Here is a 121,896-nt window from a genome sequence, read left to right on the forward strand (position 1 = left end):
CCAGGGAAGACACCAAATAGCTCAACCAAGAAAACAGAACTGAAATCTGAGAAACCCCTACCAAAGAGGGGTGGTTTGAGTCCAACCATATGAACTGTGAGGAAGAATCCCAAGTATCTGCAAAGGATTCACAACATCCAGGATGAAATCCCCAAATACTGGACATGAAGAACCAGGACGGGGAGGCGAGGAGACAATCAACAAGGACCAAACAGAAGATGACCCAGATATGAAACAATGACCTAAAAGTTTATACTTATGCTGTAACTTAAAAAAAGTTAATATATTGAAAATAGCAGAAAAATTGTTACAATCTTTAAAGATATTTTAGAAATGAAAGTTATAATATCTGAAATAAAAGTTCACTGCATAGGCTTTAATATGCATATTTAATAAATATGGAACAAGGAGAGTAAGATTTAAAGATACATCTCTTTTAAATGACTGAGAACTGTAGAGTATTATTCAATGTTCTAGTGTAGGTTTAAACTGGAGATGCAGAAAGAAAAGAATGAATGACACAAATCTTATGTAAGCATACATATACCTATATATACCTGAGTAAATAATGACCAAAAAAATCCAAAATTTGGTAAAGTGCACAGATTTAGAAACTGAAAAATCTAAGCAAAGCTGAAGCAGGATAAATACAAAGAACAGCATACCTGGCCACATCACAAAGTGCTGAAATTTAAAAACAGGGAAAATCATGAAAGCAGAAAAATCACATACCCAATCCAGTGCAACAATTTGAGGGCCACAAACAGCGCGCTGGAAATCCTGATGGTCAGAAATGGGGCATATTTACAGTGCTGAAACAAAACAAATACTCAATCTCTACTAATGTTCAGAAGATGGTTAGGTATTTGAAGACTGTACTGCATTATTTGTCTAAACACTAATAACCAAGACTGGGTTTAAAATGTTCAAGAACGCTCACACAAAAATGGTATTCCCGATAGCTATTTTCTCTGTCTTCTACATTTTTAAATGAAGGCTTTAATCAATGTTACCTACATGTATGATTTTATAGGTTTTAAAAAAAAAAACCTTACAAGTTCCAATAAGCATCACTGTTTGAAAGCTTTTTTCTATTTTTTGGTGACATTTTTATTTCCTACTTAAAAAAAAAATTGTTGGGGCCACCACTGTGGCACACTAGGTAAATCTTCCGCCTGCAGCGCCAGCATCCCATATGGGTACTGGGTTTCTAGTCCCAGTTGCTCCTCTTCCGGTCCGACTTTCTGCTGTGGCCTGGGAAGGCAGTGGAGGATGGCCCAAGTGCTTGGGCCCCTGTGCCCACGTTGGGGACCTGGAGTAGGCTCCTGGCTCCTGATTGGCGCAGCTCCGGCGGTTGCAGCCATTTGGGGAGTGAACCAATGGAAAGAAGACCTTTCTGTCTCTCTCTCTCACTGTCTGTAACTCTGTCAAATAAATAAATAAAATCTTTAAAAAAAAAATGTTACTCCAGGCAATTTGCTTGGAACTTGCTTGAAAGGGAAAAGACAAGAGAAGCATACCAGGAGAGAGCAGCTTAGGCCTGTGGGCTGCAGCCAGAGAATGAGCCAGGTAACTCTCACCTTTGAGACTATCCACCACAGCCTAAACTTCATCTGGCAACTTAGAGTACAGCAAGTGGCTATGCCTCTGACGTTTTATATCCATAACCATGTGTATCGATGCCTTGGCAGGTGAACTATTTTCCTAGAGAATTAGTAACAATTAATGCGCTGTTTCAAGAAAGACACATCATGCAGTTTTCATTTACCATTTAATATCTTATTGGGCTTGGGTGGGGTTTTTCCCTTCAAATAAGACTATCACATGCTTAGCTGGCTGAGTACATAGTGCAGAGGATTCTGTGAGGGGGGTCACATATAAAATACAAAAATCTGTTACATACACGTTCAGTTAACAACAGTCTGTAATTACAATGAGCGTCAATGTCAAAATAACTCCCTGAACTTGACAAGCAGCATGAAGATACTGTGGCAGCAGCAGGTAGAAAATGCCCCACCAAGGGCAGAGTGTCCACGCAGTGCAACTGCTCCCGGAGCACGGACCAACATGGTTTTTCTTTTTTTTTCCTTGTTAGTAAACACACATGTCAGAGACGGAGGGGGAAAGCAACACAGATTTGGTGGCAGTCAGTTTTGTTGTGCAGGCACATTGTATGAGGATTACAAAGCAGTCACCCTGGGAACTGTAAATTGGACTCAAACATTCATTAAAAAAAAGACAGTTTTATACCATTTTCACGGTTCTGGTTTCCAACTGTCACACTTCAGTTATCTCCTTTTCAAGCAGTAATAAACTTGTGAAGATAGATCTAATGTACTAATGCCAGAAATAAGGAATTCAATGAGAGCCCCTGCCAATCAGCTGTCTATAAAAGTAGCACTGAATACTTCTAGAAACAGACTAATAGTCTGTCCCAGGAGCTTTGGAAAACGGGGGCTGGTGACATGAGCATGTGTGGGGGTACTTATGTCAATGATTCACCAGTAGCAATATTCAACAACTACAAGCTCTCCGTTTGTAACCCTTTAAATAAATATGTACACATGTGCACAATGAGCAGCAGCTACATTAGCATTATGAAACTGTCAGTGGTCAAAGGTGAAGCATTAAGTGTATAAACTGGCAATGTCTTACAGAGCTAGAATAAACGTAACTCAACAGCACTAAGCACTAAGGTCTGGGTGTCTCAGCACCACTCTCAGCACCAAGGGGAATTCCCTATGTAGTTAATAACAAAAAGCTTAACAGTAACATAAAATCTGATGAGGTTCTAACACTTGATGTGATTCAAGAGCACAATTCTTGTCCATACACTTACTTCATGAAAATATCTTTCCTGCCCAGCATTCTTGCCAAGAGTGTTCCAAGGTAATTTAAGTACCTTAAGTAGTACTTAAGTACAACTCCCAAGAAGCCAGCTTTATGAAAAACATCCAAAGTAGAGTTTTCCCACAGCAAAAAGCCATGCTCGAGTGGAAGACCATGAGTTTAGTTAAAACTCACGATGCCACTAAAACTCACAATTATATTTCAGTATCAGCAGAGAGGATGTTTTGGTATAAACACTTAAGCTTTTATTTTAAACCCTTTTTCCAATCGGAAACAACTCCAAAACATAGCTATATGTGAGTGTAGCCAGTTTAGACACCACGTACAGCAGTGTTTCTCAAACTGAGTAGCAGCCCAGTTGACAGTCAGGAAATGAATCTGGTAGGTCTGAAGAGCATTTCAAATAGGGGGAGAGATCAGAGTGTCACACACAGGAAGATAACATATTATTACATAAAATATTTATTTTGGTTAAAGATTTTATATTCAGATATACATACCCCCCTCCACACACACACACAAACATACACACAAATAACACACACATGTTGTTCTGGGTCATGATGTAAAAAGTCGTCTTTGTCACTCAAAAAGCCTGAAATAATACATTGGTCAATAGAGACCACTAAAAAATAATAAATAATGGAGATTCCTGGTGTTAATGTCAATAAGGGTACGTACACTGATCTTGGACTCTGGAATCCAAGGTGAGCCAGAGTTCTCAGTCTACCATGAACACTATGTTAAACTTACCCTACGCCTTCAGGCAGGGGCATGAGTGTAAGGAAGCAAAGAAACCCTCGCTGCAATTACTTACTCGGAGTGGTGTCATGCTGCATTGAGGAAAGGCTTCTTAAAAGAAAAGAAAAGAAAAAGAAACTCCCAAATAGCTAATTAAAAGGCTTTCCTCCTCCTCTGTAAAGTCATACTGTTAGCAAAAAAGTGAGTAGAAAATTTTAAGTAATCACTACAGTTTTGAGATTATAAAATAAAGGCAGTCTGCGACTCTGATTTTACTGTTTTTGGTTTTGCAAAATATGCAGCCATAGATACAAAGTCAGAATGAGCAATTTTGGCCAAATCTCTTTCCATGTGTCTATAAGAGGACTTCATTCAGAATTACATGGAAATAACCCATGAAGCTGCTAAACAACTGTTTTCTAAAAACCAGCTGCCTAAACACAGTACAAGGCAATACCAGCTTCTGATGACAAGGGCCAGTTGGGTTCTGGCGTGAGGACTGCCACAGTGGGAGTGGCCTGCAGCGCCAGCACGGATTCTGCAGCAGGTTGTAAAGTAAACTGTGCGATTCAGGACATCAAACACCAGCTCTGGACACAGCACGGCCTAAGAAAGGAAGCTACATCATCTCGGAGCATATTTTCTCAGGTATAAAAGAAGGGAATTAAACTAAATAATTTATAGGATCCCTTCTTGAAATAATTTTATTCAACATGGATGCAGTTTTAAGTTTTATCCAACTTCCTCTGCAACTCTATTAATACCTTTAGTAGCAGCTTTAATAACTAGTTCTGCCAGTCGCATTTACAACCATCTCTCAAACATCCAAGGTTCCATAAGCTCACTCAGCCATTACTTCAAAATATCAAGTAAAATAAAGCAAATAAGGAACGAAATTTAAGGCTCTTCTTTTATTATTATTTCAGCCAAGGAATGATGCATGCTACAGATTAATCTTTACTTTTCCCCACTTGGTTTGTCAAAGTATGCCACCATCTCAACTCCCAAGGAACATGGCACTTGTTTGTGTCTTCCCCTTTTAACTTATTCCAGATTTTCAAGTGTCTTCTTCAGTAACGATGCTTTCTCCTGCAGCTCTGGTCTGCTGTCTGTCTCCATAGTGGCTAAAGACTCAATCAGGAGCACTCTGCATTCAGATGTCAAACTCTGCCATTGTTTAGATTCTAATGGAAGAAGAAAGAATGGAGGGAAAAAAAAAAAAAAAGAAGCCTTACAGAACAAGAAGAGAAATTAAAACTCTTCCATATACCCTAGTCCCAAAACATAAAGCAATCCCCTGATAACAGATAAGCCTCTAACAACCTCAGGTTTAACAGGTATCTTAAAAACCAATTACTGACAACAGCCTGAAAGCACATCGGGAGTTTCATCCCCTTGCCCCAGTATGGGCAGGACCAGGAGAAATAAACCATCCTGAAGGAAAATGGGAAGTATTAACAATGTAACACATACAGTAGCAAAACAGTCATTTCAACAGTAACAAAAGGCCACTTTATAAAATATGTTCAATAAAAAAATCTTTTAAAAAATTACACAATTGCAAAGTCAACTTAAGTAAACATTTTATTATTCGTCAAGAAAAGTATCTGAGCACTTTATACATATTGAAAAATTTAGAAAATAGTGCATCAAATCTTCAATCTTATTTACAAGGTTCTGTCCTTTTCTAGTGATGTGGCTTCAAGCAAGCAGCTTATTAACCTTTGAGCTTCACTGTTCCCATCAAGAATATATTAGCACACATCTGGCAACTCGAGAATTTGGGATTATAACGAAGTACTCACCTCTTCTTTAACAAAAAAAAAAAAAATACAGGTAATGAAAGGTATAAAGGTCTGCTTTATGGAGCCCTCAGAGAGGTGTTTTAATTACTAAGCAAAGAGAGGAGAAACAACAAATATACAAGGTGGTAGAGACCACTGCTCCATCTTCCCAGTCTTAATTCAGGGGATCAAAACAAACAAAAAAGAGGCTTCCTTTCAAATGAGTAAGTTACATCAATGGGGAAAGTGCCAGCAGTTCTCTTACAGTTGATGTAGCAGACCACCAGAGGAACCTGCTTCTTGATAAGACTTAGAAACGAAAACTCCAAAAAAGTAAAATAATATTACGAAAATTGCTACTATCAAATCTAATGACTCAGGGAAACAACTGTTAAAATGTTTTCCCAGCTCCTCTTCTTCGTATGTCAGCTTGTTTATTTACATGCAAACACCACTATGCCGCAGTCAACACTCCTATAATTAACTAAGATTAAGTCACAACTCACGAGTGAAACAAAAGCTATTACTTTGAGATAACTAAAGCTGAATAATACATTAAAAGTATATAAAGTAAAAGAGTACCAAACTTAAATACTCAGTAAAATGTAATAGTTTCAGCTTTATACATTTTTTTTCTTATATGTGTATTTGGGAGTCCTCAAAAAGTTCACAGAAAATGCATAGTATAAAACAAAACTGGGGCCAGTGCTATGTATGGCATGGCGTGGCGGGAAAAGCCGCCGCCTGCAGCGCAGGCATCCTATATGGGTGCCAGTTCAAGTCCCAGCTGCTATACTTCCAATCCAGCTCTCTGCCATGATCCGGGAAAGCAGTGGAAGAGACCTGGAGGAAGCTCCTGGCTTTAGATCAGCACAGCCCCGGCCGTTGCAGCCATTTGGGGAGTGAACCAGCGGATGGAAGACCTCTCTCTCTACCTCTGCCTCTCACTGTGACTCTGCCTTTCAAATAAATAAATAAATAAATATTTGGAAGGAAAAAAAAAAACTATGTGTGAATTTCAAGTTTTGTACCAATATAAAGTTATCTTTTAATTTCATTATTCACAAATTTTCCAAATTCCTCCCTGATTTATTAACTTGTATTTTAGATTATATGCAATACAGAAAACAAAAATTTCTAAAACATATGTCATAAAGTGGCCTGCATGACTGGCCTTCCAATTACAACTATCAAGAACTCACCTTCAAGTTTTTTAAGCAGTAATTCTATCACAGATAAAGCTTCTGTTCTCACAGATGAGTAGGTCTTATTTTCTAAGAACAAAATCATATAGTTCATATGAATGCCTTAAAAAATAGAACCTCCAAGATTAAATTAGTGTTACTGAAAGAAAGGTGTTCAGAAATTATCACTCCATGAGAAGATAAATCTGTTTTAAGTAGGTTTCCCTTGGCTAATTATCACCAAATACTCAAAATGTGTCATGTCCATATTTCCTATTGTAGGTGTGTGGGGGAGATAGACCTGTCAGCCAAATACACACACACACACCCCCCGATATATACCAATATATGCCACCATGAATGGCAACAAAGGGCCAACTTTAGAGGGAGGAAATCAAAATACACTATCCCAAACAAAGTCATCTCCATCTCACACCTAAAAATGGTCTTTAGGTTTGCATGACTCTCTTCATTTTACCAAAGAGCATTACACAACTCAATATTAAAGCCATTGCAGGGACACCTGGAACCCTGTAACATCAAGTTTGTTAGTTACTGGTTCTTTCTGCATAAAATCAGGCTACTTCCAATAACTGCAGCTGAAACATGCTCCTTTGGAGTCTACTCTGACACAGCAGCTAGTTCACAGAGAAAATTTTTCACCAAAAAATTTAACCCACACCAAGCCCAAGGCAGGGAAGGAAGTGCTAGAGAGAATGATGGTGACCTGTTAAAAAGGACAGCAGAGTCAGCCTAAAGGGGTTCCCACTGGCCAAAGCTAGACAATCTGAATAACAAATTAAGTAACTAATCATAATCCGTTGGGAGATGAGGAGAGTGGAAGGAAGCCATGAATCAATAGCAGTTAACCAGATAAATACAGGGGAGAAAAATATTACCTACAACAGAATGTCAACTACCCAATGATAAATGTAAACAAAGTGCTACAAGTGGAATTATCTTCGTAAAAACTGGTTCAGAAGAGAGCTATCAATGAATGCCAAGTCTAGAGAACCAAGTTTGAAATCGAGACCTATGTGCATTGTCTTCTAAGTGTCTTCTCACAGCCCCTTGCTAGACACAGTTATAAGGAGCAGCAGATTACCTGAATGGCCTTAAAGTGTGTTCCACCATGCTGCTACTTACTATACAAAGAAGACAATCAACAGTCCTTTAACCAGGAAATCAAAATTCAGATCACAATGAACACAGACAGATAATGTGTGCCTTTGGATGTGAGGCCAACAACATGTCCTGTGCAGTTTCCCAACTGGGAATTTATAACCTGCACCTAATCATCAGGAAACAGACAAATACCCAATGAGAAATATTTTGTTTTGTTTTTTCAAGAATAGGGAAAAGGACTTTCGTCTTCAGGTTTATCAATGCCATATAAAAAGGGCTAAAGAAGTGTTACAGATTAAAGGAAACTAAGAAGATATCACAACTAAAATCATTGAATGATCCTGTACTGAATTCCTTAGTAGAGGGGGGAAAACAAAGGACATGGCTGGTAAGTGATACTGTGTCCATGTTACACATCCTAAACCTGGTAACTGTACACTGAAGAATTTAGCACTAGGGGTATCATGTGTTAAGAAACTGGCACAGTTGTAGCCAGGTGGCCGCATGGCCCAGCTACCTGAGCTAGGCTCCACTCCCATCCTAATGGGATTCCTATGCTCCTGCTTCCCTGCCCGCCCTCAGGCAAAGTCTTAAAAGGGCCTGTTCCTGCACACGTGCTCTCTTGGCCCTTCTCTCCTGCTCTCTCTCGGTTCCTCTCTCTAGCCTTCTCCTCTGGGCTCTCGGCTCTTGGCCCTTCTCTCCTGCGCTCTCTTGGCTTCTCTCCTCTCTCTTCTCCCTCCTCTATCTCTCTCTCACAGTCTCCTTCTCTCTTTTTCCTTCGCTGCCCCTTCACTCTGGTCTGTAGGGTGTTCCCCAATAAACCCTTTCCCTTACTCCCGTGTCCAGTGTGCTTTGCGACGGCTAACATTAAGATATAACATCATGTAAGCAACCTATTTTCAACTGATTCAGAAAAAAAAAAGTGTGTACATTTACAGAAGGCCAAGTGATAAAGCAAATGAGACAAAATGTTCACAGCTGATCTGGGTAGAGTATATACTAGTATTATGTCCACTGCTGCAGATGTTCTATAAATCTGAAATTTTATGAAGTGTTTGTCATAAAGTCTTTTCTAAACTGGGTGCTCTCTGCATCCCCATAGAGAAGCCATTCCTGCTGGAACCTGTCCTGACTCCCCTTCCCAAAGATGCCCCTTTTCAGAGTGAAGCAGCCAGATTGATCATCACCCAGTTCCCCCAACAGATGTTAGGGTTTCCATCTTTGGGAGGAGGGAATGTGAGGATTCAGATGGGTTAATAGATAGGGGATCCCAAAGGAATTTGGAGTATACAATATTTGATTCCTTCCCCAAAACTATCTTTAGCAAGAACAAACAGGCCTCTCTTTCAGAATCTCCAAATTTACCATGAGAATCATAAGGGAGCTCTTTCTGAGCTCACAGCTTATTGTGAAAACAAGTTATCTATCCTCCCTTAGCTGGCCAGACAGAATGGAGAATTGTAAATGAGGTCTTTTGATGGTTTTTGTCCCCGCCCAGTAACTGAACACCAATCTGATTGTCAGGTTTTTGTTTTTGTTTTTTTTTTTCCTTCAAAATTGTACTTAAAAAGCTGACTGCAACTAGTCTCTTTGGGTTTTCATCTCTTGGAAGCCCCCCTCTACAGTGCTCTGGCTGGAGGTCCTTGATTCTAATAAATACTTTTAAATCTCAAAAATAAAATAAATAAAAAAACTAGGTGCTCACATTCTATTATAATTCCAGATTATAGTATTTCAATCTTAGGGATACATATAGATTCTATTAAGTAGGAAAGTTCAGTAGTTGTTCCAGAAATTTAGTTTAGGACAAGAGCAGGGGACATTTGAAGCTCACTCCCTTAGCTTTAAAATTAGGACTCTTGGGGCAGGCATTGTCACAGCAGTCAAGACACCACTTGTGGGCCAGTGCCATGGCACAGGTTAATCCTCCACCTGCAGCACTGGCATCCCATATGGGCGCTGGTTCTAGTCCCAGCTGCTCCTCTTCCCATCCAGCTCTCTGCTATGGCCTGGGAAAGCAGAAGATGGCACAAGTCCTTGGGCCACTGCACCCACGTGGAAGACCAGGAAGAAGCTCGTGGATCCTGGCTTCAGATCGGCGCAGTTCTGGCCATTGTGGCCATTTGGGGAGTGAACCAACGGAAGGAAGACCTTTCTCTCTGTCTCTCTCACTGTCTGTAACTCTACCTCTCAAATAAATAAAATCTTAAAAAAAAAAAAAAAAAAAAAGACACCACTTGGGATGCTTGCATGACAAATCAGAGTGTCTAGGTTTGAGTCAGTTTCACTTCCAATTCTAGCTTCCTGCTAATTCATGCCCTGGGAGGCAGCCGGTGAAAGCACCCATGTGGGAGACCTGGACTGGCTTCAAGCCTGGTTCAGCCCTGGCTACTGCAGGCATCTGGGGAGGGAACCAGCATCAGATGATCTCTGCCTGTCTGTCTCTTTCTTTCAAATAAATAAATTTTAATATAATTTAAAAATAAAATTAGGACCTCCTTATCAAGGTCTGTTGAGTACACTCACCTAAAGAATGTGTGATTGATTTACAAGTTTCGAGGAGAATTTCAGCCAAAGCCTCGGGATCTGCATGTTCTTCTTCTAAAAGCATTAACCTACAGAATTCAAAAAGCAAAACACAAACATTAATCACCAAGCATCACCCTAAGACCTTCTGGCACAAATTCTATCAGTATGTATCATTTTATCAAGTCGTTTTAGCTACTAGCTTAAAACCCTACAAGAATTTCATTGACAAGAGGAAGGAGTAAAATTAAAACCGTAACCATGAAGCAAATTACCCCTGAAAAAAGGCATTCATTGACTGCAGGACCCCTAGCTGCACCTTCCATGTGCTGAGTTTTAGCCGTTCACACATCAACTTGCACAGCTCTTGACGGTAGCAACCTGCGGAAAAGAGACAAAGTGGGACAGATCAGGAGGGAGAATGGGAAGGATTAAGAGACACAGCAAATGAAGAATGGACAGACAGAGGGAAAGGAAGCGCACTAGAGGAGGGAGAGGGGAAGGGTGGGAGAGAGAAGAAGGGTGAGTGGGGATTAAGGCAGTATCTTTAATTAAAGCCATGACGTTTCTGGGAAGTTCAGCATGACGGTGTACCCAATTAACAGATAAAATGTCCTTGACCACAAACCCCCACCCAGGTGCCATGTAGCTGTCCATAAATGTTGGCTTTCAAAGCATCCCACCCTGAATGAAACTGAGACAGCACCTCAACCACATTCCCTTGTGCCCAGGAGACAGTGGAAGAAAGCAGTTCTGGAGGCCAGCTCTCTAGATAAGCCCAAGATGCAGCAAACTGCAGGTTTACAAAGGCAATACTCCATTATCACTAATTTGTTAAGCCAACTGCAACTGTTAGTATAATTACACAATTAATATTATGCTAACTGACAGGTCAGGAGTACAAAGCTTGACAAAGGAGTTACTTCTTAAATGCTGTAGAATTTTAGTAGGGCTCAAACAAATGTAAAGATGAGGGAAGCAGTTAAACAAAATTCTGCACTTGGATTGCTTTTCTAAAAGTTTATGATTTCTATTTCAAAAAGCAAAAACAGAAATTGTACGTGATGAGTAAGACACAAATGAGAAGACAATCTGTAACAGTAAATTCTCAAAAGAAAGCCCCTGGCTCTGAATAACTGGCAAAAAGATAGCAATTTCTATGTCATTTATTAAAATAAGCTGCTTTGTAATTATATCATCTTTTTAAATATGATTCCTTACTTTCTCTACCTATCAAGTAGAAGAAAACAGGTCCTAACAGTGTCAAATAACTGGACTTCCACTGCAGTCCATAACATAGTACCAACAAATAAGACCACTTAAAATGTGCATCTGCTGAGAAATCTTTCCTGTGTTTATACAGCAATCATGTTTTAAACATAGCAAGTAATTAAGTTCACAAAGAGTGACAGCTCAAATAAAACCCTAAGTCGGATTTTAGACATAGTTAGTCACAAATAATCAACAGTATTTTTATACTACTTCAAGAACACTGAGAGGTTCAGTGACATGCACTGTGGGACCCAACACAACTTACAAGAGTAAGAGTAGCATCCACCTAAGTGTAAGGCTCCCATCAAACTACAACCTCATCCTCCAACAAGGGCTTAGTGCTATTCATCTAAGCCTCTGGAAATACATGTCCAATAATGGAGACATCAAGGAATCGTGAGTTTCTCAGGGAGACAAATTTCATTTGCTCACCGAAGATCTGGTAGGAAGGCCAACAATTTTGAGATGAAGAGATCCCACCAGTAAGTTCTGTAGATTCCTCAGAACAGATTCAGGGTCATAAGAAGAGTAACAGAACTTTCTTATAAATCTGTATAAAATGTATCATAGTTCTCAGGGGCTGAATTGTGTCCCCTAAAATTCCTGTGTTGAAGTCCTAACCCCTAGGACCTCAGAAGATATGAGAAGATAGGTGTTTACAGGAGTATGTAACTGGTGTCCTTATGAGAGAAGATGACAACGCAGGGGGAAGACACAGGCAGAAGGCCATGAATAAGCCTTAGAGAGAGGCCACAGAAGAAGCCAGCCCTACACACATCTTGATCTCAAATACCTATCTCCAGAACTATGAGAAAACAGTTTCTGCTTAAGCGAGCCTTACAATAGCCCTAGCAAAGTCATACAGTGATTGATGAGATTATTTGCTGACATGGGAGTGCAGTTTATAGTGGATAATTCTCAGTTGATTAACCAAGTTCTACAAGAAACAATAATTATAATTTGTCATACAGAAAATCTTTGCTCTCATTAAGTAACCTCTGGTTATAGCACTTCTTCAATGCAGGCTCTGGGGCTTACGTTGAGTCTCCACGTTTCGGGGCCAGGCTTTGCCCAGACTCTCAAAGGCACCCAGCAAACACTCCAGTTGGAGTTCCCTTTCCCTCTCATTGTCATCTTCATTTTTACTTGTCCGGACCCCAGTGCTTTCCAGTGAGTTCTAGGATTATCAAAGAAATAAAAGAAAAATTTAATTATTTCCTCCTTTAAAGATATATACTATACTATAAAAGCAATTCTTCTCTTCCTTGCCCTGGCCTCTAGCCAGGAGGGCTAGATGCTCTTCCACATGGCTGGTCCCTGGTGCTCGATATGAACCCAGATTTACCTCTCTCTATTAGATAAAGCCCTCATTCTCCTGTGCATCTTTCTCACTAAATAAAAGCTTAAAATGTAAAAAAAAAAAAAAAGAGAGAGAGAGAGAGAGAGAGAAGAAGAAGGAAAAGAAAAAGATAAGAAAAGAAAAGAAAGCAATCAGGGTACCAGTGTGGGAGAGTTCATTCACTGCTAGGGGCAGGCATTGGGTGTAGTGGTTAAGTCACTGCCTGGGACTCCCACATCCCAGGTCAGAATGCCTGGGTTTTTTGAGTCCCAGCCCTGCTTCCAATTCTAGCTTCCTGATAATACACTCCCAAACACCCACATCCCTATCACACATGAGAGGTCCAGTCTCAGTTCAGGGCTCCTGGCTTTGGTTTGGTCCAGCTTAGTGTAGGCATTAAGGGAGTGAACCAGCACATGGACAATCTCTGTTTCCCTCTCTTTCAAATAAATATAAAGAATTTTTTAAAAATTCAAGAATTAAATGTTAAGTTCTCTAGCACAATTTACCTATTTATAACAAGAATTTGTAACAGGATACTGTATCTCTAGTTAATTTAGGAAAAATATCTTAAAGAAATCTGTAAACAAAAGTGAAAAATGGGGCCAGTATTGTGGCATAGTGGGTTAAGCTACCACCATCCCATATGGGCCCCATTCAAGACCCAGCTGCTCCATTTCCAATCCAGCTCACTGCTAATGCATCTGGGAAAGCAGCTGAAAATGGCCCAAGTGTTTGGGCCCCGCCCCCATGTGGGAGACCTAGAAGTTCTGGGCTCCTGGCTTCAGCCTGGCCCAGCCCTTGCTGTTGTGGCCAAATGCGAAGTTAATCAGCAAATGGAAGATGCCTCTGCCCCTCTGCCTCTGCCTTTCAAATAAGTAAATCTTAAAAAAAAAAAAAAAGAAAAGTAAAAAATACTGTGCATGTATTTTGAGCCCAAGACTTGCTTTAGAATCAGAGAATTAAAGATGGAAGGAACTTGGTAATGACCTAAATCCAAACTCTTTCTTAAGGTAAAGGGAAACAGAGGCCAGAAGCAACTCATCCAGACAACTGGTGACAGAACCTACTAAGACACCAGTCTCCCAAATCCATCCACTGTCATTATGCATGTAACAAATTATCTAAGCAGCCTAATTACTGAAAGGAAACAACTGCAAATTTGCAACAAAAATGTTACAAATGCAATTTCAAATAGTTAATGCTTCACAAATAGGTAAACTACATTCTTCTTCCTCTCAATGTCCAACCTTTAAACATGAGTATTCATTTTCCAAATGACACCAGTTTTGTTTTGTTTTAACCAAAATCCCTCAGTGCACAGCAGAGGCAATCGCCATGACACACTGGCTTCCTGTCTTCACTCTCTAAGGTAACTGGGGTGGATTCTGCAGACACACCAAGGCAAAGGTCATTACGATACTACAAATCCACTTGCCCCTTTCCCTAGCTTCAATTGCCACCAAGGGTGGCCACATGGCCAAGCACTGGCCAATGTGATATGACCAAGTACCAGAAGGCAGCTTCCAGAACTCTCCTTAAGAAAGAACTGACACATCCACTGTGACTGCTTTGTCTCCTCTGCCAGCACCTGCTGAGAACAAAGACAGGACAATGCCATTCCCCAGGGATGGCGGAGTTGGGAGCTGCAAGGAGCCAGAATCCCAGAAGACTTTGTGAGGCCCCCAACTACTAGTAAGAGACAAACTGCCCATGATATTTTGAGATTTTTCTGCTATTTGCAGCTAAACTAATACTAATAAAACAAGCACTCACGACACAGGAAAATTTTTTTTAAGTATAAACCAGACGAGAGAGAATATAAGTGATTATTACCTTCTTTATGAGAGGTATGACAATGTCAGAAAACTCCTGGAATCTGTCTTCTTTGGTGGCCTTCAAGACATCAGCTGCACAGCTGATTGCTACAATCTTGTACTTGAGATTCTCTTTGCAACACTCCTTCAGAACAGCCTGAAGAATTTCATTCGTGCTGGGTTGATTGGGCACGGACTTCTCTAGCTCTGCACTGTACGATCCACAAAAAATAAGAAAACCATTAATAAAGGCTGAAGCGTTCAGGCTCCGTTTAAGCAATGCTATCTTGAGGGATAGAACAGTTACCTGCAAGCTGTCACCACACAGGCAATGGCTTTCAGTAGCTCTTCCTAAGGAGTTGGTAGAAGACAAAATAGCATTAACTCAAACATGTCATTTACACTTTCTCCATGTTCACTCAACTTGGAATAGTTAGTAACTGTGATAACAGAAATTCACAAGAGTCATCTTATCCTTAACGCACTTCACTGTCACAGGCACACCCACTGACTCTGACTCCCAACCACGGATGCTCTCCATTTCCTAGGAAGGGTCTTCAGAAAGTTCTTGGAAATGCACATTATCTTTTGATTCCACTTCCCCATGAGTTGCTGACATCCCCCTCAAGGCCAAGTGAACAGATGTGACCCAGGTCACACGGGCACAAGTACCACAGAGTAAGACACATGTGAAGAAGATACTGGATAAAGGAATCAGACAACTCCGCATCATTGGCCACCACTGACTTCTACATGCGATTCTTCATTATATTCAGATGCTACCACAAGCTCATGTGCCCTGCAGACTGTCCACTGCATGTATCTTACTACAGCCCTTGTGGAAGAATGACTGCTACTAACTTACAGGCCCTACGTGTGAAACAAGCTTGTCTTGCTAATCATTTATGCCCAGCCTGGACCTGATCATAATGCCAACAAACACAAAATAATGACAACCTGGTTTAAACAACTTGGAGGCTGAATATGTGAAATAAATCAATCTCCATCATTACTCTGTATTAGTCAGACACACGGGTTACACTTTCAGATGAACTATCACAGTTAATTAGATGAAGTGCACCCGTTTATAGAAAACAAAACGGAGTCATAAGCGTTTCAGGAACCCTGTGATGTAACAGGGCACGAATGGTTCTTTACCTTCCCGGCCCACGTTCTCCCAGCCAGGCCTTGCAGCAGTGCACTCAGGACCATTCCTAGGTAGGGAGGCACTAGGGAGCTGGTTTGTTTTGCAATTGATGCCATGGCAATTGCACCCTGGGCTTTCATTTTCCAGGACTGAGACTGTAAAGCCTTCTGGGTAATGGTAATCAACTCCTGCAGGTATAATCGGATGCCACCAAAGGAACCTAGGTTTTAAAAAGTAAAGTTAAAATAACTTGTAAGTGACAAGAAAAATTAACTGAATTTTCTAAGCCTGAATAAAAGTCAGTGACCATCAGTCGAAAGCAGTAATTCTCCACAGTTAAAATACATGCCACCCTCTCAAAGGGAAAGACAGTGAGTGGTGCTGTAACTTCTTTTTACAACAGAACAACTTTAAGAACTTGCATACATTTGCAGGAGGGTGTTATGTAAATGGTCATCATCTATTAATATATGTCAAGGGGAAAAACACATCTGAGAAACTTTACCCTGAGGCAGGCATTTGGCCCACCACTTAAGATGCTCACATCCAATACTGGAGTGCATGGGTTCAAGTCTTGCCTCTACTTCCAAACCAGCTTCCTGCCAGGGCACACCTTAGAAGACAGTGGGTGATGGCTCAAGTACTTGGGTCCCAGCCACCCACATGGGAGACTGAATTCTAGGCTGCTAGTTTTGGTCTGGCCCAACCCCAGATGTTCCAGGCATTTTGGGAGTAGATGAGAAGATGGAATACACTTCTTTTTTTCAAATTTATAAAAAATAAGGAGGTAGGGCTGGCGCTGAGGCATAGGTTAAGCCTCTACCTGCAGTGCTGGCATCCCATATGGGCACCTGTTCAAGTCCCAGCTGCTCCACTTCCTATCCAGCTCCCTGATGATGTGCCTGGGAAAGCAACAGAGGATGGTCCAAGTCCTCAGGCCCCAGCACCCACATGGGAGACCTAGATGAAGCTTCTGGCTCCTGGCTTCTACCTGGTTCAGCCCTGATCACTGTGGCCATTTGGGGAGCAAACCAGTGGATAGACGACCTCTTTCTATTCTATATTTCTTTTTTTTTTAAAGATTTTTATTTATTTATTTGAGAGGTAGAGTTACAGACAATGAGAGGGAAAGACAAAAAGAAAGGTCTTCCTTCCGTTGGTTCACTCCCCAAATGGCCGCAACAGCCAGAGCTGCGCCGATCCAAAGCCAGGAGCCAGGAGCTTCTTCCAGGTCTCCCACTTGGGTGCAGTGGCCCAAGGACTTGTGCCATCTTCTACTGTTTTCCCAGGCCATAGCAGAGAGCTGGATGGGAAAAGGAGCAGCCGGGACTAGAACCAGCACCCATATGGGATGCCGGATCCACAGGCAGAGGATTAACCTACTGTGCCACAGTACTGGCCCCTCTCCTCTATATTTCTATCTTTTGAATAACTAAGTAAATCCTTTTTTAAAAAGAAATAGGAAGCAAGGAGTCAATGCTGTGGCGTAGCAGGTAAAGCCACCACCTGGCAGTGTCAGCATCTCATTTGGGCACCGGTTTGAGTCCCGGTTGCTCCTCTTCCGATCCAGCTCTCTGCTAGGGACTGGGAAAGCAGTAGAAGATGGCCCAAGTGCTTGAGCCCTTGCACCCACGTGGGAGTCCCGGAAGAAGTTCCTGGCTTCTGGCTTCAGATTAGCACAGCTCCAGCTATTGCGGCCAACTGGGGAGTAAACCAGAAGATGGAACACCTCTCTCTCTCTCTCTTTGCCTCTCCTTCTCTCTCTGTGTAACTCTGACTTTCAAATAAATAAATAAATAAATCTTAAACAAAAAAATAGGAAGCAAAAATTTAAAAACTAAAATATACGCTAAGGCAATAAAAAATCACTATTATATTCCCAACTACAAGTAAAGCTCTACTTAATTTGAGTTTTTATTCCCCCTGTAGACTGAGATGAGCAAGCACAGAGAAAAGTTTCAGGGGTCAACCTTGAGAACTTAATTATTCCAATGGGCTTAAAATTAAATATGATGAATGTTGTTAAGGTCCTGAGGAAGTAGCAATAGAGGAGCTTATGAATAAAAAATTCCAGCAGTGGCTCCCAAGAAGCAGTTATAAATCATAAGCAGTGCTTACTAACCAGGTACATTTTCCTGCCACACTTCAGTCCATAAGTTACATTCTTCTTTTTCGGATTTCTCCTCATCAGCGATTTCATGCATGCCCAGAAATGCCAAAGGCAGAACTTCTTTGGCATGGTTCTTCAGTACATCAGGGCTGTATCGTCCAATTGCATGAATAGTCAAAGCACAAGAAGTTTTATAGATGGGTTCTGGGAAGAAGCAGAAGAATGCAAAATTTTTATGGTACTATTGCGCAGTGTGTACCACAGCAAAGCTAGTAAACAGATAAAATCGATTAGAAATCTTTCTAGTTAAGTAAACAAAATCAGAGCATAAGACCTAATTTGTATGGTATTATTAGGTTAACATCTAAACTTAAAGACATAAAGGAGAAAAGGAGGATACCTTCTTTCTCCATATACCATGCATTGAGCTTCTGCAGAAGTTTTTCAGTGCTGCTATCCCGTGAAGTCTAAAAAATAAAAACAAAATAAATCCTAGTCATTTCTTTCTAATTATCAAAGTGTTTGGAGGCAAATGTTTGGTACAGGATTTAAGACACTGCTTGGAACATCTCCACATTCCATGTTGAAGTGCCTTGGTTACAGTCCCAATTCCACTTCCAATTCCAGCTTCCCACTGATGTGCACCATGAAGGGAAGCAGGAAATGGTTTAAAGTAATTGGGTGTCTGCCACCCACATGGGGGATCTGGACTGGGTTCTCAGCTCCTGGCTTCAGCCTGGACCAACCCTGCTGTTGCAGGCATCTGAGGAGTAAACCAGTGAACTGAAAATCTCTCTCCTCCTGTGTCTGTCTTTCAAATAAATAAAGAGAAAAAGCTTTTAAAAAGCTGCCATCAGCAAGAAACCTCCACCTGGAAAATACTCGTTCATGCAGCATTTCCCTTTAAAGAAGAAAAAAAAAAAAGGTTTATTTAACTAAATAACAAATTCTACTCACCCGAACCAAATGGCCCATGGCAAACGCACAGGATTTCTGAATCACACTGTTCCGATCTGTCAGGCTACTAAGCAAAGCACTCATAAGTTTACCTATCAGAAATAAAGCAAAATATCTGACACTTGGTTGACCAAATGTTCTACTTTGTTTCCAAGACCAAAACAAATGTAATCTTTTAACTCATATCTGATTTAACCCTAGTAGTTCTTCAACTTTATGTTGCTACTATCTTTTGTTTTCTCTTACTTGATATAAAATTAAAAATTAACCTACATCTAAAATATTGTAGAAAAAGTTGCAAGAATGAGAGCTAGATGAATAAAGTTCATTAGCCTTATATAAGAGTCAGTCTAGGTTGGAAAAAATGTTCACATAAAATCACTTACAGGAAGCAGGCATTTAGCCTAGCAGTTACAACACCTACATCCCTCATCTGAGTGCCTGAGTTCCATTCCCAACACCAGCTCCCGCTCCAGACTCCAGCTTCCTGCTAATGCAGACTGGGAGACAGCATGATGAATCAAGTAACTGGGCTCCTGCCTCCCACTTAGAAGACCTGGATTGAGTTCCTGGCTCCAGGATCAGGCCCAGCCCAGTCCTAACCATGGCAGGGATTTGCAGAATGAACCAGCAGATGGGAGCCCTGTCTCTTTCTCCAAATAACTGTTTCAATTTTATTAGCTATATGGTGAGCAAATCCTACAGAATGGGAGACAGTGTACCTCCTTACACCACCGAGAAATAACCACATTTATTTGTAAGGCAGTGAAAACTTGCTAAACTCTGCATGTCCTGTATACAAAGAAATGGGGGGCAGACAGTTTCACAGGCATTTCTCAGTGGTTATTATTTTCCCTTTTAAAACTGTGTCACCTAAGACATGACTTTAATCAATATCACTATACTTCACTTGACAAACTCACCTGAGTAAGGTGTTAGGTCCTGGGGACACTGAGTAGTTAATGACACAATGACACTGGCACAGCCTCCCTGCAGGGTGACAAAAGCAAATATTTAAATGTGACAGTCACAATGTCCTACCAAATAATTTGGTTTAGGCACCAAAGACTTAAAAATATGAAATACATAAAGTTAAACATCTCTCCAGGATCAATGCAGAAAATGGACAACTCTTATTTTCAGTTAGTAGTGCAGGGGTGGACATTGTGCAATGGCACGTTAAGCCACTGCCTGCAATGTTGGCATCCCATATGGGTGCCCATTCAAGTCCTGGCTGCTCTGTTTCTGATCCAGCTCCTTACTAATGCACCTGGGAAAAGCAGCAGAGACGGCTCAAGTACTTGGGCTCCTGCACCCACGTGGGAGACCTGGGAGAAACTCCAGGCTCCTGGCTTTAGCCTGACCCACCGCCAACAGTTTCAGCCACTTGGGCAGAGGACCAGTAGGTGGAAGATCTCTCTCTCTCTCCCACCCCCTGTCTCCTTCCCTCTCGGTATCTCTTTCTCTGTCTCTCTCTCCACCTCCACCTTCACCTCCTCCTCCTCTCTGTAACTCTGCCTTACAAATAAATAAAATATAAATCTTAAAAAAAAAATTGGTATAATATTCTGGGAAGGCAACTATACAATAGGTCATTTTGTCTATCCCTATGCTAATATCTCTATTTCTAGATATTTAACAAAAGAAAATAGCTTCCAGTGTGTTCAGATATTCACCCCATGCTTTGTTTTATCATAAACACAATTTGAAAAAGAATCATGTGTTGCTTGAAGGATTAAATACATGCTGTTGGCCGGCACCGCAGCTCACTAGGCTAATCCTCTGCCTTGCGGTGCCAGCACACCGGGTTCTAGTCCTGGTCGGGGCTCCGGCTTCTTTCCCGGTTGCCCCTCTTCCAGGCCAGCTCTCTGCTGTGGCCAGGGAGTGCAGTGGAGGATGGCCCAGGTGCTTGGGCCCTGCACCCCATGGGAGACCAGGATAAGCACCTGGCTCCTGCCATCAGATCAGCGCGGTGCACTGGCCGCAGCACGCCGGCCGCGGCAGCCATTGGAGGGTGAACCAATGGAAAAGGAAGACCTTTCTCTTTGTCTCTCTCTCACTGTCCACTCTGCCTGTCAAAGAAAAAAAAATACATGCTGTTACAGCCAACCAATGGTCTCATATAGCCTTCAGAGATAATACTGCAGAGACATATGCACAGAAAGACACAGGAAGCAAGGTCTCCAGAATTAAGCAGTTAACTTTGCATAGTAAAATTATGGTTAATTTTTATTTTTTAATTTTCTCCTGGTTGATAAATGCTGAAATCTTGAAACACAAGTGTTTCCCATGCTGTGAACTGTGCTAACCATTCCCTGAGAGCCCAATGATTATTGCCGTCAACTGATGATAAAGGAGAACCCCAGGGCATGCATCTGGCAACCAGGAAACAAACAAAGACTCCATCGAAAAAATAAAATGGTATTTCCTGAATCAGCTACACATTTTATTGTGCAACCACAGAAACAAAATAGTTAATACACTACAACATAAGGTTTTATTTTAAAAATATTATGACTTTCAAACTTATGCACTGTTATACTTTGGTAGCCAAAACTAATTACGATGCACACTTCTTCCTGTGAAAAATACACTTACTTACCTTAGTTCCAAGACCTACACCACTTCTGATCAGTTCACACAATCTAGGAACTAGCTCACCCAGCACCGACACATCTAGATATTGCAGGCACTTTTAGGAAAAAATAAAGATAAAGGTAGACCTTAGCAAATTATTAAGTCATGTTCACTTCTTCAATCAAAAACTGCCTATGTCAAATATGTACCCACTTGATTGGAGATGAAGTTGAAAAAAAAAAATCACAGGTTTCATTCTGTTCTGATTTCAATATTAAAATTATCATTCTACAAACAAATCATTCACCATGGCTCAATACTTAAAGGGGGGGGGGGGGCGCACAAGTGCTATAGCATAGTGAGTTGGGCCACTGCCTGTGGGCACCAGCCAGTTCGTGTCCTAGATGCTCCATTTCCAATCCAGCTCTCTGCTATGGTCTGGGAAAGCACTGAAAGATAGCCCAAGTGCTTTGGCTCTCACCCACATGGGAGACCCGGAAGAATCTCCTGGCTCCTGGCTTCAGATCAACCCAGCTCCAGCCATTATGGTCATCTGGGAAGTGAGCCAGCAAATGGAAGACCTTTCTTTCCCACTGTCTGTAACTCCACCTCTCAAATAAAATCTTAAAAAAAAAAAAAAAAAAAAAACACAGAGGGGCCAGGATTGTGGCTCAGTGGATTAAGCTGATGCTTAGCAATGCCAGCATCCCATTCAGAGCTCTGGTTGGAGTCCTGGCTGCTTCACTTCTGATCCAGCACCTTGTTAATACACCTAGGAAAGCAGAGGAAGATGGCCCAATTGCTTGGGTCCCTGTCTCTCTATGGGAGACCTGGATGGACTTCTGGGCTCCTAGCTTCAGCAACTGCAGCTATTTGGGGAGTGAACCAACAGATCAAAGATCTCTGTCTCCCTCCCTATCACTCTTTCAAATAAAATTAAAAAAAAAAAAAAATCAACAACAACACCTTGCCTGCAGCACCATATGGGTGCCAGTTCAAGTCCCAGCTGCTCCACTTCTGATCCAGCTCCCTGCTAATGCATCCAGGAAAGAACATCAGATGGTCCAGGTCCTTGGGTCCCTGTACCCATGTGGAGACCTGGAAGAAGCTCCAGGCTACTGGCTTCAGCCATTGCAGCCATTTGGGGAGTGAACCAGCAGATGGAAAATGTCTCTAACTCTTTCAAATAAATAAAATAAATGTTAAAAAAAACACAGGTGGGGTGCTTAAGATGTCACTTGAGATGCTCACACCCTGCATTCACAGTGCCAAGGTTGAAGTCTGGGCTCTGTTTCTGTTTCTAATTCTCTCCCCTAACCCTGCCTTTCAAATAAATAACATGAAAAAATTTTAAACATAAAATTAAAAAAAAAATCTTTGCTAAAGGAGAAAAAGACTACCCAAGAATGAAAGATCTCTCTGAATCTACTTTCTCTTTATTAATCCATGTTTAGTGTCAAAGTACTAGCCTAATACTGATCTTTCCAGGAGGCCTATCCCACCAAACCACTCCCAGTAAGTCAGTCTCTTTAGGTGAATTCCCTATAATTTGTTATCTATAAGTTTGAAAATGCACATACCTCTAAGTGCTTACTCTATGGTGTTCACTAACTGCTCCTTATTTCTTTAAGCTTTATTTTCTAGTAATCCAATAAAAATATATTATCCTTAGACTAAATTCTGGTAATGGTCTCCCAGGAGACACTAAAAAATATTTCTCTTGTCCAACTTTGTGATCCTGGTTAACTATCAGAGGACAGTTATAGATCTACAGAGGTTTCTTTTAATATGTTGTAGTATGTTGTTCTACCTTGCAACACAAATTTGAACTCATCAATTCTAGTATTTGGAAAATTATTTAATTCACTTAGAAGCATAGAAAAAAAAAGGCTTAACCCTGAGCTAGAACTCTACTCACAACAGCTGCATGATGCACCTTTAAATCTTACTTCATTCAACATAATGCAAAGATTCTCAAGAATTACACTCTAAAGTAAGCAAACCAACAGGCTTTCTCCTTACATTTAGACACTCACCATGTTGATTGTTTCCATCATGGGAGAGGATTTGGCAGCACTGAGTCGGGCACTATCCATTGCAGCCTGAAACATACCAATTCAAATCATTCAGGTCATTCAGTTACTTAGGAATAAGTCAAAGGACTTTACTCCCATCATAAAGAACTTTTAATAAATAACCCATTGGTATAACAAAGTCAAACCTAAATCTAACTCTGATTTCCTGTGAGCCACACTCTACAATTTACTTGTAGAGGCAGCATCTCACCAGGGTGAGATATTCAGAAACAGTTAGAAATGAACATGGTCTGACTGGGCAAGTCATCCAGTCAACCTGAGTCTCAGCTTTTCTATCCACTAAAAACAGAAGCAGATTACAGCTCTAACTACAATCTTGAAAAATTGTATCCTCCAAACAATAAAAATTTCATACATTTAGTGCTTTGACTTTGTAACAAGGCTTTGTAATTTGTATTTTAGTCTAATAACCATGCTAGAGGATTTACACCATCAGCACAAAATAAATGAAGAAAGTACGGCACAAAAAGTGATTTGCCTAGGGCTGCAACATTTGGGCCAGAAGTATGTTTCCTAATGCTCAATACTTAGTAAACATCCTAGGAGACCTAAGAATGAGTGAGTTTACTGCCGAAAAAGGAAAGAATAATGAATGAAGAACAGACTGTAATACTACAGGCCAAGGGAAAAGAATAAATTGTCAGAGCAGACGAACTGAGAGAAAACACACTGTACATAACAAGGATATAATAGTCTTTATAAACAAAGGCAAATGTAAAAAAAACAAAGCAGTCAAGTAGAAAAACAGGCATGGACTAGAAACAATTCACAAAAGAAATGTAAGTGGCTAATAAAATTTGAAGAGACAAAGGACAATGCTAATAAAAGAAAACTACAAAATAGAATGACAAGATTCTTCCCTGTCAGATTGACGTTATTCAATGTTGGAAAAAGTAGAGAGAAGAAAGAACATTGTAACTTCTGATGTTGTAAAACCTCTCCCACAAAAATCCAAAAGCACTTCCCTAGATATGCATGCATTCAAGAGTGAAATAAAGCTATAAGAAAACAGAACATAGACAAGTTGCATACCAACTTCCACAGTCTGATTCTACTTTAAATGTTTCAAATGTTTGTTTGGATTTGTTGCCTATGACTACAAAAGAAATTGAAACAACACAAGGTTGAACCTGCTCATGATGGGCACTCCTCACAGAACAGTAGTGGGTGACAGGAGAGGAGGGCCCGAGGGAATTGTCATTTCATTCAGAAAGTATGTTTCATTTATAATTTTAAAAATTTTGGCTAAGCAACTATAGTGTATCTGAAAAGCAGAACAACTCTAGGTTATGCCAAACCTTCTACTTATAGGGCAGGGGGCAACCCACAGAAGGACTCTGAAGGTGTATATTCAACCTTTAAAAAAATGTTACCAAAAATGTGCTGAATATTGACAGTTTTTAGATGGAGATACCAGTTTTCATCTGATACATAAAACAGTCTATGCACAAGGCTCCCCCTCACCAATACTAAAATATGACGTGGTCACAGGAGAGGAGCTGTGTGAGGAGTCAAGGGCGGGTGGAGTCATAGAGTCCCAGAACCCTAGAGGGATCACACAGATGAATGTGGTGCATTACTAGGGTGTTTCTTTCATGACACTTACCAATAATCTTGGGTCATCAACTCACCTTTTCTTGGTCTGTAGCCCGAAGACTCAAATAATTGAGAACTTGGGGCTCCAACACACTTAAGGACTCCAACAGAGCTGGGATGAGTTTTGGTGCATGGGGTTTTAACATGGCTCCTGCACTTTTGCTGATCTTCACAAGGGTGTTAATGCTACAGACAAAAACACAATCCCTGAGGCCTTTTACCAAAGCTAAGGAGCCCTGCAAGTCTACTCCTGAACCTATTCTCTACATACAGGCACAGAGTTACAGAGCCCAGTCTTTCTACTCTTCTTTTTTGAATCCATTATAGAAATTCACACAAAAATATCAAAGTAGAAAGAAACATAAATGAAAGGCTATGTATTCTCCACCCAGTTCAACAATTATAAATAATTAGCCAATTTTGTTTCATTTATACCTCCTCCACTCATCCAGGCACATATACCCCTTACAACTGTATTATTTGGATGCATCCCATATATCTCCAAGAGACAAAGATTCTGTCATAATCATAACACCAGCTTCACACTTCAAAAATATTAATTTTTAAATCATTCAATATCCTCATTTCTCTAATTGTTTCACTTCTTCTTCAGAACTGTTTTAACGCAGGAGGCAGCAATTTACTGCATTCCTGGAATCTCCATCCCTCCCCTTTTCTTATTTGTCATAGACTGTATTCTAGTTGTATACGATAACATGTTCCTCTCTCCTCTGTGCATTTCTATAGACTAAATCAAGTTCAGGTTCAATTTCTTTTTTTTCCCCATAGGTGATGCAATATGTGTCCTATTCCATCATATCAGAATGTATATCATCTTTTTTTAAATTTTCATTTTCATTTTATTTGGAAGATAGAGACAGAGATTGTTCTTTATCTACTGATTCACTCTCCAAATGCCAGTAACAGAAAGGCCCGGGCCAGGCTCAAGCCAAGAGCTGGGAACTGAACCCAGGCCTCCCACATGGTTGGCAGGAACCCAAGCAATTGAGCCATCACCTGCTGCCTACAGGGTGCACATTAGCAGAAAGCTAGATTGGAAGTGGAGCCAAGACTCAACCCTGGACACTCTGTGGAATACAAGCACCCATGTGGCATCTTACGGCTATACCACTCACTCACCCCTATTTATCATACTTTTTTAAAAACACTTAAAATTTTTTTGATTGGCAATACTTGTATATATTTGTGGGGCACACTGTGACTATATATATGTACACATACACTATATGTGTACACACACATATACACATTCAGTATATGTATCCAATGTGTCCTAATCAAATCAGGGTTAATTAGCATGCTACCTTCTTTCCCCATTAAGAGTGATTAGAGGGTTCAGATCTGGTTGGCCTAAAGCACCATGAAGCTCCATCGGCCTTTCACCATGGATTTAGGAGCCTCTCAGAATCACTACTTAAATTACTGAGACAGCAAAACAGCAATACTAGTTAAGTGTTGTACACAACAAACAAGCCCCTGAGGATTTCTGACATAAAAGGAATCAGTGCTTCCTGGGACAGGAACAGATGATAATAGAGTTGAACACAACTCAAAATACAAGTGGGAAACAAGGTTCTCATGAAAATATTACTGCAAAAAAAATTTTTTTAAGCTTTATTAATTTACTTGAGAGGTAGAGTTACAGAGAGAAGGAGAGACAGAGACAATGATCTTCCATCCGCTGGTTCACTCCCCAAATGACTACAACAGCCAGAGCAGGGCCAACCTGAAGCAGGAGCCAGGAGCTTCCTCCAGGTCTCCCATGCAGGTGCAGGGGCCCAAGCTCTTGGGCCATCTTCCATAAGCAGAGAACTGGGTCAGAAGAGGAACAGCTTGGACACGAACTAGAGCCCATATGGGATGCCGGCACCGCAGGCAGAGGCTTAGCCCATTATGCCACAGCACCGGCCCCCTCTGCAAAAAAATTCTGACTCACAAATTTTCATTAAGGCTTGGGTCACCTCAGTGTATTCTCTTCAACCCATTTCTTTATATTTTCAAGAATCTAACATTTAATGAAAAGAATTCTACTATAGGCAAGGAACTAAGCAAATCCAATACATTCATTTCATTAACTGATCCACACACCTGAGGGCTCGAACTTCCGTCACAGGACTCATCATTCCTTTGTCCAGAAGGCAAGGCAGAAGGACAGCAATGGTTCTCTGGCCAGCTGCTCCCTTGGCAGGGTCACACATTTTCACACAAACCTCACATACAAAGGACATGGACATTAGCGGAGCTAATAAAGCATAATCTGACCAATAAAGCAATTACTTGACAAAAAGCTTTTTTCTTTACATCTCAATAGGAAAGATTAAGTGAGTCTATTTCCATGACTCCATAGGGAGAAACAGAGGAATGAGATCTGATACTGAGACTTTGATCTGCCAGAGAATGTGGTAATGTATTTTACTCTTTAAGCTCTGGTCTTCTAATGTGTAAGTGAAACAAAACAGTTGAAGGTAAAATGAGAAAGTACACAAAAAAGTACTTTAAAATTGGCTTAGGCTATTAATATCAACATCCTCATCAATAATTTGGCGTGGCAGCACCATATAGTGGTCAAGAACATCAGTCTGGGGTGAAAAACACCTAGATTTAAAACGTGGTTTTACTACTAAGAATGTAACGTATGGCAAGGGTTATGCAATATAGAAGTGTCAAAGCCTTTGATAGACAAGTATCACAAAATCAAGTTCAAGTGGCAGCCTAGTTTCAAAAAGCTTGTTAGCCTCTGGAATGCAAAAAGTAGATCTACACATAAACACAGCCATGATAACAGAAAAGGCAGCTGATGCTTGATCTGATGAGTAATGCATTCTTCAGGGTCAAGTGAAAGTCACACATTAGTAGAAGTCCACAGAAGCTACCAATCAGAAAGACCAGGGGTATACTTTGCTTGAGATACTAGCATTCCAGTGTAATAACACCTACTTTTTCACATACTCTAAGAGCAATGAAAACACACAGCTAATTACAAAGCAACTAATGTACTCACACTAGCAAAACATTATTTCTTATAGTCATAGAACCCGGCCTCATTCCAACTCACTGTAAAATAGAAATTCTCACCTTGCTCAGAGTTTTCAGAGCTAATTCTGCTGCTTTTCGTACAGATTCCTAAAAAAAAAAAAAAGAGAGAAAAGTTTAGTATCATACAAGTTGGAGAGTTCATTCTAATTCAGCCCACAATGCACACTTAGCTGTCTTAGGCCCTACACCAATTAGTAAAAAGCATTACTTTCAACATTAAGTATAATCTCTTTTTAAGTCATTAAGTTTGTGAACATTTTTGACAGTAACAATAGGTAATCAGACTCTCTTGTTACTTGAATCCTGGGGGTGACTGAAGTTCCATGAAACAGATGAGCACAATCTCTAGTGTTAAAAGTCAAAAGACTGAAGAGATCTGGGAAACTTGACAGAAACTCGCTAGTAGGGGCAACAACATACTGATCACTAGCTCCCTGATCCACAAATAAGTATTAGTACATGACAATTATTTCCTTATAATCATCATTATTAGAATATAAATAATGTGGTGTGCCTTTAAAAGCCATTTCTTAAGTCTAGATGGAATATTTGTTTTGTTTTGATTGTGCTTTTCCAATGTTTCTAATCACTAAAGCCTCAATAAATTCCTTTCTTCTAAAAAAATATTAAATGTAAAAAAAAGTTTTCATTAGACTTTCGTCTCATCATGTGACATTACAAAGCAATATTAATTTTTAAAACTCAGGTATGACATGATTTTGCCTTATATAACATCCATAAAGAATAACAGTTCAGAGGCCAGCATTATGGCGTAGCAGGTTAAGCCACTGCCTGTAGCGCTGGCACCCCATTTGAACAGTGGTTTGAGTCCTGGCTGTTCCACTTCCAATCCAGGTGCCTGCTAATGCACCTAGGAATGCGGTAGAGGACAGCCCAATCGCTTGGGCCTCTGCACCCACTTAAGAAACCCAGAAAAATCTCCTGCCTCCTGGCTTCAGACTGGCCCAGCTCAGCCATTACAGCCATTTTGGGAGTGAACCAGCAGATGGAAGATCTCTCTATCTCTATATCTCCCTATCTCCAAGAAATGCTGCCTTTCAAATAAATAATTAAAAAAAAAAAAAAACAGTTCAGTAATTAAGTGTATTACACAAATATATTTTAAAAACTATGAGGATTCTCAAAGGCTTAATCTCTCATGAATAAAGCAAAAAAGAGGCAAAACAGCAGTGCCTAGTTTTAATCATTAGACACCAAAATATGCCTACAATTTAGATTGTCCAGATAAGTTTCAGAGGAATTGGTCATGTCACTAAAACTAATCTAAGTGAGTCATTATAAATTAGCTTAAAACTGTTATTCGTCCTTAAGCCAGTAACATGAGGTCTCTATTAAAGTATGTCAAATGATAGCTACTTTCTTTTTCTTTCAATCAAGTCAATTAAATTGCAATTTCAAGACATCTAATTGGAATTTTGGAGGGAAATTGTGGTCTCTGAAAATTATCTGAACATGGAATTTTGACACATATATTTTAGCAGTTCCAGTTTTACCTATCCTAAAACTTTACATAGATTTGTTTTCATGATACCTTGATATCATCTTGTACTCGAAAAAGTGTTTCCCAAATTTCTGGAAGTTTATCAATGATGTCATCTAAGGGTCTTCCTCTAAGTAAGTCATTCAAAGCTAAACAGCTGAAAATAAAAAAATTGTTTCAAATGTGTTCAACAAATTCAGTATTTTACTATATAATGTTCATATCAAACAAGAATATGGATTCTGCCCATATTTCAAGTCCTAATCCCCTTACCCCAAGACAGGCAGGATTACTGTCTCTTGGCAGTGTCTCAAATATATACGTGTGTGTGTGTGTGTGTGTGTGTCCACAGCACTTAAAATCTTCAGATGTTTATTTCTCACTACTATAATAGAATCTCTGAGATAAAATATCGTTTTTCTACTGTGTGCTCCTAGGGCCTATAACATTGCTAGGCATATAGTAGGCACCTAATGAATGCAAATTATATACATATAATAAATGCTATAACACAAAGCCATGACAGTATATAAATCTTGATACCTACCAATTTAACAAATGGCCTTCAACTTCTTTAATCTTTCACTTACATGAAAGTATTTCAAAACATTCATGGAAAATTAAATCAAAAGACAAATTTTGGTGCAAAAAAAATTTATTAGGGGCGGTGTTTTTCTTTTCTTTTTTCTTTTTAAAGATTTTATTTATTTGAAAGGCAGAGTTACAAAATGAGAGGCAGACACAGAGAAAGAGAGATCTTTATCCACTGGTTAACTCCCCAAACGCAACAATGACCAGGACCAGACCAGGGCAGGCCAAAGCCCAGAGCCCAGAAATCCTTCAGGCTTCCCACATGGGCCCAAGCATGTGGGCCATCTTCTACTGGTTTCCCAGGCACCCTCACAGGGAGCTGGATCAGAAGCAGGCAGTGGGACTCGTACTGACACTCATATAGAATGCCAGCATCACAGGCAACTGCTTTAACCTGCTGTACCACAACATGGGCCTGTTTTTTCATGAAGTCTTTGGAGACTGTCTGCATGGATTTCAAAACTTCTTTGCACCAAATAAATTTAACTTTTAATTTCACTTTCCACCAACATTTTGAAGTGCCCTTGTATAAATTCAGACAACTTCAGAAGACCACTGACATAACTGAAAAACATTAACTGTCTAACCTAACTAGAAATATGTTTCGTAGTAGTTTTAATATATTCAATTTGTACAAAGTAAAAAACTAACAAGTTTGAAGAAAAAAAAAATCAAGTGTATTTGACCAGTCTTATATTTCCAAAGTGGTACCTGGATTCTCGAACTCGCCACATATTGCTGGTAAGGTTCTTAACTAAATCTTGAAGAATTTCCTTCAAATATTTATCTACCTAATGAAAGCAAAATAGTAAAATTTAAAATGTGAAATCCACCACCAACAAATCATCCACCTTTCAACCATACTGACCATTTAACACTGTTTTTAACAGCATTAAGTATCTCTCTAGGCACTGTGGCCCATAAATCTCTTCCCACTTGGGTTGCTATATGCTGAGGGGGGAGTCATTCTAAAATGCAGACTTGATTGTCTAGTTCCCTTAGTGAGAAGAATAAAGTTCAATCACCTAGGCATACATACAAAACCTCCAGGACTCAATAGCTACAAATAATAGTCTGTCTCACTGCCACTCACTGGCACACACCACCTCTATCTACACCACTTTTCCACGTCCTCCTTGCTTGGGTAACTCCCACTGATCCCTCCAGTGCAGACTCTCCTCTGTGTTCCCACTCTCTCAAGGTGCATCACACAGACCCTAAGCAACCATGCTGCTGCACCACACAGAAGACTGAAAAGCAATCATGACCTGTTCATCAGGAAAGCATGAGACAAAGAAGAGAGTGGACTTAAGGACAATTTTGGAAGCAGAGCTAAGAGATTCTGCTACTGGATTCATATGGGAGATAGGTGGTCAGACAGACAAAAATAAAGAATGACACCAAGTTTCCTTGCTTAAATAAATGAGATAATGGTGAGGAGAACAGAAACAAAAGGGTGTTAAGTCCTATTCCAGACATGCTAAGTTTATGGTATCTCAAAACAACATCCAAGTGAATATGTCAAATAGTTAGACAAAGTCTGGGGCACAAGTCACATCCAAAGCCGAAGTATAAGGCTGGGAACTATCACAGTAAACACAGCACTGACATGCCCTGGAACTGACGCAGACGAAGTTGAGAAAGCAGAAGATACCCAAGTGAAAGCCAGGAGATATCTAAAAGCTGGACAGAATAAGATAAATGGCTAGATGACAGAAAACAAAGAGGAAAATACAGTAATTGTCTCTCCAACTTAGTGAACTCTTCAAAGATACAATCATGACTGCTTCTCCAGTGCATCTGTAGTGCCTATCAACATACAGTATTCCATTTGTGTGAATATACTGTCACTGCCCTAACCATCCACCTAGCAGACATTTACGCTGATTCCATTTTTGAGATTTCAATAAATGTTGCTATGAGGGTTTTTGCTATCTTGAAAGAAGAAAACAAAAGGATGAAAGTGTATTTTTATGAATAAATAAGTGTCCGAAGTCAAAAGAAAGATAACACTGGGTTTAAATCCTGTGTGTGATCTCAGAGAAGCTGTAGAGTATTTCCCTAACACAGAGATACTTGCCGTGGATTTGTCAGTGACTAGTGCATTCCAAATACTTGTCATAGCCTGTCGAATGCCAAGGTTGGGATCAAACTGATAGCGATAAAGACGAGGAACTAGCTGAGGCAGAAAAGGAGCCAGCTGTTCTCCAGCTCTGGTGGCAATTACATTAAAACCAAAAGCAGCACCCTGAAAAGGAGAAGATGGAATTGCTCAGCACATGTGCGGTAGTTAACATATTAAATGTACAAGGATCACAAAATTCTCCCTCCCAAAGTGTCCCTACATAGAGCCTTATTTATTGGGTAGCCCAGCTTTCCTGTATGGTGGTTTCACTCTCTATACTGAAGCATAGACTATCACAAGACATGCCGCGTATCAACGGCCACTACCTGCCCATGTAACATGTTTGGTTTGGGAGAAAAGTCAAAAATAAAAACCTTCCAGAGAGTAACTTACCTTTCTAGAGTTCCACATTGCATGATGGTTGGCTAAATTCATAAATTTATACACCAGATCTGGCTGACTAAGATCACTTGCCAAAGAACAAAGCTCCTTGTAAGTAGAAAGGCCCTGGCTTGGAAACAAACAAGCAAAAAGAAGTGTGCAATCATATATATATTCCAAGAGTGATAAAAATTACATGATCAAAATTACTTGGACATTTTAAAATTACATTGTCACTCAATTCCTAACATTGAGTTATCTATCACCATGGAGACAGAAAACTCATTAAGAATACAAAGGGTCACCCAACTCAATTACCAAGCATTCCTAAGCCCCTCTACACTGCTGCTGCTAAGTAACTGATGCACCTGCAACGCCCGGGAGGTGGAGCCTCACCACCCTGGGAAGGAACTCAGTACTTCTGCTTCACATTGTGCATGAATCTCTCTCATCATCCTGAGATTCGGCTGAGCTGAAGACAACACGTGTCTCCCGAGTCTTTTCTGAGATAGACCACTCCAATCCTTGCAACAAATTCTTTGAGTCCTGTTTATTTTCCCATGAGCAAATAATATTTTGTTCAAATATCTCATCATTTCTCTTTCTATGAAAAATAACTTTTTAAAAATTCAAAAGGGAGTCTACAAGGAGAATGAATATGGAGTGAAAACAACTTTTAATAAGAAAACAGTGACTATGAGAGAATGAATGTCAAGGATGAAACAGAAAAATGCAGCCAACAACTCTGCATGACACACAGGAAGGCAGAGGGTTGCACAGATACGCCTGATAATTCTTACAGGAGGCGCAATGATATAACCACAATGGAAAAATAATAATATAAAAGCGGTAAAGCAATCGATTAACTTGAAATGTCAAATGGGTGGACTCTGGGATTGCAAGCTACACTCCCTAAAGAGCCAGGATCAGTGGACACTGAGCTGTGCGCTCAGATGCCCCTCGCAGATGCAGCTGCTGGACCCGACAAGTCTCAGCCCAGTCTCCAGCAACTGCCTCAGAGCAAGCTCACAGCCTCCCACTGGAGCAGCGCACCACCAGCGGCTAGTCACTGAGGGGATGTGAAGACCTTACAGGCGGAGGTGAAGCCTCAAAACAGGGAGGCGCTGATGGGTGATCTCATCCCAGCAGCCAAAGGTCCGAGAGGTGCATATCTGAGGAAATGATGGCAGAAATCCAGCCCCTTCCTCAGCTTCTGGCCCTATCCTGCTGCCTCACTCCACCCAGGGGTGATCCCCAGGCACTCCCCAGTAAACTGCCCACCTCAGTCTATTTCCCAGGGAAGCCAAGCTAAGCTAGTAGGCTTTTTCCATACAAGTTTTCTTCATCCACCAACACATGACATTTCCTAACAGGGTGGAAATCAACTTCATGAGTGCTCTATTTACCAAACTAAAAAATTATATTGAAAGATATCTACCATAATTGACTGATGGATTTGGCACACTTACCCATCTGGTGTTTTACCAAGGGAACCCCCTTGGAATACCACAGTCTCTCCAGAAACTTCATGTTTAGCTCTAAATCAAAACAAGAACTTAATTTAGTCCCAAGATTTTATACCACCATTCACCTAAAGATACATCCCATTTGCAAACTGATGAACTCCTCATCAAGTGCCTGCTGTATGCAAAATATAAAAGTCAACTACTCCTTTCCATGAAGCTGGGAATTTTACAAAAAGGAACCTAGAATAAATAAATTAACAGATGTGAAAGACATCTCATACCAAGTTATATATCAAATAGGGCCACTAAATTTACCTATTCTCTAAGGCAGGCAACACAGCACAGCAACCAGTTAGAAAATAACTCTTCACTCACTTTCACAGATCAGATTACAAATGATATACAATCAGCTCCTTCATATCTTAATTTTCATTCAGTCACAGGTAATTATGTTTCTTACTAATCCAATGCTTTAATTGTCCTGAGTCCACATCAATTTTTAAAGCTTGACCTACTACTGTGTTCGTGAAGCAAACAGTACACACAAGAATAAGTAAACTGCTATCCACAGCATAACAGCAAGTGACTTGTGATTTAGAAAAGGCTTAATAAATAGGAAACTGGAATTTGAATTTCGTCTTTCACAGCATGTTCTTAGTATGCACATGTATTTGCCCTATGTATTCAAATCTGGAATTTTTAAGTTCATCATACCTTTTGCCAGTCATAAGTGTTTCTACAAGTGTAGACACCAACTCCTGTTGATCTTGCTCATTGCCTAGTTCGTAAACTAACCCTAGGCCTTTTGAAGCAACATCTTGGCTAAGTTCTATTAAAAAAAAAAAATCAGACAAAGTTATAACACCTTGGGAAAAATTTGTCTACTGATTAACAAATCAATTTTTTTTTAAAAAACTGTGTTAACTTTAATCCAAAATTACACCAAAGATATAAAATATAATCAATCTATTTTGCTAAAAACATACTAAATCATCCTAGTGATGGAGATGGCAGCATGAGTCACTTTTTTTATTTAAAGAATACAAATTTCATGCATTTCCTATATACAAATTTAGGAACATAGTGATTCCTCCCACCCTACCTCCCACCTGCCCATGCTACCTTCTTCCTCCTCCCTCTCCCATTCCCATTCTTTTACAAAGATCCACTTTCAGTTAACTTTATACTCATAAGAATAACCCTACACTAAGTAGAGAGTTCAACAAATAGTATGAAGAAAAAAGAAACAAAAAACATGGTTCAACAGTCAAGACAAGAGCTGTTCAAAATCATCACATCAGTGTCAATCTCACTTCTATACATTACCTTTTAGGTACTCTATTATAGTTACCACAGTATTTGTCTTTTGGGGACTGGCTTATTTCACTAAGTATAATGGTTTCCAGTTAGAACCATTTTGTTGCAAATGACAAGATTCATATGAGTCACTTTTAATAAATGAAAACTATATGTACAGAGGTCCAATTCACAAACCCAGACAACACTGATGGACCCATGATGTCACTACACAGTAAATAGTGATAGAATAGCCAAGAAAGTTGCACACATCACAGATTTAAAAAAAAAAAGCCTCAATACACCCACATCCAATTTCTTTTTTAGAAATGAAACGGCAATATAAGACCATATATTTAAAACAAGGTACAAAACAAAGCTACTAATTTTTATTTATTTGAAATGGAGAAAGGCAAAGACATATCTTCTATCCACTGGTTCATTCCTCGAACACCTGCAACAATCAGGGCTGGGCCAGGATAAAGACAAGGACCTGGAACTCAGGTCTCCTACGTGGGTGGCAGGACCTCAAGTATTTGAGCCATCACCTGTTTCCCACCATGTATGCCTGCATATTAGCAGAAAGGAATCAGAAGTTGAATGAGGACTTGAGCCCAGGCACTTAGAAATGGGATGTGGGTGTTCCAAGTACATCTTGAGCAGCATGCCAAATGCCCCGCCCACAAGGTTACTATGCACACAACTAACATACACGCATTTACTCTTTCCCAGCTTTACATCAGGAAAAGTAAACAGAAGTAGAAGAAAACTACTAGTAATAGTGCTAATGTTAAAAGAAAAGGGGGGTGGGGGAGTCTATTCCATTTCTAAATGCAAAGCTGAAGAACATACTCTAATTTATAAATAATAATCCAAGCTTCCTATATCCTAACCAGAAATTCTGTTTGTTTTTTAAGCCAGTAACAGAATGCTTATCCTTAATAATTAAAGTTTAATTTTGCCTTATTTTTATTGTTCAAGTTTTATTTTCATTAATTTAGACTTCAAAATTTAAAATACAAGATTAATAAAGTTCAGAAATCAAATATTTACCAACAACCTACCATCATTTTCTGAGAGTACTGAAACAAATGCACTCTGGATTTCCTTAAGATGAGACTGAAAGAAGAAAAAAAGACATTGGAACACTGAACCTCTACCCCTTTAGAGAGTAAGAATCTCCCTCTCAGGGTGCACAAGACCTGTGAAGTCTCCTGAACCAAGGCAGTCACACACCCTATTGTGTTCTCATTTTCACAAGTGCCCAAATTACCTGAAGTTGCATCACTTACAGACAGCCTAAAGGCAATCTGACCTTTGCTCCCATCTGAGCCTCCCCATCTTTCGTGCTGCTGACTTTACACTTTCAAGTTCAAAACCATCTTCCAGCCAACAGGTATCAGGGCACCACCGTCTTCCCATACACACAGCTTATTCCACTCTCTCTGCCACTGGCTGACAGCCTCCCTGCACACACTTTCCTTCCTACTTTTTACCTGTAATTACTATGATTTCCAAAAGAGCTTTTCACATAGACTGCCTGGCTTACCTTTACTTCCTTATGGAAGCTTAGCTTCCTCACGAGGGAAAGGAGCCAGATGCAGGCTGCTTGCCTCACATGTGGGTTTGGGCTGATGATATGTTTATTTAAGATTACATCCAACACCCATGGCACCACATCATTCACTTTGGCTCCTGGGGAAAAGCAAATAAACAGTTAAAATAATTCAACAGAGTTTCCTTTAGAAATGAATTTAAATCAACAATTAAATACAACAATGTTGAATTTAAATACAATGCCATAACACAACATATTAAAGTCCAAATGACTAAGGTGTTTAAAAAAAGTTGCTGAAGGAATCTATCAAAGGTACTCAGGTAACTTTAGTACCCTACAATGAAAACTTGCACACTCTCTCCAGTCACAATTTTCTTTCTCTAGCAGACCTCATTTTCCATCTAAAAGCAAAGCTCTTTCTACTTCACTTTCTTTCTGCAGGTGCCACACTGTTTTTTTCCTTTCCTTATGACTTCAGTTTCCTCACCTCAGCACTCGGACCTGGGGCTAGATAATTCTGCTGGGGGCCTGTTCTATACACTGTCGAGTATTTAGCAGAAGCCTGTGCCTCCTCTCGTGAGACACCAGTAGCACCTACCTCCCCTGTATCTACGTGTTTTCTATTGTCCTCCGTGGGGCAAAAGTCTCATCCTCCAATCGAGACTTAGCACTTTCTGTTAAAACCCTCCAGAACAGTTATCTACACTATAGTCAAACTACACTGCTCATTTTTCTTGAACCCACTCCAGACATCTGCCTTTTACCTTCTCTTCTCCACAGAAATCACTCACAGAAGTTATCACTACCTTCCCGTGGCTAAGCCCAATGTCCACTTCTTAACTCAACTGATCCAACAGCAGTCTATGAGCAGTCAGTCTCCTCCACTTCCCCTGATCACAGTAATCTAGTTCTCACAGTGGGACAGAATCCCTTATTCTTTCACACAACCATATTGGGGGCATCTGCAGTTCTCTAATCTGAACAACTACAATCACCAAAGCCACAAGCCCTTATTAGAGCCCCACATGTGCCACAGATTACATGCTAAACACAACAAGATGGCCAAGACCAAGGCCCTAACTGGCTTCTCAAATGCTCATCTTTCTATTCACAAGATTGGCACACTATTGGGGCTGGCGTAGCTTAGCCATTAAAGCCACTGCCTGTAACACTGGCATCCCATATGAATGCCAGTTCGTGTCCCAGCTGCTCCAGTTCCAATCCAGCTCTCTGCTAACGGCCTGGAAAAAACAGCAGAAGATGGTCCAAGTGTTTGGGCACCTGCCACCCATGTGGGAGACCTGGTTGAAGCTCCTGGCTTCAGCCTGATCCAGCCCTGGACATTGCATGCAGCCATCTGGGGTGTGAACCAGCAGATGGGAAGAATCTCCCCACACTGCCAATCCCCAACACCCACCAACTCTGAATTTCAAAATAAATAAATATTAAAAAAAAAAAAAAAGATTAGCACACTGCCAACAAAAAATGACATCCAGAAGGCTGATTAATACTCAGATGAGAATGACATATAGAACATGGCATAATCAAAAATCAGGTCAAAGACTCATCATCACCCTCTTCTCCAAAATATTTTATATTTTCCTTTCCCTAAACAAAGACAGAAGAACCTTAACATTTAATGGACAATTTGGGATTCTTCTGGATGAATAAAAAGCCCAACAGGATTCAAGCTTCCAAGAAGTTGAGGCAACACAGAGGATGGTCAGAAAGAGGAAGACTAGCATCGATACCTACTAGTCTTTATTTACTACAGTGACTATGCAAACACCCAGGGACGCAGAAACATGTCTCTTAACAGCAAATCCACTCCTCAGGGCGAGCCCCTCCAATATTGCCTCTCACGTGCTACGTGAGCATTTCTACTTCAAGTGTGGTTGCCTTTAGTTCACAAGTCACTTCCCCTCTTTGAGCACTTCCTTCCTTTTACACAAATTTCTCCTTGCCTCAGATGCTTTCAAAAAGAAGCCTCAGAGAAATGACTCGAGATCAGCTTCCATCAGTCCACCCTTCTCCCAATTAGAGTACAAACAAGAGTGTGTTTTCTGTTTCCTTTACATCTTTTTATGGTAGCTAATGAAAAAATAAGCAAGCACATTATTGCAGTGTTAAATGTTTATAAATGTTAACTACAACACTAGGTACAGTGACTATAGTATTCATGATAGAAACAATTTATAATAGAATGGTTACCATGAGGACACCACCCTTTAATTTTTCTCAACTAAGAAAATAAAATATAAAGCTTAGAGTTTTTTGAATTAAAGAGTTTTTAAAATTCTGGTTCAAACACTGAAAAAATATCTTCAATTCCAAATTCAAATTAAGCCATGAGATATTCTGAAGTCACAGTTATCTCTAAGATACAGTCAGAACCTATGTATTCCTCCCATTATATAAGTCATTAAGAGCCACTACACCTTCAGGACAATGGCACACTAGGAGAAGACATTCAAGGGTCATTAGAAAATAAAGGGTGAGGAAGACACACAATTTAAAAACTGCTACACTTGGAATTCTGAAACTGGCTAATTACTCACATGAGAGCATAATATTAAAGTGATCCACAGCTACCTTCCCTGTTTGCCAGGTGCATAATAAAAGTTCCTGTTAATTTCATGCTCATCAACTATTTTTCTTGACTGAACCGAACTGTGAAGACAGATACAAATTTTTGAAAAAGAATATGGAATGTGTACATAAGTGTGTGTGTTGCTATTGCTACGCTGTTCTGCTTCAAATGTAATGAAGAAACAGAAAAGGGTTACTGATGACTACAAATCCAGTACCAGCAGGGGGAGTATATTCTTCTTCAGTCATGAGCCAGGCATCTCGGGCAGCCACAGAACTAGTTCCAATTGCAGCACTGGTAATGGCTTCACCAACAGTGAACTGGAGCTCTATCTGCTTGGCCTGCAATGAAGGACGCAAAACCATGAATGAAAGAGAACATTTCCCAAAAGCATCTACTTCTTTTTTTTTTTTTTTTTAACAGAAAAATGGCTCAACTGTCTTGTTTCTTTGCAAGCTATTTGCACTCTTCTGTCTGGCTTCCTTTCAGTTAACCTGGTGGTTCACAAGCAGGGAAGCTGAGGGAGTGGAGAACGCAGGACTCACTTGAAGATGTGTTCTCAAGTCCATGCTGTCCTTCTGTCCCTCAGCAGAGGACCACTTTGGAAGCCTGGTAGGGGTTGTCGGGAGGACACTGGCCTCCACCAGTGCAAATTCTAACACACATGCGCTCTCTCAGTGACAAACCCTTATTTAAACTTCTCTGAGACTTAACAACTTCATCTGTGAAATACTCATTACCAGCTACCTCATAAGGCTGTAAGAATAAACTAGGTTAAAGTACATTAAGATTCTACTTTACAGTATGCTGAATTATAATAGCTATACAACAAATAATAGCTATTGTAATTTATACTTATTTAATTATTTATATTTATTAACTCTTTGTACTCTTAAATTATATGATTATCTGTAAGTTACTCTCAGATGATTCAGAGAAAAACAATGATAAATCAATGTAAAATGTTAAAATTTGGGCAATCTGGATAAAAGGTATACAGGAATTTTTTATATTATCCACACAGTTTTACTGTAAATCTGAAATTGTTTCAAAAGTTAAATGCCAAAAATTGCTATGTAGCATATAATCAAACATTTTAGAATTCGATGTAGAAATGTTGACATGCTACACAAGTATGAATCATTGACCCAACATGGAACTGGACGTGCCTTGTTCACTGTGAATTGGAAGAAACCTAAGAATTGGAGGAATAACGGAATGAAGGGACAGCAAATGACAGATATTGGAACAGACACCGAACAAAGCACACCAACAACAATTTGGCCGCTTCTACATTCACCAGCTGACTGCTCTAAGCACTTTAGCTGGGCGCTTGAGAGGCGTCAACTGCTGCTGCTACACAAGCTTCTAAGACCAGGAAAAAGATGAGGGCTTCCATAATACCATTTCCCTGGTCAACACTTCTCTGACAGCTGTTTCGGGGCTGCAACCTGTGATGTTGGCATGACATATGGGTGTCAGTTCGATTCTTGGTTGCTCCACTTCCAATCCAGCTCCCTGCTAATGTGCCTGGGAGGGCAGAAGATGGCCCAAATGCTCGAGCCCCTGCAGCCACATAGGAGACCTGGAAAAAGCATACAGCTCCTGGCTTTGGCCTGGCATGGCCCTGGCCATTGCAGCCATTTAGGGAGTGAACCAGAGAATGGAAGATCTCTGTCTCTGTCTCTTTCTCTAACCCTCTCAAGTAAAAAAATAAATAAATCTTTAAAAGAATAATAAAATCAGGGGGCCAGCACCGTGGCTCCCTTGGCACCGGCATCCCATATGGGCACCAGGTTCTAGTCCCGGCTGCTCCTCTTCCAGTCCAGCTCTCTGCTGTGCCCTGGGAGGGCAGTGGAGGATGGCCCAAGTGCTTGGGCCCTGCACCTGCATGGGAAACCAGGGGGAAGCACCTGGCTCCTGGCTTCGGATCGGCGCAGCATGCTGGCCGTAGCGGCCATTTGGGGGGTGAACCAACGGAAAAGGAAGACCTTTGTCTCTGTCTCTAACTCTGCCTGTCCAAAAACAAACAAACAAACAAACAAACAAGAATTAAGGCTACAGTAAGCAGGAGACAGATCTGGCCATGCTACTGCACCAGCTTCTGTTACTTCTGCTTGTGGTCTGCTCCACTACACTGGGCATCTGGGGACAGAAGCTAAATCACTGGTCTCAAGAATGACTGCAATACCAGTACTATGTACCTACACTTCACCACGTTTTATTCACAAACTGTTGGAAAAGATTTTTCCCTTATAGATGATTAGCTAATGCTCTGCCTATCACAGTGGTGAGCCTAAAGCCAAGTATTTGGTGAACAAATGAGTAAAAGTTTAAATAAAAATCTAGAGCAGGGTTGGAACTTGGAGCAACAGTTAAGATGCTGGTCAGAATGGCTGCATCAAATAGCAGAATGTCTGGGGTTTTGAGTTCTGGCTCAGCTTCCAATTCCACTTCCTGCTAATGTGAACCCTGAGAGACAGCAGGTAACAGCTCAAGTAGGGTCCCTGCCACCCAGAGTGGGGATCCAGATTGATTTCCAGGCCCCTGATCTCAGCCTGCCCAAACCCAGTTGCTATAGGCATTTGGGGAATAAACCAGCATATGGAGAACCTCTCTGTCTCTGTCTCTCTCTGCCTTTTTTTTTTTTTTGACAGGCAGAGTGGACAGTGAGAGAGACAGAGAGACAGAGAGACAGAGAGAAAGGTCTTCCTTTGCTGTTGGTTCACCCTCCAATGGCCACCGCGGCCGGCGCACCGCACTGATCCGATGGCAGGAGCCAGGTACTTCTCCTGGTCTCCCATGGGGTGCAGGGCCCAAGCACTTGGGCCATCCTCCACTGCACTCCCGGGCCACAGCAGAGAGCTGGCCTGGAAGAGGGGCAACCGGGACAGAATCCGGTGCCCCAACCGGGACTAGAACCCGGTGTGCCGGCACCACAAGGTGGAGGATTAGCCTAGTGAGCCGCAGCACCGGCCTCTCTGCCTTTCAAATAATTTTTTTTTAAATCTCACAGAATGCAAAATGACAACTAAAAAATGCCATTTATTTAAAAGACTATCAGGGCTAGCCCTGTGGCATAGCGGGTAAAGCTATCGCCTGTAGTGCGGGCATCCCATATGGGCCCTGGTTCGAGTCCCAGCTGCTCCACTTCCAATTTGGCTCTCTGCTATGGCCTGGGAAAGCAGCAGAAGATGGCCCAAGTCCTTGGGCCCCTGCACCCACATGGAAGGCCCAGAAGAAGCACCTGGCTCCTGATTTTGGATCAGTACAGCTCTGGTCAGATGTGGCCAACTGAGGAATGAGCCAGCGGATAGAAGACCCCTCTCTCTCTCTCCCTCTCTCTCTCTGCCTGTCCTTCTCTGTGTAACTCTTTCAGATAAATAAATCTTTAAAAAAAATAAATAAATAAGGCTACCAATCAAACAGTAATAATAAATACCTCCACGGAATCCATCAGACCTTGCAAGAGAAGTTTCTGGTGAGGAAAATCTCCATCTCCAACTGGAAAATATCCCAGTGTTTGGATTGCTCGTTCCTTCATCTGAAATAACAGAATTTTTCTTTTAACCAAAGGTGTAACAGCTTTCCCACAGAACAGCATTTCCAAAGGGCAATGAGAAGAGCAATCTCTCTAACCAACGCACCAATGCACACATCTTTATAAAAACCTCCAATTATACAGTTCTATGTCTCTGAGATATCAGAGGTAGAAAGACATAAAGTTGAGACCAGTGAAGATCAACAACCACAAAAAGAAAGCAAGCAAAAACCTATAGAGTTATCATCCTTTAAGCTCTCACAGAAAAACAGGTTCTGGGCCTAGAGGTCTTAAGACCAAATCACACCTCAAGCACTTACGGGTGTGTGGCCTGAGCAGGTTACTTCACTTCTCTGGGACTCTCTTTCTGCATGTTATCTCACACAGAGAGGGCAACTGTGACTCCTTCATTAGATTTTTTGGGAGGCTTCAATTAATTCATACATGGAAAACACTTGGCATACTCCCTGGAACATTACAAGTACTACACAATGGTTGATAATGAATAAAAACTACACTATGTAATGTTCTCAGTTTTAAATAACAGCTAAATCAAGAATAATATGCTTCTCTAACTTGTTGTAAATTGATTCTTCTGCTCATTAAGTCATACTCCAACACTAAGCTACTTTGATCACAAAGAATGTTTCTAAGTGTATGAAAGCATTTATTTAAAACTGAAAAACTGGGGCCAGAGCTGTGGCATAGAAGGTAAAGCCACCACCAGCAGTGCCGGCTCCAGTTCTAGTCCCGGCTGCTCCACTTCCGAGGCAGCTCTCCGCTATGGACTGGGAAAGCAGCAGAAGATGGCTTAAGTCCTTGGGCTCCCACACCCACGTGGGAGACCCGGAAGAAGCTCCTGGCTCCTGCCTTTGGATTGGTGCAGCTCCAGCCACTGCGGCCATCTGGGGAGTGAACCAGTGGATGGAAGTCCTCTCTCCCTCTCTCTCTTTCTCTCTTTCTCTCTCTCTCTCTCGGCTGCCTCTCGGTAACTCTGCCTTTCTTTCTTTTTTTATTTGACAGACAGAGTTAGACAGTGAGAGAGAGACAGAGAGAAAGGTCTTCCTTCCGTTGGTTCACCCCCCAAACGGCCGCTATAGCCAGTGCTGCGCCAATCCAAAGCCAGGAGCCAGGTACTTCCTCCTGGTCTCCCATGCAGGTGCAGGGCCCCAAGCACTTGGGCCCTCCTCCACTGCCTCCCTGGGCCACAGCAGAGAGCTGAACTGGAAGAGGAACAACCGGGACTAGAACCCGACGCCCATATGGGATGCTGGCACCGCAGGCGGAGGATTAACGAAGTGAGCCACGGTGCCAGCCCAAACTCTGCCTTTCAAATAAATAAATAAATCTTAAGAAAAAAAAAAAAAACTGAAAAACCAGCAATGTCCTTTAACTCAGGTTACTAGTGCCCAGACTTCTTAAAACCAAACCAGTTACAGGAGGTTACGATTTAGATTTGGTTTACAATTTCAAAAAACAAATAACATTATTATCTACCTTCTGTATGAAAAGAATATTTTTTCTGTTTAATTCAATACTTCACTCAAATCTTCATAGATTTCCAATCTCAAAGTGAACAATTGGATCAAATGATGGTTACACAGACTTGTAAAAAAAAAAAAAAAATCCCTAACTCTAAAACACCTCGACTTTCTTCTTTATCATTCTTTTATCCATTAAATCCTTCCTCCAGCTACAATTATTCTCATTACAATTTGATTTTTATTGGTTTACATGTCTGTGAATAGAAACATGAGGAAAACAGAAAGTGACTTGCCTTATTTGTTTCTTTACTGGAAGGTATTCTATTTAGTAAGCTTTCTACAAGGTGCAATTTGGTAAAGCCAGATCCCTCACTTTGGATTGGGAGTGGACCATTTCTGCCAATCTCACCCAAGGCTGTACAAGCAGCAATCGCCAGGAGGGGCGACGTACTATCCAAAAATGAGCCTGTAAGCATAATTAGACACAACAGAGAGAATAATGTACTATTATCTTTGTAAGCCAAAACACCCAGCAATGTACTACAAAAAAAAGATAAAATCTAGTCTTTGATTAAAAATTGTTAACATTTATTCAATAATAAGAAACTAGGCAACAGAGCACAAAGCAGTGTCTCTTAAGAATGTTTAAAATTTCCTCCCACAACAGAATGATCTATTGTATGCAAATATATAGGAGAAAATGTACACACACAAATATCTTTATCATTATTAAAAACACAGAATTTACTTAACACCTATAAGGTTTTATGGAAAAAACAAAAAGCAAAAAACCTTGTGCTGTGAAAAGAAATTAAAACCACATAATTCAAAAGTTGCAACGCCCACGTCAGCAGACATTAGTCACCTATGGTTTCTGTGGCACTCCGAATGAGCTCCTCCTGTTCGGGCAGGAAATCAGCATCTGCTTCTAGGTCTTGTTGCTCTGCTGTTCTCATTTTCTTTTTAGCCAAATATCTTCCCACTGTGAATCCCAATGCAAGCAAGGATCCATGCTGTATTTCGGGGCTCTGAATTTAAGAACATAATAGCAAATGTTTCTTTCTCTCACAAAGAATACACTGAAATAATTGTATATTACAATCATCTATCTGATAAAACTTAAGGCCAAAGAATAAAGTGACCACCTGAGGTTCCACTGGATGTGAGTGAGTCAGGGTTAGGGAACAAGAGGCACTCTGAGTTTCTAACACAGACAATTCTGGGAAATAAGGCAGAGTCCTGAAGTACATCCAGATTCACACTGCCTACTCCCAGTCCCACTCAACTCTGGGCCAGGTGACTTTCTTGTATGCTCTCACAGCTCCCACGCTTTCCTCTGGGTTTACAGAGGTTCTGTAACTATAGGATCATAATTTCCTAACAAAATTGCTCCCGATTGCCAACAAAACACAGGTTCTATTTCTAAATGCTAAAATCCCTAAACACAGAGTAGCCAATAAACTACTTGAAAACAGCTTGTTTTATTATAGGCACAATGGTAAACAGCAGATGTAGAAGAATAAAAGAAGCTACATTTTTCAGTAACAGGCAGTATGAGAAATTCTCCTGTGTTTACTTGCCACTGTCTTCCTAGCACCTGAGACAGTGCTCTCAAATTTGTTAAGTGAACTGACTCAATCAATGTCTTATTTAATCTTTACAGTTATAAAAAGACTCGAACTTTATTTTACAATGAGAATACAAAAACTAAAAACAGGTTAGATAACACGGTAAAATCGTACTATTTGCCATGGCAAAAGAATGAAGACAAAACTGATAACATACATGATTGTCTTTTGTAGTCTTTATAAGCTGTTCTATCATTGACTTCAACTCATTTCCCGACACCGTTGATACCACCACAGAATAAAACAATGCTGCCAATTCACGCATTTCTTCTTTACTGCTGTTCATCAGACTCTGAGCAGTATAGAAAAAGAAATGCATACATGTTATATAACCATATTTCTGTTGCCATCTAACATTTAAAATTAAACAACACATTGTAAGGTTCAATTTATTGGTATCCATGGGAAAAGAACACAAGCTATTTCAAAAAACAAAATGAAAGCTAAATGATATATCAAAATCAAGTACATTTTCATCAAAGATACAAAAGTACTAATAGGAGAAATTAAATACAGCTGAGGTAGAACAGAGGTCAGTGGTCTTTTCTGTGAAGGGCACAACAGTCTTTGGGGGCCATCAGGCCACTGCTGCCACTGTTCCCTTCTAGCGCTATGGTGCAGCCACTGCCACAGACCGTGCACAAGCCAGTGGGTATGGCTGTGCTCCAATATGTCATGGACACTGTAATTTCACACCGTGAAATGTTAATTGCCTTTTGGATTTTTTTTCTCCAACTACTTAAAACTGTAGAAACAATTTTTAGCTGGAAGGCCATATTTGTACTATATATGCAAATAGTATGATATCTCTGATCTAATAATCAAAGCTCAAAATTTACAATATTACTTTAAAATTTGTAAATATTCATAGAGAATACATGCTTTTTAAACTAGAAGCAATTTCACAAGACAAGATTTTCCAGAAAAGTGCAAAACTCACATTTCTTGGTAAATCACAGTCATGTTTTCACTCTTAAACATATAATCTGTATGTTTTGCCATAATTCAAACTGCATTTCCCAAAAAGGACTGTTTTATGTAGCACAAGAGGTACATAAAACTATATGGACCATACTGTTACTAAACAAACTAATCACTGTTTATCTGAAACTTGAATTTAACTGAGCATCTTGTATTTTTATTTGCTAAACCTGGCAACCCTTTGGGTGCAACTGTGGAACAAGAATATTCTCACACACGGCTGGTAGAAGCATAAATTGGTCCCATCCACATGGTGGGTGTGGCATTATCTATCAAAATTACAAAAGCAAATGCCCTCTGACCCAGCAATTTCACTTCTGGGAAATTCATTTAAAAAATAAACATTCTCATAAGCAAGATGACAGACCATTCATTGCAGCAAGTTGGAAGTTCCCTAAATGACCATCAACAAGGATGCAGAGTAAACTATGGCACATTCATACAGAGGAAAATGACAAAGCTAAAGAGGATATTCCCTCCACAGCTACAGAGGACGTTCCACTGTTAAGTGAAAGAAGATATAAAATAGTGTGAATAGAGAGAAAAATTTTAAGCATGTTTTAGTCTGTGTAATGCATAAATAGATTCCAGAACTGCTGATCTATGTATACTATCAGACGCAAGAGAAGAAAGGGCAGGACGCTGGTGGAATTTTGGGTAGATGGGAGATACTTACGGAAAGGAAATATTTTATATATTAATTTAACATGCAAATCTACTACCTTACAAACAACTTTTTAACTAAAGGCAACTTTGGTAGGAAGAAGAAATCATGAGGCTAAAGTTTGAAATTTACAGCATCAAAGAGAAATAAACATGCACAGGGCATACCTTTATCCATTCTGTTTTGTCTACAAATTTGGTGGCCAACTTTTCTGGATACACTGACACAGCTTCCAACAAACAGTACATGACTGGCAAACCTAAAGAATTCAGAACCATTTTAAGTTTCAAGAAAAGTAACAGACATAAAGGGATCACAAAATTCCTTTAAAATGTAGTTATTCTTTAGTATTAAATCTATAGGCAATATTAAAGTATGAGGCTACTGTTATACCCTCAGTTCTATAAAAAAATTACACAATCTAAATATAGTATGTGATTCAGAACAGCAAATTTACAGATGAGTTATCTATATTAAGAGATGTCCTGTTCTTTACACCCACTTCCAAAGTAAAAATGAATTATCTATTGTTAGCATTTCTTTCTGAAAAGAGAAACGGTATTATCAAGGCTGAATCAAGTTTAGAAAAGAAACAAAGACAAATGCCCCCTTACACAAATGAAGGGAGAGAATATTTTGCGCTAAGTTTAAGTACTTTAGTGTGTTTCCGTAGCATCATGACTTCCTACCTCCAACACCCGCTAACAGTTGCTGAAGCAGGCCAATGTAGATCTGAACAGGGTTGGTTTCTCCACTCTTATTAGAAGACGACGAGGTTGTTGCCTGGCTGCTCGACATTAGAGTCCGTATGTAGCGCCCAATGGCTGGGGCATGATCTTGCATATCAGCCAAACTCTGAGAGGTGGGCACCACCCCAGCACTGTGAGCAAGACACATGCGCAAGTACAGAACTATCTGAAACAGAAGAGGAGGAATACCAGATACGCTTCCCAAAGGTAGAGGGGGAGGGGTCCCTTGAAGTGACAATTTCTAGTTAGATTCCCCAACATAAAGATTCCCCATTCCCCTTCATAAAGACATCACAATCCTCACAGAAGCCAGAAAATAGAACTCAATACATTAAGTAGGGACCAGCATTACGGCTTAGCAGGTAAACCCACTGCATATATACATGGGTGCCAGTTTGTGTTCCAGCTACTCTACTTCTGATACAGCACCCTGATAACAGCCTGGGAAAAGCAGTGGAAAATGGCCCAAGTGTTTGGGCCACTGATACCCATATGAGAGACCTGGTTGAAGTTCTTGGCTTCTGGCTTTGGCCTGGCCCAGCACTGGCCATTGTGGCCATCTGGGAAGTAAACCAGTGGATGGATGATCTATCTTTCTCACCCTGTCTCTCCCTCTCTCTAACTCTCAAAAACAAATAAACCTTAAAAAAAAAAAAAAAAAAGACATGTTAACTAAACTATGGTGGAAAAAAATTATATAACAAATCCAGCATGCTTTTAAATGGAGTCTGATGGAGTTAAAATACAAATTCAATTTTTGAAGTCTAAAAATCACAATGAAAAACATTTTAAGAGCTGTGTGTGTGTGTGTGAGAGAGCGAGAGAGAATAACACATGCATGTGTATACACACACATACACAATCAGAAGCCTAGAGCAAATGGCCTATTCCTATGGAATTCCAGTTGTTGCATGTCCACTGACTCAAGAATTTGAGAAAGTAGTTCAAATCATTTATAGAAAAACAGGACACCATAAAAGCCAGTTTTAAACTTGCTATCGAGGAGTCCTCTAGAAGCTCCTCCACTGGTAGCTAAGAAAGAACAGCCACAATTTATTGTGAGTATTCTTACTCCATGCAGGTTATCTTAAAACTTTGTACAAGTGATATCAAATAATCTCCTACCTTCAAAACTAGATAACTCTAACAACCTCAATAATATGGTGGCTTTAAAATCCAAAGTTAACTTGCTGCCCAGCAGTAGCACCCAGCATTGTGGTGCAGCAGGTTAAGTCACTGCTTGCAAGACTGGCAACCAGTGTAAATGTGCCAATTGATTTTCCAGCTGCTCCAATTCCAATCCAGCTCCCTGTTAATGTGCTGGGGAGGCAGTGTATAATGGCCCAACTATTTGGGCCCTGGCAACGCTGTGGAAGACCCAGATGGAGTTCCTGGCTCCTAGCTTCATCGTGGTCCAGGCTGGTTGTTATGCCTATCTGCAGAATGGAAGAAACCTCCTCCCCGTTCTCCCTATCATTCCTATGCCTATCAATAAATGCCTATCAATAAATAAATATTTTTGAAGAAAAAAAAATCCAACAATAATCAATGTAGAACATCCAGTTATTTCACAAAGAGAATACCACCAAGATAAATACATAGACTCCACCATATATTAAGAAAATATCAAGTACTATTTTTTTCATTAAATAAATAACCTGGGGCTAGCGCTGAGGCACCACGGGTAAAATCACTCCCTACAGGGCTGGCATCCCATAGGGGCACTGGTTTGGGTCCCGGCTGCTCCACTTCCAATCCAGCTCTATGCTATGGCCTGGGAAAGCAGTGGAAGATAGCCCAAGTGCTTGGGCTCCTATACCCACATGAGGGATCCAGAAGAGGCTCCTGGCTCCTGGCTTCAGACCAGCCCAGCTCTGGCCGTTGTGGCCGGAATATCCACTGATATTCACTCCCTAAATGTAACTCTGATTTTCAAATAAATAAATAAATCTTAAAAATAAAAATAGGCCGGCGCCATGGCTCACTACGCTAATCCTCCGCCTGCGGCGCCAGCACACCGGGTTCTAGTCAGGGCACCAGTTCTGTCCCAGTTGCTCCTCTTCCAGTCCAGCTCTTTGCCGTGGCCTGGGAAGGCAGTGGAGGATGGCTCATGTCCTTGGGCCCTGCACCCGCATGGGAGACCAGGAGAAGCACCTGGCTCCTGGCTTCGGATCAACGCGGTGTGCCGGCCACAGCGGCCAGTGTGGGGTGAACCAACAGAAAAGGAAGACCTTTCTCTCTCTCTCTCTGTCCACTCTGTCAAAAAATAAAAATAAAAAAATAGGGGCCGGAGCTGTGGCGCAGCGGGTTAACACCCTGGCCTGAAACGCCAGAATCCCATATGGGCACCGGTATGAGACCCAGCTGCTCCACTTCCCATCCAGCTCTCTGCTATGGCCTGGGAAAGCAGTAAAGATGGCCCAAGTGCTTATGCCCCTGCACCCACGTGGGAGACCCGGAAGAAGCTCTTGACTCCCGGCTCCTGGCTTCAGATCGGCATAGCTCCGGCCATTGCAGCCAACTGGGGAATGAACCAGTGTATGGAAGACCCCTCTCTCTCTCTCTCTCTGCCTCTCTTCTGTGTTAATCCTGACTTTCAAAAATACATAAATAAATCTTTAAAAAAAGATAAAAATAAAGAACCTGGGAAAGAACAATACCACAATATGAGTTTACCTATAACACACACACACGCACACCCCCACCCCAGACATCTCTTTGAGTGTAGTGTTGTCTTTTCAAACCTTTATGAAAGCAAATAGAAAGACATGAAGGTCCTACCTCTCCAAAGGCTGCCGGATTAAATGGAAGGACGGTGGTCCCAGTCATGTACTTGACTGGAGTTTTCATCCGATGGGAAGCCTAATAAAAATAAGCCCCAAAAAAATATAATTATTGGAAAATGGAAGGCCGGTGCCCTTCCTCAACTCAAAAATAACTGCTTTTCTAGTTACATTATTGTACAAGATATGTTTCTCTTTCTAATCAAAACATTTTACTATTAATCCTACTGAGTGTGCATGTACCTCACAATCTAAATGGCACGAGCATTGCACTTTTCTTGCATTTTACCGGCTTGTCCAAAAAAATATATAGCTACTGAAGACATCTACTGACACAGTCACCCATGCCACTGCATCCAATCGTTTTAATAATGGAGGTAGGAGGAAAATACGAGTACAGGACACCTTTGGACCACAAACAGGACTGTACTACAGAAAAGCGAATCATGGCTGCTCCAATAGGCCCCCAGCTCCCCTAAAAGCTAGGATCCCCAGCAAAGGTGAAAACCAACTCTGATGCAAAAAGTGAGACAGAGTCAAGGCTGGGGGTCATACTTCCCATCCTCTAATCTGTCAGCAGAAAACACTGTGCAGAAGCAAAGAGCTAGAAAACGTGACGGGATACTCTGTGACGATCACTGTGGAGACAACCTGAACTGTTCCCTACAACAGCCTCCCGTGTGCCATCCCAAAGAGTGCCCATAAAAAACAAGACAAGACAAGTATGCTTAGGCTCAGCATACAAAGAGGAAAAAACTGTCAAAATGCTGACAAGTATGAAAGCAACTGCAAGTAATTCAGATTTAGGTAACACACATCAATCACATTTAAGAATCATACTTTTCTTCTTATTTTGTACCTCCTTCATATTCTAAATATGACCATTGCTACAGAATGTACTGCTGTTTAACATTTACTGATTACACTTTTCACTTTTAAAATGTTTATTTTTATTTTCCTCATCCACTACATAATTCAGGCAAGCTATCTGAAGTTGGGTGCCGTACCTTTTCCTGGATGTAATACACCATCTCTGGGAAAGAAGGCATCTGCTTAGCGGGCCCTTCCTTTCTGTTCCTACCAGGAAGACACCTCAGCACTCGCTGTGCTTCTCCATGAACTTCTTCTCGTCTTTCAGAAAGAAGAACAAGAATAAACAACAAATTTCACCAGTGGGAGAACGACCATTTGAAGAGTAACAACTGCAATGTATAACTGGATTTCTGAGAAAGCAGCTTAAATATACTCATGACTATCTAAACAAAGAATCAGTAAAATACATTTTTTAAGAAATTACTTTTTTTTAGGCCGGCGCCGCGGCTCACTAGGCTAATCCTCCGCCTAGCGGCGCCGGCACACCGGGTTCTAGTCCCTGTCGGGGCGCCGGATTCTGTCCCGGTTGCCCCTCTTCCAGGCCAGCCCTCTGCTGTGGCCAGGGAGTGCAGTGGAGGATGGCCCAGGTGCTTGGGCCCTGCACCCCATGGGAGACCAGGAAAAGCACCTGGCTCCTGGCTCCTGCCATCGGATCAGCGCAGCGCGCCCGCCGCGGCGGCCATTGGAGGGTGAACCAACGGCAAAGGAAGACCTTTCTCTCTGTCTCTCTCTCTCACTGTCCACTCTGCCTGTCAAAAAATAAAAAAATAAAAAAAATTAAAAAAAAAGAAATTACTTTTTTTTGGAAATGTCTTAGTATTTGAAAAGTCATCTGTCTTGCATCTGACTTTACTCATAAGAAAAAACAAAGCAGGATACTGCAATTCACTATGTAAATATTTATGTGTGCACTTTCTCCTTGTTAGAGGCAAATTATAAGTAATTATAATCCATCCTTTATGTAAAATTCAGTGACTGAACAGTGCTCTATGTATGTGGCTAGAAGTCTGTGCTAGTTTGTAAAAATGTAAAACCCAACCAATTACAGCCCACATGGCCATAGTCTTATTCACATACTACATAAATAACTTTCTAAGTCTTTAATTGCCTTTGATCTACGCCCAATTTTCCTAACACAAAAAGAGACGAGAAGAATTAATAAAGAAAACCTGAAACTGCCGGAGAATTTCCCTTTATAATTTGGCAGTATTAATTAAAATAAAGAAGGAAAACTGAATGAATTATGCTTTGGTTTGGGGTTTGTAAATGAAAATAACTTTCAACACTTGGAGATAAGTTACAGCAGTTAAAAGCTTTGCTCAGCTCCCTGGAGTTCATGATACAGTCAAGGCCACCAGGTCCTGGGGTGTCTGGCCTGTGGTTGGGAAACTGTTGTAGAAAAATGAGAAGCAGCAGAGCTGCAGAACACAGCTCAACAATTCAAAGCCACTTTCACCAAATCTAAATGCAGCTATATGAGAAGCAGCAGCCATGATTAGAAGTGAAAAGCAGGGCCGGTGCTGTGGTACAGTAGGTTAATCCTCCACCTGTGGCGTAGCATCCCATATGGGTGCTGGTTCAAGTCCCAGCTGTTCCTTTCCCAATCCGGCTCTCTGCTATGGCCTGGGAAAACAGATGAAGATGCACCCAAGTGGGAGACCAGGAAGAGAAACCTGGCTCCTGGCTTCAGATCGGCACAGCTCTGGCCAATGTGGCCATTTGGGGAGTAAACCAACGGTTGGAAGACCTTTCTGTCTCTCCCTCACTGTCTGTAACTCTACCTCTTAAATAAATGAATAAAATCTTAATAAAAAAAAAAAGTGAAAAGCTAGAACCTAGAAATAACTTTAATATCCAATTAAAATTCCAACCAAAAAAAATCACAGCAAAATATATACAAATTATCAAGAAAAAAGGTTATCAGGGACACACTCTTGGAGCAACTAGAATACTGAAACTGTTATCAAGAAATCATTCATTTTTAAAGAAATGGACTGTACAAGTTGATAAGCAAGTGTATTCACCAATGAACACATAATTTTATGTAAGCCATTCCTCAGCGTGAATGAGGCTTTTTAGTCTTCCAAGGTAAGGCTAACTCTGATAACACAAAAGAAAAAAATATATACAAAAGTCTCACTTAAGAAATAGAAAGCGGGCCAGCGCTGTGGCACAGCAGGTTAACACTCTGGCCTGAAGCACCGGCATCCCATATGGGCTCAGGCTCAAGACCCGGCTGCTCCACTTCTGATCCAGCTCTCTGCTATGGCCTGGGAATGCAGTAAAAGATGGCTCAGGTCCTTAGGCCCCTGCACCCAAGTGGGAGACCAGGAGGAAGGTCCTGGCTCCTGGCTTTGGATCGGTGCAGCTCCAGCCGCTGCAGCCAACTGAGGAGTGAACCAGCAGATGGAATACCTCTCTCTTTCTCTCTCTGCCTCTCCTCTCTCTGTGTAACTCTTTCAAATAAATAAATAAATCTTTAAGAGAGAGAGAGAAAGCGCCTAAATATTCAATGCAGTTGTATAAGTCTATATCATAAAGGTCATACTTTTAACTATTTAAAAAATTGCTTCTAAATTTCAAGCTACACAAATTTTTTCAAAACAATTAAAAATGAACACAAACTCAAATTAACACCTTTAGAAACTTACGGGTCTCCAGCAGCCAGTAGGAGCAAATACCTGGAAGGTATATGATCTGAGGGAAACACTGTGCTGGCAAATTTCACAGCCACCTGTCGAACTTGAACTTCAGGCTGTTTGAAACATTAAAACACACAGACCACCACAGGGGAAAAAAAGTCAATCACCAGCAATTCATTCAAGATAAGTCACCATCCTAAATGTAAGCAATACAAAATTTAAGTTGCCATTTTAGTAAATATATATGTATAAATAAAATCAAGACAAATCATTTGTTCAATGACTTCAATCATGTTGTTTTAAAAAGTCTTGGCCGGCGCCGCGGCTCAATAGGCTAATCCTCCGCCTAGCGGCGCCAGCACACCAGGTTCTAGTCCCGGTCAGGGCGCCGGATTCTGTCCCGGTTGCCCCTCTTCCAGGCCAGCTCTCTGCTGTGGCCAGGGAGTGCAGTGGAGGATGGCCCAGGTGCTTGGGCCCTGCACCCCATGGGAGACCAGGAGAAGTACCTGGCTCCTGGCTTCGGATCAGCACGGTGCGTTGGTCGCAGCGCGCCAGCCATGGCAGCCATTGGAGGGTGAACCAACGGCAAAAGGAAGACCTTTCTCTCTGTCTCTCTCTCTCACTATGCACTCTATCAAAAAAAAAAGAAAAAAAAAAAAAAAGTCTTTTGGACAGTGCACCTACTTAAGTACCTTTCTCAAGCTAAGAGCATCCTCCAAGTAAAGCAGGAAGGCACACAAAGACCACAGCTGGGAGGGCTCTCTGTACGTGTACATTCTCAGCCCAAAACTTTGGGACCAGTAACACTGTGGCAGTGTCTGGCCATTAGCTCTGCCTCCCCGGATCTCAAGTTCTGTCACACAAAAGAAATTCAGGTATTTTGAAGCAAACACAAATATAGCTTACTTGGAATCCCTATAAACTTTTAGCACAATAAACTTTAATGTTCTCAAATTGGCTCTAAAGTTAAAACTGACCCCAAAACCAGCTTCAACTACATATTCAATTGAACTAGATTAATAATTTATGAATACAAAGTTCAACCAGAAAAGCAGCTTTAGAATCCACTGATCATGGGGGCCGGTGCTGTGGTATAGTGGGTAAAGATGCCACCTGCAGTACTGGCATCCCATATGGGTGCCAATTTGAGTCCCGGCTGCTCAACTTCCAATCCAGCTCTCAGATATGGCCTGGGGAAGCAGTGGAAGATGGCCCAAGTCCTTGGGCCCCTGTACCCAAGTGGGAGACAAGGAAGAAGCTCCTGGCTCCTGGCTTCAGATCGGCCCAGCTCTGGCCATTGCAGCCATCTGGGGAGTGAACCAGCGGATAAAACACCTCTCCCTCTCTCTCTGTGCCTCTGCCTCTCTGTAGCTCTGCCTTTCAAATAAATAAATAAATCTTTTAAAAAAAAGTCATTTCCTTAAAAAAAGGACTTTCAAAAAAAAATAATCCATTGATCCTGAAGGTTTGCTCTCCTGCACTCTCCCCTTGGGTTACTCTTGCAACCACAAACCTAACACAAGATAAAAGCAATACTACGAAATGTATACTGGTCTATTTATCTTGATATTCTTGCTGTTAGAATTCCTTGAGCTATATTAAAGAGCAGCTCCTCTGGGTGTGCCCAAGTCCCTGTTCTGCTTCCACTCCAGCTTCCTGCTAAGCACACCCTCAGAGGCAATCCACATGAGAGAACCAGATGGAGTTCCAGGCTCCAAGCATGTAGGGAGTAAACCAACAGATAGAAGATCTCTGATATGTGTCTGTCTCTCCATTGGTCTGCCTTTCAAATTAAAAAGCTGGAGAGGGAGAGAGAGGGAAAACAATGATATTAAGGATTAGTCTAAATTAGATTACTTAGCCTAGAATTTTGCTTGCTTTAAATGTTGTCTACAAAAAGAAATTAGCTTTGAAAGCCAGTACTGTGTTGCAGTAGGTTGTCATAACCCTTGCCTCCATCCCATTTTGGAGTGCTGGGTGGAGTCCAGGCTGTTCCACTTGCAATTCAGCTCCCTGTTAATGAACCTGGGAGACCAGCAAATGATGACCCAAATACTTGGGTCCCTGCTACCCATATGGGAGACTCAGATGAGTTCTGGGCTCCTGACTTCAGCATGGCTGAGCCCCAATTGTTGTAGCCATTTGGGAAGTGAACCAGAAGATGGAAGGTATCTCTCTCTTTCTCTCTCTTCCTCTGTCTCTTCCTCTCTCTGCTTTTTTTTTTTTTGCCTCTCAAATAAATAAATAAATCTTTAAAAAGAAATTAGTTTTTCTTGGTAATATCTTACATGATTAAGTGTGCATGAGGAGAAACAATATCTACAAACATTATACAAGCATCATGCTTCTTTGTTACCTAGGAAAAGTTTTCTCCTTTTTATAGGTTTTAAAATTTAACAATTTCTAACATTTTGCTACATTCACTTCAAATGTAAACATACACACACACACACACACACACATACTCTTCTTTTCATGAAAACAGAAATAGTAGTAACACAAAATGAGGAATCTGTGACAACTGTAATATGGGGAAAGAAAGGTATATCATCATCTACATGGTATAATTCAATGAAGCAGTATTTATAACTAAATCCTAAATGATGTGACAGTCATACAATTTTTATACTCTCTATATATACATTAACTTCCACAAATAAGAGGATGTGATATTTATCTTTTGGGGTCTAGCTTATTTCACTTAGCATAATGATCTCCAGTTCTCTCATTCTATTACAAGTGTCAGGATGCCATCCTTTTTTATGGTTGAATAATACCCTACTGTGTGTATGTATATCACATTTTCTTTATCCAGCCATCAGCTGATGGACATCTAGGTTGATTCCATCATCTCTGCTCTTGTGAATTGAGCTGTTATGAACACAGAAATGCAGGGAAAGTGTTAAGTATTCTATTCTAATGAGCTTCTAAATAACCCTAAAAGTCTGCTGTCCATTATGTGTGACCATGAACCAGGTGCTTCTGACAATGGAATTCCTCACATACAGTAAGCCTTCTGAATGCACACAACAGCACAATTTAACCCTGCCATATTTCAACAGAAACAAAAACTTTCTGGAACCTTTCATGACTCCCTCAATATAAATGTATTAAATCCTATCAGTCTAATCTCAGTAGGACACAATTTATATTAATGTCACCAAAACATTTTGCCATCATTCTTTCTTCCGATCTTGTAGAAACGGGGTTACAAAGAACTGACTAGTGAAAATACACATTTCTTTGATATTGTGTATTACACATAGGTATGAATCTACACACTCCAGATTCTCGCATCAACTCCATGAAAGCCAAGTAGAAGACCAGAAGGCAGCAGAGTATGTATGGTAGTACTGGCTTACTTCCTATAGACTCAGTCTGACACAGGAAACTTGTCTTTCTTTCCTTCTGCTTTTCTCTGGCAATGTGACCTGCAGAACTCTGCTCTCCTGCATTATTTTGCTCAGCTGCCAATCAGGAAGACAGGATACTTCCACTTTGGAGGACACGCACTAGAAACTATTTTCTCACACAGAATCTTTCAAACCTAAGCATTATTCTAAACACCATGAATATACTCCTTTTCCCCTAAAATCAGATTTCCATCATGAAAAATAAAAATTGATCATAAATCATAAATATAATCAGCAAATACCTCTATTAATTATCAAAGCAGTTAAGGAGGAAAGTAATTCAATAAAGTAGTAAAATATGTATACTACCAGGCATTGCAGCTCATGGTTGGACATACCTTTATTAAGTATGAAGCCACAAGGGCCTCCATGAGAGTTCGCTGTGCTCCCTCCAAAGTACTATAAGCTCCAACCATCATAGATAATGCTTCCTGAATAGCAAGTCGAGTTTCAGGCTCTTCCTAGAAAGATAACAAAACAGTGTTTCTCTCCCAGTTGGATTTCCAGGTGAACATCCAAACAGAAAGCATAGAGGCCGGGGCTGTGGCGCAGTGGGTTAACACCCTGGCCTGAAGCACCAGCATCCCCTATGGGCGCCGGTTCGAAACCCAGCTGCTCCACTTCCGATCCAGCTCTCTGCTGTGGCCTAGGAAAGCAGTGGAAGATGGCCCAAGTGCTTATGCTCCTGCACCCACGTGTGAGATCTGGAAGAAGCTCCTGGCTTCGGATCGGCGCAGCTCCAGCTGTTGCAGCCAAATGAGGAATGAACCATCGGACGGAAGTCTCTCTCTCTCTCTCCCTCTCCCTCTCTCCCTCTCTCCCTGTGTAACTCTGACTTTCAAATAAATAAATAATAAATCTTAAAAAAAAAAGAAAGCATAAACACATGAGCCATTTCCCTACCTTACACAAGGCTTCAAAAAGCTGCTGCACAAGAGCTATATCCTTAGTGAATAAATGAGGCATTCGACTGTAAGAGAATATAGGAATATCATTACTAACACAAATTTCCACAAAAAAAGAGGCAGGGGAGGGGGAATGGAGCTAAGCACAATTTTTCTGAACTCAACATTTTCCCCTCTGAACATAATCTCAGTATCACTGGATTAACTCCCTTAAGAGTACAATATTTGCAAAGTAAATATTTACTTCAGTTGTCCAATCCAGGTAATCCTTGTTAATATACTTCCCAGATATTCCCTCTGTAATAGTCCATGCATTCAGGTAACATTTCTGATTTTAACATGAAGAAAACAGACTAAGCTGCAACTTAAACTGAAGGCTATTATGCTAAGGGCTCTGCTACTTCTCATCACCAGGCGAGGCAAGGTCTGCTGGAGACCCCCACTGGCTCAGCCTGTCGGGGGGGATTTTCTTCAAACCCAAAGCTCCTCTCCCTGCACAGTGGGCAAGACCCAGTCTAACTGGCTCAATACAGAACCTGTGCAGAGTGCAAAGCAGCACACAGTGCCACTGAGGATGCTCCACAGCTGTCTCCCTAACTTGAAATACAGTGACAGAAAATGAAACCAGGAGGAACTGCACTGAGGAAATCACCCTGAGCAGAAGAAAATAAATCCATCTTTGGAAACAGGGATACTAAGAATCACAATATGAACGGTATCAGAAAAGAGAGCCATTAGAAAAGTCTTGATTATTGGGATTATAAAGACAAGTAATAAGAGGCAACAAGAACTCTTTAGATCAATCAAAGGTCTCTAGGGTACAAAAATTTAATCCATGATAACACCATTCAGTTGAAATCTCATTTCAAGACTATTATTTAATATGGTAATACATCTTCAAATGTAAATAAAAATATCTCACATCTTTTCCCTTCTACAAGAATTGCCATTAAAAGCATTCCTCGCAGACTAACAACAAAAGTGTTCTCCATCCAGTATTACAAGCTACGTCATTTTGCTCAGTTTACCAACCTCTCACTGAAAAAAGAGTTTACTCACCTGGAGAGTTTTCCAACAGCTGAATATGCCATTGACAGTAGTTTAGGGTCCTTGAAATTAAAAAAAAAAAAGAAAAGAAAAGAAAAAAGAAAAGAACAAAAAACAGACAAAACAAAAAATACAGTAAACAGCAAAACCTTTTCGCTGCAGTTACATGCATCACCTTACTCCCTGTTCTATGTAGGTCTCACTTTGGCTAGCTGCATGTTAGTATCTGAACAAAACTTTCAACGTCCAAACCCAGAATCCATCACACTACTAAAGGGAAAAACAAAACAAAATCTTGTAGCCCCAACTCATTCCACAAGGTAAACCCAGTGGTCAGATAAAAGGTTTCTATTCACTAATACTAAGCTCATGATATTTCAACACTGTAACCTGCACACACCAAAGTTCATCTTCAACACACTAAGAAAACAGCTCTACTCATTAGAAAATGTATCACTGCCCAATAGACTAGGATCTTCCCTATCTCACCAAAATTGCAGTAAATTGTATAGCAATTTTCTAGAAATCTGCACTTTAATAAACAGCATCCTCTCTCGTCTTCCGCCACACAAAATTAAGGACATCACAGACCTCAAGTAAATTAGTGCAGTTCCTTCAAGATACAGACAGAACTTCACATGACTTTATGAAAACCAGCAGTCTGACTGATTATTCAGAAGATAGTTTCAAACTTCTGCCAGATGAATTTGACACACTGAACCTAGGATTTGCCCTTCCATGCCTAAACAGCCACTCTCACAGATTCATCTGTTGGGGAGATGTCAACCTGAGGTAATGCGATTCAGCGGCTGTGGTTTATCGGCCTCTCTAACCTATTTTTAAATACCCAGTGTCATTCCAAAAGCCCAAAAGTATTTTTTGTTATTATGAACTACTCCAAAGTATATGACTATATCATCATAAAAACAATCTGAAAGGTCCCCTAAACCTTAAACATCAGGAAAATATTGTCCAACAGGAGAAAGCAGCTAGGAGAGCCAAGTATGCCACTACCCTACAGCACAGCTGCACAACAAATGATCAGCTTTTCACTAACATATACCCATGTGCCTTGACTGTGCTCCTGAATCTATGTGAACTAACTCAATCTTCCCAATACTCCAATATGATGGCATCATTATTTTAATTTCTCAGATAAAGAACAGACATCCAGAGAATTTAAGTTACTCCCCCAAAGAACAAAAATAGGATTCACACTCAATTCTAACTTCAAATGACGTGACAAGATTTTGATCTCACTATATTGTTGCAAACATGCATTCACATTTAGCTACAACTAAGGAAAATAATGCCAGCTAGGGTTCTTGATACATTACCTTTTTTTAGCAAATTCCCCTGAAATACTGGAGATAGTGAGAAAAATGCAACAGGGAAAAACAGGATTTGAAAACCTACAATCCAAGGAATCCTCATCCCACTTAGTTTATGGAATCAAAAATTTACTGAATGCATGTTTAGATAGAATTTTCGATCAGCAAAATCTCAGCCTCTAAGGGGTAACACTTTCCCAATACAAGCCAAATTCAAACTGTCCCATATGGAAATAAATCACAGTGGAGATCTCAGCTAATTCCTTCAATTTTATGTCTATACAGTGCTTAGGAGCAGCATAAGACGTCCTTACTTTAAAAAATGTTAAATAGATGATAAACCCCCTCAATCCTTGTATCACTTTTTAACACTTGTTTCTATAAAAAGTAAAACATGGCAGTGATTTCTGAAATTTTTTCCATGTCAAGCAAAAATGTTAATAATATAAAAATATTAACAGATATTTAAAAATAAGTCACTTACTTCTTTATATTCATTGATTAGCTTAGTGAGGCCATTCAAAAGCATTGGACCTAATGGTTTAATCTTGATTTCTGGACAGCTTTTGAAAAAACACAAACACATACAAAAAAAAGGTAAGAATCCCATAATTACATACCTTTTCAAACAATTACTTAGAATAGAGAAATAGCTGAAATAAGGCAAATAATATATTAAAACTTTAAAAAATTTTTAACATGAGCTAACACAATTTATTTCTAGAGAAAAATCATCATTTGAAAACTTTAAAGTAGCTCAAAAAACTTACGTTATACAAATGTGATGCACAAATTGCAAGGATAATGTTCTTAACTTTGAATTTGTATTTGCGCCAAAAAGTCCATCATATACAACCTACATAAAAGGAACAAAGTCAAAAACATAAGTTTACAAAAATAACAATTTAAAATTTTTGAACAGTAGTCAGGATTCAGTAGCAGACTTTTTGTTCTTCATAAATTAATTATCTTTCAGTACAAACATTGGCTGACCAACTGAGCCAAGCAGTAGTTTCTATCAATAGTCTATAAACCAACAAAAAACAATCACAATAGTTGATCTCATAAGTCTGCAAAACACATGAGCCTACCACTAGGAAACAAGGCACAATCCATCCTGCAGTGGGCCAGCACTCTTCCACCCCACCAACAGGCAAGATCATATGGGGGAGACTGAGGTTTCTGAATTACATGTAATCATTCAAAATTAATTATGATAAAATCTTCCTAGAAAATATCAAAATTAAAACACTTGGTAAGTATGCAGACAGGACACAGGTGCTCTATGTATTCTGTCAATCATGTCTGAAAGGCAAAGACCATGCACATGAGCCCCAAGCAACATCCAGAATTCAAACATTAAACATCAACATCAAAGCTGTCTAAATCTCTCATATTTCTACTTTTTATGTGAAAGATTAGTCTCATATTTTTTTTTATTTTTTTATTTTTTTTATTTTTGACAGGCAGAGTGGACAGTGAGAGAGAGACAGAGAGAGAAAGGTCTTCCTTTGCCGTTGGTTCACCCTCCAATGGCCGCCGCTGCAGCCGGCGCACCGCGCTGATCCGATGGCAGGAGCCAGGAGCCAGGTGCTTTTCCTGGTCTCCCATGGGGTGCAGGGCCCAAGCACCTGGGCCATCCTCCACTGCACTCCCTGGCCACAGCAGAGAGCTGGCCTGGAAGAGGGGCAACCGGGACAGAATCCGGCGCCCTGACCAGGACTAGAACCCGGTGTGCCGGCGCCGCAAGGTGGAGGATTAGCCTATTGAGCCACGGCGCCGGCTGATTAGTCTCATATTTAAAAACGACAGTCCATACTCTTGTACCTCAACTACTAATGACACTCGGATCTTAATTAACATTAATACCTGAGTTCCAGGTCAGTACCAAGTATCTGCCTTATAACTGCCCTACGTTAAGAACCACAAAATACCAAAAAACAACAAAACAAAAACATTGCTATTGGGGCCAGCATTGTGGCACAATGGGCTAAGCCACCACCTACAACACCAGCGTCCCATAACAAAGTGCCAGTCCAAGTCCCCACCACTCTGCTTCCAATCCAGCTCCCTGGCAAGGTGCCTGGGAAAGAAGCAGAAAATGAACCAAGTCACTTGGAGCCCTACAACCCTCACAGGAGACCTGGATGGAATTCCATCCTCCTGGCTTCTGGCCTGCCTCAGTTCTAGGCCTCTGCTGCCATTTGAGCAATGAACCAGCAAATGGAAGATCCTTTCTTCTCATTCTCTCTCTTTCCCCATCACTGTGCCATTCAAATAAATAAAATAAACCTTTAAAAATAAAATTAAAAAATGAATACCCTCCACCTGAGAAATCAAGACGTACCTGTACATTAAAAATGACACAGAGGGGCCAGTGCCGTGGCACAGCAGGTTAAAGCCCCAGCATCCTGGCTGCTCTACTTCCAATCCAGCTCCTTGTTAATGCACCTGGGAAAGCAGCAAAGGATGGCCCTGCACTCACGTGGGAGACCTTGAAGAAGTTCCTGGCTCCTGGCTTTGGCATGGCCCAGGCCTGGCCTTTGGGGAGTGAACCAGCAGATGGAAGACCCTTCTCTCTCTCTCTCTCCCTCTATCTGTAACTCTACCTCTCAACTCTGACAGGCAGATGAAGAAGAGGTCAGGGCACAACAAGCAGGAGACTGCTAAAGACATCATTAGAAATAGGCATGGAAGCAAGAATGTTTTAAGTGATGTACAGTGAGTTTTGTCTTTGGAAAGGCTTTCAGCTAGATTTGTTTTGAAAACATAAACAGCTAGAAATAAAGTATAAACCTATAGGAAGCATATTATGCTAGCAGATTATTATGTAATGTGATGTTATTAAAACCACATTTTTCTGAACCAAAATTTTCAAGATACTGCCTGGGAAATGGTGCTTGGAAAATGAAAGCTAAGAAGCTCTACAGCAATTTTATGTTTATGGAGACACAAAATACCTGAAATTTCTCAAATGTTATAGTATCTATTAGACAAAAGTAATGAGTTTTATCATTAGAAGGAGAAAACAGCCATATGAACAAATAAACCGAGATGCAAAGAAAGAAGTCTGTGACTGGCGGGCAGCACAAGGACAAGGGAGGCATTCTCCATCTGGGAGTGAGGAGGAGGAGAGGCAGAAAGTGGGAGCATTTCAGAGAGGAGGTGGCCCCTGAACACACACTGGAATATAAGTAGGTGTTTACCAGATTAAAAGGCAGAGGGAGGGGCCAGTGCTGTGGTGCAGTGGGTTAACACCCTGGCCTGAAGCGCCAGCATCCCATATGGGCGCCGGTTCGAGTACCAGCTGTTCCATTTCCTATCCAGCTCTCTGCTATGGCCTGGGAAAGCAGTACAAGATGACCCAAGTCCTCCACGTGGGAGACCTAGAAGAAGCTCCTGGATCTTGGCTTTGGATCGGCACAGCTCCGGCCATTGTGGCCAATTGGGGAGCGAACCATCGGATGGAAGACAGACCAACCTCCCTCCCTCCCTCCCTCTCTCTCTCTGCCTCTCCTCTCTGTAACTCTTTCAAATAAAATAAATAAATCCTAAAAAAAAGGGGGGGGGGGCAGAGAGAGAGGAGGTTTTTCAAGATGGCAGGCAGACAAGGGAGGGTGCTTACTGCTTTAGTCTAGGGGAGGATACTTAAAAAAAGTGGAGAGAGTGCAATCACAGGGAACGGTTAGGGAGAAAATGGCAGAGGAAACTCCACACAAATTGGGGGTACACTGTGGACCTACATGGACTTGTGAAAGTTTTACCCAGAGCCATTAAGCAAGAAAAAGAAATCAAAGGGATACAAATTGGGAAGGAGGAAGTCAAACTATCACTATTTGCAGATGACATGATTCTATGTACAGGGGATCCAAAAGACTCCACTAAGAGACTACTGGAACTCATAGAAGAGTTTTGTAAACTGACAGTATATAAAATCAACACACAAAAATCAAAGCCTTAGTATATAAAGACAATGCCACCACTGAGAAAGAACTTCTAAGATCAATCCCCTTCAGAATAGCTACAAAAAAAAAATCAAATACCTTTCAATAAATTTAACCAAGGATGTCAAAGATTTCTATAATGAGAATTACAAAACATTAAAGAAAATGACACACAAAAAAATGGAAAAATCTTCCGTGTTCATGGATTAGAAGAATCAGTATCATCAAAATCAATTTACAGATTCAATACAATACCAATCAAAATACCAGGGACATTAATTTCAGATCTATAAAAAAATTATGCTGAAATTCACATGGAAAATCAGGAGACCCTGAATAGCTAAAGCAATCTTATACAACAAGACCAAAGCCGGAAGCATACAATACCAGATTTCCAGAAATACTACAGGGAAGTTATCATCAAAACAGTCTGGTACCAGTACAGAAACAAATGGATAGACTAATGGAACAAAACAGAAATGCCCAAAAGCAACCCAAATGCATCTCCAACCAGCTTATCTTTGACAAAGGAGCTAAAAGCATTCTCTGGAGCAAGAACAGTCTCTTCAACAAATGGTGCTGGGAATTCTTGACCTCCACATGCAGAACTATGAAACAACACCCCCACATTACACCTTACATAATAATGCACTCAAAATGGATCAAAGACCTAAATCTATAACCTGATACCATCAAATTATTAGAGAACATTGGGGAAGCTACAAGACTTTGGCACAGGCAGACTTCTAGGGAAAGACCACAGAGGCACAAGCAATCAAAGCCAAAATTGACAAATGGGATTACATCAAATTAACAAGTTTCTGTACTGCAAAAGAAACACTCAGCAAAGTGAAGAGGCAACCAACAGAATGGCAGAAATTATGTAACTGATAAAGCATTAATAATAATCAATATATAAAGAGATCAAGAAACAACACCAAAACAACCCAGTGAAGCAAAAAGCAAAGGACTTAGACATTTCTCAAAAGAAAAAAAAAAAAAAAAAAAGAAATCCAAATGTCCAAAAAACACATGAAAAAGTGTTCAAGATCACTAGCTGTCAGGGAAATGCAAAACAAAACCACAGTGAGGTTTCATCTCACCCTAGTTAGAATGGCTTTCATAAAGAAAGCAACAATTAAGAAACGATGGTGAGGAAGTAGGGAAAAAGGTACCCTAATTCACTGTTGATGGGAATGCAAACTGATACAGCCACTATGGAAGACAGTATGGAGATACTTCAGACATTTGAATGCAGACCTACCATATGACCCAGCCATTCCACTCCTGAGAATTTACCCAAGAGAAATGAAATCAGCATATGCTTGTTGCAGCTTAATTCACGATAGCTAAGAAATAGATTCAACCCAAATGTCCCTCAACTGAAGCCTAGATAAAGAAATTATGGGATATGTACACCATGGAATACTACACAGCAGTAAAAAAAAAAAATGAAATCCTCTCTTTTGCAACAAAATGGATGAAACTGGAAAACATCATACTTAGTGAAATAAGCCAGTCCCAAAAGGACAAATAGTGTGTGTTCTCCCTGATCTGTGATAACAGAGCACCTAAAAGGTAATCTTAAAAAGTGAAATTAACACTTTGAGATGCAACGACTTTGAACAGCCCTTGTCTGGACTACTGAAGAACAGTTGTGTTTTTTTTTTCCATATAATTCATTGAACTCTACTTAGCATAGTTAATCGTATGTATATAAAGTTAACTGAAAATAGATCTTAATAAAAAGTAAGCATGGGAATAGAAGAGGGAGGAGGAAGAAGGGTAGGAGTGTGGGTGAGAGGGTGGGTACAGTGGGAAGAATCACTACATTCCTAAAGTTGTATGTATGACATTTATATTCCTTAGATAAAAGGTTTCTGGGGAAAAAATAAAAATTAAAAGAGAGCGAGAGAGAGAGAGAGAGAGAGAGAGAGAGAGAGAAGGCAGAGGGATCTGCTGTACCCAGCAGAGGAAGCATCATGAACAGAGACACAACACCACGAAAACCATACATTTGTGATGCTGTCATCTTTTTTGGAGGTTTAAGTACAGAGAAGGAGTGACTAAAAGATGAAACTGGAAGGGAAATGACTTCTAATATTTCCTAATTGAATGAATACTAATCACTATGTTCCATACTTTCTATCCACATTCTATTCAATCTTCACAACACTGCTTTTAAAAAGTGCTTTTAACACTGATTTTAAAAAGAAAAAACAGAATAAAACTTGAAGCTTAAGACCAAAAGTAGGGCAGGTGATTGGCATAGTGCTTAAAATGCCACTTGGAACCCCTACATCCCATATCAGAGGGTCTGGTTTGAGTGCTGGCTCCATTGCAGACTTCAGTTTCCTGTTAATGCATACCCTGGGAGAGGCAGCAGGTGACAGTTCAAGTACTTGGGTCCCTGCCATCCACAGACTGAGTTTCTAGTTCTCAACTTCAGCCTGGCCTTGCCCTAGCTATGCAGGCATCTGGGGAATGAACCAGTAGATGAATGCCTTTCAGATAATTTTTTCAAAATTTTCAAAAATCAAAATCAAATAACTGACATTAGAAGAAAACTACAGACTAATATCCTTTATAAACATTGAAAATCCTCAACAAAATACCAGCAAACTGAATTCAACAGTGTATTAGAAAATACACTGGCTCAAGCATCTGGCACCCTATCACCCATGAGGAGATCAGGATGGAGGTCCTGGTTCCTGGCTTCAGCTGGGCCCAGACCTTGCTGTTGTAACCATTTCGAAAGTGAACCAATGGATGGAAAATTAGTATCTCTCTCTCTCTCTCTCTCTCTCTCTCTCTCCCCCTCCTTCTCTCCCTCCCTCCCTTTTTTTCCCACCCCCCTCCCTAGCTCCCTCCGTGTGTGTGTGTGTGTGTGACTCAGCCTTTCAAATAAAATTTTTAAATTCTCTTTAAAAAAAGAATTATACAGAGGTCGGTGTTGTGGAAGAGCAGGTTAAGTTTCCACCTATGAACACCAGCATCCCATATTGGTGCTGGTTCAAGACCCGGCTGCTCCACTAAGATCCAGTGCCTTGCTAATGCACCTGGGAAAGCAGCAGAAAATGACCCAAGACTTTGGGCTCCTGCACTCACGTGGGAGACTCAGAAGAACCTCAGGACTCTGGGTTTGGCCTGGCTCAGCCCAGGCCGTTGTAGCCATTTGGGAAATGAACTAACAAACAGATCTCTGTCTTTGTCTGTCTGTCTGTCTGTCTCTCTGTAATTCTGCCTTTCAAATAAATGAAAAATAAATCTTAAAAAAAAAAAAAAGTATACATCATGACCAAGTGGCATTTATTCCTGGAAGGCAAAGAGGTTCATATACCAAATTAATCCATATTTCAAAATGAAAAGACAAAATGATCATCTTAATTGATGCAGAAAAAAAAGGACAACATTCAATATTGTTTCATGATTAAAAAAAAAGAAAAATCAACAAACCAGGAACAGAAGGAATCTACATCAACCTATCACAGGCCACATCTGAGAAACCTGCAATGAGCACCATTTTCATGGTGAGAGAATAAAAGCTTTTCCTCCAAAATCAGGAACAAAGCAAGACTCCCAGTTGCCACTTCTATTCCACATAATACTAAGAGGTCTAGCGAGAGCAATTAGGCTGGAAAAACAAGTAATAGGCACTCAAACTGGAAAAGAGGAAGTAAAATTATGTCTGGCGATGACAGGATTTTAAATGTATAAGACACTAAGGATTACACACAAACCAGCATTGTGGCTAGCAGGTAAAACCACTGCCTGTGATGCCAGCATTCCATAAGGGTGCCAGTTTGTGTCCCAACTACTCCACTTCTGATCTAGCTCCCTGTTATTGGCCTGAGAAAATAGCAGAAGATGGCCCAAGTATTTGGGGCCCCACCACCCACGCCGGAGACCCAGATGAAGCTCCTCCCTCCTGGCTTCGGCCTGGCTCTGCTCTGCCTGTTGTGGGCATCTAGGGATTGAATCAGCAGATGGAAGATCTCTCTCTCTGTCTTTTCCTCTAATTCTGACTTCCCTTCAAATAAAGAAATACATCTTTTTAAAAAGATGGAAAAAGCAAATAATTAATGAAGAAAAAATATAGCCAAATCTATCTGCCTCCAGAACTGATCATAACTTAGATAAAAGATCTTTTGGCCAGCGCCACAGCTCACTAGGCTAATCCTCCACCTGCAGCGCTGGCACCCCGAGTTCTAGTCCTGGTTAGGGCGCCAGATTCAGTCCCAGTTGCTCCTCTTCTAGTCCAGCTCTGCTGTGGCCCTGGAAGGCAGTGGAGGATGGCCCAGGTCTTTGGGCCCTGCATCCACATGGAAGACCAGGAGGAAGCACCTGGCTCCTAGCTTCGGATCGGCACAGCACACCAGCCACAACACGCCGGCCATAGCGGCCACTTGGGGGGTGAACCAACGGAAAAAGGAAGACCATTCTCTCTGTCTCTGTCAAAAAAAAAAAAAATCTTTTGCAAAAGACCTTGCATCCTTCACCAACAGAAAGTACAAGGATTTGCAACTGTAGATAATTCTTGTGTCAACAGAGAAGACGGGCTGGATGTGGGCAGAACTAGGGGGAGGGAGACATGGGAGACAATGACCAAAATCAAAACTAACAGTCTCAATCTGTATCAGCATTAGGCAAGAGATGAAAACTTTAAGAGAAAAGCCAGAGGATTTGGCCCCTACCTTCATGTGGGGTTTCAGATAAGGGTAAATCAATTTTCACTTAAGTGCCTAAGTTCCTAGTGGTGCCATTTTTGGAGAAAAGTCACACATTCCCAAAAAAAATAGTTTGAAAGGAACTATACAGTTAGGGTGAATAGAAACCATTCACACAATATAGTATATGCTATAATAAACTTTAAAAAATAATTTCTACAGCTAAATTTAAGGTAAGCAAAACAAAAAAAAAACCTTCATTAATCTTTTTATTTACATCACCTACTTAATATATATCCATTAACTCAGCTCCTTCTCTATTTAAATAGCCATGAAAGTCACAAAGAGGCCATTTTTCTTTGGAAAGAAATTACCTGAATATTAGCAGGGAACGTTTCGGCTGCTTGTCTAGAACGAAGGAGATGGGGGACAATCTTTAACTTGACTCTTGTACTGACTGGGTCCCTTTTCAGCTCTGGCTTCAAAACTGCTCCCTATGGAAAATACATTCGATTAAAACACTTCAAATTATTTTTAACTGAAAAAAATCATGAGAGTTCTCCACCCTTAAAAATTACTGAAGAGTCAAAAAAACTCTTATTTTTATCAGTATAACTTATCAATATATTAAATTATAACTGAAAATTTTGTACTCACTCATAACTTTAATAAACTGTTTCATAAATGACACATTTTTATAAAATAAATATACTTGCCAAAACAAAACACTGCATGGAGGCAATAAAACCATTCTACATTTTCTACCAATCTCTTCAACAAATATGATCTTACTAGAAGAGAGCTGGATTCTTCTATCTCCTTCCATATTCAGTCCGCTGTGATAAGTTGTCCTGGTTGAAGTATGTGACTAAAACTCAGCTTGTACAGATATGTAGTTAGAAAATTAGGGATAACTTTGGCCTTTTCAGGCAACTGTAGATATTCTTCCTTGATACTACACCCAAAGTTGACAATTTGTTCAAGGTTAGCCCTAATTTGGAGTTTAAGCCGCATCCCATGAATATGTGCATATTCTAATATACTAAATTCCACAAGTCCACCTTGCATTTTCAGTGGCCCCTGTTTACTGTTAGAACATCACTAGTTGGTTGGGGCTAGCGTTGTAGCATAGCAAGTTGAGCCTCCACCTGCAACACTGGCATCTCATGTTCAACACTGGCATGCCAGTTCAAGACCCGGTTGTTCCACTTCCAATCCAGTTCCTTGTTAATGCACCTGAGAGAAGATGGCTCAAGTGCTTAGGCCCCTGCACGGACATGGGAGACCCAGAAAAGGCTTTGGCCTGGCCCAGCCCCAGCCGTTGTGGTCATTTGGGGAGTGAACTAGTAGATGGAAGTTCTCTCTTTCTCTCTCTCTCTCTCTCTCTCTCTCTCCTCTTTCAAATAAATAAAAAACAAAAAATAAATTAAAAAAAAAATCACTGGTCATCTGGAAACAATGTATAATGTTTAAATAAACACCAAAAAAAAAAAAAGTGTTTACATCACCATTGATCTCATCAGAAAAAAAAATCCATTAACACTGATAAGCTGTCAAGTCACTGTGGTTTGTCTGTTTATTCACGTAAAATACTTCTATTATTTCAAAGATATTCTTATTCTTGCTAATGCGCCTGGGAAAGCAGCAGAAGACGGCACTGGTGCTTGGGCCCCTTCACCCACCCTGGGGTCCCAGAGGAAGCTCCTGGCTTCTGGCTTCAGTCAGACTGGCCTGGCGCCAGCCACTGTGGCCATTTGGGAAGTGAACCAGCAGATAGAAGATTTCAGTCTCTGTCTTTGTCTCTCTCTCTGTGTTAATTTTTGTTTGTTTAAACAAACAAACAAAAACATAAAAATATTCTTAACTACAGCCAAAAAAAAATTTTTTTGGTGCCATGAGCGCAAGACAGTAAAGAACAGAATGGCTCCTAGAATCATTTAGTGGCATGGCTTTGATTTGTGGTAGGACCCTAGCATGTACACCTAACCACTGCTTCCATACAATCAGTGCAAATAACAACACAGGAAATAGGTGGAACAATCTTGCCTTCTCAGATCCCTAAAAAGCTCTGTGACCCCAAAAAGGTCCATGTCCCACATCCTGAGAACCACTGCTCTGATTCAGCCTGTCAGTGAGGCCCAGAGAAGTTTTGTAATCAGCCAACCCCTGCTCCCAATACATTCATGCGCAGCTACTCATGGACTGAATCCAGAAGTCTTCATTGTGGTCTCATCATTCCTTCTGCTACACCAATTAAATCTGAATGGAGATAGGTGATTTTTAAAACAACTATCTATTGTTTAAAGATTTGGGATATTATTAAACAGAGTAAACTAAAACAGAACTTAGGTTATTAAGCAAACATCTCACTTCCAGTTTTCAAAAAGAACCCATCTTTTCCCTCTAGATTCTAGACTAGGGGTCAGGAACTAAATTTAGCCAATGGGCCAAATCTGGCCTACCATCTGTCCTTGCTAAGGCCTGTGAGTTAAGAATTGCTTATATATATTTAAATGGTTGGGGGAAAAAATCATGAAATAATATTTTCTAACACATGAAAATTCAATTTCCACAATTTTACTGGAACACAGCCACAGTCATTTAGTTACAGACTATCTATGGTTCTTCCACATTAAAGAAGAGTTGAATATTGATTAGATACAGCCTCAGCAAAGCCTAAAATATTAATTTAAAAAGTTTACTAATACCTAAACTGGACAGTGCAGCATTATTTAAACACCTAAACTGAAAACTCCAGATCTTGTTAAATTTACCTAGATTGGTACTGTATTAAAACTACTATTTCATAGACTTTTGATGCACCTTGAATCAAAACAATGCAGAGAAAACACATATACATTCATATGAAAAAAAATGTTTTTTATTTTGATATGAGAATAAATCAAAACAACCTACCTCTTTTGTCTTCAGTGGAATATCTCCAAGGTACACCTTGTACATCTTATTAACGATGGCAGGATTATTCCAATCAATTAAGCTATGGAAGGTTTTGAAACAGGTTAAAAATTTTTTTTCCTCCCACTTCAATGATTTCAAAAGAAATCATAGACCCAATATTTGTAACAAAAGGAAAATGTTAGAAGCACACAAACGAAACAGGCAATTGATACCGCAGAATAGAAGGGACTTTTTAAACAACAAATATTCAAATCACTTATCCTGACCCAGTTTAATAGAGTATTATATCCAATGGTCCAATCTGGTACTGCCTAAGAAAACAGGACTGTGTTCCTTAACAGATGGGTTCTCAGGGCCAGTGCCCTGGGAGCAACTCTAGCAGAGCTTTCTGTTTAACCACTGGAAAACTCAAAAATGATAAGTCTCTCTCTCTCTCTCTCTCTCTCTCTCTCTCTCACACACACACACACACACACACACACTGCTTTTTACCCATTAAAGCCACACCCTAGGAAGCTTGCAACCCTATTCTCTGATACTGTGTTACTGTCCTTCCCAGCATCCCCCCCTCTTCTTATCTACCAGCACATGCTTGCAGTTTTAGCACCCAGCTGAACAGAGCAGTCAAACTGCCATTAGTCACTAAGACTTAGTCTTATCTGGGCCCTTCAATGAGGTGACTTGGATAGAAGATGACTAATGATTGGCACCCCTGCTCCAAAACAGCCTCCATCCAAACAAACCCCACTAGTAATGCAATCCTTCATTTCCACTTGACTGGTGAGGTTTTGCCATACATTCTTCTCTCTGCCCTTTGACATTAGTTCTGCTTTCGGGCTATGCTGTATGTGTGCAAACACAATTTATAATACTGCTGTGAATGCTTTTCTTATCCATCTCTTCTTTAACAATTTATCTGCCCTTTTTTTTTTTTTTTGGATAGCCATAATCCCACTATCCTTAAAGACTTTCTACACTTTTGTTTTAAATACCTACATCTTTTTACCTTATTGCCACCAACTAACTTGCAAGTTCCATTGTTTCCCTTCTATTAATTCTTCAGGATTAGAGATTTTTAACAAACTACACACACAATCTGGTAAAACAAGCTAAAACCTTACTAGTAGCTCACTAGTAAGGACAATTTTCGCTGTTCCTTCTATTTTTCCTCTTCCCATCTTACTAGTTTTCATCTTCTGATTATATAATTGTGAAAACTCAGAAATAATATGGAAAATAAAAGTCCTTGCACCTGCACCATATCCCTACTCCTTTTCAACAGATCAACCACTAACTTCAGTGTATTCTTGTCTGTATTTCTTATATGTGTAAAATAGGAAGAAGGTATGGCAGCAAGTAAAAGATCAATAGGTGGCTCTCCTAAAGAGATATTTTGGGATTTTTCTTTGACAAAATGGAATAATATCTACATAACTTGCTCTTTATCTATTAACAATGTCACGGCAGACATTTATTTTAACACACAATACCAAAATTAATTAAAACACTTAAACACCACATTTTGTATTGTCCACAATCAAACCCATTAAAAGGCATAAAGAATGGGGCCAATTCAAATATAATAAGTAGTTTAATTTAAAAGATTTGTGTGTGTGTGTGTGTGGTTTTTTTTTTTTTTTTTTTTTTTTTGAGAGGCCAGGGTCGTGGTACATTGGGTTAAGTAGTTGCTTGCAACACTGGTATCCCATATTGGGATACAAGTTCGAGTCTCAGCTGCTCTGCTTCTGATCTAGCTTCCTATTAGCTTCGTGTACCTGGGAAGGCAGTGGGAGTGGCCCAGGTACTTGGTCCCCTGTTACCCCCATGGGAGACCCAGATGAAGTTCCTGGTCCTTGGCTTCAGCATGGCCCAGCCCTGATGCAGCAGCCATTACAGGAGTGAACCTGTGGATGGAAGATCTCTTTCTCTGTCTCTTCCTCTCTGTCACTCTGCCTTTCAAATAAATAAATACATCTAAAACCAAAACCAAAACCAAAAACCTTGAAAGTGATGTCAGAAATACTCAATTACAAACATCCTGAAAGAATTTAGGCTTGGGAGGAATGCTGAATAGAATCCAGCCCAACTGTTATTTTACAGAGTCTAAGGCATGGCAAGGTTAAGCCAAGTCTTCCAAAATCATACAATCAGCAAGAGGCATGACCACAGTGAAGTCCATGACTAAACACCCTTCTCCAGCACGCCACCTCACATGCTCCCCAGAGGCAGGCATTCCCCACCACCCCTACCACTGCCCCACCTCGCCCTCCCACACACACACACACACACACACACACACACACATTTCAGCAAGCAAACTGAGAGACCATGAGGTTAACTTCCTTATTCTGTTACACTTACTCATTTCAGTTTTCTTACAAAGGAAAACTGCAAAACCTGCAACCTCTACAAAGCATTGAGGTTTTATCCATATTTCACAGTTTTCTAGCATGTTATATATAAGCACTGAAATGAATTAGAACTACTCCATGATTTGACTGTTTTAATCAAAATTTTTATGTTACTCGTCAATCTTCACACATCATTGATAAAATTTACAATTGGCACATTTTATATATTCTGCTTTATTCATTTGCTACTACTTAGTGGCAATTTATATGCTGTTATACCATTTTTTAATTATTGTAACAGATAGCATTCCGTAATGATATATACAGTAACTTACTTAACTATATCTCCATCGTGGAAAACTGAATTTCTTTCCACCTTTTAACAATTTTAAGAAACGATATAATGAATAAATATATAACATTTCCTAAATAAAATCTTTTTTTCTATCAAAGGATTTCTTCAGGGTAAATTACCAGATTTATTTTTAAAGATTTATTTATTTATCTATTTATTTATTTGAAAGGCAGAATGAGAGAGAGAGAAAGAAAGACAGAAAGAGCTCTTCCATCCCCTGGCTTACCTCTCCAAATGCCCACAACAGCAGGGTTGAGCCAGGCTGAACCCAGGAGCCTAGAACTCCACCAGGGTCTCCCAATCGGGTGGCAGGGATCCAACTACTTGGGCCATCAGCCTTCATCCTCTACCTTCCAGCAGGCAGCTGGATCAGAAGCTGAGTAGCCAGGACTCAAAAAGGCACTCAGGAGACGCAAGTATCCAAAGCAGCACAACACCTGCTGCACCCCAACTCCCACCCTTCCCAAAGAGACTTAAGTAAAAGGCTACAAATATTTTTATTTCATTATTTACTGCAAACTGCTTTCCAAAAATTATTTCAATTTATAATACCAATCAACAGGGTCCAGGAATAGCAGTTTCACCAGAGATGTAAATCAATTAGTCAACTACTTACACAATTTACCAATGGATACAAATTAGTATCCCAGTGTTTTATCTTTCACTGTTTTCATATCTTATATAGAATATTTTCTACATGTCTGTTAACTGATTTTTTTGATCCTATGTGAATCTATTCAGTAACTCTTTTTACAAATCTAATTTTATATTAACCACAATATATACATATCTATTAAAAGCAATCTTAAAACAATTTAAAATCGCAAAGGAAGAATCAAAAATGATTAACTTCTTCAGTGAGACATTTTTCTAAACATCAGTTTTTTAAATACATTTACCTAACCAAAGTCTCATTTCTTATGATGACATTCCTAACCTATTCCAGCTTTGAACCGCATTTGCCAACAGTTTTTCTTCCTCAGCTTACACAGAAATCTGTTATCAACTTTATATATGTCAAACTAGGTACATTTCCTGAACTTCTAAATGGAGTATCTCGTTGTTACAGAAGGTCCTAAATGTACAAACACAGCTGGGTAAGCTGTAAGCTGTTAGAAACCCGGCCCCTTCAACTGTGAAAGCTTAACTGGAAAGCAGTTACCTTTGCTTGCTTTTCAATTCCAGATCCGCTGCTGTTGCCACACTGTGGCGTGTGTCACTAGAAGCAATGACCAGGTGGAGAACAGCTTCAAGTTCAGGCACCTGTTCGGCTTCTATAAATTTCACTATGCCCAATTTGCACTGTTGATAAATGAAGGGAAGGAAAAAGAATGGTCAGGGAAACAAAGTACAGTCTAAATGTGCTGTTTAACACATCAGTGTGGTCAAAAACCAAGCATTCATAGTAACAGCAGCAGCAGCTCCTATTGAGGCTTACAATGTGCCAGGGACTGGAATAACCATTCATGTTTGTTATTTCATTTAACCCTCACAGTCTATGATATAGGTATTATCATACCCATTTTTCAGATGAGGAAACAGAGACTTAAATGATGAAGGCACACACTAAGTGATGAAGGCAGGATTCAAACCCAGGTCTCTCTGATCCAAAACTATTATGATACGGAGTTAGACAGCCTCCTGAATGATGAAGGCTTGAAGTCTGACTCCAGGGCCTCCAGGGTAGTACATTAAGAATAAGGCTGCACTGGGGCTAGCACTGTGGCATAGTAGGCTAATCCTCTGCCTGTGGTACCAGCATCCCACATGGACACTGGTTCTAGTCCTGGCTGCTCCTCTTCCAATCCAGCTCTCTCCTATGGCCTGGGAAAGCAGTGGAAGATGGCCCAAGTGCTTGGGCCCCTGCACCCGCGTGGGAGACCTGGAAGAAGCTCCTGGCTCCTGGCTTCAGATCGGCACAGTTGTTGCAGCCATTTAGGGAATGAACAAGTAGAAGGAAGACCTCTCTGTCTCTCCCTTTCACTATCTGTAACTCTACCTCTCAGATAAATAAATAAAAATCTTAAAAGAAAAAAAAAAAATAAGGTTGCACCAAGGATTTTTATACTCATATTCCATGGAGTTTCACTCTACCATTAACGTTGAAATTATTGCCCTCTTTATTCTTAGATATTAAAAACAAAGAGTATGATTTCAAGTGTACTCTACACAAGGCAAGTGAAATTCCAATCAAACAGTATTCAATCTAACCAGCTGAAATGAAGCAAAGACCAAGAGAGAACCAGTTTATCTTTATGCAAAAGGCAGAGGTTACAAATTTCACTACAAGCTACTCTAATGAGGATAATACACCTGAAAAGAAAAACAATATCTGCATCTTAATCAGTTACATCACAGTTCTGAAATATATTAATTAGGAATAATAAAGTTGACAATTACTAAATAAGAAAGGTGCAATTTAAAAAGGCATAACAGATCATATAAAGGCCTGCCTTCCCTCTCCTGCTCAACACAACTTACTATATTAAAAACAACAACAGAAGGCCGGCACCGCGGCTCACTAGGCTAACCCTCCGCCTGCAGCGCTGGCACACCGGGTTCTAGTCCCGGTTGGGGCGCCGGTTCTGTCCCGGTTGCTCCTCTTCCAGTCCAGCTCTCTGCTGTGGCCCGGGAGGGCAGTGGAGGATGGCCCAAGTGTTTGGGCCCTGCACCCGCATGGGAGACCAGGAGGAGGCACCTGGCTCCTGGCTTCAGATCGGCGCAGCACGCCGGCCATAGCGGCCATTTGGGGGGGGGGGGGCGGTGAACCAACGGAAGGAAGACCTTTCTTTCTGTCTCTAACTCTGCCTGTCAAAAAAAAAAAAAATTGAAAAAGACTCACACATTTACATAAGCCACGAAAAGGACAATTACACAAGTTGAATACACAGATATTATTAAAAAGGCTGAAAATTACACAGAAGACCCTCATTAGAAGCCTTGGTTAAATATATTACATGTAACTAAATTTTTTATAAACATTTAAAAAAGGAGGACATTTTCTCAAAACCTGAAGTACTAGTTAAATGGGAAAAAGCTACAAATGATATATAAGTAAAAATGCATTATGTAAAACTATTACACACAGAGAACAACTTATAGATGAATGATAAACTAGGACAACATGATTTTTAATCTTTATACCACTCTTGACTATTTGAATCATTACCATTAAGCTTTTAATTAGAAACAAAAACTGCTTTACTTGGAAGAAAAAAGTATAAAACAAGACATATTTAAAAATTAAGAGGTACTGGCCTTGTGGCACAGCAGGTAAAGCCACCACCTGTGGCACTGGCATCCCACACGCAGGCCAGTTCCAGCCCCGGCTGCTCTACACTTCCCATCCAGCTCCCTGCTTATGCGCTGGGGAGAAGCAGCAAAAGATGGACCAAGAGCTTGGGCCCCTGCAACCACAAGGGAGACCCAGAAGCAGCTCCTGGCTCCTGACTTCAGATCAGCCCAGCTCCAGCCGCTGCAGCCAGTTTCAGAGTGAACCAGCAGATAGAGATTTCTCTGTCTCTGCCTCTCTTTCTCTGTAACTCTGCCTTTCAAATAAATAAACAAATCTTAGAAAAAAAAATTTAAAAAAAACAGCTTTCAATCTTGAAACTAAACTATTCATTTTAACTAGACTATGAAACTAACACGTACAGAGGCCCTTACAATTAGCAAATAATGACCAAAGTAAAGTTACAATTCAGTATTAACTACTCTTCTCTAGCAATTACAGATCCCGCCCTCAGACAGTCCTAGGTTCAAAGACTGGTCCTAGAACATTGACCTGGATGAATCTCAAAACAGCAGTGCCTTTTAGAAAATAGAAGGAACAAACTTCTATACCCCATTGGGAAGCTGTGAGGATTAAATGAGATAATGTACAGTGCCTGTCACACAGATCACACTCAATAAAGAGTAGCTTCTGTTACTATTTACCTTTCTTACTTGCATCATAGTTTAAAGAGGAAAAAAAAATAAAGACCTATAAAACATGAAGAGGTAAAGCTAATCAACCATACCTCTTACTGAATAAAACATTCTACCAATTTGTAGGTAGCAAGAATGTCCCACTCGTCTTTTTTTCCCTCTCCTGGGAACATTCTTTTGATCAACGGTCACTTACATTCCCAAAAAGAAAAGGATCAAACCATTTAAACTGCCATGGAGAGATGAAGGAAGGATTAGAGGACTAACCCATGTTGCTTGAATTCCAAAATAATTACATACTGATCTCATCTGTTCTTCCCTGAGGTGCCTGATGACACAGACACACTGAGGCACCTTCTGTGTGTAGAGCACCAGTCATTTTTAAAAGCTGCTCAGAGAACATCTGTGTCCTGTTTAAATCCAGAATAAAATGCTTAATGCCAATTTTTAAATTCCCGGGAAGAAATATAAAAGGGGGTCATGCTTTTCCCCAACATTTTCACTTTTACTGCACCCAAGGAGCTAGGTGACTATCAAACCTATAACTGAAAACTAAGACAACAGAAGTTAAATATACTCAACTTACAAGGAGGTTGTGTTTTATACTTGAAATACATAAGCAATCCCAGAGAAACTACAGAGCACTTCCCACTCCTCCCTTTCCCTGGGGCTCTAACAAGTAACTGACAGAAGACGAGCACATTACATCAACTGCTCCTTGCCAACAGAGTATTTCACTACAGAGCCAGATACACTGGAATTACGTTGCACATGCTTCCATGGACTGCACAGGGGCACGTGTACAGGATCAAGAGCAAACAGTGTCACATACCTGTTCCAACTGTTCAGGTGTCCAGGGGTTATCACCAATAACTCGCTTAGCTGCATAAAAGCTCATTCCTGGGGGAGGCTGTGGAATTCCAGCACCTCCCCCACTATTTGAAGAAGAACCCTGTGCAGAAGATGAATTTTGGCGGCTCTGGGATTCATTTAACACGTATCTGGAAAGGAGATACATCTTTAACTCTCTACAAGAGCAACTGCATTTACACATAAAATTCAATCATACACTGTCCTCCTGCAGTATTTTTCTAGAAAAATAAATATTTGAAATAAAAATTTCATCATAAAGAAAAATTCAAGGTTAAATAAGAACCTACATCTTCTAAAATTAACCAGAAGAATATATCACTCAATGTGGTTATAAACAAATTACAACAGTTACCAGCAACGAAGAAAAACATTTTGTTCACCCTTAATCGATAAACCATTGCCCTGTGAGAGCCACCATGGACCTACCACATTCTGAGCTTTTAATTGACAACTGACAAATACAGAGAAACGTTTGCTGACTGGGACAAGTGGTGAGGACCCAACACTCTATACCCAAGAGCACACTGTTATGACCATTCTCATCTCTACTAAGATGTAATTCAATTCTTCTTGAACTCTTTATAATAGAAAACCCACTGGAACTTTCTTTTAAAAAATTTTATTTGAAAGGCAGAGTTACAGAGAAAGGCACAGAGAGAGGTCTCCAATCTGCTGGTTCACTCCCCAAATGGCTACAATGGCTGGAACCGGGCCCAGGAGCTTCTTCTGGGTTTCCCACATGGGCACAGGGGCCCAGGCACTTTGGCAATCTTCTTCTGCTTTCCCAGGCGCATCAACAGAGAGCTGGATCCGAAGTAGAGCAGCTGGGATTTGAACCGGCACCCACACAGGATACCAGCACTGCAAATGGTAGCGTAACCCATTGTACCACAGCCCTATCCCCCCTACACACACACCTGGAACTTTTAAACCACACAAGCACATAATGTCCCCAAAATAAAAAAATCAAAAGGAGACCAAGGAGAAAAAGTCACAAGAGAATTAGCTTTTCCCACTACATATTCAAAAGTCCTTTGTAGAACCTCATTACTGATTTATCATTTCCTTTTTAGCATCAAGTATAAATTAAAATTCCAATGAATTCATATTGATCCGATTAAATTAGTATTTTCTCATGTACAAAATCAAATTTTTACATAAATTCAAATCCTTTCAAACTCTAAAATCCTATCCTGAAAATTTTATTATCATACTGATTATTAAAATACTCACTACGATACAAGTTAAAGAAAACACTCAGAACCAGATAGCATATGAATTATTCTATATTACTTACATCCCATATTCATTCAATTTATCTATTTTCTTAAATTTATCTATTTTCGGGGCCAGCGCTGTGGCGTAGTGGGTAAAGCCGCCACCTGCAGTGCCGACATCCCATATGGGCACCGGTTCGAGTCCTGGCTGCTCCACTTCCTATCCAGCTCTCTGCTGATGGTCTGGGAAGGCTGTAGAAGATGGCCCAGCCCCTGCAACCACGTGGGAGACCCGGAAGAAGCCCCTACTCCTGGCTTCGGATCGGTGCAGCTCCGGTCATTGCGGTCAACTGGAGAGTGAACCATCGGATGGAAGACCTCTCTCTCTCTCTCCCTCTCCTCTCTCTGCGTAATTCTTTCAAGTAAATAAATAAATCTTTAAAAAAATATCTTTTTTTAAAAAAACCTACTGAAGAACCACTTTAATATTTATCTATAATAAGGTAAGTGCTCACTGGTAAGAAAAATGTGAGGAATCAGTGGATTATGTTCTTAAATCTGGAATTCAAGGTTTACCTGGAGTCTTCAAAAATTTAATGGAAAATATGCAGTATGAAAAAAACTATGAATTTCAAACAATGCACCAAAATAATCTTATCTTCTACCTCAATTTTTCAAGTTTTTTTTTTTTTTTTAATTTGAGAGAACAGAGAGAGAAAGAAAGAATGAGGGAAGGGGAGAGAATGAGAGAGAGAGAAGTACAGGGAGAGAAGGAGAAAGTGAAACGCTCCCATCTATCAGTTCACTTTCCAAACACCCACAATGGACAGGGTTGGGCTAGGGCTAAAGCCAGGGGCTGGGCACTCAACCCAGGTCTCCTATATGGGTGGCAGGAACCCAATTATCTGAGCTGTTACCACTGTCCCCAGATCTACCTTAGCAAGAGGCTGAGTCAGGAGTCAGAGCTGGGATTGAACCCAAGTACTACCTGAGTGTCCGAACCACTAAGCTAAATACTCACTCCCATTTTCCATGAAATCTTCAAAGTACTCTCATAATTCCCAAAGCCAATCACCTGGCAATGCTAGCTGCCTGATTTAACATATGTAAAAGGAAGCCTCCATTTATTTCTAAGAAATATGAAGATTAATGGCATTAACTTGATTACTAAGTACTGAACAGCTAACATTACAAAACATCAACCTAAATACAAGAAATATAAGGCGGGGTCCGGCATGGTGGCAAAGCAGGTTAAGCCACCACTTGCAAAGCCGGCACCCCAAATAGGAGCCAGTTTCAGTCTCCGCTGCTCTCTTCCCGATCCAGCACCCTGCTAATGTGCCTGGGAAAGCAGTGGAGAGGATGGCCCAGGTGCTTTGGCCCCTGCACCCATGTGAGAGATCTGGAAGAAGTTCCTGGCTCCTGGCTTCAGTTTGGCCCAGCCCCAGCCATTGCAGCCATCTGGGAAGTGAACCAGCGCATGGAAGATCTCTTTGTCTCTTTGTCTCTCTGTCTCTCTAACTCTTTCAAATAAATAAATCTTTTAAGAAAAAAAGAAATACAAGGTCTAAGTCTGGGATGTGCCATCTGGAGCAAGCTGAGACAACACAATACATACAACAGCATCTGCCATGACATCAGAAGCAAAGAAATCACAGGGATGTAAGAAATTATATGACCGAAGTAGTAGGAGTGAATACAGCATTCAAAAGCCCCCAAACTAGACAGACCGAGGAAAGCAAACTGTAAGAGAAAGGAAGCATAAGAATGAACTCTCTTATTTGTGGACTGCAGAGCAGATAATTTGGAGCCTTGTATATAGAGCTTATCATGAACTGGTTATCAGGCAAGAAACCTGATGAAAGGAGAATTTCAAAAAAAACTATTCTGGCAGAGGACAAAGTGAGCAGGCTAGAAACAGATCACAACCCGGGCCCTATGCCAAGGACAAAAGCTAAATAAAATAGGTATTGTCTACAAGAGGTTCAAAATCCATCAAACAGAAATGTCAGTAATGCAATAAACACACAAAGTAGCCGTAGAGCTAAGATTTCAATGTTATAAGGACATAGAAAACAGTAAAATTCTATCTGCCCAGGGCAAGAAATTTTATGTCAGAAATAGAGTTTCTACCTAAGTAAGTCTGAGGTGCTTTCTCAAAGCAGTTTTTTTGTTGTTGTCTTTTGGTATTTCTGTATTTCTTTTTGATAGGGAAGCACTCTAAGCAGAGGGAATTGCATTCTCTTGAAAGATAAAGGCTGGGGCCAGCACTGTGGCACAGTGAGTGAAGCCACCATCTGCGACACCGGAATCCCCTATGGACAACAGTATGCCCAAGCTGCTTCACTTTGGAAAGAGCTCCCTGCTAATGCACCTGAAAAATGCAGCAGACGATGGCCCCAGTGTTTGGATCCCTGCCAACCACATGGGAGGCCAAGGTGAAGCTCCTGGCTTCTGGCATCAGCCTGGCCCAGCGCTGTCCTTTGCAGCCATCTGGTGAGTAAACCAGCAGACTGAAGACCTAACTCTGACTTTCTAAAGAAATAAATCTTTAAAAAATAAAAAAGTTTGATAAAAAGGCAAAGACACATATTGGAAAATGAGAACCCAGGGATTTTGGTGAGATCTGGTAAAATCTGTGTTTTAAAAAAATCAGGAGGGACCAGTGCTGTGACATAGCTGATTAAGCCACCATCCACAGTGCCAGCATCCCATGGGGTTGTTTGAGTCCCAGCTGCTTCACATCTGAACCAGTGCCCTTCTAATACACCTGGGAAACAGTGGAGGATAATCCAAAGTGCTTGGGCCCCTTCACCAACGTAGGAGACCCAGAAGAGGCTCCTGGCTTCAGCCTGGCACAGTTCTGGCCGTTGTGGCCACTTGGGGAGTGAACCAGCAGATGGAAGATCTGTCTCTTTGAGTCTCTCCCTCTCTCTGTAACCCTACCTTTCAAAAAAATGAACAAATCATTTAAAAAAAAAAAAAAAAAAGTCTATACTACCTAAAGCAATCCACAGATTCTATGGAATCCCTATCAAAATTCCAATGCTATTCAATAGAGAATTACAAAAAAAATTCTACAATTCATATAGAATCACAAAAGACCCAGAATAGCCAAGGTGATCCTGAATAAGAAAAATCAAGCTGGAGGCATCATTAACACCTGACTTGAAAGCATACTACAAAGCTATAGAAATTGAAACGGCATGGTACCAGCATAAAAACCACTGCACGGAACAATGGAAAAGGACAGAGAGCCCAAAAATTCACGTAAATACAGCCAACTGATTTCTGATAAAAGTGCTCAGACCGTACAGTGGAAAAACTGGATGTATCTATGTAGAAGAATGAAATTAGATCCATACCTCTTACTTTATCTATAAAAATCAACTCAAATTTAGGACCTGAGACAATAAAGTTACTGGAAGAAAACAGGAGAAACACTCCAAGACATTGGCGTAGGGACAAATTCTTGGACAAAACCCCCAAAGCACAAACAAAAGCAAAACTATCTGAAAAAGGATTAATATACAGAATACATCGAAAAATACTACATGTTCTCTCTTATAGGTAGGAGCTAAATTTTAAAAAAAGAAAAAGAAATACCTGAATCAGTATCGCTGCAAATATAGTTTTGTAAAACTCTATCTTATACTTTGTCAAACAAATGGTTAAGAATGTTATACTACTATAGTTTTAATAACCTGTGATTACTTTAAAATTTAGTTTAAAAAAAATAAGTAAAACTATTTTTATGTGAAAAGACAGCTTTCAGCATGGACAGCCGAGTCTGAAATTGCCAGAGCAGCTGGGCATCCATACGGAAAATAACCAGGGAAGTAGGAATTTAGAAGGCGGATCCACAGCAGAAATTCTGAGATGCATCCATTTACAAGTGAGAGCTGACTCCTTTGAAACAGCACTTGACTCCACATCTAAAGAGCGGTCAAGACAAGGACACATGGTTCCGTCTTTATCTTTCAACTCACCCATAAGGCATCAGAAGGACATCTAGCATGAAGTCCAAAAGCAGCTGCACAGTCTTTGGTTTCTCAGCAAGATTAAACGGAGAAGCTGATTTTGACGATTCAACAGGGTATTTCATGTGAAAAAGGGTTGGTATTAAAAGATGCATTAAGCTGAAAAAACAATTACATTTATTGCAACTACTTAAAAAACAAAAGTTTTTATACATCCAAATGACAGAACAAAAATCACAAAACACTAACTGGCAGTGAGTCATTCATTTTCAACACTACACTAAGGTCCAAAGCCCTAATCTAGGGACACGGTAGATCCCTTTGTTTTTGAGAGCTCATTATGCACTGAGTGACACCTGGCATTTAGCCAATCTAGCTCATCACTAAAAACGTCTAGAAAAAATGTATCTAAACTGGATCCAAGCTTAACATCTGAAGAGATTTAATAATGGATCTTAGACAAAGTTCAACTAACAGCATTCCCTTTCAATAAATTTTTTCTTTTGCATACAATTAAAATGACGTTTTTCTAAATCTTAAAAAAGTAAAAGTTAAACTATCAATATTTTGAATAGTAAAAATTCCACGTGTAAATTTAAGTAACATAGCTTCAATAATTCCTTCTTTCAGTAACATTTTTTGATATCTTAAAACACATGAAAACAATTTCAAACAGTGTTTGTAAAGTTTTTAACTTATAAATTAAACTTAAAAACTGTGGTGTGGTATAGTTTTTTTTTCTTTCGTTTTGTTTTGTTTTTGACAGGCAGAGTGGACAGTGAGAGAGACAGAGAGAAAGGTCTTCCTTTGCCATTGGTTCACCCTCCAATGGCCACTGCGGCCGGCGCACCACGCTGATCCGATGGCAGGAGCCAGGTACTTATCCTGGTCTCCCATGGGGTGCAGGGCACAAGCACCTGGGCCATCCTCCACTGCACTCCCTGGCCACAGCAGAGAGCTGGCCTGGAAGAGGGGCAACCGGGACAGAATCCGGCACCCCGACTGGGACTAGAACCTGGTGTGCCGGCGCCGCAAGGCGGAGGATTAGCCTAGTGAGCCGCGGCGTCAGCCCAGTTTTTCTCTTAACATAAATATGCTGTAAAAAGTGAACTGAAAGTATTATTAAAATCCATCTTTCTTCCACAATTTTGCACTCTTCATAATGACTCTACGACAGGACTCACAACCAGAACTTGGGGATAAGGCCAGAAACAAATGATGCTATGTAAAGCCGGCCACCTCTCCAATCCCCATACCAACACAAACAGGCTCTGATCCTCCAGAAAACTGTCCTGCAGCTTTATGTTCTCCAATATGGAAATGTTCTGTTGCAAAGGATTTCAACTATCATTTTTGCAATCATAAAAACTTAACTGCTTCACAATAACCAAGCGAAAAACACATTCAATTTAGAAATGGTTGTTCGTTCAGCTCATTTTTCGATATTCATATGAAGAAATTCTGTAATAGTATTAATGAAACAGTGACTCTGAAGTTGCATAGAAAGCTGAATTATTTACCAGCTGAAAGAGCTCAAGCCTGCCCATTTGCCCAAGCGAAAGCAAATGTACGGCTCTGCATTTGCGAAGCAGCTGTGCCTGCAGGAGAGCAGTAAGGTAGCTGAGGAAACCATACCTATCCTGCTGGGGCTGAGGCTTCCCTTCCATGGCAGTAAGAAGCGTGGGGGCCAGTTCACATTGCTTCTCCACTGGTAAGCGAGGATAGCCCATCTTAACATAAATTATAGTAAAATTCTAATACAACAAGAGAAAAGTATGTGAGCCTGAAGGAAATATTCTGTGATTTCAACAAAAACATGTGGTCAATAACCTAGGGAGTTAGAGTTACAACAAAAACAATCACAAATATGAATCATCCTCTTTCCGCAAGTTTATCACAGTTTCACCAACTACTAAATCTCAGAGGAAGAATTCCAGTCCCAACTACTCCAAATGCTTAAGGTGGGTATCATGTGAGGAAACATGACCTGGAGTCATATACTACTACTAATCACCGAGGAGGAAAAATGATCATTTAAGTCTTCTAAGCCTGGACAGCACACTGGCATCAGATCTCCCAGTTTGCTGTGTTAATCTTTACAAGCTAGAAGACCATATGCTAGCAAATCCTAAGCACTGGTTAGTCACTTCCCAACTGATCAATTACTAAAATAACCTATGATACTGCATCACCAATGGATGAAAAAACAAGGGAAGCAGGGTGCTATGGGTGTTTGAACCACTATAATGTACGTGAATGTCACATTTTAAGCAAATCCATAGAGACATTATCTGGATTTACCCGTAAGATAAAAATTTGCTCTTCCAAGGATTCTCCACTAATACTAACAAGCTCCATAAGCTTATTTATTTAAAGACATTCTATCTGGCATTTTCATTGGCATGTGGTTTTCTACCTGCCTACTGACGAAAAACATGTATGATGGAGCTGTGTATCCAGAATGGTCACAGATGAAATGTCTGGACCAGTAAGTAAGTGGCTCCAAAATGTCTGTGCCTCCTGATGTTCAGATTCATAGACTGGGCCTCAATACCAGGACCCATCAGGAAAAGAGATTTATTGCATCTTCAAATTTATTTCAAAGGATTATCCTTCTGAATACATACAGAGGGTTTTTGGTTTTGATTTTTTTTTTAAAGATTTTATTTATTTGAGACGCAGAGTTAGAGACCAAAGAGGGAAAGACAGAGAGAAAGGTCTTCCATCTGCTAGTTCACTCCACAGATGGTTGCAACGGCCAGAACTGGGCCAGTCCGAAGCCAAGAGCCGGGAGTTTGTTCTGGGTCTCCCATACAGAGGGACCCAAAGACTTGGGCCATCTTCTGCTGCTTTCCCAGGCCATAGCAAAGAGATGGATCAGAAGGGGGCAGCCAGGACATGAACCAGTGCCTATATGGGATGCCGGCACTGCTGGCGGAGGCTTAGCCTATTACACCATGGCACCAGCCCAAGAAACAGTTTTAATTCAAGCCTTCACACCTCTTCTTGCCATTTTATTCCTTTATTCTTCTATTATCCTTTGTTCATACCTATGCAACATAATTCTTCCTCTCTATTCATAATCAAATCATATAATCTCTTACAAGTAATCAAATCATTCTTTATTATATATCAACAGATCTCCAAGTCATATTGCCATCATCCCTTTGCCCAACGTAAACTGCCACTGATTACACCATTCCTACCATTTTCTTTTTTTTTTTTTTTTTTTTTTTTTTGACAGGTAGAGTGGACAGTGAGAGAGAGAGACAGAGAGAAAGGTCTTCCTTTGCCGCTGGTTCACCCTCCAATGGCCGCCGCGGCCGGCGCGCTGCGCCCGGCGCACCGCGCTGATCCGATGGCAGGAGCCAGGAGCCAGGTGCTTTTCCTGGTCTCCCATGGGGTGCAGGGCACAAGCACCTGGGCCATCCTCCACTGCACTCCCTGGCCACAGCAGAGGGCTGGCCTGGAAGAGGGGCAACCGGGACAGAATCCGGCGCCCCAACCGGGACTAGAACCCGGTGTGCCGGCGCCGCAAGGCGGAGGATTAGCCTAGTGAGCCGCGGCGCCGGCCCATTCCTACCATTTTCTTTAAAGCAGTCTCTTCTCCGAATTGCAAAAACAGTGTATCTTTTAAGATTTGTGTATTTACTTTAAACTCAGAGTTACAGAGAGAGAGAGAGAGAGAGAGAGAGAGATCTTCCATCCACTGGTTCACTACTCAGATGGCCACAACAGCTAGTTCTGGGACAGGCCAAAGCCAGGAGCTTCATCCGGGTCTCCCACGTGGGTGGCAGGAACCCAAACAGTTGGGCCGTCTTCTGCTGCTTTTCCCAGGCCATTAACAGGGAGCTAGATCAAAAGTAGAGCAGCCAGAGTTGCAGGTGGCAGCTTTACCTGCTGTGCCACAAAAACTTGCCAATACACTGATGAGATACGACTGAAGGTCAGATGTTTTCAGAAAGAAAACGTACTATAAGTCAAAACATGTTCCAAGATAGACATTTGGCCTCATGGCTAAGACACCACTTCAGACACCTGCACCCCAGAAAAGAGTGCCTGATGGGGCTGGCATTGTGGCTCAGTGGGTAGTTACTGTCGGAGATGCAGCATCCCATATCAGAGCACAGTTCAAGTCCCAGATGCTCCACTTCCCATCCAACTCCCTGCTAATGTGCCTGGGAAAAGCAGCAGATGACAGTCTGACTGCTTGGCATGCTATCACCCACATGGGAGACCCAGAGTTCCTGGCTGCTATCTCACCCTGGTCCAGCTCCATCCATTGTGCTCATTTGGGGAACGAATCAGCAGAAGGAAGATCTCTGTCTCTCTGTGTGTCAATCTGTCTTTCAAATAAGTTAAATTTATCTTAAAAAAAAAAAAAAAAAAAAAAAGAATGCCCGAGTTCCATCACCAGCTTCACTCCTGATTCTAGTTTCCTGCTAATGTGCTCTCTGGGAGACAGCAGATGATGGCTCATGTACTTGGGTCCCTGCCACCCACATGGAAGATTCTGATTCACTTTGGCTGGCCCAATCTTTATCTGTTGCTGACTTTCAAATAAATGAAATACAATTTTTTTAAATGAAAGATAAAATCATTTTAAAAACATGATCCAACATAATACTCACTGTGACAAAGGAAACTGCGGCAGGATCCTGGTACTGAACCAACAGTGTTTCTACTGGGAGTTGTATTTTGGGGCGGCTTTTTATACGCTTATTCAGATGGACTAGCAGTTCCATTACCTAAATACAGAGACAGAAATTGATGTTACCCATCATATCCAAAGCAAATTCATCTCTCAGATATTACTTATTTTTGTAAGTATTTTGTTCTTTTAAAGGACATAAATACAACATCCCAGCAAGAGAGTACACAACATCAGAGCCTTGTTCCAAAATGCCACCACCCAAGAATCCATGCACCAGGGTTTTACTAGTAAATTTATTTTTACAATGTCTTATGGTTAAAGTTGAGATTCAGGGGCTAGCAACACCAGCACCCCATATGGGCACTGGTTCGAGTCCCAGATGGTCCACTTCCAATTCAGCTCCCTGTTAATGACCTGGGAAGAGCAGAAGAAGATGTCAAGTGCTTAGATCCCTAATACCCACATGGGAGACCTGAAAGAAGCTCTTGGCTCCTGGCTTCAGCCTGACCCAGCCCTAGCCATTGAAACTATCGGAGGAGCGAAGCAGCTGATGAAAGAGATCTCTCTCTGACTTTAAAATAAATAATAAATCTTAAAAAAAAAAAAAGTTGAGATCCAAGTTGGGCCTAAACTGCAGCACAGTCCCCCAGAAAACAACTGACTGCAATACCATCAGAACCACAAAAAGGTTCAAGATACTGTGGATTTACAGAAGTATTTGCTGCCAGATCAAGGACAACTCCATGGAAAATAAAAGATAGGAACACTGAGCCTTAGAGACTACATGAATCTCACAGAGGATCAACTGAGGGGTCTAAGAGAACACAGCACACTGCATCTGATGCTAAGTCCAGAGTGATAAGATGTCATAAAAGCAGCATTTAGAGGCAAGCATTTAGCCCAACAGTTAAGAAGTCTACATCCCATACTACAGTACCTGGGTTCAACTCTAATTTCAGCTTCCTTTAATGCAGGCCCTGGGAGACAGTGTTGATGGCTCAGGTAACTAGGTTTCTGCCATCTACTTATGAGAACTAGAATGAGTTCCCAGCTCCTGGCTTTAGTCTGGCCCAGCCCTGGCCACTGCAAGCATCTGTGGAGTAAGCCAATGAATGGGAAGTCTTTCTAGCACATACTCTAAGTATGTATTTAAAAAAAAAAAAAAAACAGGGTCTGGATTAACGAAAAATTCTAGCAAACTGCCTATGTATTTTTAGTTTATTCTGAACATCATCTGATCCTACTAAATGTAAGTATGTATGAAATAACAAGCTTCCTCTTCCAAAGGAAAGGAAAAGAGCAGAAATAAGAATTGACAAGTCAATGGTTCCCATGGGTGGGAGCAGAGATAAAGGGGCTTAAGACATGAATGGCTTACGAATGGAGAGACCATCCACTAAGAGAGTAAACTGAGCACTGAGAACAGATTTTCAGAAAACCTCAACTAAGAAAGACTCAAGAATTAAAGATAGTTATCCTGGAGAGCCAGAACTATGCTATCCTCCACCACTTCTAAAATGTGTACTCTAGCATCAGAGCAAGCATTTAAGAAAGCTGTAGGGATGCTTAATAGTGACAGCAAAATTTCAAAGGAATTTAGAGCAACAGTGAAATAGGTGAACTGTGTTTAAGAATAAAAACAAATCTTTAACCAATGTTTGTTAAATGAATGACAAAACAGTAATACAATAATCATCACTTACCAAGTAGTTTCATTGTACTCTGCACTTGTGCCCAGCATTTTGTACTGTATTCTCACAACCACCGTGAGGTGTGTCATAATTCCCAAGTTACAGAAGAGCAAGCATAGTTTCAGGAAAGTAAAGTAACCTGGCCAAGGATACAGAGCCAGCAAGTGGCATAGGCAGGATGGGACTCCAGGGGTTGGCATTGTGGTGCAGTGAGATAAGCTGCCACCTTCAACATCAGCATCCCCTATCACAGCACTGGTTCAAACTGCAGTTGCTCTGCTTCCAATCTAGCTCCCTGCTAACGCACCTGGGAAAGCAGAAGATGGCCCCTGTACTCTGGGCTCCTGCCACCAACCTGAGATTCCCAGATGGAGCTCCAGGCTACAGCTTTGGGTTGTACCAACCCTAGCCATTGTGGCCATTTGAGGAGTGAGACAACAGATAGAAGATCTCTCTTCATGTTTTATATAAGCCAGGACTAAAAGTGCTTGGTCATGCAGTATGCATCAGTAGATGTTTCCAAATTGGTTGGTTACACTCATGATGATCCTACCACCAGTGCATGTGTTGCTCCTTGGTATATGGTCACATTTAAATTTTTAGCTATTCTGATGAGTCTGAATATACAAAACTAGCTATAAAGAAGAATTCTACATGACAAGTCTTTTTCCTTAAAATAGGAAATGTATACTAATGACACATCAGCAGAAATCTCAAACTTTTATTTCTCTCTCCTTTGCCCAATTTACTCACAAATTATCAGCTATGCTACAGAATATTCTGGTTAAGTCTAATGTGCCTTATCAAATTGACAGTAAGGAAATCAAAAATCCCTTACAACAGACAAAACACAGTACAATTTTAGTTTCATCAATTATAAAAGTTTGTATATTGAGTTTATACTTTTTTCTTCATATTCCTATTTATTTTTAAAATTTTCTTTCAAATGAGTCTAATTTTATATAGCAGGAAAAAGTTCCTTAGTAGTAATTGCATTGTAGATTTGTGTTCAGTATTTGTAACTTTTTATTAAGAATTACTTAAATCCAATTATTACATTGGTTTTATAATCTGCAAGAAGCATTAATATTAGTACATGACTCTAGAAATCATCAAATCTGATAAAGCTGCTACACTTCAAAATAGGAAAAAAAAAAAAAAAAGGGAAATGTACATCAAGTGAAAACAAAACATGCAGGAAAACTTTTGTTTCCCAAGTCATCCTGTTGTCTACCCTCAAAAGATTTTCCTTAATTGACCTTTTGTGTACTGAATTCACGTTCATACATAATATAAAGAACACACTTAACCATGACTAGAGGCAGTACCTAGCAGAAAACAGTTGAATTTTGGAAATATATTTGTAAACCCCACTGTTAGTCATGTGAAATAAAGCAAATTATTTAACTTCTCTGACCCTCAGTTTTTTCATCTATCAGTAAAAGTATCTATATAATGCAAAATGAGAAAATGGCCACATAAACATTCAATGCTTTAAGCCATTATTATTAATTTCATTCGTAGAAACCAAATGGTAACATTTCAAAGGCTATTATGAAGATCAAATGAAACGACATGTCAGGCAGGTGTCTGGCACAACACTTAAGATGCCACTTGGAACGCCCACATCCCATATCAGAGTGCCTGGGTTGGAGTCACAGCTCTGCTTCTGGTCCAGCTTCCTACTAACAGGCACCCGGGGAGACTGCTGGTGACAGCTCAAGCATTAGAGTACCTGCCACCCACAGGGAACACTGATGATTGAGCTCCAGGTGGCGGCCTAGCCCTGACTGTTGTAGCATTTGAGGAGTGAACCAGAAGATCTCGTCTCTGTCTCTGTCTCTGTCTCTGTCTCTACCTCTACCTCTACCTCTCCTTCCTTCTCTGTGTATCTCTGACTTTCAAAGAAATAAATTAATCTTTAAAAAAAAATAAGTTTATTTTGGTGCAGAAAGTTTTGAAATTCATGCATATGTGGATTCTTCAAAAAGTTCATAGAAACACATATTATAAAAAACTATGGGGGCCTGGAGTGGTGGCACAATAGGTTAATCCTCCGCCTGGGGCACCAGCATCCCATATGGATGCTGGTTCCAGTCCCGGCTGCTCCTTTTCAGATCCAGCTCTCTGCTATGGCCGGGGAAAGCAGTAGAAGATGGCCCAACTCCTTGGGCCTCTGCACCCACATAGGAGACCCAAAGAAGCACCTGGCTTCTGGCTTCATTTCACCCCAGCTCCAGCCATTGGGGCCATGTGGGGAGTGAACCAGAGGACAGAAAACCTTTCTCTCTGTCTCTCCCTCTCAAAAGTCTGTAACTTTACCTCTCAAATAAATTCTTTAAAAAATAACTATGTACCTGCATGGATTTCAATGTCTTTAAGACTGATTTTACTTATTTGAGAAGCAGAGAGAGAGACAAAGAGAGAGATCTTCCATGCATTGGTTCACTCCCCAAATAGTTCCAATGGCCAGGGCTAGACCAAGCCAAAGTCAGGAACCAGGAATACCATCCTTGTCTCTCACGTGGTGGCAGGGACCCAAATACTTGGCAATCATCTGCTTCTTCCCCAGACATATCAGGAGGGAGCTGGTTCAGAAGTACAGCACCTGTGACTCAAACCAGCACTCTGATATTGGATGCTAGTGTAGCAAGCAGCAGCTTAAGCCGCTGAGGCACAAAACCAGCCCCAGATTTCAAATTTTTTGCATCACAATAAACTTAACTTAAAATTCCATTTTATATGAAGTTTCTGAAGTACCCCTGTTCACTGCCAGCCAGCGGTTGAAGAACATTTTTTCCCCATAACCACCTGACTTTCAGGAGCAAGGATTTCAGATCAAGCTTCCATACATTCCAGAATAACTATCTGGCACTGATGCCAAGTGTACAACTGATACTAAATGCAGCTTTGCTAAGCAAACAAAAGCTACTTTTAAATCACCACAGCTGGTTCTAGATTTACACTCCGTTTTGAAGGGCCATTATTAAGATCATGAACTTAGATTTCAACAATGGAAATGGAAAACTCACTTTGGAATATATATTATTCATTAGTCATTTATTTCCCACAACTGTCCCAACATACTTACCTTTTTACGTACTCCTTCTTGGGTGCTGGACAGTTTGAGCAGAACTGGAGGGAGGAATTTAGATATAATATTCTGTAACTGTTCATCTGTTTCAGCATGGCCAAGTCGTAAAAAGACCCGTTCAAGCTGATCTACAATTTAAAAAGGAAAAAAGGATAATTTAGCAAATCAAATATGATAAAAACTTTTTATAGCTTAATTCTTCTTCCTGTACTGCAAACCCTTCACTCAAAACTTTAACTATATCCAGCCCTGTACACAGATGACTCTCGAGACAGCTGCACAACACTAGAGGTTTACTAGCTAATTGTGTAATAACTGTCATGCTTAACTGACCTACAGAAGGGAGGAAAACAAAGCCAAGAATAAAATTCTGTCCTAAATCACAGAAAGTTCCTGAGTTTTTCAAAAGGACTTGGAAATGAGAAAGAATACAAGATTTCGAAGGAGTTTAGACCCTGCTAGCAGATCAAGGCGGGAAAACTTTCACCAGGTGCCAAGGACAACACAGCTCTGGTGAAGTTTCTCCAAACACAGCATCACCGGCCCGTGAACTATGCTGGGAGAAGGGATACCCAAGCCCCTCAAAGAAAGCCATGGTTGTTTTAAAAAAAAAAAAAAAAAAATCATGGAGGATGCTCTCTGCATTCAAGTCTGAACTATCTGGAATTTTCTTTTGTATATGAAGGGATGTAAAAAAAAAATTTAGTCCTGTAGGATTTTTTAATCATCTTCATTGTGAAATAAATTACAAAAAATATAAAACACAAATGCACAACTGTGGCACACAAATTATTATACTCACATAACTTTCTTCCAAGAGAAAAATTTATTTTGAAATCTACATAAAAATGTGTACTGGACTTACACAGTTGGAAAGATTGTGTAACACGAAAAAGCAGGGAGTCTTCAGGAGTCCCTAAGGCAACGAGCAGCAGAGTAAGAACTTGAAAGTAGCTGTCATCTAAAACACCTTGCCTGCACCATCCACCTATGAGTGACAATGACCCTGTTTTCAAGGAGTTCTGCTTGAGAAAATGCCCAAAGATTCAAAAGTGTCTCATTCAGGCAGTACTCACAACAATGGAAAAATATACAAATTTAAAGTCAGAAAACATCACTAGAAAAAGCTCACTGCTATAAAGAAGCAGCCCACATAAATCATGACAAACTGCAATTCAACCTTCTTCCTCCTCCTCCTCCCTCCCTGCTCATCTAAATTCACCCTTCCGTCCACACAGCGCTCACTCCCTTATTTAGGTCACGCTTTGATTCATTCGAGTATGTAGTTAAACCCTACTTTGTGCCAGAGCTTGGCGGCCATAGGTATACAGCGTGATGGGAAAATCATGGACACTGTCCAGATTTACCTCGCACGTCTGTCTGTGTGTACGTTTATGTTGTGTATGCACATACACACATGTTGTATATACAATACTGCACACAAGCAGCCTGAGGACAGCAGCATCTAAGGATAGAAGGAGCGTTTGAAAAAGGGAAGGACAGGCAATAAACAAAAATAGGAAGAAACTGAGGACTGGGTCAGAAGAATTATTAAGGAGTTTCCAGGAGGCAGCAGTGAATCATTTCAAATGATGTAGCTAAGACCTAAACAGAATCCAGTGTTTTTACCAAGAGTTCACATCTGACCTTGGTTCAAGCAGTTTCAATGAAGTGGCAGAGGGAAAAGCAGACTGCACAAGGTACCGGAATCAGCAGAAGATTAAAATGATGTAGGGAAGGAATAATCATTTTTCATTGCTTCGATCAAATGAGATCTGAATATGTTTAAATGATGAGAAAAGCCACAGGAGATAGAGAAATTAAAGAGCAGGACATGTGAAGAACTACCTTTGATAGAAGGAGGCCATCTCTGTCCTAATAACAGGAGGCAAACAGAAGCACTGGTACTGACTAAACCAGTGTTCTAAATTTTATGGAAAAGCCTGGAAGAATTCCCTTCTGATGGCTTTCACTGGTGCAATGCCCTCTGTGGAGAACTGGAGGCCAGGGTTGGGGCTAACGAGAGGTGTGACAGTAGAAGGCAAAGGTTTCTAATTGTCACAGTGAAGAAAAGGAAACCAGCAAAATAAACAGCCATAAGCAGTGTGCAAGACCTAACAGAAGTTAGTACACATAAATTTACAGCAGCCCTGGTCCACACAAACTGACCACAACACTCAGACCAGTGCCTAATGGCTGAAAAAAATACAAAAACATACAACCAAGGTTTTCCAAATGTCAGTCACAAATGTGACTTGAGAAAATATCCTTTGTTTCACATGAACCAATTAAGAACTTATGTCAAACATCTAGATTGTACATGTGTGCATAAACCAACATGCACATGGAGAACATGAGAAAAATTTAAATGGCCAATATTCACAAACTATAATTACTATCACTTGTGAAAGCCCAATTAACAGTTCTCTTGGAGACTTTAAGAGATATAGTGAAGCCAATGAATCTGTATTTTCATGGCACCTTCCTTACTGGTTTTAGTTAATAAACTAAAACTCTCAGGTAATTTTCCTATCTACAAAGAGCAACACAAGGCAGCTGCACCAGGATACTGGGAGGATGAAATGTGCGTGTGAAACATTATATAATATTATATGCAGCTATCATGTTGAATGCCTATTTCATGTAACTGAGTAACAACAGATCTCTGCAGACCTCTGGCTTCATTCTGGGGAAGTAACCCTAACCGTGGCACTGCAGCCAGCAACTGCACTACCTCTGTTCATGGCAGGACCCTCTGATCACCCCTTGAGAGCTTATGCTAAGGAAGGAACTCACAGTGGATCCCTAAGGATATCTCAGTTTGAGGGCTGATCACTCTACAACTAACTATATGGGGCTGGCAATATGACCCAGCAGGTTAAGCGACTGCCTGCGACGCTGGCATCCCTTATGGGCACTGGCTCAAGTTGCAGATGCTCCACTTCCCTTCTAATGGCCTGGGAAACCAGCAAAAGATGGCCCAAATGCTTGGGACCCTGCCATCCACGTGGGAGTCCCAGAAGAAGCTTCTGGCTCCAGCCTGGCCCAACCCTGACTATTGTAGCCATTTGGAGAGTAAACCAGCAGATGAAAGATCTCTGTCTTCCTCTTTCTCTCTGTAACTCTGCCTTTCAAATAAATCAATCCTAACAGAAAGAGAAAGAGAGAGGGACAGATAGAAAAATCGCAGGATTACAGTGTTGCAGCTTTGAGCCAGGGAGCTAGAAATCAAGTCACACAGACGACGTTTCAATCATGCTTGGTCAAGGAAAGCCCTGGACACTAAAGCTCAGCGAGGCTTCCCCGGTCAGCAGTACTCTCTGTGTGAATCATCACACACCAGTGTGCTGGGAGAGGAATGTGGGGCAGCAGAAGCTTCCCACCCGGAGCCCTCCCCAACCTTGCCCTACTCGTCTGCCCCACTGGCTGGTTCTAACTTGCATCCTTCTGCTATAAAACTGTAATCATAAGCAAAGGGTTTTGCTGAATTTTGAGTCACTCGGGCACATGATTGAACCTGACAGAATCTGTGGGACTCCCAATCTGTAGGTAGCTAGTCACATGTGAGGATGGCCCTGGAATTGCATGAACCCAAAAGTGTTATCTGAAGTAAGCACAGTCCCTAACTCTAAGTAAATACGTATCATATAAAATATATAATGTGGAGTTATAACTGCAACAATACATTACTCCTTGAATTTTAGCCCCTTTTATTTTCTTTACTGGAGAAGCAGAGAGAGGCGCAGAGAGAGCTCCCATCTGTTAACTCACTCCCCAAGTGCCCCCAACATCTAGCACTGGGCTGGGATCAGAACCAGCAGCCAGGAACCCAATCCAGGACTCCCACGTGGGTGGGGCAGAAACTCAACTACTTCAGCCAGCACCTGCTGCCTCCCAGGATCTTCAGTGACAATGAAGTTGGAATCAGGAATATGAGCCAGGACTCTTAATATGTGACATGGGCATCCTAACCGGCACCTGAGCCACTAGGCCAAATGTCCACTGCCTCTTTTTTTAATAAAGCAAACTACTATTATAAAAATAAACAAATCAGGAGCCTATCAAATATTGAGAATACACATTCCATCAGCTGGGAACAGAAAATGAATTACAGGTATTAGCAGAATCTCACCCACAATATCTACATAAGCTGGATGTTACTAACCCCAAAGGAAAACCAAGTCAGGCCAAAAGCTAAAGTCCCATACTATATATAACACCTTGGGGACAGAAGAGTTCATCAAATGGAGACGCACTGGGCACAGAGTCATTTAAAGGATTCTTCTATTACTTCTAACGATAAAACCACAATGATAAAACTTGCAATTGAAACATTTGCCTTTAAAAACAGGTTAAAGTCATTTTTAAATTACCACAAATACTGAATCTATTATTTTTAAAAAATTACCACAATTATCACAAATTACCACAAATACTGAATGTATTATTTAAAAAGAAAAATGCCAGGACCTTATGAATTCACTGAATTCTTCACAACCTCTTCCAGCGATGAAACATTGCCTTCCTGTTGCGTTAAGAGGTAAGCACAACCCCAGAACCAAACAAGGGTATCCCAAAAGCAAATAAAATCTCTCTCTCATGAATACACACAATTAAAATAACAAAATATTAAATTCATAAGTAAAATACAGTCATGTGCTCTTAACACAGGGATATGTTCTGGAAAATGTGTAGGTAGCTGATTTCATCATCGCCCTATATCATAGAGTGTACTTACACGCACTAAGGTGGCTACAATAAGGCACTATAATGTTATGGGACTATCATCACATACACAATCTGTCACTGACCAAAACATTGTCATGCAGAACATGACTGTAATAGCAAATCAAATCTAGTGACATATAAAAGGGAAATACTCATACATCATGCCAAAATGGGACTTATTCCCATTATGTAAAGTTGGTATACATTTAAAAATCAGTGCAATCAACCACACTAACAAAATAAATAACAATCAAGATCATCTCAGCATATTCAGAAAAGGTATTTTTAAATTTTTATTTATTTATTATTGTGATTTACTTGAATGGTAAAAACAAAGAGACAAAGACAGAACCTTTCATCCACTGATTCAATCCCCAAATGTTCACAACAGCCAGTCTGAACACGGCCAAAGCTTAGAACTGCATCTGGGTCTCCTATGTGGGTGACAAGAACCCAAGTACCTGAGCCATCACCTGCTGCATGCCAGGATGCAAATTAACAGGAAGCTGGATCAGAAGCAGAGTAGGAACTCCATTACAGGATGTGGGTATTCCAAGTGGTGTCCCTGCCAAATGCCTCCCTCAGAAAAGGTATCTGATCACATGCAACATCCGATTCATGTAAAACAGATGAGAATAAACTCTCCATGCTGAATATACTAGGAAGACAACTCTCTTAATTTGATAAGGGATGTTTGCGAAAAATAACAAATATACTTTCTAGTAAAACACTAAACACCTTTCCCAAGTTCAGGAGCAGGACAAAGACATTCACTATTTCCAATTCTATTCAAATACGTTTTCAAATTAATAAGAACATTTGCTCCCAAAGGAAAACTATCAAAACTCTGAAGGTCTTAAATGCCAAACCAAAACCATAAACACAAACATACACTTTCCAGTTTAGCTCACATCAACTATTATATTCACTTAAGGAGAAAAAATATATTAAAAATATATTCATGGGGCTGGCACTGTGGTGTAGCAGGTGAAGCTGCACCTGCAGTGCCAGCATCCCATATTGGGCAGCAGTTCGAGTCTCAGCTGCTCCATTTCCAACCCAGCTCTCTGCTATGGCCTGGGAAAGCAGTGGAAGATGGCCTGAGTCTTTGGGCCCCTGCACCTTTGTGGGAGATCTGGAGGAAACTCCTGGCTCCTGGCACAGGTGGGTGCAGCTCCAGCCATTGCAGCCATCTGGGAGGTGAACCAGCAGATGGAGGACCTCTCTCTCTCTGCCTCTCTGTACCTCTGCCTTTCAAATAAAATAAATAAGTCTTAAAAAATATTCACTTACTTTAAGTAATTATTTAATTCATACCATTCACCTGTCTTTAGTTTCATCCTCTCCTCCTACTTCCAAGGAAAAAATGACGATAGGCTAAAGGACTTCATTGTTACCCAAAGTTAGCCTATAAAATAGAAATAACTTCATACTTTCAGAACTAAGAAATAACACTATCAAATGAGTTTTAAGGTAATAATACTATCCAGACAAATTACTCATTCTTAAAATGGTCTAAAATAAATAACTTTGACTTCTGAGTTAAGCAGGTAAAGCTATCTTCTTACAGGACTTAAAAAGGTAATACACCTATAATTAATAGTTTTTCACTCATATCATTCATTACTTGTGGGAAAAACATGTGAAAAAAAGGAAAAAGCAATAAATCAGTTTCCTTAGATACGTCACCTTTAAAGAACAACCTAAACACCAAAACATTCTTCAGGAAGTATGCAAATATACACATATACACACTTATGTATACACACATACAGCTCAAATATACACATATACACACTTATGTATACACACATACAGCTTAAAGAAACAGGGAAAGGACTGTATTTAAGACAGCAGCATTGGGACCGGCGCTGTGCAGTGGCGAGTAAAGCTGCCCATGTGGACGCCAGTTCAAGTCCTGACTGTTCCACTTCCAATCCAGCTCTCTGCTGTGGCCTGGGAGGGCAGTAGAAGATGGCCCAAGTCCTTAGGCCCCTGCACCCACGTGGGAGACCCAGAGGAAGCTCCCGTCTCCTAGCTTCTGATCAGTGCAGCTACGGACATTGCAGCCATCTGGGGAATGCACCAGTGGATGGAAGATGTCTCTTTCTCTGCCTCTGCCTCTCTGTAACTCTGACTTTCAAGTAAACAAATAAAAATCTTAAAAAAAAAAAAAAAGATAGTAGCATTTCACAGGACTCTTTTCTATTTGTTTATACTGTTATTAATTTATTTCATATACATGAATTAGTTGTGTAAGTTAGAATGAAAACATGGTTATTTCTGAGCGGTAAGTTTCAATTTTTTTGTTCTTAAGACTTACTTATTTTATTTGAAGACAGAAACACAGAGAGAGAAGGGAGGAGAGACAGAGAGAGGGATCTTCCATCCGCTGGTTCACTCCACAAATGGCCACAATAGCAGCGGCTGGGCCAATCTGGACCCAGGAGCTTCTCCCAGGTCTGCCACACTGGTGCAGGGGTCCAAGCACTGGGGCTATCTTCTCTGGCCTTCCAAGGCATGTTAGCAAGGAGCTGGATAGGAAGTGCAGCCCCGGGGATTTGAACTGGTGCCCAAATGGGATGCCGGTGTGCAGGCTTTACCTGCTATGCCACAGCACCAGCCCCAGGTTTCAGGTTTTTTAAGGCTGATAAAATTTTCTAGAAAGAACCAAATCTTTTCTGAATATGAAGATAAATTTCAAAATACACACAAGTTGAAGGTCTTAAGCAGAAGCTGAAAATATCTAAACTACTGGCCCTCACATCATACATCAATTAATAATCTAAAGCTAGAAGGTATTTTAATGAAGATCTATTAGTGGGGTGGGCATCTTGGCCTAGCAGTTGGGACACTGGTTAAGACACCCATGTCCTACATCACACAGTGTCTCAGTTCGACATGCAGGCTCTGCTGCTGAGTCTAGCTTCCTGCCAGCGCAGACCCTGGGAAGTAACAGTGATGGCTCAAGGAACTGGGTTCCTGCAACCCAAATCAGAGACCTGGATGGAGCTCCAGGCTCTAGGCTATAGCCTCAGCCCAGCACTGGCCATCACAGGCATTTGGGGAGTAAACAAGCAGATGAAAGCGTGCTTGCTCTCTTTCTCTCTCACTCTCTCTCTCCCTCCTCCTTCTCTACTTCCTCCTCCTCCCTCTCTCCCCCGTTTCTCTCTAGTAAATAAATTATTTTTTAAAAAAAGATCATGGAAACATACTATAATAAAATATTTCACAAAGGAATATTTTGGCGGGGGGGGGGGGTGAGGTGGGGAATGCATTTGGTGCAGTTTAAATCTCCTCTTGGGACACCTACATCCCAACAGAGTTCCTGGCTTTAAGTCCAAGCTCCATTCCAGATTCCTGGGAGGCAGCAGGTAATGGCTCACATACTTAAGTCCCTGACACCCATCTCAGGGACCCAGATGGAGTTCTAGACTTCCGGCTTTGGCCTGGCCCAGCCCTGGCTATTGCAGGCATTTGAGGAGTGAACCAGTGGATGAAAGATCTTTCGAATAAAATGAAAATATTTTTTAAAAAGGAAGAAATAGTTTTCCTAAGGTATTTACTTTATTCTGATTTGCATACAAGGATACTTCAAAAAGTTTGTGAAGATGGAATTAAAAGGTAAATTTATTTTGGTGCAACAGAAACTGAAATCCATGCATATTTGTTCATATTATGCATTTTTTATGAACTTGCTTTAGACTTCATACATACACACACACACACACAAATACACACCACAGTCATAAAGCAATTTAAGATGGCCTTTCGAGCCTCAGAAAAAACACTGAGGTAGAGTGTCTCTACATTTACAGCTTAAAAACTGGGACTCATAACCTGACTGATCTACCAAAGATCACCAAGCTAATAAGACACAAACACAACATCAGAAGTTGAACCCAGAGAGGTTTTCACCCTACACAGGCACAATGGAACACACCACCACCCTCCAATGCATGACCTACCAACTAGGCAAAATTAGCCCCAATTTACAAGTAAGGAAACAGCCTACAAAACACTGTCAACCAAGTTTGCAAGGCAATTAAGTGGCAGGGGTAAGTTTCAAACCCTAGGCAGTCTATCTCTAATGCTCTTTCTAACTACAGGAAGGTTGAAGCAGAGAAAAGTAGATGAAGATACTAGATCTTACTAGACAACTAAGTGTAACAAGACTTTGTACACTGGCCACAGCCAACATGCCAGGGACAGGTTCCTGGCACAATTCATCCCTTCCTAAGGTCATCAAAACTGGGATCAAAGAGGTAAGCCTCCTGAGTGACTAGATTAAGAGTAAGACACGAGCACCTTCAGCCCACCCCATGAAGCACAACATCAGAGAGAATGACGTGGAGGCAAGTCCGGATGACTTCTACGCCAGAGTTCTGAACTCTTCTCGAAAGCCTCTCTTGACTCCACAGGACTTCAACTCCTTCTAAGGACCTCATTTTCACTTAAGCCAGTTTACAACTGGCTCCACACACAAAAGGAAGGTGTTGCCAAGGAAAAAGATACAATTCCGTACGTCTCCATTTTTAAAGCAGCAGCAATCCCACCCCTTTGGCCTTTGATGATCATCAAAACAGAGGAGTGTTTCTAAGAGTAGATCAATCTATCCCCAAGGGACCTTCTGTACCACACTTGCTATCACTCCTTAGCAGCCATTCAAATTCCAACAGCTTTTTAAGCTTACACAAAGTTCTATAAGCCAAGAAACTCACTCAACCAGGAATATTCTCAACAGCTCCAGACCACCCTTCATCTTCATACTCCCTAAATCCATCCCATTCAAGGTCCATCTCAAACACAGTATGCCACACACACATACACACACACACACACACACACCCTCTCCCTCTCCCCCTGGTCCTACAGACTACCACAGACCTTTTCTGTATCTCCTGGCACTTGTTATCTTTTACTGTATGACTATGTAATTGCCCAATTTGTCCTTCCCTAAACCATAACAGTAATTTGAGGCCTGGTTTGAATCAGATTTCACCTGATTTCCTACTTAATATCCATCTGTCACCTCTAGCTCAAGTTGAAAAACTGTAACTTAGTCCTGGCACTTACCTCAGTGCTGTGCAGAGACTGCCTGCTCAAAGACCTGTTGAATGCTTGAAATATTAATTCTTCATGCTTTGGAAAAGTTATTTAGAGGCTTATACATCTAACATCTGTAGCACGGGAAAGGAGAGGACTGGTGGTAATTTATAATACCAACATCAGAATCTTCAAAACGGCACCATATGTTTTTCATACCAGTGCTTAGGGATTTTAAAAACTGAAAAATGAGATTCCTGAGGACCTGTGTGGCAGAACTATTCTGCTACTAATCAGGAGAGGTGCAGCAGTTACTGCAGAGAGCAGAGCAAGAGAACAGAAAAAGCAAAAGACTCAGAGGGATCAGTGAAAGGCCAGGAAACCAAGCATTCTCAAAGCAAATCCTTTCCCTGGGATTCATCACCTCTTAACTCCTGCGGCCACTGCTGTGGCACAGCAGGTTAAGGTCTGCAACTCCAGCATCCCATATGAGCACCGGTTCCAGTCCCAGCTCCTCAACTTCTGATCTAGCTCCTTGCTAATGAACCTGGAAAATCAGTGGAAGAATGGCACAAGTGCCTGGGCCCTTGCCGCCCACATTGGAGACCAAGATAAAGGTCCTGGCTTTGGCCAGACCCAGCCCTTACCATCGTGGCCTTTTAGGGAGTGAACCAGTGGATGGAAGATCTCGGTCTCTTCCTCTTTTTCTGTAACACTGCTTTCAGATAAATTTTTAAAAAACAAAAAAGAATTAACTCATGTGTGGATGCCTAAACCAGTGAAACAGGTGGACTTCATGTCCAAGCTGACATGAGAGGAACGAAAGCAACATTTTTCAGAAATAGAAGTCCATAAGCTGAGAAAGCTTAAGAAATTACATTAAAAGAAACTCAAGAATTCCAAATAACAACTTGGGAAAAGAAAGAGAATGAGCACCTCCAGACTCTGAAAATCTCTGAAATTAGCAGTTTGAAATGAATACTACAAAAAACAAGGAAACCCTGGCTGGCATCTACATTTCATGTGTAGTATTTTCAGGGCCAGCATTGTAGCACAGTGGGTTAAGCTGTAGCCTGCAATCCCAGCATCCCATACGAGCACCAATTCAAGTCCTGGCTGCTTTACTTCTGATCCAGCTCCCTCCTAATGGCATGGGAAAAGCAGAAGATGGCCCAAGTGTTTGCACCCCTGCCACGCGTGTGAGAGACCCAAATGAAGCTCCTGACTTCTACCTGGCCCATCCCTGGCCACTGTGGCCATCTGGGGAGCAAACCAAAGGACAGAAGGAATCTCTCCAACCCTTTCAAAATAAACAAGCAAACTTTTTTTTTTTGGACAGGCAGAGTCAGACAGTGAGAGAGAGAGAGAAACAGAGAAATGTCTTCCTTTTTCCGTTGGTTCACCCCCCAAGTGGCTGCTTCGGCCGGCGCGTTGCGGCTGGCGCTGCGCCGATCCAAAGCCAGGAGCCAGGTGCTTCCTCCTGGTCTCCCATGCAGGTGCAGGGCCCAAGGACCTGGGCCATCCTCCACTGCACTCCCGGGCCACAGCAGAGAGCTGGACTGGCAGAGGAGCAACCGGGACAGAATCCGGTGCCCCGACCGGGACTAGATCCCGGGGTGCCGGTGCCGCAGGCGGAGGACTAACCTAGTGAGCTGCGGCACCAGCCAGAGCAAACATTTTAAAAATAATCATCAGCAGCAACATTTTCTAGTCGATCAATCTTATGAATCTAACCAGATACTAATAACTGGTAATACAGTCTACTTCATCTGTTGACCCCTAAACACCATCTCAAATCACAAAGTGCTGCTCTACTCTTAGCAAAATCTAAATCAGATCAGCAGGATACTTCTCTAGGAATTAATGCCTACAAACTTGATCTTGATGCCTGTTTGTCTAAATACAGGATTGCCCCCACCCTCAGCCACCTTTTAAGAAATGCATTAGGGGCCGGCATCCCATATGGACACCATTTTGAGTCCCAGCTGCTCAACTTCTGACCCAGCTCTCTGCTATGGCCTGGGAAAGCAGTGGAAAATGGCCCAAGCACCCATGTGGGAGACCTGGAAGAAGCTCCTAGCTGCTGGCTTTGGATTGGCACAGCTCTGGACATTGCGGCCATCTGGGGAGTGAACCAGCGGATGGAAGACCTCTCTCTCTCTCTCTGCCTCTGCCTCTCTGTAACTCTTTCAAATAAATAATAAATGAAAGGGAAGAAGGAAGGGAGGGAGGGACGGAGGGAGGGATGCATTAAGTGCAAATATACTCAACAGTCAGGTGGCCCAACAGTAAACACAAATGTATCAAGTTGAGGGTAGAGAGAAGATCCGTTCCCACAAAGAGATCACCCATCACAGCTCCTGCAAGAGTTGCCTCCCCGCAGCCAGAGCAGCCCAGGGAGTAACAATGAGAACCTTTAGAGGTAATGAGGTCCAGAGCAGGAGGTTCCTGCTGAGGCAATCAGATCAGCTTCCCAACCCTAGCCCCCCAGTCTGCCCTCTCCAGGGCCCAGGCAGATGCCCCAGTCTGGAAACCCCTACAACTGAATGCACTAGTGGCTCGGCCCTCAAAGCAGGGAATGGAAGAGTCCTCCTTCCCCTGCCACTTTCAAAGTCCCAGCTTCTGCATAGGATGTCAGGCTGTTTCAAATCCCACACCACCCAGAACAGCCCATTACAAGGCCATTCCTCCTGCTGACACCCCACCTTGCTGCCTCTCCCTCTACCCCCAACACACACACACAAAGAGGTGAGAGTCACAGGGGTAGCCTGGCAGGGTTGGGCCAGGTGATGAGAACTCAGTCCTCATCTGTACTCTAGATTTAAAGTCTAAGTGCCAAACACCTGACACACTGAGGTGCACAAACACTTCCATCTCCCAGGAAGCCCCTTCCCCTAGAAAGAACAGCTGGCAAATACCCAGTTAGAAACGAGGCCCAGTAAGGTGATGAGCAGGATTAACTCAGATTCTGACAGCCAGCTGAGGGGAGATAACATATAAGAGATCAGATTGCCTAAAAGTCAAATATATGATAGTTAAGATCCACCCAAGGCAGCAAATAACTTAGAAAAATGCTCATTTGGAAGTGTAAACTCCAGAACATTCTGTAAGTCACCATTTAAATCCCAGCATTTGTGATATGAACGCTTGCTTGCCTTCAGTGTATCGTAACGGCACTAACACACCAATCGAAGGCCCAGAAGACAAAAACCTAGAAGAAAATAATGCCCTGTTGCTCCCTAAATAATTCTTCAGCCTCCCAAGTTTCCAATTCTCTACACATTTTAGGAATGAAGATCCAAAAAACAGCAAAAATAAACCAAAAATCATTCTAAAAATCATCTCTCAAAATTCCACCTACATGAATGAAGACATCTCACAACAGCAGCAATATGCATACTGAGAAGTAAGAGAATACACTGGGAGGGGAGGAGCCAACAGACAAATTGGAACATAGCAAGAAAATGCACTTCTGAAGTTAACATGAAGCCCTAGGTATTCACAGGACATTGAGTCCATATCAGAGAATTACAATCTGAACTTAAGTTTTAACAGAACGAGCGACCATGCAAAATCACACCCAAGTGAAACTCACACCATACTCTTGTTCTGCCTCAGAAGGAAGTAAAATTAATTTTTTAAAAGGGAAATCAATGTCAAAATTAGCAGAATTCAGAATGTCCAGTTACTACAATGGTGCCTCCTTCCATTCCTCTTTTCAGAAATAAAACAATTTCATAGTGACATTCTTGGAGTGTGTGAAATCATCTTTTGTGATTGTGGCAGACAATGTTCCTTGATCATTACCACCCCACTGTCTTTTCCTTGTGTACACTCTTAAGTTTTACCTTTTTTGTTTTCTTGCTAATTTTTTTATATTTATCATTACAAAGAATAAAAGCTTCAGCATTTACAAACTAACACAAACATCACTGATTCTATCAGGACAACCAGAAAAGGTGGGGGGGGACATCAAAACCTTGGGAGAAAATTGCTACCTTATAAACCTATGCATTTTAAAATGCTGCTACAGAAAAAAGTACAAATCCTAAGAAACTAAGTCTACTAACCTCTACAATCAATGTGATACATGGTTTATCCAATCTTGACAAAAATCCTCTGGGTCACCAATGGTATGTTCATCCACTCGTACATATGCAATTGTATAAAGAATCTATTATTCAGAACACCAAAAAAAATACAATTAAAAGATTTATACGCATAGCTACCATTTTAAGAAAAAAAGCACTTTTCATTTCTTGCTAAGATCTTTGATGCCCTGCTTTGCAAATTCAGAATGAGGAGTAAAAATTATAGTGTTTACCAAATTTGGGAAAGAATACAGAAGATGTCCATAAATAGAATTTACTGAGAATGTGCTAATGTTTAAAAAATACTGATAACTATTCACTGAAAACAAAAAAACTCCATCAATACAACATACATTTGATCATATATATGTCTGTATGCATGTATCATACACATAAAAACTTACATTAAAATTAGAAGTGTCTGAATTACACAACAGCTTTACAGGTAAATGTTAGTATGTACACGTGTCTTACTGGCACATTACAACCGACTGGCCTCTCAGCAGTCACTCCTTCCCTGCCCATCTTCTCCTACTGACGTGTAGCTTCCAGACACTGTCCTGTGTCTCTGGACAATTTGTCCACTCTCATGATTCCATCATCCTCACTCCCTCCCAAAAGTTCCCACATATCTGCAATCCACGCCAAGCACAGTGCAACTTTTGATTATGTGTTATCGCTTCCCAGTCTTATAACAATCAAGACACACTGTATTATTAATCCCATTTTACAGCTGAGGAAACAGAAGCTGGGTCTCTTATTCATGGACACAGTGACTAAAGAGTGGAAAAGCCAGAATTCAAAACTGGCTCTGACTCCAATTCCAGAGGTGTTAGCCACTGAATCTAAACAAGTCTTCCTGAACAACTCAACATGGGTGCATTAATAATTCCCCACCTATTCAACGAAGTATTTGTTGAACACAAACCTGTTCTCTTTTCTCTACTTCCGTAAATCAAGTCTAGAGCCTATACTTCCTTACTTCTCCACCCACCATCTCCCCAAGGTTAAACTCTTGGAATCATCTCCAACCCTCATCTGCTTGACCAACACTTTCTGCCCATTTTGGGGAATTTAGATTATACTCATAGAACCTCCTTGCCAAACCCTTCCATTGTCCCAATTCAGAACGCTGTGATAATCTCCTAATTAGTCTTATTGCTCTTGGTCTCCAGACCCTTGTAATCAATGTTACACCACTGCCACCTGTTATCCTCATAAAAACAGATCTACTCATGTTACAATCCTGTTTAAAAAGCCTTTGATGGTACTCTGCCATCCACAGAACAAAGTCCAAACTAGTTGTGTTGGCACTCCTACAACACACTGGTCCCAACCCATCCTCTCAGCGTCATCTGCTATTGCTCCCACTCCAAAAATAATAATTTATACACAGCTTACATGTTTACAGAGTTCCTTTTTATACACATTGATCCTAACAACTCTCTCAATGATTCTTGCTATTCCAACTTTATGAAAAAGGAGGTAAGGTCATCTGACCAAGATCTCAAATCATAAAAGCAGCATGGGCCAAGTCTCAAATTCCCAAGGTGAACTCCCTCCCCAGCATTTCACATGGTCAAAGCGCCCCCATCCCCATCACATCATGCTCATTCAGCTTCTTCTGAAAATATCTCCCCACCTCCAGGTCTCAGCTCAAGCTATGACTCCTCTAGCCTAGAATGCCATTCTCATTCCTTGAGGTTTCCAAAGTATTGTTAGGTATTTTTCATATTGTGCTTCATATTAGCCTTTGACATATAAATTTTTTTTTTTTTTTTGGACAGGCAGAGTTAGAAGTGAGAGAGAGACAGAAACAGAGAAAAAGGTCTTCCTTCCATTGGTTCACCCCCAAAATGGCCACTACGGCCAGCGCGCTGCACTGTTCCAAAGCCAGGAGCCAGGTGCTTCTCCTGGTCTCCCATGTGGGTGCAGGGCCCAAGCACTTGAGCCACCTCCACTGCACTCCCGGGCCACAGCAGAGAGCTGGACTGGAAGAGGAGCAACCAGGACAGAATCCGGCGCCCCAACCAGGACTAGAACCCAAGGTGCCAGTGCCGCAGGCGGAGGATTAGCCAAGTGAGCCACAGCGCCGGCCATATATCTGTCTTTAGACTTAACTATAGGCCATATGAGGGCAGGACCATAAATTGTCCATTCAATTTTAAAAGTCTGCCTATTGAACTTAAAGATGTGTGGATAAAACAAGCATATTAGATGGCAAACATCAAGGCAGAGACTGGCAAGATCTAAAAGGAGAGCTCAGCAACTGGATCAAAATATGTGAGCACACTGGCAGTGCCTACGATACCCACATCTACCCTCTGAACACGGTCAATGTCCCAGCGCCAACTATTCTCACTGAGAGGCCTTTATTAAATACAACAGTATACAGAAAGTGTAATACAAAATAAAAATGGATGAAAGTGAAAAACTGGAATGGAAGTAGCTAAAAAATAGAAATATCCTGGCCATTTTCCATATGTGGTTAAGTAACCAAAATTTAAAGGACACAGGCTTGACATAGCCTTTCTACAAAAACCAACTCAGCAGCAGGTACGCCTGTCCTTAAAGGGACCATCGTCTTGGAGCTATGTCAGTATGCCTAGAGAATCACATACAGCTACACACACAGCTTCCCACATCTCATCCTCCAAGAGGCACCAGGACTCCTGCCACCATAAGAGACTTTCTCTCTCTCTCTCTCTCTCTCTCTCTGACTCTGATAATTGCTCTGATTATCTGGCCAATTTCTGTAACACAAGTCTCCCCGGGCTATGTCAAGTGGTCAAACTGAATGGCACACACTTTAAGATCACAGGCTGCTGCCCCTTCTAGAGTCGTCTTTATCCCAACAAACACTAGATTCTAAGGAGGCTTTGTTATTATAAAGCCCAGAACACAAAACCACTAAACAGCTGACCAGGTGAAAAGTCTCAAATGCTTCCTTCCCTATCAGAAATCTCTCTACTGGCTGCTGAAATCTAACTACAATGTCAACTTTTCCAGGAACTGGCAGAGGACAGTATTAGAAAACCTGCCACATGCCCTGCATTGAATTTTCGTTTTATTTCCAACAATTAAGCCAACCCAAATATAAAGAAAGACTCTAACCTTAAGACTCTGACAAACTAAACTACCTTTAACAGTCAGAACTAATTTGTTCTCCTTTTTTACATGTTACCCAAAAAGTTAATGATCTGTTCAACAAATGTCAGATACTGCCGAAATTAAGACACCACAGGAGATTCCTTCTAGATACTAGCAAGACATGGGGTTAGGGGAGCGACCCTGATCTTGTCATAAACTGCAACACAATGGTGGAGCAGAATTAACATAAATTTGGGAATCGGAGAATCTGAGTTCAAGATAACTATATAGTAAAGGTCTACAGAGACAACAATAGCAGCAAACTCACACGGTGGTTGTGAGGATTCACAAAGCAATGAGAACACGTGGCACAACCTCATAACAGCTTTACTGGTATGCTAGTATAATCAACTGACTCCCAAGGAAGACAATATGAAGTTAGTGAAAAGAGAACAAATCCTAACAAATACGAGTTGCAGGGCTATCCTGCAACTGTTTCCTAACCTTTTGGCAATGTTTATGCTCAGTAACAAAAAAGAAAAGGGAGGGTAGAGGAAAGAAAGAAAAAAAGCAAGAGGGGAAAAAAAGAAAGAAGGAACCTAACAGTCAATCCTGCTTCCCAGGCGCTCCTGCAAAAATGTGACGGCAGTGATAACTAGAAGCAACTATGGATTTTACTTAAATTGATGACACCTATATTTGCTTGTTTCAAGTACAAATGTAGCAAATGTTGATTTGAAATCTGTAGAAATGCAGTGTTAACAGCCACATCTTTAAATAAGAGACCTGAGAAACACAGATGGCTATTACTTCAGCTTTTGTTTTTAAGATTTACTTATTTATTTGAAAGTGAGAGTGAGAGTGAGAGTGAGATGGATCCTCCATCCTCTGGTTCACTTCCCAAATGGCCACAACGGACCAGGGCTGGGCCAAGCCAAAACTAGACCCTGGAACTCCTGGGTCTCCTACGTGGGTGGCGGGGGTCCAAGCAGTTGGGCCATCCTCTGCTGCTCTCCCAGAAGCATGAGAAGGGAGCTGGAGCTGAAGTGGAGCAGCTGGGACTTGAGCCGGCACCCACACGGGATATGGCATCACAGGCAGGACACTACCACAATGCTGGTCTCTGCTTCAGTTATTACCCACATCATATAATCTTAACATTTGGTCCTTGCACATCTCTTTACACATATTCTTTCCCTTCCTCTGTAGTATTATAAATACTTTGGCAGGCTTTAGCATTTCTTTTGTACCAAGAAGCTTACTAACAGTCTCTGAATTAAAGCAGTATCTAGTTGAGACTCTAACCATACATCCACCCTGAGCTTTTCCTCAGCCAGAACACTGACCATGGTATTCAAGGCTAACCTGGCCTCAAGGCTGGTTACGAGTGCACTGGAGTCAGACCCCTGGGCTCCGTTTCCAGCACCACGCTTAGCTGCAGGACCCAGGGGATCTAAGGAGTCTTTCTCATTCCAAAAACAGCAATAGCAATTTAATCTACCTCTCAGCATTATTCTGAAGAGTAAAACATATACAAACATTTAAAGCAAGGCTGGTTCTGAAATATTTACAGAGAGAAAGTGTGTTGGTGTCACCAATGTACTCTGAAGTACACCCCCAAGGGGTCCAGCACTGTGGCACAGAGTTAAGCTGCTGCCAGTGATACCGATGCTGGCATCCCATAAGGGTACCTGTTTGTGTCCTGGCTGCTCCACTTTCAATCCCGCTCCCTGCTAATATGCCTGTGAAAGCAGCAGAAGATGGTCCAAGTGCTTGGATCCCTGCCACCCACATGGGAGACCCCAATGATGTTCCAGGCTCCTGGCTTCAACCTGGTCCAGCCCTGGCAGCTGCAGCCATCTGGGGAGTGAACTAGCAAATGGAAGCTCTGTCTTTATGTAACTCTGCCTTTCAAATAAATAAATCTTTAGAAATGTACCCCGAAAATATGTAGTACTTAATGCCACTGAACTGTACACCTAAAAACAGTTAAATGGCAGGCATTTGGCCTTGTGGCCACGACACCAACATCCCTTACGGGAGCAGCTGGGTGCAATTCCCAGTTCCAGCTCCTGACTCCAGTTTCCTGCTAATGCAGGTTTTGGGAGGCAGCAGTGAGAGCTCAAGTGGATGGGTTCCTGCCACTCATGTAGGAGATGGATTGTGTTCCTCGCCATTCCAGGCATTTGGGGAGTGAACCAGCAGATAGGAGCTTTCTCTCTCTCAAATCAGTAAAAAAAAAAAAAAAAAAAAAAAATTAAATGATAATAAATTATATACTGTGTATATTACCACATTTTTAGAAAATAAACAAATAATTTTAATTTTTTTTTTAATTTAGGGGCTGACACTGTGGCATAGCAGGTAAATCCGCCACCTGTGGTGCCCGCATCCCATATGGGTGCCTGTTCAAGACCCAGCTGCTCCACTTCCAATCCAGCTCCCTGCTAATGCACCTGGTGAAACAGAGGATGGCCCAAGTGCTTGGGGCCCTTGCACCTACATGGGAAACCTGGAAGAAACTCCTGGCTTCGGGTCAGCACAGCTCCAGCTGTTGCGGCCATTTGGGGAGTGAACCAGTGGATGGTAGATCTCTCTCTCTCTCTAACTCTGCCTTTCAAATAAGTAAATAAATCTTTAAAAAAAAAAAAAGATACATGGTACCCCATAAATGTGTATAACTTTTTTAATTTAAAAAATTTTTAAGTCAGAATAAAAGATTATGATAGAATAATTCAACTATCAATGGTAAAATCCAAGTGGTGAATATATGAATGCTCATATGTTTCAAAACTTTTCTGTATATTTGAAGATGTTTACAATAAAATATTAGAGGAAGAAAACAGTGTTGGTACCCAGTGGTTTGATTTCTATCTACTGGTCAGAAATAACAGCAAATAGTCAATAATTAGGTGTTTTTTAGAGGTAGAATTTTAAGAGGCATCTTGTAGCATAGCCAGTATAAAAGTAAAAACGGTTTATTTGAAACTTCTGGACCAGTATGTACAAGGGAACTTCAAACAGTTCACAGAAAATGAAATTAAAAGGTAAGTTTATTTTGGTGCAGAAATTTGAAAACCATGCAGAGTTTTTTCATAAAATGCATTTTCTATGAACTTCTGGAAGAGCCCTCATGTGGCTTCAAGCTGCTTATTTTAAGACACCAATTGCCAAGTATTTAATCTCTCTTGAAGAAATACGGAAAACCAGTCAACATACACCTGTGTCTCATTGATGAGTTGACCAAACAAAACAACAGAAGGTAAAGACCAGAATTACTTGTTCCTATCTTTTCACTAGCTGCTAAAGCCAGTAAATCCATTAACCAGAAGCACAACCAACAACTTTAACACTGTAACAGGTATCTGATGCACAGCAGCACACTGCATATACACAATACTTACCCAATTCTTCCTCTAGCTTTCCTCCCCATTTCTACTGGGAATTCAGATTTTAACATGTTTAGTGCTACAACAGGAATGCAGACATACAGTAAGTCATTTAAAAAAAAATTGAACATCCTACACTCATTACCACGCTTACTACTGAGAATACGGAAAACAAGTGTTGTTGAGAACATGGAGAAACTGAACACTCATGCAGTGCTGGTGGGAATGTAAAATGGTGCGGCCACGGGGGAGGTGGGGAAGGACAGCATGGAGTTTTTTTCTCAAAAACTAAAAAGCAGAATTACATATCATCCACTTCTGGGTATACACTCAAAAGACCTGAGAGGCCTCAAGTTGATATTTGAACAACCATGTCCACAGCATCACTGCTCACAACAGCTAAAATGTGAAAGGAACCCAAGCGTCCACAGATGGAATGGATGAGGAACCACAGCATATACACACATACAAAGGAATATTCAGCCTTCAGAAGGAAATTCTGACACAAGTTACGACATGGATGAACCTTGAGGACATTACGCTTAATGAAATAGACCAATCACAAAAAGATAAATACCGTCCGATTCCGCTAACATAAAGCACCTAGAGTAGTCAAAATCAGAGACAGAGTAGGATGCCGGCTGCCAGGCGCTGGCGGGAGGAGGGAATGCAGAGTTGGTGAGGGGGTGCAGTTTCAGCTCCGAAAGACGAGGAGAGTTCTGGAGATGGAGGGTGGTGATGACTTTACAACGCGAAGGCTCTTAATGCCACGGACAAATGGTTAATGTGGCTTCAGACGACTTATTGTAAGACCACTTACAAATGATTAAGATGGTAAATCCTATGTTACGTGCACTTTACAAAAAAAAATAATAATAAATTGAAAAATAAAATCAGGGCACTGCATCTCCAGAGGCCTGCTGATGCTGCCACTTGGAACAGACAATCAATCAACTCTGTGGCTATCAGCCTCCATCTACTTCCAACCACAGGTCCTGGGTCACAGCGAGTGTTTACTTCAGCTCCAAGAAGAGCAAACAGCACTCCTGCTCCACCAGTTCTGGGTCAACATAGCAAGGAACTCAGTATCTCTAAACCTGCCTCCTCTTCTATAAAAACAAGGATAATTCCTACCTAGCTGCCTCACAAGGTTGTTATGAGGGCAAAAGTGAGCTCATGTATATAAAAGCAGCTTTCAACTGCCAAGCACCAAAGAAACGTAAATTATGTTTATAACCGCTTTCAAATGGAAATTAAGAAGGAGCTTAAACAACATAAGCTTCATAAACACAAGCTTGCAACACTTCACCCATGCTTCATTCCACTTAAAACTCACATCATGCCCCCAAATAACACCGTTCTTGTTTTTGCCATCGACTGAAAGCACTTGTTTGGGGGGAGGGGGGGGACGATGGACCTCAAATACATACACAGCACTTCAACCCATCGCCCAGAACGCAGTCACAAAGTGTCTGATGCGTGCAGTGAACATTCAAGGCTGCTGACCCCAGCGTGGGTCCTGCGGAGCCCCGGGACTACACTTCCCACAAGCAGCGAGGCGTACCCGGGCGCGGGCGGGGCGGCCTGGGACGCAGGGTGACCACCGCTGTCCCCCGGAACACTGCGGGGTGGAGGGGCGGGCGGGCCCTGGCTCCCCTTCCTGAAGGCGCTGTCACCCCTCGGTGTCGCCTGCGGCTAGCACCGCGGCCCTCTCGTCCTCCCAGCTCCGCCCGAGGTCACCGCCTGCCCGTGACCTTTCGGCTGATTCCTAGGGTGTCACAGAAAAGCACCTTCGCCCTCTCCCGAGAGCTCTATTTCTAGAACTCGCCCAACTGTCGGGACCCGGGTCCGTGGCGGGGTCAGACGGGACGGGCGGACTGTGCCCGCCGCCCCGGGGGCTCCGGCCCCTGCTCCAGCCCAAGGCACGGCGGGCAAGGGGGCTGAGCGCCCCCCACCCCTGGACCGGGGCGGATCTCGGGCAGAGGTGGCTCCGCCCGAGGCTCCGGTTTCAATTTCGCAACGTGACGGTGCAAACCTGAGGCCTACACACGCCGGCGGCGGCGGCGGTGGCGGCGTCCCGCGCCCCGCCCGCCAAGGCCCGAGCGCCCCAGCCCCCAGCACGCCACGGCCACCGCCCGCCTACCGGCCAGGCGCCCCGCAAGCGCGCCCCTGCCCTCCGGCCCGGGCCTGGCCGCCGCCCCCAGGCCCTACGCCGCGCCGCTGCCGGCTCGGAGCCTCAGGCTCGGCCACGGCACTTACTCAGCTCGTCCTGGGAGGCGGAGGCGGCGGCCGCAGCCATGTTGAGCCGGGCAGGGAGCGAAGGAGGGGCCGCAAGGGGGAGGGCGCGGGCGGGCGGCGCGGGGGTCTCGCGGCTCTCGATGCGGCAGGGGCCGCGAGCTTGCCTCGGGGGGTCACTCGGCGCGGGCCGCGCGGCGCCCGCCAGGCCCGCTCGCCGCCGCCACGGCTGCCTGCGTCCTCCGCGCCGCGAGCGTCGCTCTCGCCGCCCCCCGCGAGCTCGCGACTCGGGCGCTCCCGCAGCCCCGCGCCTCTGCGGAGCCGCCGGTGCGGCCGAGTTTCCCGTGCGCCCCGGCGGCTCTGCGGCTCCGCGCCGTGCTCGCCCGGCTCACGCCGGTTTTATATTTAGAAAGAGCTGAGCCATCCTCCCAGCGGCCCCCCCGCCGGGCCCCTCGCGCGCCTGCCCGCCCGCCCTCGCTCGCTCGCTCGCTCGCGGCTCGTCCTGCCCACCTGCCGCCGCCCGCCCCGCGAGCGCTCCCCGCGCGGACCCGGCACGCGGCGGTCTGCGCGGGCGGCCCGGCCTAGCCGCCCTCCGCGCGCCGTGCAGCCTGCCGCGGCCCCCGGCGCGGGCCTCTGACCTGCGTCCGAGCCGGTCTCCATGCTGGGGATGCTGCGCCGAGCGCCGCCGAGCTGGGGGCCGCCAAGTGAGGCGTGAGGCGGGCCGGGCCGCGGAGAGCCTGTGAAGGGGGCCGGGCTCGGCCGCGCGGGGCCGAGGGCGATCCTGCCGAGGCGGGGCCCGACTGCCTTTTTAAAGGTCTGCGGCTGTCACGTTGGCCGGGCCCGACCTGAGGAAACACGCCTGTCCAAAGGAAGAGACGTGGACTCGGAAAAGTAGAGCCGGGTGCGGAGTCGGCGGGAGGAAGCCCCGCCCTGCGCCTCCCGCCGAACTTCGCGGCCCCGGCGCTGACTCAGGCCCCGGCGAGCCCCGACGCCCGGGCGGCCCCGCGGGCAGGTGGAGGGGGCCGTCGCCCCGAGAAACTGGCTCCCAGGTGCAGGGAATTCCCAGGCGCTGCGAAAAGTTACATGAGCTGAGGTTAAGTTCACCTGAAGCGTAGACGCTTCCATGAGCTGTTAAGATCTGTTTACCCCCCCCATACCTGTGTTCCCTTTTTGGGGGGGTAACCCGGGTGACTGCTTTTTGGCATCCGGACTTTAACTGAAGCCTTCGATTTGAACGTGAGGTCGATATACTTGCAAAGTAGCTTCGAAGTAAGAGGTTGCATAATCGCTGTACTTAGTGAAGTGGTGGTACTGTCATAACAAGTTGGGGACGAAATCATATACTTCTCTTTTTCTGCACAGGGGGACGAAATCAAGATCCTAACTGGATTGAAAGGGTCTTTATTCCTAAGAGCAGAAATATACAAAGCTCTAATTAATGTCCCTGAAATTAAATATTTGTCGTTCCAGATAGGCAAGTTCAAGGGACTTACACAACACTAAAGACATAGCTATTGTTACAGAATTCCCTGACTGCGCTAGCGTTCTGGAGCGCTGGCTAAGCCCCCTGTCCCTGGTGAGGTCCCCATCCCATATGGGTGCTGGTGAGTCCCGACTGCTCTGCTTCAGATCCAGCGCCCTACTAAAGGCCTGAGAGAAGCAGGAAAGATGGCCCAAGTGCTTGGCCCCTGCACATACGTGGGAGGTACGGAAAAAGTTCCAGGTGCCTGACTTCGGCCAGGGTTGTCTCCGTTTGGGGAGTGAAGCCAAAAAAAGAAAAAAGTTTGGTGTGTGCAACCTTTTCTATTTCTAGGACGGTCTCTGCATGGATTTTCCCACCAAAGTAATCTTTTATTTATTTATTTATTTAGACAGAGTGGACAGTGAGAGAGAGACAGAGAGAAAGGTCTTCCTTTGCCGTTGGTTCACCCTCCAATGGCTGCTGCGGCCATTGATCCGAAGGCAGGAGCCAGGTACTTCTCCTGGTCTCCCATGGGGTGCAGGGCCCAAGCACTTGGGCCATCCTCCACCGCACTCCCGGGCCATAGCAGAGAGCTGGCCTGGAAGAGGGGCAACCGGGACAGAATCCGGTGCCCCGACCGGGACTAGAACCCGGTGTGCCCGCGCCGCAAGGCAGAGGATTAGCCTAGTGAGCCGTGGCCAGTAATTTTTTTTTTTTAAGATTTATTTATTTGAAAGGCAGAGTTACAGAGAGGCAAAGAGAGGTCTTCCATCCGCTGGTTCACTCCCCAATTGGCTGCAACAGCCGGAGCTGCGCCAATCCGAAGCCAGGAGCCAGGAGCTTCTTCTGGGTCTCCCACGTGGGTGCAGGGGCCTAAGCACTTGGGCCAGCCTCCACTGCTTTCCCAGGTGCATTAGCAGAGAGCTAGATCAGAAGAGGAGCAGCTGGGACACAAACCACTTCCTGTATAGGATGCTGGCACTGCAGGCAGAGACTTAATCTATTCCACTGCTCCGGCCCCCAAAATAATCTTTTAATTCCATTTTCCGTGAGCTTTCTGAAGTACCCTCATATGCATATATGGAATTACTAGGCAAAAAAAAATTTTTTTTTTCATCATTGTATATACTGGTTTTTGTGGAAGGTTACAAGCCTACTTCCTGATCACTACTATTTAACCTTTTTTAACTTGCTTCTCCCTTCAAACTATAGTTTCTTTTTCTCGCTAAATAGCCTCATAATCCTATGAAGCATTTTGGTTTAGAATAGCAATCTAGAATTTACTTCAACTTTCAGTAACATACACAGGAAGAATTGGGAGGGAGCCAGAGAAGAGGCCATTGAGAAACCAAGTAAGCTACCATTCAAAATCCATGAACTAAAAATTTCTTCTACTTCTTAGAAAGTCCCCTCTTTCCTTTTAGGCCCTAGTTACACTTTAGTGCATACACAGCCTAAAAAAATCAGATAATCTTGTTTCCAGAATTAATGCAGAATAAAGAAGCAGAAGGGTGGTCATTGTGACAAAACAGGTTAAGCGGCTGCTTTGGGTGCACACATTCCCTATCAGAGTGTCTGGATCAGCCCTGGTTCCTCCACTTCCCTGCTATGTGCCTGGGAAGACAGTGGGAGATGGCCCTAGTACTTAGGTCCCTGCCACCCACGGAGGAGATCCAGATGGAGTTCCAGTCTCCTGACTTGGGCCTGGCCCAGCCCTGACTGTTGCACACATTAGGAGAGTGAACCAGCAGATGAAAGATCTCTCTCAATCTCTCTCTCTCTCTCTCTCTCTCTCTGCCCTTCAGGAAGGAAGGAAGGAAATTACATCCAGGACAGCATCATCAAAAAACAAAATATGGAGTAGATTTCAGTAAGTTTTTCATCAAAAATGGTTATAATGAGCAATTTTAAGTGCCTAGATTAGTCCTAAATTCTCCAGAACATTAAGTTATCCCAATGATCCGTCCCCAAAGAGTTCCAGACAAGTCAGAATTCTCTAGAAATAAGTCTCAGCAGTATTTGTTTTGGTTGCGGGAGGTCAGGGGCTGGGTCCAGCCTACCAGCCTAGTTCACTTTCATGATCCTCGTGTCTGCTCTTTTCTGTTTTTACAGACAGACTTCACCACACATGAAACCATGTCATGACTTAGAGCAATCCACTTCCTAAAAATCACACTGGGAAAGTCTCTAACCGCCAGGCAGACTCCTTCCACTGTTCTTCTCCACTTCCCGTGAATACGAGCCCCGTACATCCTCATCATCTCCAGCGCTGCAGCTGCTCTCTGGGCCATGGCTCCTCTCCCATCCCTTGCTCCAGTCCTGGACCAAACTCCGGATTCTTACTAAAACTCCGAATTCTTACTAAAACACCTTCAAGTTCTTTCCAAATGCCAGTCAATTCCCAACCTGGGCAAACCCCGCCATTCACTTTATTTTCCCCTCTCTGAAAGGAAAAA

At 41.6% G+C, this 121,896-nt stretch overlaps 1 protein-coding gene across 4 annotated transcripts; it reads right to left on the reverse strand.

Annotated features, from left to right (window-relative positions):
* Nucleotides 1–4,487: 4,487 nt before the first annotated feature.
* On the reverse strand, nucleotides 4,488–118,905 carry ECPAS (Ecm29 proteasome adaptor and scaffold). 4 transcript variants are annotated; one of them, XM_070055535.1, is made up of 50 exons: nucleotides 118,617–118,863; nucleotides 109,244–109,347; nucleotides 95,397–95,527; nucleotides 90,592–90,708; nucleotides 87,596–87,714; nucleotides 85,970–86,119; nucleotides 80,723–80,891; nucleotides 77,126–77,265; nucleotides 73,255–73,336; nucleotides 70,713–70,832; nucleotides 62,498–62,583; nucleotides 62,212–62,290; nucleotides 60,409–60,458; nucleotides 59,348–59,414; nucleotides 58,783–58,905; nucleotides 55,041–55,144; nucleotides 52,524–52,647; nucleotides 51,515–51,595; nucleotides 48,674–48,899; nucleotides 48,152–48,243; nucleotides 46,497–46,631; nucleotides 45,577–45,739; nucleotides 45,005–45,177; nucleotides 43,129–43,230; nucleotides 39,904–40,027; nucleotides 37,088–37,233; nucleotides 36,603–36,657; nucleotides 34,957–35,071; nucleotides 34,246–34,314; nucleotides 32,789–32,906; nucleotides 32,351–32,518; nucleotides 30,982–31,061; nucleotides 29,731–29,836; nucleotides 28,218–28,265; nucleotides 27,231–27,352; nucleotides 25,157–25,307; nucleotides 23,466–23,531; nucleotides 21,455–21,544; nucleotides 19,776–19,842; nucleotides 18,853–18,944; nucleotides 18,296–18,362; nucleotides 17,908–18,099; nucleotides 15,797–16,005; nucleotides 14,946–14,989; nucleotides 14,658–14,850; nucleotides 12,521–12,659; nucleotides 10,486–10,591; nucleotides 10,211–10,299; nucleotides 6,578–6,649; nucleotides 4,488–4,775 (listed from the first exon to the last, which is right to left on the reverse strand). In XM_070055535.1, exons 2-50 carry the CDS (start codon nucleotides 109,263–109,265, stop codon nucleotides 4,636–4,638), a joined length of 5,523 nt encoding a protein of 1,840 aa, XP_069911636.1. In that variant the 5' UTR covers nucleotides 109,266–109,347; nucleotides 118,617–118,863; the 3' UTR covers nucleotides 4,488–4,635. The 4 variants fall into 4 exon arrangements, with proteins under 4 accessions (XP_069911636.1, XP_069911634.1, XP_069911637.1 ...); XM_070055533.1 differs by lacking the exon at nucleotides 118,617–118,863 and adding an exon at nucleotides 118,003–118,331; XM_070055536.1 differs by lacking the exon at nucleotides 109,244–109,347 and having other exon boundaries at nucleotides 118,617–118,905.
* Nucleotides 118,906–121,896: the final 2,991 nt, after the last annotated feature.

This window comes from Oryctolagus cuniculus, chromosome 1 (genome assembly GCF_964237555.1).
Source record: "Oryctolagus cuniculus chromosome 1, mOryCun1.1, whole genome shotgun sequence".
Lineage (NCBI taxonomy): Eukaryota > Metazoa > Chordata > Mammalia > Lagomorpha > Leporidae > Oryctolagus > Oryctolagus cuniculus.

Excerpts from the sequence above, each read along its gene's own strand:
- ECPAS (XM_070055538.1), bottom strand. The coding sequence starts at position 118,042 with ATGGCTGCGGCCGCCGCCTCCGCCTCCCAGGACGAGCTGA. Across the intron at positions 35,072-36,602 it reads AGTACTCTCAGAAAATGATG|AACTTAGCCAAGATGTTGCT; the intron begins GTAGGTTGTTGG and ends TTTTTTTAATAG. Across the intron at positions 14,851-14,945 it reads TGTGTGGTGACAGCTTGCAG|TGCAGAGCTAGAGAAGTCCG; the intron begins GTAACTGTTCTA and ends TGGATCGTACAG.